This window comes from Puma concolor, chromosome A1 (genome assembly GCF_028749965.1).
Source record: "Puma concolor isolate L17-30 chromosome A1, mPumCon1.1.hap2, whole genome shotgun sequence".
Lineage (NCBI taxonomy): Eukaryota > Metazoa > Chordata > Mammalia > Carnivora > Felidae > Puma > Puma concolor.
In genome coordinates, this window is record NC_141667.1 from 103026709 (window position 1) to 103170887 (window position 144179).

Sequence of the window (144179 nt, forward strand, 5' to 3'; positions counted from 1 at the left end):
CTATAAAAATAAAAAATACTTCAATTTAAAAATGGTTGCCAAACAAGAGTGCACTATATGTAAGCTAAGAAAAAAACCTGAAACAAACAAAAATCTCCAAACAACAAAAAACAACACAACAAGACTGATCTGGACCCAAAATGGGGGGTAGGGAGGGAAAGAAAGCTCATTTCCTTTCATTAAAAATCAGAGTGAAACATCTATAGTTAAACAACTTTATTAACATAGTCAAGCAGTGATTAACATTCACATCTATTATGTCACATCATACAAATGTAAATACAAAATTACTACAGTACAATATATATTCTCTGCATGATCCAAAATATTTGGTGGCCCCAAAAAACTCTCTTTAAAATTCAGCAGCTTATCAAAAATTAAAACCATATTCTATTTAAAATGAAGATCTGTTAGCACAGAGTTAGACTTCAAGAAATATCAATTTAGTACAGTTTGAGAAGTTGCAGGAGGATCTATTTGAAGGACACATTCTAACATAGTGTGGCAGGTACAGGAAACATCAGATTTAAAGCTTTTAAGCATAACTCATACAACCTAAGTTGTCAGCAGAAAGATCCAGTTATTTATAACTAACGCTAAAACTACTAAATTATTGCACCCAATGTTAACATGAATATTAATTGTAAAACTGCTTTATAATATGAAGTCATTAACCACGTTTAAACATCTCTTCTCACAGATGATCATCTACTAAGTAAAATTAATTATACAGTATTGTCTAATTATTATCTCCATAGAAATCATCCAATCTTAATTTGGTTATATATCCACACAGGAAAACATCAGTAAGGTAATATGGGGAAAGTACAGCGAAACCCCTTTATGAGGCTGGTATTAGGAGGGGACAAACACTGCCTTACAGGCTAACCATGTTATAGTAGGCTTTGAGGAAGATAATTAGACTTGCAAAATAGCTAATTCTGCATAATACCAAGCCATAGTAAAAGAGGATTCTATGGTAGATGAACAAAAATTTCAACAAAAGGGAAAATACTATTTTCCTAATTAGTGATACAGTGCTTGGCAAAAAGATTTGGTTTGGTTTTAAAATGTACAAGAGGTGAGAAAAAAAAAAATCACCATTTTAACTTCCCTTAAAATCATGCATACAGTTTTTTTTAAAAACACAATACATTCTGGGATACAAATCACAATAAACAGTTGCTATTAATTTAAATGTATACCTTAAAATTAACATGTATAAGAATCAGGAATAAAGGTAAAGAATCCTCTACATATAAGTAATACCAATGGGGGAAAGGTCTAAATTAAGACTGAAAAAATTCGTCACAAGTCACCTGGAAAGTGTACAAGTGAATGAAAACTTTTATGCAAAATTTAATTTTAAGAGGCATTGGAAATATCTCCATATTTAATACAGTATGAAGTCTACTAAGTAAGTATACAATGCTCTTGCATGGTATTATTACTAGATGATATTGTTACACAGCTCTTTATCGATCTGATTTTTCACCTAGATTATCCCTTAATCTGAAGACCCTAGTTTTTAAGATTTCAATGCCTACACTTCAGTAACAGTACTAGTAGCAACAGTTAGTGTTTTCCCCCTTGTAATATTTGCAAAAATAACTCAATAAGCAAAGCTGTATTTTAAAGTACTACTAAAGAAGGATTTAAATTGCAGTTACGCATGGTACACTCTTCTCTTGGGAAGAATGTCTTTTGCACCGTTATCTGTTAATACATTCAATATGAATAATATAGATTAATTATATGAAGCAAAAAAACCACTTTTTTCTTTATGGCAAAGGATTTAAAGTTAAATTTAGACTAAAGAGCTTAAGATATAATTAGTTTAATTCTGGCATCTCAGCTATGCAGGGTAATTCAGTACAGGACAAGAAAAACCCCTTTTCCTATCTTGAGGGTTTGGAGAAAAGGAGGACCAAATTGAACTCACTTTCAAGGTAAACCTGCATGCAAAAGGCTTGCCAGGAGGGATCTATACCACCCTAGTCTGCTAGAGTAAGGATTGGAAAATCTGACTAAATGCGAAGATTCTTCATGAAATACACTAAAAAACAAACTAAGTACGATGAACCTTTATAGCATATGTCACCAAAGCAAAAAGGATACAAGAGTATTCACCTGAGATAAAACTTGTATCTGAATATTTCATAACTGAGTAGACAAAGCATTTCAAGAGAGGAAAAGTCAGTTCAAATTATTTTAAAATATACATCTGATCCTATTTTACAATATATGCAATTTAAGCAATTCAGATCAATGAAAAAGTCTTAACAAAAAAAATCACAGTGTTTATCAATATGTTAATTACAAAATGTATGCTACTTCTTTCGTTTTTAAGATGTAATGGCTTGGTTAAGTGTCTTAAAATCTATTCTTCTGAAACCTAACTTGCGTCACAAATCAAGTAGCAATAATGTAAAGCATCAGAACTGGCTCTAAAAGATTATTTACATGTTGATTATTTGGGAAATAACCAACTAAAAAATATAAAAAAGTGATTTTTTTTTACACGGTATGAAGTTATTAAAGAGATTAGACAATACAAAAAGCAAAATTCTTTCCTGAATAAATGAATTCTGTGGCACTAAGTTCACTTGCTAATGAACCGACTACAACACTGAACTGCCAAACATGCATGTAAGTTATATTAAATACACTTTCTGTTTCCAACTTAGGTTGATCAGCAGCTTTTGTTCTGTTAGAATCCTTCAAAGAGAGAAGCTCGAACAGGAAAAAGAAGGCATATATAAAACAGTAAACACTGACCTCCTGAGGTTCCTACAACATAAAAATATTCAAGTAGAAAATCTACATCACTTAGCAGCGGCTATTTCTGTAGTTGAGCACACTAACAGCACTTTAGTGTGGAAGGAGCAGATGAAGTAAGCCGTGCTTTAAGCATGCCAAGAGGCAGAAACACTGGAATGTAACAAAGACAAACACGATTTCATAGACATTCAGTCAACATTCAAAACTATTAAGACTACACCACAAGAATTAAGTTGCTTTATATATATCCCATGATGTATTAAGTTTTATCAGAATAATAAATGCTAAATCAGAGCTTACCTCAAAAGAGAACTTAAATGGCTTCTGCAAATTCCTAGGCTATACTACGTATCTGAAATATAAATTAGGGAGAAACAATAACCTCAAGGGCAGAAAAGCACAAAAAACCCAACCCAATCTCAGGTTGCCAATCATATTTCCTTAATTTGACTATTTTTAAATTAAATTTCCTTTAAATTTAAAACAGGTTAAGTGACTACAAAAATGGGCACACTCCATCTTACATATCTGCTTAATTAAAAACCAATTTTTAATCAAAGAGGTAACAAATCGCTTTTCAGTCAGTGTGGAATCGTCAATCACAGGTCCAGATAATTTTACTGAGGGTTGTTTCTATAGGTTTGTTTTAAAGTGTTTAGGGAAGAATTTTGCCATTTCTTTCAATCTATATTTTACTTCTTCCAGAATACTAAAATATCTCCAACACTAAATTCTAAGAAGTATTTGACAAACTAGACTGTCACTAGGATTTAAGGATAAAATGGCTATACTAATCAGGTTTTGAAGACTGAAGCAAAATTGGAGCTCCCAATGAAGCAAGGTACTAGAAAGCAAAATGCTACATACCCTTTGGATCCAACTTTATAATTAAAAAAACAACAAAAAAACAAACTGGACATTTGTAAAATAGGACTTAATTTTGGGCTCTACAGACTGAAATTTGCAAAGCCAAAGTAGAGGGAAAAAGGTGAAAGAACATGTTTAAAAAAATACACACATATACACACACACGCACGCACACACACACACGCACACACACACAGTAACAAAAACCTTTCTGCATGCTACCATGCATTTGAAGTTGTTTGAAACGGTATTTTTAAATTCACACGCATACAGCTCAAACTTCAGTGCAATGGCTGTATCATTCAACACCTTTAGAAGAACAGAACCATGCAAAGAGGAGCAACTGCTTATAAAAATGGTTATTCAGGATTTATTCTGCAATGCAAAGGTGACAAACTAAAATATAAAAAGGTTGTTATGGCTTAACATTTTTGTTGCAGATTAAATATGCAGCATTGAAAAATGGAAAGGTGTGGCTTCATCTCTGACCAGCAGAGTTAAAAAGAAAAATCTCTCCATTTTCCTTCATCATCATGGGATACACTGTTCAGGCAATCCAAATTAATAAAGACTTGCACTTTCATATGGACACAAGATCAAGTGTACCAGTTAGGTTTTCACATTCACAGTATATAAGAAAATACACATGGAAGGAAAAGTAAAGGGTTAACTTAACAAGGATTTATTCACAGGAATACATGTAAGTAGAGAAAAATAACAGAAAAGCTAAACAAATGAAATGAAGAGGATCCAAACCAACTTTCACTCTGTAGCTTTTTACTTGCACCCTGTGTGCATCTGTCTAGGGCACAGAGGGCCACCAACATGCGCCAATACAGTGTAGGAACCCTGCATTACATCCATTAACTTAAACATCTTTAAGATCATGCTTTGAACAAAAAAAGAAAGCTTAGAAGGCAATATGTTGAGTGGGAATAAACATTGAGATATAGCAATCATGTCTTCAACTTCTACAATTGTCTTTATGTGCCAACTAACATTTATGCAGCCTCTTACAGATCTTTTACCATGTATTTTATGTTTTAGAAGTTTTGATAAAATCACTAGTAGTATATAACCATGCAGAAAGCACATCACACTGACAGCACGGAGGCAAAGATTTTGCACAGGTATATCAGCTTTCCACATTGTGCAGGTTACACACAATACAATATCAATCTTACTCCTAACAAGATCCTAAAAAGATATTTCAAGGCCTAGCTGTAAACTACAGTACTTTATATCTATATTCTTAATAAAAATAAAAAATCCACAAATCTTAAAAAGGAATTTTAAATGCAGGGCTATATTGAATTGGTAAACTGCAACACACACTGGCGCACCAGAGGTAAATGAATACCAATCTCACTCTATGTGATGCAAGCATGCTACTTCCCCACTAATTTAAAGTACTTTCAATCACTATGAGCCAGAATGCATGCCTGAACCTTAAACTGCACTTTAAAAAGAACGTCTTGGCCTAGAAATTAAATCTAATGAAGTACAACCATCAAATTATATCCACTACATTAATGTTTTAATGCAAAATCAAGATGTCAATCTTTAGTTTGATATGCCCAACCCCATTTATTCCTCCCTCCCTGCCCATCCCACAAAGGTAAAAGGAGTGACTCATTTGGCATTTCACAGGGTGCTTCATTGTTTAAATTTGCTTGGTTTTATTTCCAACTTTTTTGGGGTACCTTAAATTGTAACTTCCAAGAACCTGCTTCTACTATGGGTAGGCAAGCTGATTTTAATTCTATTAGCTTCATTTGTGTAGTTCTTCATCAGCATGCAAAAACAAGGCCCCATCATGTGGGAAAATTTATAAAAATCTTTAAATTAAGAAAAAAAAAAAAAAAGCTTTACTGTTTGTAACCCCATTCTTAGGTTTCCTTTATTGTGCGCTATAGAATTTTTCCTCTTTCTTATCCCTATGCATCATTTATGTGGTTCTTGTTTTGGTACAATTCCCCATAATATTCCAGGATGTACTGTTTTGTGAGTAGACTGAATAGGTTTTGTTTTTTTTTTTTTTTGTTTTGTTTTGTTTTTTGTTTTTGCTTCTTCACATCCAGTGCGGAGTTGTAATTGGAGACAGATTTCCACCCACAAAGGCTCCAGATGTTAAAACGTTTCCCAACATCGACTTAATACAGTGACGGCAACACCTCCCTCCCGCCCCTCCCAGTAGGGTTGGGATTGTACTGTATTCCCTACTGGTTTACCCTTCCCCCCTGTAAAGGGTAACATTTTCCCTGGGTGCAGAGGCTCCCTCATAGTCTCCAAGACTGAAGGACCTATAAGAAAAGAAAACAATTTTATATTTTAACAACTGTTTCTTTTAAAGCCAGTGAAACACATAACTAATCAAGTGAGAGCGCTACTTCTAACTACAGAAAATGACAAACAGGATAAATTGTCTAAGATCATGCCAGTAGTCAATGATAACCCATGTCACTGCCTTCTCCTATGGCTTTCAACTGTCATCTGCATCAGGTATGAGAAGTGACACCAAGCTGAAGACATGCAGAGAGGTGTGGAACACCTCATATAGATGAAATTTAGATGGACATCTTGTAGGATGCTATCAATCTAATTCTTTAACCCCCTTTGCACAATGGGCCCCAATGGGAATCGGTTATTCCACATGTAACAAGTTGCCTTACCTTCTTCAAAGTCAAATAACACTTGCTTTAAAATAATTCTTTCCTCAGTGATAATGAATACATGATCTTTTTTTGGGGCCACTATGCCCAATATTATGCACATGAAAATCCAATCCATGAAAAAATAAAGAAGAATTACTTATTTTTGGTTGTCTGATGTCTTAGGAGGCCCTAATGGTGTTTGAACTGTACTAAGGTTACTACATTCAGCAAATACCAGAAAGTAAGTTTTAACACCTGCCTCCTTGATGTTCCTTATTAATAATTCTTCGGGCCCTATCTTGCTCAGTCATTTCCTATGTTCTCAGACCTCTTGATTTTCCTATTAAAGACACTAGCAGTTTTAACGATAAGCACACTGAGAAATAAAACAGATTCCTAGGAGATTGTAACCAGTGCCTGACAGTGGTCTTCACAACAAAAATCTACTAACCACTCGTACCAAACACTGGACATTTATTATGAAGACTGATGTAAATTCAGGGTGTGATTAGCCCATCTGTGGAGAAGTACATGCAACACCTTTTCTCTGCCTCTGAAAAAAGGGAACATTATAAAAAAGGCAGGAATAAAGATACTGATCCACTTTTATCTCTAATTAGATAACGAATACTTTCGTCATACATTGTCTTAGAGTAAATCAACTCAGTTAATTCCTAATTGGTGACAGGACAGAGATCACAGAAGATATTAAATCTGAAAAGTCTTTGCTAAAGATTCAGCTCACTGTTCTATTTTTCAACCCTTGATGTTAAGAATCATTCTCATCTAGGGGCGCCTGGGTGGCGCAGTCGGTTAAGCATCCGACTTCAACCAGGTCACGATCTCGCAGTCCGGGAGTTCGAGCCCCGTGTCAGGCTCTGGGCTGATGGCTCAGAGCCTGGAGCCTGTTTCTGATTCTGTGTCTCCCTCTCTCTCTCTGCCCCTCCCCCGTTCATGCTCTGTCTCTGTCCCAAAAATAAATAAACGTTGAAAAAAAAATTAAAAAAAAAAATAAAGTGTTAAAAGAATCATTCTCATCTATTACATTTTCACGATTTAACATAAAGTGAATTACGCACTTTTCCAAAATGCTAAAGCCACAAAATAGCCCCAAGGACTCAAAACTACAGGGGGATAAGATGCATACAGGGCTCTGAGATATTCCAGAGACTACAAGTCCATTTCTACTGCCCTGCAGCTTTGACAACTTGGAAGCTGAAATCTTTCCAGGTTTAAAATCTAGTTCAAAGTAAACAAGCAAGTCGACAAAAACTCCCAACAGAAAAGGTGACTGAAGTTGGTGGACATCTTCTGGACACCAGTGAGTATACTCCTTGGCCCTCCAGTCAAATATGTCTCAGTTCATGTTCAACACCTAAAGAAGGGTATTCTCGTTCCCTGTACTGATCCATATTCCTAACATTTAGTGAGCCAACTTAGTGTGTTAAGCAATATACACTAAGTTCTGGCATCACATACAGTTAACTACTTAATCTTCAAAATAACTCAATGATGGAACTGAAGCTAAGAGATCAGGATTAGTTCTACATAAGTAAAGAAAAACTCGAGGAACAAGAGTCCAAATGGACTTACCCCTCTACCACCCCAAAGCGAAATACACTCTTCCATTGTCCATTTTAAAACAGTGCTGGTCACATGGCAGGTGCTCCGTAAAATACAACCTTGAAAAATGAATATTAAATATTCCTATCTACTGAGCCCTACACTAGTTCCAATTCTAGTGGGCTTTTCCCTGAAGCTCACAACCACAGAAGTCCTTCATATATCACAGACGATAAATTCATTACTTCAAAATCATTTCTACCCTGTGCCAAAGTGAATGTGGGGAGAATTCTTACAGGGCAAAAAATTTAAGAAGGATTACTATGTCGAGTAGTCTAACTAGCATACCAACTTAGATTTCCTTCTACTCAGGACTGAAAGTAAAATCATGCATTTTGTTAACCCTTGCTGGTCAGTTAAAAAAAAAAATTCTCTAGCCTTAAGGATTTTAAATTTCAAGTCTAATATAGCTTAAGAATGTTTTACTCAACCTCTGTAGAAAAACATATAGCTTTAATTTCACTCAGTAGGTTTAGATTGCAGACCTAAGTTTCTTCACCCTGAAAAACTCAAAACTTCTTACAACTTACCCCTAATTATGGGACTGCAGCTTAAGTGTATGAGATTAAACACCATAAAAAGCTGCAAGACGCTCTTTTAAGGGAAGCGGAAACTGGTCAGAGAAACGCCTCCAATTTTCATCCCCAACTTGATTTTTAAATCCATGAAGGATCTGCAAAAAGTGAAAAAAAATCATTAATTTATCACTAACAAGAGAAAAACTCCAATCTTTTTAAAAAATTTTATCCATTTTAAAGCAGTGGTTCTCAAACTTTGTTGGTGTATCCTGTCTAAAAGCACCTCATAAAAGGGGCACCTGGGTGGCTCAGTTGGTTAAGCACCCGACTTCAGCTCAGGTCATGATCTCACAGTTTCTGAGTTTGAGCCCCGTGTTGGGCTCTGTGCTGACAGCTCACAGCCTGGAGCCTGCTTCAGATTGTCTCTCTCTCTCTCTCTCTCTCTCAATCTCTCTCTGCCCCTTCCCCATTCCCGCTGTCTCTGTCTCTCAAATAAACATTAAAAAAATAATAAAAAATAAAAGCACCACATAAATTTGGCTTTGGAAAGTTTAGATAGAATTCAGCAAGTGACCTAGTAAGAGATATATACTAAATAAACTCTGACCTAATACAAGAAAGTACAGAACTCAATCAAGGGATAAAATTCCTATGCACATTAAGTTTTTTCAAATTGAAAATATATAAATTTTTGGGTTCACATCTGCAACCACAGTTCACTAATTGCAGTAATAGGTGATTCAAATGTGTAACACTGTATTTCTTATTTTGTTAATGGTTGAGTACTGACTGGAGTTGATCCAGAGGGACACTACCAGAACAACTATATAGATTTAATCCCTGTGTAAAACACTTAAAATTTACATTTAATCCCTGTGTAAAACACTTAAAATTTACTTTGTTCAACAGTTTATACTTCAAATCTCAGTCAGTCATCTTTGAAAATATATGCTGTTTTGTACAGGTGGGATAGGGGGACCACATGAAATCAGTGGTAATGCTTCAGAAAATATTTTTGAAGTGCGTACTCTATTGAGTCACTGCTATACCTTAAGAAAAGATCAAGCCAACTTTTTTGCCAAGACCAAAGGTTATATGGTCTACCAATCAATACGGATTCAAAGAGTCCAAGTTTCATATGAAATATAAAAGTAATTTAAACTTTCCAACCAGGATTGTAACAGTCCCAAGGTATCTACCATAAAAACTTTTTAGTTACCTTACCTTACAGAACATGTCTCTCAGATCATCTTTTGGGTTAATCCACGATGCAACAGCATCACAAAAAAATATAAAATCCTGTAACAAGCAGGAAACACATCTTAGATTGTTATTTGTCAAACACACCTATCACGACCAAATCCTACCTCAAGTTTTTTTATGATAAGGAATTATAAAGGATTACTTAATGGGTATCCCTATTATTCCACCATCGAGGAACCTCTACTCATTCAGTTTATATTGGAATGTAATGCCCCTTTGTATTAGATTTCCTATTCCAAAACCCCAGTCTAATAAGCATCAACAATGGACTGAAAATATTAAATGAACACCATTTTAAAAACCTTCATTCAATGAATTAAATATATAAATTGGGGTGCCTGGATGGCTCAGTCAGTTAAGCATCCAACTCGATTTAGGCTCAGGTCATAACCTCATGGTTCATGTGATTGAGTCCTACACTAGGCTCTGCATGGACAGTGTGCAGCCTGCTTAGGATTCTCTCTCCCCCTCTCTCTCTCAAAATAAATAAATAAACTGGAGTAAAAAAAAAAAAGGGGAAATACATAAATTCAATAATCTTACAGTTCTGACTGGCCTAGAAATAATTTAAAGCTAGCTAAGTAGAAGCCAAATAAGCTTGGGAGTATAGGAATTAACAGATCTAAACTTCAGGTTGAAACTTAAAATGACCAAAAGTTAGAAGAAAAACTAATTATATATCAAGTTATAATACCCAATCCAACCTAACCCAACCCAAGCAAAAAAGAATATCCAATGCTCTATTATTTGAAAGATAATTGGGTTATTCTCACTATGAAAACAAGGTGACAAAAGGTATAGGCTTTAAATGTTTCATTTAAGTATTTTTCAATCTTGACTAGCATACTTCAACAGCAGTTCAATATATAGCATTTAAGATATTGCTTATGTTCTGATGTCAACTATTTAAAATTCTGCTATTAAATTCAGGGCACTTTCTTAAATTTCAAAATTTACCGACTGAAATATGTGCATAAAACACATATTTAAGCAAATAAAATTCCATGTGCCTGAGGATCTGTTTTATTAGAATTATGATTCCTTGTCTTCCAAATATCACTCTGTTGTTAAAAATTTAAACATAAAAAATAAACCTTAAGATATTTTCTTTTAACCACATATAAGTGAAGAATGTAAAAAGCAGAGATTTCTACCAGCTCTTAAACTGGCAGTGATTTCATGACCACATACATATGTGTTAGTTTTAAGGTCTTAAAATGTGAATTCAAAACCAAACAAAAACAACAAAATTCTGATGGGAAAATGTTTCTTTGTAATGTAGTATACATCATATAACTCTAAACACATTAAAGATGACATAAAGTTCTTTGGTATTGAGGGGAAAAACCCCAAAAAACAAAAAAATAACCAGAAACTTAATGCCAGGAGGTTATTTTGTAAGTAGGGACCATTTCCAAAAATAGTACAGGCTTATTTTAATACTAGGTTATTGTTTTATGAATGAGAAATTAGTCAAAAGATTTTTTTCCATTTCTAACTTTTCAATGCTGATCACCTATATCAATTTGAATCTTATAAACTTGTAATTCACATAATGTTTCTAAACTTGAACTAACAAACAACAGTCATTAACACAAGACAGGAAATATCAAAAAGTGTTAATTAAAAGATGTTCAAAGCATGTTATCTCTTGGAAATGAAAGGGTATTTTCTTGAAAACCCCTCCCATACTTTTCCTTACAATTCATCTGTTGAGGAACCTGGGATACTTAACCTAGAATTCTACAGCCTGCATTTTGTTAATTTCATACACGTGGTGTCAATCAACACATTCCTGTTTTGTGTCTTGCAAATTGACACTTGGGTCCCGAAGTTATCAGACTCATATCTTATACTTTTGCCAAATAATTTTTTTAAATGCTAAAAATATCTAGATATTATATAAAACTAAGATAAGAAACAAAATAATGAATAAATCATAAGCTCTCCAAGTTAAAGCAGTTTTAATGGCTAATTCACTATTCTCTTTTGTTCACTACTGAATTTCTAAGTTTAATTGTAAATAACAGAAAGAGTAACCTACTCTTAAGAAAGAGTAACCTAAACTATTTGGGTCACTGTTAAGGGTAGGTATCTGCAAACTCAACAAACTGATATTCAATGATAGGAGGCACGTACAAAGTGGACGTAGATGAAAGATGCTTTGGCTTAATTTGAGACAAGAATCTGACTTTATTACCTCAATCTATTTATTTCATAAAAAAAAGATTTAAGAAATCACAAACAAGCATTACCATTTCAAGATATTAAGAAATAACACATCTTTTTAAAAACATAATTTGTTTTCAGTACCTTTGAAAATATATGTAATATATGGTATGTTTTCATGATTTAAAGCTTTAAAACAGGTGACCCTTTAAAAAGTTTCATTACTCAGAATATTAAAAGTTAAAAAATCTTTATGAACATCTTACTTGGATTACTCCACTGGGATTCACACTGATCATGGTACAAATCCCACGAAATGCTGAATCCTTTTCCTCATTGTCCCTTATGTTTCTCAGAGAAGTGCACCTATTAAATTATAGAATTGAGTTTAGCATTTAAGTAAAAAGCAGGTTCAATCACAATACTAATGGACAGTATTTAATGGAATAAGCAGCACAGTATAATGTTTATATTCAAAGAATTTTCATAAAGTTTAAGTTTCTCATACTTCCTGCATGTTGGGCCCATCTAATCTCAGTATAGTGGAAACCTCGAAATTCACATTTTCTTATTAATAGATTGCATCTATAAAATGGACAGTTGGTTTTTAATCCCCCGTTTAACTATTAAGGAGGGTGAGCCAAGAGTAAATTATTAATTTTTAAAACTGTATTATGACTTGTATTCCATTAAACACTACTAAAAATGACTTGAATTGAAAGATTATCAATCGAAAGAAGCAGAACATAGGATATACTGCCACAATATAAACTATTATTATACAACTTATGGTGTAGATGTTTATCTTTAACATTAACAAGCAAATAAGGTTTTTATACATAACGTAATTTAAACATGTATTTCTTAATGCAATCCAAGTTTTCAAATTAATTCTAAAAAACAATGCAAAAACCTAAATTTATAGAATTTGCATGCATCTTTATTTTACTGGTGGATATTTAAATGCTTTTCATGTATAATCAAGCTTTTTAACACAGCAAGCATGTGACAATCTTATCCCATGCATCAATTAGTCGTTAGCCACAACATAAAAATAAATATACATGACGATGCTACTGAAAAACCTCACAAACCTGATAGGACAAGATTAGTCACATGGTTGGCAATGATTAAGGATTGTGATTTTTGTAACCAACTGAAAATATATCTAAAAGTGAGATAGAAAGAGAAAGAAAGAGTGAAGAAAAATGAATTAAAAAAAAAAGATTGAATAATACACACCAGGGTCTTATAAACTGCTGTAGCATGGGGGCCACCTCTTGAGGACAAACGTAACCAAGACGACCAATTGTTATTGCTAAGGTAACGCAATCACGGTTATACACCACCAAACGCCAACCAAGACATGAGCAAATGAGGGGGAAGGAGAAAAAATAAAGAAAAAACAACAAATAACTCAGAAACAGAAACCAACAGAATTTGTGTATGATAATAAACATAAGATTTCACCAGTGCTGTTTATTACCACCCCCTAAAGTAAGGGGCAGCAACATATATGGCATACTCTTGGAAAAAGGAAAACGAAAGGAATTAAAAAAAACTTTAAAGATTGAGAGAACACCAAAAACCAGGATGAATTGCTTTTCTCGCTCAATCAAGTGTGAAGACATTCTGTTAATAAAACGATGAGCGATTAAATAGATGGATTTAGAGATTCTCCATTCAAGGCCAGTTGAAATTTCAGAATTTAATAATGAAATCTATGTTTTTCCCCCAAGAAATATTAGTAAATGTGAAAGATTACATTTCTGAATTGTTCACTCAAACACAGTTCTCAGAAGTTAAAACAGTTAAAATTTCTTTACTTCTCTATGTCTTTTTAAATAAGTGATTTCCAATCTTTGAAAATCGAGGAACTTAATTCCAATTTAGGTAGATTTTTTTGTCTGTTAAGATTTCTAAAACCAGTGGACTGATAGCAAATTGCCATATTGCCTAATTTCAAATCAGTGGTCAAATTTTAGGTTTTGCAGTAATGCACTAAATGAAGGAACTGGAAAACTGCTGTGTTGTGTCAAATCCCATTCCAATAATCCTCTGATGGTGATAATGGTAACAACTCAGATAATAGCCCACTATTTTCAAACCGTATTTGACAGGAAGGAAATTGATAGTCCACTGTAATGAGGTGATATGTGGACAAAAGGAATAAACAAATAATCTGTCTTTGCTATAAAAGGCAATAGCACAAAATAGATAAGACATCATACTGATTACATGCTAATATTTTACTTAAAAAAAAAATTTCAAAGTGGGAATTACTCAAACATATTCACCATCAAAATTCAGGAAGTCCTTAAACTTACAAAGAGCTAAAAGAAGTGCAACTCAGAACTGCATTCTGCAATTCAAAGGTACATACATATAAATACATTTATACACAACGGGAAAAAAAATACAAACAGAAAACAAACCATAAGGTGCTTTAATGGTGTTCTCTCAAAAACTTACAGGTTAACCTTTCATAAAAAAAGGGTGGGGGGGGGTAAAGAAAAATGTTTAAGGATTACTTGAAGCAAACTACACAGATAATACTAAAATCCAGCAGATTCATAATGAAGCAAGAGAAAGAAAACCTATGTTCAAAAGACACAAACTATGCAACATTCTCATTAAACAGGCAAGTATGAACGATCCAATGAAACATGCGATAAAGCAGATGATGGTCCATTGAGAAAGTTCAGTGTAGGATATACTAATTGGAAAAAGAGCAAATAACGGCATACACTAAGGAATTGGCTTTATGAAATATTAAGAAAATGGTAATTAAATTGCTAAAATCTATTGACCTCAGTCATTGACAGTGGTTTTAATAATTAGCCCCTGCTCTTTGGATAAGGAATAATGGAAACATTTTCTGCAGCCATTTGTGATAAAATGAATCCACTGAATCTCTTATCAATTTAAGCTATCAACTTCATGAGCATAATCAACTACTTTTTGGTTTACTTAGAGTAGAATCATACTTAGAACATAAACTTATAATAAAGCCAATTTGTAAATGGAGCTGTAACAAATTCACAAGCTGATATCCCACAAGAAACTTTAATATACATTACATTCAACATTTATTTGCTGTTATGCATTCACATTTAAAAATAAATAGGAAGTTTCTTTAGGTTCAACAGTAATTTTATAATGGTAAGTGTTCCAAATCTGAATGTCATGTATAGGTACTGCATTCTAAAGATAAAAACCCGACAAGATTTCATAACCATCCTAATACATACATTTTTGTACTTTACAGCAAGAAAAATCTAATTCGCTTTATAAAATAAACAGTACCCATACAGCCAAACAGCTATATAACTGTTTCATAATTGAAAGATTTCCTTCCATACCAATAAACATATAAATTTTCATCACATTAAAATATAAGCTTTCTATAATTAAAACATATAAAGTTAAAATGCCTTTGAAAACAAATTTCCTTATTTAGAAAACCTTATTTTAATCTTTGTCCAGTATTTCGGTAAAACCCTCACTGGCTATATTTATTCAAATTATCTTAGGTATATAAAAGAAAAGGATGTGCCTGATTGAAAATAAAATTTACACCTTTTATCACTATTAGCAAAAATTAGGGAGGGTGGGAAAAAAAAATCACCCAGAAATGTGTTCTATAGTATGGAAGGTACTCTTTAGTATCAACATGCTCTCTATAAATGCAAAAGAGAAACAAGCCTCCTGAATAAAAATCCTACAAGGTACTGCCTAAGTTCTCAATTTGAAGGAAAATATACAATAAAATACAAAATACACATGCCATTGTTAACCAGTTAGCCACTACTACAGTGAAGGATATTTTTGGCCACATTTTTATAGATTAAAAAGAAAAATTACTTCCCAGCTGCCAGATACTCTCTGAATTAATGTAAAATTAAAATTCATACTGTTCAGTAGTTATTTTAGCTGGGGTCCATTTTAGGGAGTATTAAAACACACAGAATAGGAGAGAAGTGTTTTTCAAAGTCTCTGAAAACTGGTTATGGAATACAGTTAAAACAGTACGTATCATTACGGAGAATCTAAAATAGCTCTTACTAATAAGCTGGGTTTCTAAAGCTAGCTTTGCTTTGGTTTCTCTACGCATCTTAACCTTAAAGGCAAATAATTTTCTCTTCACCATAACAGTTCAGTCATATGGTACCTGTATTCTCTAACAACGTCTTTGGTGTGTTGGGTCTGTTAATGATTTCTACAAGCTGGTGCAACACCATAGGAATATAAGGCTGCATCTCTATACCTAAATCATCCCCAAAAGAGAAAACAAAAAAGAAAAATTTGAATGTTAAAATATCAATGGAAAATACTTTGCTCCCTCTATTCACTGTGACACAAGTTAATAATAAATATATGTATATAAAATTCATTTAAATTATAAAGAAAAAGCAATTCTAAATATACTAAGGCATCTAACAATTTATACAGTGCTTAAAGGGGAAAAAGATCTTACCCATTTGAATGGAGATTTCTCCAATTGCCCATGTGGCATTATTGCAGACTGAAATGAACTCTGGATTTAGGTTGGTTCCCAGTATAGGCATGAAATCAGCTAGAAAAAAAATTTTTTAACAACTATGTAGTAAACTTCTCAACAGTAGTGTACTGTGCTTTAAAGGCAATCTACTAGGTGGAAACTGAAATCTAGGCAAGAAATAATTTCTAAAAGGTATGGAGAGCATTTATTTTAAGAAAGTGAAAGGGGCATTGACCTTTCTATGAAGTAGAAGAGGAAACAGAAGTTTTGGTCTATTTGCGATATTATTAAAAAAAGAGTTGGTCAAGAAATCTCTCATCATGAGACAGAAAATTCAAATTAAAAATGAGGAAAACATGATACAGCTTTCTTCAAAGTTCATTTTTCACACACACAAATTTTTTTTTTTCTTTACATCAATGGTTTTGGCTTTTAAAGTAACTTTCACCTTAGTGCTCAGATTATAGTCTCTAAATATCATTTTCCACTGAAAGGAATAAAGGCTATCAGAGAAACATCTCATTGCAGGCTGAAGGCAGGAAATGTACAAAACAAGCCTGGACTATTTTGTCATACCAGGAAGGACTAAGGAGCCCATCTGATTAAGCTCCCACTGCCAGTGGTAGGACAATTTGAGCATCATGAATTCATACTGACACTCAAAAAAGAACCAAACACAAACAAAAACTAAACTCTGAAACACAATATAGATACCTGTGGAAGATGCTGGGAATCAATTCATTATTTTGAAAACTGGTAAACAAAGAGAAAGAATCAAGTAATTATCCTGCCTCCCCTATAAGGTTTGTATCTCTCGGTAATAAATATACTGGTATGAAAAAGGACTCTATGTCCGTATTCTCACTATTAAATGAAGAATTAGAGTATCATCCTTTTTTTAAACCCCCAATAAACTCATGGATTTGAGACAGTGTTTCTAAATCTCAGTAATACCAATCATTTGGTCCAGATCATTCTGCTGTGGGGCAAGGGGTGGGAGGGGTCGTGGCAGGGGTGAGGGGCTGGTGAGGGGCAGGGCACTGTTATCATGCATTGTATGATGTTTATCAACATCATTTGCCTCTACCTACTAGGTATCAGTAACACACCCCCAGTGGAAAACAAAATGTCTCCAGACACTACCAAATGTTTGGGAGGGTCGGGGGTGTCAAAATTGCCCCTGCTTGAGAAACCCTAACCTAGAAAACAATCATAGCCGATAACACAGAGAGAGAGAGGGAGAGAGAGAGAGAAAGATAACTAGACATGGTGTACCTCCCGAAGCAGATACACATCTATATACTCTTAAAAAAAAAAGAAATGAAACCCTTCATACAAGTTTAAATTCATAAAAACTAAATCAGGTGGTAAATATCTGTAGAACAAGCTTTCCATAAAACAAGAATTGATTACACTTTCATTTAGAGTAATTAGGCTTAAACTTGAGGGTTTAATACAGAATATTATTCAAAGTTCAGAAATATAGTTGTTATTCAAAAGCACAACTGGGAATTGGACGAAGCTGGTTAAAGGCTACAAACTTCCAATTGTAAGATAGCAGATCTTAAGAGTTCTCAGTAAGAAAAAAAAAATCTTTAACTATATTAAGGCGATGGATGTTAACTAAACTTACTGTGATTTTGCAAATATACATTTGAAATATACCTATTTCAAATCATTATGTCGTACACCTGAAAGTTATACAATGTTATATGTCAATTATATCTCAATAAAACTGGGGGGGGGGGGGAATGCCAAAAAAACCCCCAAAAAGTGTATCATAAATATTATTCAAAACATTGGGATACAGAAATGAAAGAAAACCCAAAACCCATTTAATCCATGATTTTGATAGTCAAGTCATAGTTGATGTTATTTAAGGAATCCTTTATTATCATCACAAAAGGTTAAGACAAATGCTATCCTACTAAAATAAAAACAAATCATTATTTACTTTTGACGTAAACCGTTTGAAAAGTTCCCTAGGATATCCGAGAAAGTACACTGTTTTATCATGAGAAAACCTGATTGTTATTATTTTTGATTACCTCTAATCCAAAAAGAGGCTATTCAAAAATTATCCATAAACTGGCATACAGTCCCAAGGCTTCACAGGTGGCATGTCCTTTATACTAAATATTTTTCCAGCTTTTCTCCAGTCACACAAGTGCCTAATGAGCTGCTGTAGTTGATGATGAATTCAAAGGAGCAAGGGGGTTCCCATCCCACCTGCTTCACTCAGAGCACCTTTTACCAGTAAAATGCATGTTTATGAATGTTGGGATTCCATGACATTTCAGTTTAATACAAAAACATAGCTTATGTAAAACTATTGTTAAAAATCACATCACAGCAGTAGAAAATATTCATACCTATACAAGGCTTAACATGCTGAAAGCAAGCTTTCGTCAGGTCACCTAAGAGGGCGAAGGAACTCTGTCGAACTTCTGGCATTTTATCCTACAAAGAATAAGAAGATATTAACCCCAATGTAACACAGAGAATCAGGTCTTAATTAATTTTAATTTAACGAGTCTCACCTGCATGCACTGATACATTAGTGTTAGAATGTTACTTCGGGCTACCAGCTGTTCAATGTTGCCTCCAAGTCCTTCAGCCAGGCCACTGAGTAAATCAAGAGCCACTATCATAAAATCTTTATCTGGAGCCTCATACTGATCTGGTTGAGCATTGTTCAGCTGAAATTAGACAAAGTTTTAAAAGACTTACTTAGAATCAATTACATGAAAAAAATGTGTATACATTATGCCTATCCATAGAAAAATGTTTATGATGCCCGGAGGGCAGATAGAAGTATTTTTTAAAAATACCATGGCTTGTGCAAGAGTCTTCTGTACGAGGTTCACACAACGCTGGTACACAGGTTCACAGTATGGAAGGAAACCAGACTGCAGGGCTGTGGCAACTGAAGATAGGCACTAGAAAGAATAAAGTACAGAAGTAAATTTCTGGGTACCATAAAATTATGATAAATGCTTTAGGAGTGTACTCGGTATAATTCTGGTCATTTATTAGCCTGCTCTACTATTCTATAATTAGCAGGTTATCTTTTCAAACCCCTCTTTTGGATGCCAGCCATGGCTTTAAGTTTGCTGCTGGTAAGGGGAAGCCCCCCTCCCCACCCATCAACCAATCAATCAATAAATATCAAACCTCAAGCCGGTCAGAAAGGGTATGAAGTAAAGTCCCTCCTATTAGCACCAAGTCCCAATGCTACTTCACCTAAGTCTGAGTATGTGTGTATATACATTACATTAACACATAAAATAATTTGAACTATATTATCATGGTATAGCTCTGTATCCATACAAAGAAATGTAGCTAAATTCACATGACATATATATATATATATATATGCTGATGTGGTAGGATCCATTACGCTTTTTCTATTTAACAGTATTTCTTAGTACGGTTGTAACATAATTAAAGTAAGAGCAGTTACATACTTATTCAGCATTTTAACAAATGGTTCAGAATGCAAACGTATTAACATTTTACTTATCACGTACACTCAACACTTCATATTTAGACATGTTGTTTTTGCTGAAACACTACTATTAGAGTAATGGTTGCCAGCTTAGCATACCTCTAGTAAAGGGAAGAGATCTTTATCTTCATCCTTTAACATGTTCCATTTCTGGATCAGTGGAGGCATTAGCATCTGAATATATTCCTATTTATAATGATGAAAAACACACAAAGCTCCACTATCATATGTAAATAAGTCCATTTTGGGTCTATGAAAATTAAAATCCACTTAGAGTAATTGTGTAAAATCATTACAGAATGCCTTGTAAGATTGAGTCTGTTCCTCTTAGCACCTTTAAAATTTTTACTTTCTGCCTTATCTTTTAATTTATATAATCTTACTCTATTCTTAAGTCATCTTCTATCCTTCTTGAAATAAAATACACCACTACAGAAAAATCCTTTGATCAAAATAAGGGATAATTCCTGTAAATTTTATTCTGAATTTTTTTAGTTCTGGAACTTGCAACATGTAATATGGCTCTTGCTGTACAGCATGTTATAAATGATACGTAAACTTAGAGGCATTTGTAGAAAAAGATCGACAGTCATTTACGTGTCTTTTTTAAACGTTAGAATCCATAAACAGCTAAATACTAAATAAACAATAGTGATCATGTAAACAAGAGGCACAGATTCTAAAGGCTCTAAGACATTCAGAGAAACACTCCCCACGCCCCAGCACACAAAGCAAAACCAACATCAAAGCAAACCCATGAACCAAGTGTCTTGCACCGTTTTAAGTATAACTTATAAACACAGACAATTTCTCAAGACTTCTTATATAGCAATCATAAAGATGTAATCTATTCTTCTGCTGGGAATTTTGAGCTATAATGAAATTCTATTATTTTAATCCTATTTAAACAAATCCAATTCCATCACCTTCTTCTTAACACTACTAGAAACAAGAGTTTGGATTCTTAGCCAAACATACCTCCTCTTCTATACTGCTATTTAGCATTTTTAACTTATCCAATTTCTCATTGTTTTATCTTAGTATATATTCCCCATACCTCTAAGTTCCAGCAAGAAAACCAGACATTTAGATATGGTATCTAAAGCTACAATATTTATGAAGTGGTGGATAGAAAAATACTTGGAATTAAAAGTTGAAATCCTTTATCCCTTTTCTATTTTATAAAAAAATTTTCATTTACTTAAATGAATAAAGTTTATTTATTTATTTTGAGAGACCGAGAAAGAGAGCAGGTGAAGGGCAGAGAGAGAATCCCAAGCAGGCTCTGCGTTGTCAGCACAGAGCCTGATGTAAGGCTTGCACTCATGACCTGTGAGATCAGGACTTGAGCCAGAGTCAGACGCTTAACCGACTGAGCCACCCAGGCATCCCATCCCTTTTGTAAAACGTGCTGGTGCATTCATGTGATATACTGATATAACTTCCATACCAAGAATATATTTATTAATACCATCTAAAAAGTAAAAATACTTGCTGCCTTTTAAAGATATACATTCTTAAAGTAACTAAGTGTTCACATCTCCCCAAACATTTTCATTTCCACATACATATTAACCTACTGATTTTAACTATGCTAGAATTTTTTTTCTTAACAGTTAAGAACAGATACTCACTGGTTTGTTTAAATGATGTCCTACTGAATCTGCTAAAGTTCCTATGGCATCATAAAGAATGAGCAAGTTCTTATGCTGGTATTTACTAAACGCGAAGACAAGGGTATCAAGTATATAAGCAAGGTAAGGAACAAGTTCCGTACAAGCCTCCTCTTCTAGGGTAGCAAAGGCACTACAGTTAAAAAAAGAGAGAGAGATTACTGCTGTTGTAGAAAAGGAATAGGTTATAATAGAGATAGGAACCTACCTCTATAGTTTATACAGTATCTATTTACACTTTAAATGCCTATCTCCTTATCTCACCAAAACAGAGGCTTATTTTTATTGTTTCTCCCCCATTTCTTATCATTTCCTTCAATGAGGCTGTCACCTATGTGCATCTGCTTCACTACAATGGTAAAATCTAAAACTATCGTTGGTTCTTATATTCAGACATTCAGCAAATTTATCTGGTATTTACTATTTAGTCACTTAGTGCTGGGAATGCAGCAATGAACAATGAAGAAAACAATGTCCCCATTTTCAGGTAGCTTAAATTCTAGTGACCGGTCCAGATGAATGAAATCAGAATTAAAAATGTTAAACTAACTTGCACCTTACCCTTCAGATTACATACCAAGAGTCACAAAATGACATTTTTAACAGTTAGTTTGAGATGTATCGGAACAGAGCATCATGACCTCTTAAATGTTTCTCTTAGCAGGAGAGGGGAAATGGGATGATGCAGCTGGTCAAAGAGCACAAATTTGCAATTACAAGAATAAATTCTGAGCACCTAATATATAGCATGGTGACTATAATTAATACTACAGTGTTGTATACTTGAAAGTTGCTGAGCATAGATCTTAACCCTTCTCACCGCACAGAAAAAGAAAAAGTCTTTGTCAACTACGTGAGGTGAGAGATGTGCTAATTATCTTGATCTTGGTTACTGTTCCATAATGTATATTTTTATCAAGTCATACCACTGTACATTTTAAATATGTGGGTTATTTTTGCCAACTTTTCCTCCACAATTCTTAAAAATGTTGGTCTAAGTTCTACATTATACATCAGAATGCATAGTGCGTTTATTACTACAAATTTACCTTATGTATGGCTTATCTATTAACACAAATGTACAAGAAAGGAAAAAACTCCAGAGTCGGAGTAGTTATCTCAATTTAGACCTAAATTTGTCTGGACTCTTAAAGTATACCTGGCTCTTCACTTCTAAAATTAAAGTTTGTATTAGCTTCTATTCTACCCACTCAGGGATTTTCTAAAATGACAGGCTTAAACCATTTGTTGGTGAAAGCCCCATCTTAAATTATAAACTGTTTATGTATTTCCTTTACAGCACTTGCCAGGAATTATAATTATATAGTTATTTAGTATTCTGTACTAGCCTCTAAGTTTAAAGATGGCAGGGAATGTAAACCCAGCATTTAATATATGCTTAACTAGTAGAAAGTTTAAAAAAAATACAGATTATGTTTGTAGGAAAGCAAATATAATTTGTATCCTCCCCTCACTTCAAAAAAAAGAAAAAGAAAAAGAGTGCTATTCATCACCCAACTCCCTTTGGTTCAACTTTCTTTCATCTTATTACGAATTAGAGGTATCTCCCAGGTATTTCTGCTTCACATCTGGTAAAGTCCAACTCTACTTAAATTTACACTTTTTCAACAACTGTTTCTTCTTATAAACAAAGTCAACAGTAAAGAAATTCTAATTAAAAAGTTAAGACCTATAAATATGTCAGGCCTTTTTAGAACACAAAGGTTTGTCCCAGAAAACTGGAATATTTATAGTAATGAAACTAACTGCTCATGTGATATAAAAACACAGCTCCAAACATGACCAACAGAGTAGCTACTGGGGTAGATTCACTAAGTGACAGATGATACGTGACTGCACTGTGGGACTTTCTATGGAGTTGTTGACCTTTAAACTAATGATGTGAATCTACCCAAACTTTTGTTATTCCTTCAAAAGCAAGACTCCCAACATCACCACTCCAGGTGTCTGTGAGAATCAGGGTAAAAGAGAATTCTACTGTTATCAAAGCCACTGAGAAAAAAAGAATGAGTTGAAGAACCAGCAAAGAATGAGGTCTAGTTGCTTTACATTTGAATTTGCAAAACCACCAGGTAAAACCTATAGATGACAAAAGCTCCACTAATGGTTTAATACTAACATTCCATCATGGAGTTGATAATTAATTTCTCACTGAAATACCCACTCGAATGCCCCACAATGAACACTGTTATGGATTTGTCCCACCTGCAGGCAGCTTCTTGTACTCTCTTGTTGCTGTCCAGGATTCGCTTTAGCAATTCTGTCATTAATGGCTTCAGGTACGTATCAGGGGGCTGGCTGACTACCCAATGTGCATAGCGGCTAAGAGTCCAGCACGTTATTGAACGCACAAGAGCCTTTTTATCAGAGAGGCACTGAATAAGGTGAGGAATGAGCTCAGGCAAGTATGGAATCATGCCTTGCATGCAACCTGGAATAAAAAGTAACAAATATTGCAGAAAGTGCTAACATTCAGTTACAATTATTTCAATTGAATACTAAAATCATACAAGCATCCATCAAAAACACTCAGATTATCTCCATTACAATAAATATACTATAATAATCTGTTCAAAATTAAGGAAAAAAAAAAAAAAGGAATGAGAGCTAACTGCTCCTAAGTATCTTCTAGTAGGGTTAGGAAAGTTCATTTTACTTCTGCTACACAAATTACAGCTTTCAGAAGTGCCTGTAAAATACTTCAATTTCTTGTATATACAGGCTTACAGCTAGGACATAATAACGCTTCGCAGAGAATGAGGAGACTCTCCTACCATGTTTCTTACACTTACCTACGGAGAACATGATTTTTCTAGCAATGGGGATGCTTCTGACATTAGTCCTCTCATTCTGTTCCCTTTACTGTAACAGAAGCATTTGTGAACTATCTGGGTGGGGTTAGAGATAAGCCGATGGCTGTTAAAGAATAGTTCACTGTTCAAGGTAAAACTTATCCTAAGATGGCTTCTGAATTCAAATATCTTTTTTAAGTTAATGTAGATCACAGTATTGTCTATTTCACATCAGCAACACAAGACAGTATGTGAATTCCAGACTGAAGAGTCTGCTTATAGGGTAACACTCTTTAAAGTGGGCCATCTGCATTAGTGCCTGCAAGGGTTAGACTTACCTTCAGCAATTGCTCCTAAAACCAAGATGCCAGATTCTTTAACAACCCATTCATGATGAAAAAGTAATTCTTTCAAAAGGGGCAAAATATGTGGCAAAAGCTCATCACGATACACATTTGCAAGAACATCTAGGGCAGCAGCAGAACATTTTCCTAAAGAAATATTTAATTCAAAAATTTTATATTAAACTCTATTATCATTAACTATTATCATGACTACTGGTTACATGCATGACACTTTATTCATACATTTACCGTTTCAAAGAATTTAATTAAATAGGACACAGTCTATCTCTATAAACAAGAAATACTTTTTTATGACCAAGAATGAGCAAACTAACCTGCAGCAAAATGTGTACATTTATTACTTCTACTTAACATTCTTAGGGCTAGATCATTCAGAATCAAATACATAATGACTTAGCGGGAGGTTAAGCAAATAAATCTGAACAAATCACCAGCGCACGAAGCATAAAATATGCTGGAAAGCACTCTCTCCAGACAAAGAACTATTAGCCAAGGAACTATGTATCAATTCAGATTTCATTTAATGCAATAATTAAGAAAACAAAATGGTAACAAAAATTAAGTATAAAATTTTTTTCCCAATGTGACTAGGCATACTAAATAGTTGATCACAAACTGTTAAACAATAGTAAAACCCTTTTTTAAAAAAGGCTGTTAAACTGGCTACAAGTAACACCTTACATAACAGTAAGAGTCTTAGTTATACTGTATGGCAGAACCATACCAATGAGTATTAAATTACCATGAAAGAGAATGAAATCTTTATATACTGATATAGAATGAGTTATACAATAAATGGAAAAGAACCAAGAGAGTACACAAAATCAATTTCATTTCACTGCTATAAAGTCAACCTCTTCTCCAGGGAAAGGTATACATGTTTTTTCCACAGGTACACAGAAAAACTTCTGGAAAGATATAAAAATGGGTGGGATGTGAAGGGGAAGTAGTTCCTTTCCCCTAACTCAATGAACATTATTACTTTTATAATGTTATCTACATTATAATCTGAATACATCCTGCTCCCAGCCTACAGGGATATATTGGGAGGAGGCAGAGTAGCACCTCACTGTGCAGTTTTTTGTACTTCATGATTTGTTACCCTTGGTTAAGTGCAGTCTAAAAGCAGATGATCCTCTTTTTAAAAAAAATTTTTAATGTTTATTTACTTTTGAGAGAGAGAGAGACAGACGCCAAGCAGGGGGTTGCAGAGAGACAGGGAGACACAGAATCTGAAGCAGGCTTCAGTCTCTAACCTGGTCAGCACAGAGCCCGACATGGGGCTCAAATTCACAAACCACAAGGTTTGAGCTGAGCTGAAGTCACAAGCTTCAACGACTGAGCCACCCAGGCACCCAATATAACTGTTCTATTTTACTATTATGATTGTTAATCTCTTATGATGCCTGATTTATACATTCAACTTTATCATAGGTATGTATGTATGTACATGCGCGCGCGCGCACACACACACACACACACACACACACACACACACACACACACTAGTACTTAGAGGGTCTGGTACTGTCTGTGAGTTTCAGGCACCCACTGGGGGTCTTGGCACATATCCCCTTGTGGATTACAGGGGGCTAATATTATTTGTGGCAGCAGTTCTCTTGTGGGAGATTTGGAGTCCAAGATTAAATATGCCATTAGTACTAGCTATGTTAACCAACTTTGGGCAAGTTTCTCTTTTTGCAGTTTCCTTACCAACCTAAGGCTGTTGTAAAGATTAAATGGGATACACATGCCAAGTCCTTGGCCTAGTGCTGGGCACATTGGGCACTCTAAGGAACAGAAAACTAAATGGGCAACAGAGGAATTAGCATTATTTAACCAAATGAATTACACAGTTCAGTCTGATAATTCATGGATTTAACTGTTTCATCAGTTATTAGAAATCCCAACACTGTGAATTATAGCCGTGGTTCTTAACTAGGCATAATTTTGCTTCCCAGGGGACAATGGGCAATGTCTGGAGACACTGGTGGTCAAGACAACTGTGTGTGTGGGGGGGTGGGTGCTGCTCCACGTTCTACAATGTACACAACAGCCACCACAACAAAGAACCATGTGGCAAAATGTCAACAATGTGGAGGTTGAGAAACCTTGAACTAGAGCATGAAACTTTAAGGACCAGCACAGAAACAAAAACAAAACACGTGTGTCTAGATTCCTCATTTCATTAGTGTGTGGGGCGGAATGCTGGCTCAATAGATGATTTCGATTTGCAATTAAGTTTGAAAATAAACAAGTTTTAAAAACTTCATTTGGAACTTTGAGAATGAGAAAACAATTTATATTATTTTAGTGTTATCCTTGATAATCAACAGGTAAATTATCATGAAAAATAAGTTTATATCAAGAAAACAGGAAAATCTTGCAGCCAATGTTCCTATTTTATAATGTCAAACAAAATGTACGGCTTTTTGAAAAATGGCAGTTTGAGGTAAGAAGTCTTTAAGAAGCATAATCACATCTACTAGAATGGCTATAAAATAAGTGACAACAAATGCTGGCAAGCATATGTAGAAACCACAACCGTAAGATAATGCAAGATAATGCTGGTAAGAAAGTAAATGATGGCGCCACTGTGGGAAACAGCCCGGTAGTTCCTCAAAAGCTTAAACACAAAGATATACCATATGACCCAGTAATCACACTTCTGTCTATATCCACAAGTGAAAACATATGTCCACACACAAACTTTACATTAACATTCTTAGCATCATTACTCACAATAGCCAAAAGGGAGAACAAAATGTCCATCAAGTGATGAATGGATAAAAACCATGTGGCATATCCACACAATGAATTATTTTTCCACATTAAAAAGAAATGAAGAGGGGCGCATGGGTGGCTCAGTCCGTTGAGCGTCAGACTTCGGCTTGGGTCATGATCTCACGGTTTGTGAGTTCAAGCCCCGTGTCAGGCTCTGTGCTGACAGCTCAGAGCCTGAAGTCTGCTTCAGATTCTGTGTCTCCATCTCTCTCGATGCCCCTCCCCCACTCATATTCTGTCTCTCCCTCTCTCAAAAATAAACATTAAAAAAAAAATTAAAAAGAAATGAAATACTGATACACACCATAACACGAACAAATACTGAAAACATCCTAAGTGAAAGAAGGCAGTCATGAAGGACCACATATTGTATGATTCCATTTATAGGAAATGTCCAAAATAGGCAATTCCAGAGAGACAGAATAGAGACTGGTAGTTGCTTTGGGCTGGGGGACTGGAAGAAATATGGGGAGCGACCTCTAATAAGAACGGGGTTATTTTTAGGGTGACGAAATCATTCCGAAACTTACTGGGGTGATGGTTCCATTAACTCTGAATATACAAAAACGACTGAATTGTACCCTTTAATGAGGGCACTGTACAATTATGTGTATGATTTCTCAATGAAGTTGCTATCAAAGCAGGCAACTGTATTCTTCCCTCTGACTTACTTAGATTCCAGTCAGAAATTGTATCGTCATCATCAATTTCATCGTCATCATCGTCTTCCTCTTCAATTCCATCTTCATCGTGCTGCTGAGCCACTGTCCTCGATCGATGAAAACGTGGCCTTATATCTTGTTCACTATCAGGAATTGTTTCATCTTCTTCAACATCACCCTGTTTTAAGAAAAATTTTGATAATACTGAAACATCATTATAAGCTAATAACATGTACATGCATAAAAGAATCAGAATAAGGAGAGATGGTGCCATGCACATGGTTTTGAAGTACACCTCCTTGTTAAGAACCACTCTCCCCTGTGCAGAAAACAGTTCTGTGTTAAGGGGAGAAGGAACTATGATGTAACACATGTCAGGTATCAGGCACTTTTAATCTCATTATAGTATTGCCTCCCATCAACTGGTATAATCTAGAGTACCTGAATAAGTCTGAGATCATATTCAATATAGCTTAAAATAAACTACAAATAATTTGAATCAAGAGGAAATTTCTCTACTAGTGTCACCATCTGGTTCCAATGAAGTTAGCCTATGTTATCACTCAAATTCATCGTTTGCTTCTCTGCACTTTGCAGCACATTATACTTAACAGGAAACAGATTTACACAGGGTCTATTTTAAATTAATGTTCTATTAGTCAACTTCAAAGATTCTCTAAGTCAAAAGAAAAAAGCTTCCCTATTTATCAGAAAAGTTTCCTTACCTTAAGAAGGATAATATCTATATCTGAGTACTTCATGCCATTCACTAACACAGGAATCAATCTATAAAGAGAGAAATTCATGAAACAAAGAACTAAAGATTTCCTAAGAATTTTTAAGCAACCTTAATGACCTTTTGTATACTAGTAATACCGAAGAGCCAACCATCCCTGCCAGTACTGTCTTAGGGCATATTCTGTGATGTCTGCCCTTTTCAAATGACAAGTATTCCTCATTTATATCCCAGGCCTTTTACATACTCATGCATGGGATCTGCTGGATGCAATCTTAGGATAAGGTAGCTTGTCAACAGTGGTTAGAAAAAGAACGAGACACCAAAATAAATTACAGTATAGTTAAAATGAAACAAAAACGTGTAAAAACACATACAGCATTTGAGTTTCCATTTAAGTTAAAAGTATTGAGATTAACTATGTAATTACTTGTATAAAGAGACTATCTAGGAAAGATATACAAGAAAATGGTATCTTTGGAGAAGAAGCTGAACAGACTAAAAAGGGATAAAATTAATCATTTATTTCTAAATAGTGTGACATTTTTACAATGAGCCTACATTATTTGTACTTCTTTTTTTTTTTTTTTTTAATTTTTTTTCAACGTTTATTTATTTTTTTGGGGACAGAGAGAGACAGAGCATGAACGGGGGAGGGGCAGAGAGAGAGGGAGCCACAGAATCGGAAACAGGCTCCAGGCTCCGAGCCATCAGCCCAGAGCCTGACGCGGGGCTCGAACTCACGGACCGCGAGATCGTGACCTGGCTGAAGTCAGACGCTTAACCGACTGCGCCACCCAGGCGCCCCTGTACTTCTTTTAATAAAAGAGAGGATAATGTTCAGAATGTTAAACATACTAAGTCTAAAGTAAGTTATCCAAAAGAAATAATGCAAAAAAAAGAAAAAAAGACATGAGGTAGGCTCAGAGCGATAAGTGTCTGACTGTTGGTTTCGGCTCAGGTTATGATCTCATGGTTCATGACTTGGAGCCCTGAATGGAGCTCTGCACTGACAGCACAGAGCCTGCTTGGCATTCTTCCCCCTCCCCTCCTTTCACCTCAGCCCTCCCCCATTTATGCACATATGGTCTCTCTCAAAGTAAAAAAAATTTAGGGGCACTTGTGTGGCTCAGCCGATTGTGTTCAACTTCGGCTCAGGTCATGATCTCATGGTTCATGAGTTCAAAAGCCCCGCGTTTGGGCTCTGTGCTGGCAGCTCAGATCCTGGAGCCTGCTTTGGATTCTGTGTCTCCCTCTCTCTCTGCCCCACCCCCTGCTCTCACTCTCTGTCTCTCTCAAAAGTAAACATTAAAAATAAATAAACTTAAAAAAAAAAAAAAAAGAGCTCTATCAAGATCATAGCCTTTGATAAAAAAGTTAGGAAATTTTAATTTAAGAAATTAACTCAAATTTCCAATAAGAAAATAGTTAAATCAGGATATCATATCCAATCTAAAGTATTAATGTACTTATTAAATCAGAACCAAGATGTTTGTAAATATGGAATCCCAGGTATGTAAGAATAGTTAAAAAATTATCAAAAAACATAATAAAAAGGTCAAAACACTACAGTTCCTTTGTAGCTATGAGAATTTTAAGCTTTGATAGGTTTCTTAAGCTTTGATGATTTCCTTTCTCAGTGGCCCATTACACACTTAAGAGTCTACTGAGGATAAAAGGTTATGAGAACACTTTGGAAACATTAAAAAAGTCCACAGTTCTCTGCTTCTGAATTCTACCTTTAATAGTTCTGGGTGGCTTGGGAAGTGTGAATAGCCAAAAGAAACTCATACTCATGACTACCAGCTGTGGGACTTATGAGTAAGCACTTTCCTTATAATCTAGTGAAAAAGATATTATGATCTCCTTTTTACAGATGAGTCAGCTAAGCCTCAGAGAGGTTACATTATTTCCACAAGGTCATTAATTTTAAGTAATGGGAGAGTCAAAATTCAAAACCAGTTTGGCGTGACTCCAAAAATAATTTTGTTTCCCTACAACAGATCTAAGAAATTCTCACTCTCTACAATAATGTCTTAGGCCTTTGTAGAGGCCTTACTTCAAAGAGTTACATCATCTGACACCAATTAAACAAACATGTGCACAACTAATTTTGGGTACAACTCTACCATCAATAATTCTGTAAGCCCTCATTAACTAAAGGAATAATAATAGGGAAAAGAAAGCAGTAAGATTCAAAATTTCCTAGACAGGTAGAAAAAATATGGGCCAGCCACACTTTCATGTTTAAATCCTTTCAAATTCTAAAATACAGATTAATATCAATTTAACATTACAGCTAATATAACACAGCTATATAAAATTTATAACAAATAAAACCCTATTTTATAAGCTACAGGCATTTTGCAGAGACAGATCCATTTGGATCACCAACAATTAAGTCATCTCTGTCAATAATTTGGGGGAAGTGGGGAGACAGATGGCAGACTGAAATAACATGAGGTGAGGTAAAGAAGTAAGGACAGTGAGCCTCATCTGTTCTTCTGAATCATTTTTAAGACGGAAAAAATTCAAGTTATGGAGAAAGAGAAAGAAAGTTCAAACAGAGAAAAGTATATATTCGATGGAACAAGGTATCTGAAGAAAAAATTATGCTGTCCAAGACCACTCACGTGAAAATATATCTTTAAGTTTTGGGGCAAGATGAAGGGTCACTTGTTTTTCCTATAAAGCAGAAGTGCTCAGAATGAATGAATAGAATTCAGAAGAGTGATAAAGGTTTGAATGGCTGCTCTACTCAATGGAAGATAAAAAGTGACCTGGAATAAGAAAAACTGGCAGTGTGAAGGGGCCACTTGACATCGAAAACCATGCATTTCTACAGCCATCAATCCTGGTGGTGTGACTTCCCAAAAGCATTTGACAGGAAGCAAAGACAGTTTATTAATCCAGAGCAGGGGAGATGCAGGGTAGCTAGACGTTTATGGTCAATATAGTTGATTTGTGAATTGTGATGTCTGTGCCAGAGAAAAACAGAATGAAAAGATATGCAGGCAATAAGGGACTGATAAAGCTGGGTAAGCAAATCAAATTGGAAAGTGAGATATGGACATTAACTGTGACCATGTAGCAATATGGCGTTTGTCTGAAGAATTCCCATCTTTCAAGGCAGACCACTATTTTTAGGTCTAATTATTAAGGAGCCTTCTCCTGAAGCCTCATGTAGCCCGAAAAAAGAGAATTTTTCTTTTTTAGAAAAAAAATTAAGCACTATGCCCAACATGGGGCTTGAACTCATGATCCTGAATCAAGAGTCCCATGTTCTACTGACTGAGACAGCCAGGCACCCCAGTAAAGAGAGAAATTTTTTCTTTTTAATGTTTTTATTTATTTTTGAGACAGAGAGCAGGGGAGGGGCAGGGAGAGAGGGAGACACAGAATCGGAAACAGGCTCCAGGCTCTGAGCCATCAGCCCAGAGCCCGACGTGGGGCTCGAACTCATGGACTGAGAGATCATGACCTGAGCTGAAGTTGGACGCTTAACCAACTGAGCCACCCAGGCGCCCCAAGAGACAATTTTTAATGCAATTTCACGGAAAGGCAACGACGTCAATACCAACAATGAATGTTTACTGAGTCCTTAAATACGTACTTAGCATTACTTGCTTTACATAGATTAATCCAAACAGTGCCAGGAGGTACTAATATTAATGTATAAGAATAAAGGTGGGGGAAAAGCCAAAATAACTGGGAATAAAAAATGAAATGAGGGGCACCTGGATGCCTCAGTCAGTTAAGCATTCCACTGGTGATTTCAGCTCAGGTCATGATCTCACAGTTTGAGTTCAAGCCCTGTGTTGGGCTCTGCACTGACAGTGTGGAGCCTGCTTGGGATTCTCTCTCCTTGTCTCTCTGTGCCCCCCCCCACCCCCGCTCACTCACACATGCACGCACTCACTCTCAAAATAAACATTAAAAAAAAATGAAGAATTGCTCTGCCAGATAAGAAAATATATCATCAAATATTCAGTAATCAAAAGAGAATAATATTGGTTAAAACAAAAGAAAAAAAAAAGGAACAGATTTTACAAAGCCCAGAAACACATAAAAGAATTTACTGTCATCCCTTGACACTCTGGTGCTTTCTATATGAGTTCATAACAACACAGTTCTCATTACATATACAATTTTTACTCCTAAGCAAACATTTTTTGCTCATAATAAACATGGGGCTGATGAACAGTGCTAGGAAAAACTAGTGCTTTTATTATGTTTCCTATTTCAGCATCAGATAAGTGTGGTTGTTCTCCAGTCCTCAAAATGCATTTTTATAATGAAAAAATAAAAGTAGCCTTGTTTTATATAAATATGGTTCCCAAACCAATGGTTCAGAAGATATATGTATCAAACCCAGTTATGGCTGCCTTAGGTTATTTAAGGTCTGCAACAATTAGCATAGAAAAAAAGATTAAGTTCTGCTCTTTTAGCCTGATACCAAGTTCTTCCTTGCTTTAAGGATGTTTAGGTTTTATTAGTGTAATAACCAAGTTGGAGCATGAAGTTATAATTGCTTATTAACAATACTTCCTAATGTTATAGCTTGGGTTTTCATGATAGAATTTCTTCAGTCTTTGTATGAATTAATGTCTGCTTATAAAACACTAAAAAAAAAAAAAAAAGTTTTATTTATTTTTGAGGGAGAGAGAGAGCTGGGGAGGGACAGAGAGAGAATTCCAAGCAGGCTCTGCACTGTCAGCAGGTAGCCTGATGTGGGGCTTCAACCCACCAACCGTGAGATGACCTGAGCTGAAATCAACAATCAGATGCTTAACTGACTGAGGCACCCGTTTATATGACTTTTTGAATTATATGGTCCTACAGTAAGAATTAAGCACATCATAAAAGTGGCAACACAAGTTAAGGAGAAAAAAAGTTAATTATCTGGATTTCCTAAAGGAAGAAAATCCATTTAGCACACCACCTTGCACTTTACTCCCTAATAAACTGCAGACTGACTAGAATAAAATATAGGTACAACTGCTGCTTTCTTGGTGGAAAAAGAAAAAGAATGCGACAGATATGAAAATGAGAACATCCAAGTAACATAAATATCTGGAAAAAAAAAAGTTAACCCACCGATACCATAACATACTAAAACAAGTGGTTTTGTTTTGCTCATCCAGATGACTAAGATTACAGAAATGGTAATGGCCAGCAGAAGGTTGACAGGATGGGATGCTGGTGGTGGCTTATAAATTGGTGTAACTTCACTACAGAACAATTTGTGGAGTATTTATGATCCTTTGACTTTGGTAAACATCACTTGTAAGAATTCTACCTGAAAGAGATAACCACTTATGGACAAAGAAAAGACGCTGACTCCAGGATTACTTATAATTTTTAAAAAAGGGCAGGGGTGCCTCGGTGGCTCAGTTGGTTAAGCATCTAACTCTTGATCTCCACTCGGGTCATGATCTCATGGTTCTGGAGTCTGAGCTGAAAGCATGAAGCCTGCAGGAGATGCTTTCTCTCTCTCCCTTTCTGCCCCTCCCTTGCTTGTACTCTCTCCCAAAACAAATAAATAAAACATTAAAAAAAAAGGCAAATGTAAATATTCAACAATAGAAGGGTCGAATATAAAACAGTATGCACAACATGATGGAATAGTATTCAAAGCTTAAAAAATGAGAAAGGCAAACTGCACAATATACAACTGAAAACAGCAAACCACAAAACAGTATAATCAAAATTTTAAGTACTGAAGAGAGCTAGATGCCATGTGAAGTGCTTTTACATACTATCAAATTTAACTCTCCCCAAACACTCTGAATAAATGTTATTTGGCATATGGCACTAACATACACAAAAAATTTTTCAAAAGAAAGTTAAACACTACTTTTATTTTTTTATTCAAAAAAAAAAAATTTTTTTTCCAATGTTTTTTAAACTTATTTTTGAAGAAAGACAGCATGAGTGGATAAGGGTCAGAAAGAGGGAGACACAGAATCTGAAGCAGGCTCCAGGCTCTGAGCTTTCAGCACAGAGCCTGACGTAGGACTCAAACCCACAGAGCCTGACACAGGACTCAAACCTCAAACCGTGAGATCATGACCTGAGCTGAAGTCAGACGCTCAACTGAGACTGAGCCACCCAGGCGCCCCAAGCATTACTTTTAAAAGTAATTAACTTTAACACATGTATCAAATCATTATGTAGCAAAATTAATACAATGTTTTAGGTCAATTATGTCTCAATAAAAGTGGAAAAAAGATTAAAAAAACAACCTGATAAAACAGCATTCAGAGTTAGAAATAGGCTTAATAATAGGCTAACCAAAAACCCGATAGCATCACAACTACCGAAAAATTACTTTTGGGGAGAAAACCCCACCCAAGTCCAGTCAAATTAACAGGATTAAAGGGGGAAAAAAAAAGAAAAAAAAGGAAAGACAGAAACGTGCCACAAATTATCCACAATTAAGATTATGATTTAGAATAAACCACTCACATGTAATTAAAACAAAAAAAACAACCCCAAAAACCGCTTCTTGAAAAATCTCTTTAGTTATAATCAACAGTTATACCAAGTAAAATTAAGTCTAACTCATTTAGAATTTCATTCCCTAACAGCAGAAGAATGCAATCTAAAAATGCAAAAACGAGGACTCACTGTTAAATATAAGAACAAGGTAGCATTCAACAGAACGAACACTTACTTAGGAAGATGCCTTACGAGTACATCTTTGCATATCGGTTGCTCAGCCAAAGTGAGCCAGAATTCACAGGCTTCCAAAGCCACATTTTCATCTTGATCTTGCGTCCTCTGGAGCATGTACTACAAACAAAGCATTAGTATTAATCAGTTTAAATCACACAATTAAAATAAACCTAACCTTTTTCCAGCAAGGTAATGGTCATCCTCTGCTGTGGCCTTGAACTTTATAGTGATTCTCAACCTAGGCTTTGGATTTTTAAAAGTTTCTGAGTCAATTCTAAAACGCAGCCAAACTGAAGAACCACTGGTATAGAACGTTGCTTAATGAAAAGTGTCCTAAGCATGTCTGGCCTATCTGCTTCTGTACAGGTGTATTTTAGTTTATGAAATGTATTAACAAACACTGTTTTCTTAGAAACATCAAAATAAGAAAGTCCATTATACCTTTCTTTAAAACGAAGAATCTTTTTATAATGTAACAACTCAAGCTGTCTTTTGTATTTTCACGAATATAAAGTGACATATACATATTATACAATTACAAAAGTTAATTTTTTTTTTAATTTGGAAAGAACTAGCGACATTTCTTAGTGCTACTATAATTTATAGTTTCTGAGAAAATAGGTTTATCATGTCCTTTTAACATGCCAAGCCAAATTCATTCTTAATTGTAGGAACACCTGATCATAAAATTTATCCAAATTTTGTGTCTACCCCTCTTTTAAAAAATCTTTTAAATCTTTTAATTTTTTTTTTTAACGTTTATTTATTTTTGAGACAAGAGAGAGACAGAGCATGAATGGGGGAGGGGCAGAGAGAGAGGGAGACACAGAATCGGAAGCAGGCTCCAGGCTCTGAGCCATCAGCTCAGAGCCCGATGTGGGGCTCGAACTCACGGACCGTGAGATGGTGACCTGAGCTGAAGTCAGACGCTTAACCGACTGAGCCACCCAGGCGCCCCAAAAATCTTTTAAATCTTTTAAAAAATCTTTTAAAATATGCAAAAACAAAATAAATATAATCAAAGGCACTCATAGCATTTCCCAATGTATATGGGCGTGGAAATGGCGTCAAATGATGGATGAAGCTTTTATACACACTCTCTCCCTGACTGCAACATCTCACAGGGCTAAACATGGCAACGCAAAAGATATGATAGGCCAACCCCTACTACATTCCATACCATGTCCTACTACCAAGCTCAGTATCGCTGAAGAATCGTAGAACTCTGCGGTTCTACGCTGGCTTCCCAGCTATGACATGGCCCTAGCAAATGATAAAATAAAGGTCTTTAACTTTCTGGTTAGCTCCAGCTTTCACTAAACTTTCAACTAACTCCACCTGATTCTTCTAAGCACTTCAGAGAGAATAAGTTCATCAGAGAAAATGTACCTTATTCCCATTTAGTACTGCTACATACCTTTATTTCTACAACGACCCTTCCATACGCTTCAGAAAAGGACTGGCTGTGCACTAGCAATGCTAGCCTTTTCCTAACAGGTCTTAGACCCCAACCTTTAAAAAAAAGATTTTCTCTCTAACATACAAAGGATCTAAATAACGTTCTCACACACTTGCCAAGCTATATACTACTCACACACAACTATATCCAATAATATGAAAACTAGGTGCTAGAGTTTGACACTAGCAGTACTGAGTACTGCCCAAACAAGTTATTTTGTTCTAATAATAATTTTACCTTGGTGCTATGTACTACTTCCTTTAAATATGGCTAATCTATGATTAACCTACTCAGAATTTCCTAGTAAAATTATTTTAATTGCATAGGGATTGAAAGAGTCTTAAAAAAAAAAAAACTATAGCGATTATGTCTTCTCAGAAATTTCACTGTTACCATAAATCACAAGTGGATCAGAATAATTTTACCAGTAATGGGTGGAAAACAAACACTGTAATTCCAAACTCCAATGACACAAGAATGTGCTACTTAATGTACCACAGTTTTAGTGATCACTTAGTCTAACCCATATCTGATAAACACAAATAATTTAAATATTTGCTAGTTATTCTGGTTAAAAGCCATCTATTCCTTTAAATAATTTTCCCTCTCTATACACATCTTAAATCTCATGAGAGAAAAGTCACCATAAAGATAACTTATAATTTTAAGGCCATAACTGTTTTCATTATTCATCCCCAACAAATGTGTTAAATAAATTTGATATTATGCATTTTTATCTCAAGGATTTTCTTGGGGGAAAAATGAAGCGAGTGTCTTTAAGTTGTTTGTATTACCTCAACTATATTATGCATGTGAGGAAGCAGGCGATCCATTCGAACTTCAAGCAACATCACAAGTGCCCGGCACACATTTTTCCGTACCTCTGGTTCTTCATCACCAGCCAATGCAAAGAGGTTCTATTGCATGAGAAATTTTTTCTCTTGTTAAGCATTTCAATGTATTAGAAAGGTTTATACATAATAACCAGTCATCTGTAAGTTGGTAACATTTAAAGAAACTCTAAGAAGGTACAAATAAAGATGGAATTAATTGGCCTGAAATATTAGGTTATAAGACAATTAATTAAATGTAGGATGATAATTGTCAAAACCCATGACTTTGGTAAACGACCTAAAGCCATTCTTTTGGAGACAGTATGATTGGTTGTGGGTTTTGTTTTTGTTTATCTTTGAGAGAGAGAGAGAGAGAGACACACACAGAGAGAGAGAGAGAGAGAGAATGAACATGAGCGGGGGGGGGGGCAGAGAGAGGGGGCGACAGAATTTGAAGCAGGTTCCTCACTGTCAGCGCTAAGCATGACACAGGCCCACACTCAAACCCATGAACCATGAGGTCATGACCTGAACCAAAGTTGGCCACTCAACTGACTGAGCCACCCAGGTACCACTGATTGGGTATGTTTTAAGGTAATTTTAGTTTGTGAGAATAAAACCATGTCATTAGGACATGGGGCATTCATCTCCCTCACCCAGAAGAAGATAATCTTCAAAATACAATTTAATTTTCCTTCAAAATTACGGTCTGTCGAGAGATTATTTCTACCAATCCCAATTCTTAGGGTAGTAATAGGTACAAATTCTCTAAAAGTATCAATAACTGGGAAATGTATGCTGAGTTTCCAACAACTTAACCCCAAACTACTTATTGTTCTCCAAGCCAACTACTGAAAAAATAGTAAAAGTAGCAATCAAGATTATGTTTTCCCAAACAGGTTTGTCACCAAAAAGCCTGAATAAACAACAGACTATTTCATTTAGTCTTCTCTAAGATGATGTTATACAATTTTACAGATAAAGAAGTTTAGAAGTTACATAACTTGCTACCCAGGGGGCATCTGAATTTGGTTTTCATGGAATTTTAGGTCCAGATTCATTTCCTTATACCAACAAGCTGTGTTATGTAGAGGTTGCAAAATGGAGATATAAGAAGTAGAAACAGTAACCCTCCCCCATCTCAATCCTGAATTTTATCTACACATACACATGAATTATAATAAAAAGATTATTTAAAAAAATGTAACGTGGGGGAGCCTGGATGGCTTAGTCGATTCAAGCATTCCACTCTTGATCTTGGCTCAAGCCATCATCTCATGGTTTTCTGAGTTTGAGCCCCACATCGGGCTCTGTGCTGGTGGTGTGGAACCTGTCTGGAATTCTCTCTCTCTGCCCCTCCTCCACTCATGCTGTGCCACCACCCCCCCACTCAAAATAAATAAACATTAAGAAAACTTTGATGTCCCACAATCTTTAAAAAACAAAAAGCCAAAAAACAAAAAAGAAACAAAACCAAAACCAAAACCCAGAGAAACATCTCCAAACAGATGAACTTGAAATCTTATTACAACGGATAAAACAATGGAGAAGTTCAAATATCAAATGTGACAGTATGTGAAGTACTGATGTAGAATTTTAAAAACTTCGATCTTCGATTTCCCCAAGTTCTGCCTCTGCATCGGATGCTTTGAAACCTCTATAGTTCCTCTTTTCATCAGATAGATATATATTTTACACAGAGAATACTCCGACAGCATTGCTTATAGATTCAATACACATTCTTCGTTAAATTTAATGTTGTCTTAAGTATGAGTATTTAGCTTTGCCAAGATAGGTCTTAGCCACATAATAGTAACCAATACACTTTTCAGTCAATATTGTCAGACTCAGCAGACGTAACACCTGCCCCTGATAAAAACAGTAATTCAAGAAATAAATGATCCATTTCTTCATTTAGCAAATGGTTATCGAGGGCCTACTATGTGTCAGGTGCTTCCTATGGATGTTGACTGCTCTGGTAGGATGGAGAACTAGTTGAATCTTGTAGGATTATCAAGTAGGAAAGAACTGTTAAAATGGTAATGGAACACTAATTGAAAAGACTTTACAATGTTGGGAGATGTTCTTGCTCCACTTGCTGAGTATGGTCCTGTGGAAATTTTGTTTTCTGAGGAAATTTAGTATCTTTTATTCTAAATTATATTTCTATATAAGATATTGGTGTATCTATTCCTGTTCCTGTTTTAAGCTATGAAATAGCTCTGGAATAGCAGGTTCTGTTCCAATTTAGTTACAGCAAGTATCTTTTTAACAATCCAACAAGATAAATTATTAGCCTCATTTTATAGAGAAGGTAATGGAAAACATGTTAAATAATGTGCCCAAAGTTAGCAGCTGTGGAGCTGAGATTTGAACCCAGGCAGGCTGACGCCAGACCTTGAGATAATCCACTATCTTCTACACCAAACCAGACTGAAAACACCTTGAGGCATAACATTTATTTATGTATCTATCCCTAGCACCAAGCACAATGCCTAATTCACAGGACTCGGCAATATCCACTGAAGACTCGTGTTTTAGTTTCAACTTTTAAATGGCTAGAGGATCCTTATGGCTACTACTCATAGTCTACTGGTAAGATATGTTCAGAAAAAAGCTTGTCAATTTAAGTGATGAGGGAAAAGATGACACCATTTTCCCCTCCTTTCTTATAATTTCCCAACAAAATTCTAGCAGGATGGCCTCTAAAATTTTTAATAGCTGGAAAGGAACGAACTATTAAACTCTGATTTAATGAAAATAGAAGTGAAATGCTTAAGGAACTTTAACAACTTGTTTACAACTGTGGTGATCAAGTGGTAGCAGTTCTGAAAAAATCCTGTTCCTTAGGGTTCATGGCCAGAAAATAATGCTGTTGTTGCCTTTCTGCTTTTATCGAAAAGGTAAAAGGGCCTTTAGAAACGCTTGACGAGATTTAAGAGTCAATTTTTTCCATGACACCTCTAATTTTACAATGGAAACCAATGGAAAATGAAGCACCGTCCTTTTAGTCTATGCCTTCAGATTCTTTATCAAGTTAAGATGATTCAAACTCACCAATGTTTCATGTTTCAAATACTGCAAAATAGCTGGGAGACTTAATTTACATTTGGAATTTGAATAGTATATTCAAACAAAAAATTTGATAAAATTTGACAAACAAAATACTCAAGATATTAAACACCCAAATTCCATAATCGATGTTTGTATCGTTAAAAAAAAAAAAATCAGTAATAGAGGAAAAGTGCTTTTATTTTTAGTTAACAAAAATCACAAAGTCTACACTGTATCCAATTTTAATACTATCAAATAATTTAACATTTTCTAACTTCCCCAAAAGCAAATGGGGGTGGGGGGAAGGGGAGAGAGACAATCTTACCTCGATAAAAGAATCAATGTGCAACATCAGAGCTTGAGTCCTACTGATGATAAACTGATTGACACATGCAACAGCGTGAGACCTAGAAACAAAATTTAACATTTAACACATGCTCACTGCAGCATTTTCTATTTACAGAAGATTGACAAGAACTTAAATACTCCTCCGTAAAAAAAATTATGGTGTATGTAGAGCCATAAATGTTATGTATTTATATATATATGGCACACACATATATGTATACACACCCTGAAAAGAACGAGTCAAACTCTCTGTGTAGCTCACACAGAGTATGAATCTTAAGTGAAAAATGCAGGGTGCAGAACATTAGTACTTCTCTGAAAGTGGAGAGACTCAAAAAGGACATGTGCATATTTTCAATAGTGGATACCTCTGAACAGTGGGATGGTGGGCAGAGGCATAATGGATATATATAATGGGTACACATTCCTTTAAAACTAAAGACATAGTCGGGGCGCCTGGGTGGCGCAGTCGGTTAAGCGTCCGACCTCAGCCAGGTCACGATCTCGCGCTCCGTGAGTTCGAGCCCCGCGTCGGGCTCTGGGCTGATGGCTCAGAGCCTGGAGCCTGTTTCCGATTCTGTGTCTCCCTCTCTCTCTGCCCCTCCCCCGTTCATGCTCTGTCTCTCTCTGTCCCAAAAATAAAATAAAAAACGTTGAAAAAAAAAAAATTAAAAAAAAAAAAAAAAAAAACTAAAGACATAGTCAAGTCAATGCCATAGCAACTCCTAATGGCACTACCTGTAAAAATATACCCATAATCCAATCACTTCTTAACCACCTTCACTTCTTCCCTAGTCCAAGCCATGATTTCCTATGAGGATTACTCCAATAAGATCACATTATACCCTTGTTCAGATTTCTCCAATAAAACACAATCTATATTTTCTACAAAAGATGAAATGGTAACATTTTAAGATTTGTGGGTCACATAAGACCTCTGTGGCACGTTCACCCCCACCCCCAAACATAAACTTTTTAAGTATAAAAGCATTCTTAATTCGTATGTTATGGGCTGAATTTGGCCCCATGGGTCACAGTTTGCTGACTATTGGCTTAGACATTCCACTACAGTGTGGTTACTCCCTACGTTTCCTAGTATGATGCAAAGTTTTCTTTTTTGGTCAGTGTAAAAGGCTTGTTCCTAACTCTAGGACCTTTATACTTGTTCCCGGTCTTTAATGTCTTTCCCCTTGACCTTTCAAAGATGTGTTACTTTACTTTGTTCAGAATCTCTACACAAATGTTACCTGTACAGTGAAACTTCTATGTAAAATACCTCTAAGCCCTTACTCTCATTTTTCCACAGTACTTATCATGAAACTATAGTTTTTTTCTGTCTGCCTCTTCTTCTGATAACCCAAGAGAAAAAGGCGACAGAAGAAGGTACCAGATACCCAATAAACCTATGACAAGATATTCAACATAACCAATGACACAGAAATAACCATCAAGCTCATAATGAAACACAATTTTCTATTTGGCAAAAATTAAAATACATGACAATACTAAATGCAGAATATATGCACCCAGAGAAACTTTTCCTTTGTTAATAGAAAGTATGAATTGATGCAAACGCCCTGGAAAACAGTTTGGGGTTCTTTCCTTGTTATGTGCCCAGTGTCTTAGAAATTCCTCCCCAAAGACTTTACATCTTCCTAGAAACTCTTGCAAATAGACAAAAGGAGACAAGCAAATGTTTTCAACAGCACTATCCACACTAGCAAGTACCTGGAAAGCCACCTAAAGGCTAAGGGTGGGGTTCAAGGGGAAGACCATGAATAAATTGTGTAAACCTCGTATGAGGTACTATACAGTTGTCAAAACAAATGAGCTATAATGACAAAATATGGACGAATCCTAGCAAAATATTAAATTTAAAAAGTCACCAAAGATTAAGTTCAGTAAAATGCTATTTATAAAGTTAAAAACACATACAGATATATATATATACATTTTTTTACATATCATATATATTTTCAATAATTGTTTTTTAACAATCCAAGGGAAGGGTCAAGTCAGGATTAGATGTAGGTTGCTGTTAAGACCTTAGCTTCCATTCTGGATGGTAGGTTGGAGTGCTTATTATTAAAAATAACTAATATGTAACTAAAGACTAAATGCAAGTGGGCCAAGATGAGAAGGTCATGAGCTAAGAATGATAACCCAACTTTGTTTATTTCTGGTAGGATTTATAAAAAATCAAGTGGCTCTGATTTTTCAATTGCTTAATCCTGTAATGGATAAAACTATAATCCTTTGCCTCATTCTACATTCTCAAAGTTCAGCAGTTATTTTGAGATGGAAAACCACTTTTAATAGTACATAAAAAATATCAGTTAAACTGTATAAATAAGGCGTTAAACAATAATATAGAATAAAATATAAAGATGAAGCTTAACGCATTGCTAAAATACATAGCAAATACATTTACCCAAATACATGTTAAAATGAAGAAAAAAATTTAATGGTATGTACAACAAAATCTCAAATGGGTAGTAATGAAGAGTCACTAAACAGAAACATTTCTATATTACTGAAGTCCACCTAGTCAAGTTTTAAACAAATGTCCACCCACAAAAATGTATTAAAATTACAAAACACTGTTATATCTAGTAATGGTATGCCAATTGCCAGGAATATGCTTTTTGGATTTTTCTGTTTTTCTTTCAATTGTTAAGAATTGGGTCACAAAAAAAGTGACTTTCTTAGGAGTAAAGAAAAATATGCAAATAACTATACCTTTTTTCATCACCTTAGTTGAAAGATTAAGAGGAGAAGACTTCCTAGGGAACATGAACTCTAGTTAACTATGTCAGGAAGAGTAAAATGTCATTATTTGTTTGCATGACACTACCATAAATTAAGCATCTATTAAGTTTCCACTGTGAGAACACTGTATTAAGTATGACTTACGATGAAAAGTAATTAAAATTAGATCGAGATAAAGGAAAAAGAAATAAAGAATTTAAGCAAGAAAAAGATTCCTGATTACCCTCTGGTCACATTGTTGAAACGAGAATCCTTCAGAATATAGCTTGGAATCTTGGAATAAACTCCAATGAACATCTAAACAGTTACAGCCTATGCATAAAGTTCATGCAGCTGGCTATCTCTGCCTCTGGGATCCTGCACAATTTCTACTTTAAATAGTAATATGGTGTTTGATCATTCTATCTAAAAGCATGAAGCACTGACAATGGGAAACAATAAAAATCAGAGCAACTGACAATCAGAAAAGCACTGACTTCTCCATACTAATGATAAGCAAAAGACAAAAGGAGTATTAATTGCAGAAAGCAAAAAGAAAAATACAAAAAACACAAAAAAACGAGTAGAGCAGCCTGGGGAACTTTTGGTGAAGTTACAGGAGTCTCACACACCTCAAAAGTGTGAAAGCATCATGATAATTATAGCTCAACAGGACAAGTGATGATAATCAAGTTACTCAAAGGCTAATATTCCAAAATATTTCAACAACTATATGCTAGGCACTGCTCAAGGAACTAGGGATATAACAGGAAAACAAAGCAGGCCAAGGTTAACTTGTGGCCAATTGGCCCTACTGATCTGAGGGTACTCAAAAATTCTTCTACCTTCACGCTCAAAGTGTTTTAAATTAGATGTAAAACGCTTAAACTGAAATTACTAAATAATTCAGATGTCGTATTGGAGCAATTTTTACCACAAAGCTGCAAATGAAGGTACCTGTACTTGGCAAGATTCATAAATTAAAACAAAAACAACATGACAACATCCCCAAAACACAATGACTTTCAGCCTTACACAAAGGATCTTTGAAGCATACCATCTAGAAGGTAGAGAACTATTGTACTGGATGAAAATTTCATCAGATAAAGTTCACATTTCATGTGTTTTGCTATGAAAGGAGTACATTTCAACTACTGAAATTCACCTTTGTGGAATATCAGCATCTTCTGCCAATCACAAAAATATTAGGTAATGGAAAATGAGAGTGGTCAGGCTTACAGTTTACAAATTAATTTGATACTGGCTACACAGATACCTTATTTTTGGACTACTGTGCTTGAAGAACTGTAAAAACTTGGGGATCATGATGTTGAGAGGACGATCTAAAACATCACTATCTAAAATCTCAGCAGAATCTTCACAGATCTTCTGAAGGGCGCCAAATGCTCCCTGTGAAAGATATTTAAATTATTACAATTAATTAAAAGTGATGCCATTTTATTTTTAATGTTTATTTTTTTATTTTTTTATTTTTTTAATTTTTTTTTTCAACGTTTATTTATTTTTGGGACAGAGAGAGACAGAGCATGAACGAGGGAGGGGCAGAGAGAGAGGGAGCCACAGAATCGGAAACAGGCTCCAGGCTCCGAGCCATCAGCCCAGAGCCCGACGCGGGGCTCGAACTCACGGAGCGCGAGATCGTGACCTGGCTGAAGTCGGACGCTTAACCGACTGCGCCACCCAGGCGCCCCTTTAATGTTTATTTTTGAGATAGAGACAGAGCACAAGTGGGGGGAGCGGGGCGGGGCAGAGAAAGAGGGAGACACAGAATTCGAAGCAGGCTCTAGGCTCTGAGCTATCAGCACAGAGCCTGACAGAGGGCTTGAACCCAAAGACCATAAGATGATGACCTAAGCCGAAGTCGAACGCTTAAACAACTGAGCCACCCAGGTGCCCCATAAATGAAGCCATTTTAAAAGCAAACTGAAGAATATTGACTAATTTGTATGAATGTTTTCAGCTCTCATAAAACCCATAAATTTAGTCATCAATTTTAATACAGAAATCATTTTACCATTGAAGTATCTAAAATCTTAGCTTAAACATAATAGTACATTTTTATCCTAGCATTTAATGACTTAAAATTACAGGATATTTTGGTTGGGAGGGACTATAATAAATATTATCTAACTGAAAAAGCTCACTTCTGAAATATTCTTTTCAATTTTAGGTCAAAAAGAAGTCTTAATATCTTTTAAAAATTACTTATATGTAAAACCATTCATTGGGTAATGGTGACAAAACATGGTAAACGGGCAAAAAATTCAAATTAGCAACTATTTCCCTACATCCATTTTACACCAAAGGGGTTAACCTAGAGCTCCTGCCAGTACACAACATGCAACCTACTAACCACCTTGAACATCTCATTTATTGCTTGTAATTCCATCAGGAGCAGAAACCTGGTACTTACTTTCCTCGTACAATTAATAGAAGAATACTTTCTCTTTAAAATGTGACTTATGGGAGTGCCTAGGTGGCTCAGTCGGTTAAGTGTCCAACTCTTGGTTTCTGCTCAGGTTGTGATCTCAAGTTTGTGGGTTCAAGCCCCGCACTATCAGCGCAGAGCCAGCTTGGGATCTCCTCTCTGCCCCTTCCCCCGCTCACATCCTCTCCCCCTCTCTCAAAATAAATATTTAAAATACGACTTGTATAGAAGCTCCATAATTTCATGATTACTGTAGTTTTAATTTTTTTATTCTTGGTAAGTGCTTTCTAAAATTTTGATCTCCTTTCGTGTTGTTACCACTATACCAAAGCATGATTTAAATTTTAATCAACTCTTACTTAAGGCCTGAATACAATTACTATTTCAGTTCTTCTGTAATCTTACCAGTGTATTTCCAAGGCATTACTGGAAAATGTACATATGGGAAAGTACGTCTTTTTTGTTTTTGTTTTTAGGGAGGGAAAAGTGTGACTTTAAAGACCCCTCTGCTTACTCCCTCTCTCTCCAGTCCCTCCTTTTCCTCTTTCAGATCAGGCGACAAACTGCCAAGTCAAAAGGCCACCTGATTTTGTTAGGTTATTTCAGTGCTTGTCCTGTCTACGAGCAAGGCTTGCTTTCTTGAGAGGGAGAGGAGTCCCTGCCTTTGAAGAAGCAAAAACACCTAAAATGGTTCCCATTCAAAACAGATTTCTACACAAATGTGAAGCCGGCTAATAAAAGAGATACATGAAATGAGGAATCCACACAGACTCCCTTTGCCATATGGAAAGGTTGTTGTTAATTTGATTAGTGAGTGGCAAACGAGATTATAATTACTACATGATAAAAACTAGATTACTTATACTGTGGACATGTCATAAGAGGCACAGAAACAATCTAGAGAAAGCAAAAAAGTAATCATGGTTGGTAAATTTGGTAAATTTAAATCTATCTTTGAAAACTACTACACAGATTAAACAATTGCACTTTCTTGTAGGAATTATAGTAAAGAAACTTTATAACTTAACAGTCGTTATAGAAAACAGTAAGATAAATGGTCACAAATGTAAAGCAAAAGGGTAACTTGAAACTTCTAAGTTTTGAAGTTCTGTGTTTCATAGAATTATTTTTCTCAAAGGTTACAAATACACAACTAGATGAGAAAAACAGAAAAGAGAAAGTATGTAAGAAGCAAATTTCTTTACCTCACAAGTGTTGTAATCTTCAGAATCCAACAGGCTACAGAGTTTTGGTAAGAGGTCAGGCCAATTCTGCAATTCTCCCTTGGAGGCTATGGTTGTAATCAAAATACCTTGAAAGAAAACATACACATTTAGGAAATCTGACTGCATTATGTCAGATACCGCCATGTGAATGCACACATGCACACACTTTCACTTAAACGCCTCAAATCAGCCCAGGACCTCCACACCATGTAAATAATAACGTTCACCCAGGACCCCCCTTTCCACAACAGCACACCTGTAGAAAAACCACAGCATAAATCAGATGTTTCTAATCTTATTTTCCAACACTTTGCCCTCTTTTGTATTTTAACAATTATCTGCACAAAAAGACTACTCTTTTTGTACTACAAAAAGGGCAACAACTACTGCTGCCCTTTTCTAACAATACCAGTAGTTCCCCTCATTAAAATTAAAGTTAACCCACAAAGATTGGTGAACTGGGCTACATTAAAATTAAGAATCTCTGCCCATCATATAATACCATTAAGAGATGAGAAAGCAAGGCTTGATTTTTTTTTTTTTTTTTGCTAGTACATATACAGAAATACAATTGATTATTGATTTTTGGAATCTGTAATCTAGTTAAATTCACATATTGGTTTTAGATTTTTTCCCTAGATTCCTTAGGACTTTCTATGTAGTTAATAGTATTTTTTGAATAAAAACAATTTTGCTTCTTCCTTTAAAAAAAAAAATTATAGTTAACCCTTGAACAATGCGGGGGGTTAGGGGCACTGGCTCCCCTCAGTCGAAAATTCACATATAACTGCTGACTCCCCAAAACTTAACTAATAGCCTACTGCTAACCAGAATCCTCAGTGATAACATAAACAGTTGACTAATATATACTTTGTGTATTACATGTACTGTACTGTTTTTACAAGTAACCTACAGAAAAAAAAAATGCTATGAAAATCATAATGAAAACACATTTAGAATACTCTATTGTATTTATTGAAAAAAGAAATTTAACCTAAAAGCAGACGCATGCAGTTCAAATCTGTGTTCTTCAAGGGTCAAAAGTGTTCCTCTTTTACAGAAGAGTAGAAAGAAATATACCAAAATGTGCTTAATCACTGGGTGATGAGTAGGGGTCTGTTAGTTTCAAACAAAAATACATTAAGAAAGTTGCAATCTGCTCTCTGACTTAAGCTAGGATCTCAGCCACAGACCATGGTAGGGAGAGTGAAAGCAGATGAGCCATCAAGTGAAAACAATCCTGTGCCCAATAATCCCTCTGGTGTGGAAGACCCACACACTTCTCCAACAGTTCCCACTTACGGAACTGAATCACTGTCAAAGTGATCTTGCATCTTGAAGGCTGAGGGGCACATGCTGACTGATCATGTCACCCTGACTAGACTGTTTCAACTGTGTTGTATAGATCAGTTGTGATAGTTAATGAACTTGCAAATATACAAATACATAACACAAAAGTTTTGTTATACACGGTAATAATGCAGTAAGTTTTGTGTTAGTGTTTTCCTCTGCCCTAGCAAATTTAACATAAGATAATACAGGATGTTTGATGATTTAGACCTTTTAGTACCATAAGATCTGTATAAACACTGACAGTAGGTGAATTACAAGTACTCCAAACTTCAAAGTACTAATTTGTAAAAGTGAAGAAAAAAAAAGTGTTCTCTTGTTACTTTGAGAAGTGAGATATGCAAACAAAATGCCTGGCACATAATACAGTAAGTACTCAATGATCATTACCGTAGTAAATTCTACAGTTTGGGCGTATAAACAGTTTTTCAATTTTCCACTGTTAGTTTTGAGAATGTTGCTCTCAATGGCAAAGAGCTAAAAAATGTAAAGTTGTTGGTCAATATGTACTCTGCACTAAAAAAATTCTAAATTATATGGTAAGGTCGTCAATGTATTGATAGCATTTTCAGACATAACCTTTAAAATATTCTAATAAAATCAAGAAGCAGCAAGGCCAATAGTAGAGCTGTTCCTTCTCGCCATTTATTCTTTCCTGAAGTTAAAATATGTAAGAAGTGAGGGAGAGAGAAAGCTCTGGATCTGCCTCAATAAAGCCAACCATGTCTTAAAACAAGCAGTAATAAAAATTAAATGCCAGCCTACAATTTGGCACTAACAGATTGCTGACATTCGTTACTTCTGCTAGAAAAGCATTAAATGGTCAAAGACCAACAAATTCAAATTTAACTGGCCCATATAATTTCAACCACTCCCAAAAAATCTTCTAATGCCTAGCATCCCAGTAAAAAGCGAAAAATTGTAATTCTCAGTGTATATAGCAAAGGTGGGAGTGAAAATTTGTATACTGAGCAATACCTATTAAAATTTTAAATGCTTAAACACCACACTTTGACCCAGTAATGCTACTTCTATGAATTCATTCTACAGAAACGTTCCCACATTGTTGAAACACAAATGACAGTCACTAAAATAATAAAATTATAAACCAACCATATGTTCTTAAACAAGAGAAATAATTTTATATTTGCTTAAAGAATTATCACAGTCAGTGCAATGTAGTCTTTTCAAATAAACTTCCTTGGCAAGATTCCTAATATGTACTGTGAAGATTTAAAAAATTTTTAAAGTCTGGCATACACTCACCATTCTTTTTACCAGTGTCAAGAGCTGGCAGAGCACTGGAAAGGCATAGGAGGGTCCATCAGAATAAACTAGGGATTCCCTTTTGTCAAAACAGAAATGACCTCTACCCATCCCATGTAAAATCAGTGTGCATAATGTGCATAATTAAGACGTTAATATTTTGAGAGAAGCCACAGAGCCTTTGGTTATTTTAAGTAAAAGATGAACCAGGCACTTTTCAAACCCATGAGACAAAAAATACAAAAGTAGAGAACTTTTAATGAAAATGACTGAATCATTATGGAAGTTCTCAGTAACCAATTTCCATTCAACCAACCTGCTAGATTAACAGAAGCTTTCTATTTCTCGGTCCTTGTAAAATTGAGCTGCTTAAGCCCCATAGCATACTGAACACTGCCCATTACTAGGCCCCTCTAGAGTCCACCTGCCTAGTTCTGCTTCCACGAACTGATGTTACCAATAGTCAGTTGTGTTCACTCCCAAACCTATTTACACCAGCTATAATTAAAAAATTAAACATCTTAATTCAATAAACGGATAGTCGTTCTTTCACTCAAGCTGAACACTCTGAAAAGACTAAAAAAACTGCTGTAATTAGACAAAGCAAATATTAAAAACAAGAGTAGAACATAATAAGATTTAAGGTCCCATTCTTACGTTGTTTTAATAAAATTTCCTTTCCGTGTAAAGAAAGCTTCCATGCATTACACAAGGAAGCCAGGTAACAAGGAACGCAAACAAAAGGCAGTGATCCTACATTTAACACCATTTGTTAATGCCCCATTTTAACCAACTTTGATTAAACCAACCACCAGTGAGTATGGTCTCACTAAATAAGGGATTTTACTGTAATAAATAATATTACTTGCAAAGCATTTAGAAGTGGCAATGAAAAATTCCCCCCCTCCCTCACAATTCAACATGAAATGGGTAACAAAAATTCCTACAGAAATAGTCTATCATCTCGGGGCACCCGGGTGGCTCAGTCAGTTGAGTGTCCGACTTCAGCTCAGGTCATGATCTCTCGGTTCGTGGGTTCGAGTTCCGTGTCAGGCTCTGTGCTGACAACTCAGAGCCTGGAGCCTGCTGCAGATTCAGTGTCTTCCTCTCTCCCTGCCCCTCCCCTGCTCACGAGCTCTCTCGCTCTCTCAAAAATAAACATTTAAAAAAATAAAAAATAAAGCTGAAAAAAAACAGCCTATCATCTCAAAAAACAACCCAGTTACAAAGAGAATAAGCAAAACTGTAACAGTATAACTTACCTACAGTGGCTCTAATCAGAGGAGAGGAGTCACCAATATTGTTTAAACATTCACTCTTAATAAAGTCTGTTACACCATTTGGAAAGTTCTGAAAATGTGCTTTCACGTTATTCTTCAAAATGAGACCACTCAATGATCTTGTGGGTTCGTCTGTAATAAAATATTATTGAGTTTCAAAGTAGTTTTCATTTCAAAATGTATCAAGGACGCTAACTTTTAAAATACTCCTACTCAAAAATTGATTGCAACGTTCCAATAATTTTGCTATATATAACCAGGAAAAAAGTATCATAAATAATTATCAAAAGACTAGCTCCCTGATTTGTAGTTCAGGTTTTCTCAACCTTGGCATGGACACTGTGGCTCAGATAATTCTTTATCGGGTGCTGTCCTGTGCATCCTATGACGTTGAGCAGCACCCCTGACCATAGATGCCAGTATTACCTTTCCAAGTTGCAACAAAAATGTTTCCAGATAATGTCTGGAATGTTGCAGGGGTGGGGTGGGTGGCAAGGGAGGACCAAATTGCACTTGGTTGAGAACCACTAACTTAAAAAGTTAATTTAGTTTACATAGGGCCACTGCACACAAGTTTTATTGGGACCTGATATAAACATCAAATTACAGATCTCAAAGTATTAGTGACTAAAAATATCTATTAAAAAAATTAAGTCTACAAAAAATACGGGATCACCTTCACATACAAATAAGTGACGTTCATTTATATCATGTTTTTCACTTGACTCTGAGCTAAAAAAAAAAAAAAAAAAGGGGGTAAAGCAATTTTAAAATTTCCAGAAGTTAAATACAATTTACATTAAAACGTTTAGTCCAAAGCTGGGTGTTAACAAATTTTTAAGAAGAAATTTAACACTAGTAGAATGTAATTGATGCTTTACCAACTGACATCACCACCAATATTAGCAATAGTTAGGATCTTCTGAATGCTTATTTGGTACTAAACACTGCTAAGTGCATTCCAAATAGTGTGCTTTTAATCCTCAGAACCCCATGAGACAGGAATTATTATCCCACTGCACAAATGAAGAAACTGAGGGCTCTGCCAAAGTCACACAAGGCTATCAAGTGAGGAAGTCAAAATATGAACCTCAGGAGTCTGGCTCAAGTCTACACTTGATGCATTCTACAGTATCACCCTCCTCAAAGGACTGGAAGACATGAAGTTGTGGTGAGCAGAATATGCTATTACAGCACTACTGTTTTATACACGTTATTTAAAAAAATAAAATAGCCGTGGGTCGCCTGGGTGGCTTAGGGTTAAGTGTTCGACTTTGATCTGGGCTCAAGTCATGATCTCAGGGTTCCTGAGTTCAAGCCCCATGTCAGGTCTGTGCTGGCAGCACGAAGCCTACTTGGGATTCCTTCTCTCTCAAGGTAAATAAACATTAAAAAAATAAATAAGTAAAATACAACGCGCTTGTTCTAGTTTGTAGCATGCTGCCATCATCTGATTGGCACTGAAATATTAAAGGGTGAAGCATATGGAGAGGCAAAAGGATAGCAAAATTTCTTTACTCATAAACCCCACTCAGGCCATCACAGTAATACAGGCTAAAAGCTTTTGTCACCATCTAGTAACTTATTTCTGGTTTCAATTACAACCCATTCCAATGAGTAAGTTAAAATGAAACAAAAACACTTCTAAATTCACTTGCAAGTTTAAAACTGCCATATAATAAATGAATAGCCAGATATTTAACTTCGACAAGCAATAATCCTTTTTGTCTTGTTAGCCCTTAATAATTCAGTCAGATAGTTTTAATTCAAATAACATATTTGTTTATAATACACACTATCATTCTTACAATAAATGATACAAGACGAGTTTTAATAGGCCACAACACAAGGTAGAAGTGATTTAAAATTAAAAATATAAAGCATTCTATATTAAAATATTTATCTTCATTAACATAAAAAATATCCTCTCTCCTAAATGCATTAAGAGCCACTGATCATCCATTTCTTTTTTTTTTTTTAAAGTTAAGGCTTTACTTTACTGGGCCTTAATTTGTTGATTTGTACAGCGAGGGAATTAGATGAGCTTATCTCTGAGGTCTCTTCCAGATCTAAAATTTTCCTCCATGATTCAGAGTAAACAAATTCACAAGACAAATGGTGAAAAGATTACTAAATAAGCATTTCCACTTCAAGATGTTATTTACGTTCCTTCACTAATAGGATGATCCCAATGCCAGGTTTTTCTTTAAATAGAAAATGGAATATAGCAAGCTCATGTCCCAAATAAATAAGGCACAAGAAATATTAACTGTTAAACAAATGTTAAGCTTCTATCGTGTCCTGTGAAAAATGGTGACTAATAAATTGGAGGCAGTTATATCCAACCGCTTGTGATTTGAATTGTTTGCTTTTAAAAATACTTATTTATTCTTAACATCTCAAAAAAGCTTTCAGAAAGAATATTTTAAACATCTTTAATATGTGGAACTTAGGATGTGCAGATGGACAGGACAGAGAATAGATGAACTGGTGAAAACAAATTTAAAATTTTCAAGTAAAACAATTAGTTTAGAAAAATTCATTTCCTAAATATAAAGTTCTTTAAAAAATGAGTAACACTGACTTGATTACAAATTAGTATGTGGGAAAAATAAATTTCTATATTAAGAAACAAAGCATCAAGTACATTTATCAAACTAGGAATATTAGTTGCTTAATTTCAAGATATGCTGAAGGAATTTTCAGTTTCTTAAAACCCAGGTTTAGAAAGTTTTAAAGTTGCCATTACATCCCTCAACCACAAATTAAAATCCCTAAAATTAACATTCAAAATTAATCTAAAAAAATTACTATACTGTATAAACATATTGAATCTGATAAAAGTATTAAAATCTGTAAGATTAGGAGATTTTACTACACATGAAGGCAATTAACCCCACTAGAGCCTTGGATGTCTAACCCTTACAGACAAGACGGTCTGGCAGTCTAACACAGGGTATTATATAGCTGGAAAAAGTAAGACAGGTAAAATCAGTGTCAGAATCAGTGTCAGAGTGTAAGACTTCCCAACTCCAAGTGCCCTGTTTTGTTTTGTTTTTTTTTCCGTTTGTTTGTTTTTTAAATAATTGCACTATGGCTTCTGAAACACTAATCACTGAACAGGGTATAGTGCTTTCAAGTAGAGGCCAATCAGTTGCTTAATAGTAAGTATTTTCACGCCTTTTGTGTGTCTGACAATGTTCCAGGAAGAGAATCTTCAATATTCAGGTAACTCGATAAAAAACAGCTCACTACAATGTAAGTTCCATGAGGGCAGAAATTCTTATTTTTTGTTCACTTTCATTGCCCCTGAGCCTGGAAATGAAATGGTGCTCAATAAATGTTTGAGAAATGAATGAATAAAGTCTAGTGGGAAACACTGACATATATACAATAAAATGACCATATCATTTAAAAATAAAACTAGTTTTCATGCTTTGAATTGCCACAAAAGTAATTTAAGTTTAAAATTATTGTAGACTGGGGGTGCCTGGGTGGCACAGTCAATTAAATGTCCAACTTCGGATTACGTCATGATCTTGTGGTGTGTTTGAAACCCGCATCAGGCTCTGTGCTGACAGCTCAGAGCCTGGAAACTACTTCAGATTCTGTGTCTCCCTCTCTACCACTCCCCAGCTCACACTCTCTCTCTCAAAAATTAACAAACATTAAAAATTTTTAAATAAAATCGTTGTAAAAGAATAGTTAATAAAGTTTCATTATACTGTTTAATATATACAGTTAGAAGTTTTAAAAAAGTCGCAAAAGTTTATAAAGAGAACGATCCCAATTTTAATTAAATTTTAAAATAGTAAACAGCCATAAAAGACTGTAGAATTAATTAATCAAGAATAATAATAAATTCTCTCTGGGTGACAAGACAAGTGATTTTTCATTTTGGTTATATGAACTTTGAATTGTTTTCTATGAATCCACATATATTCAGTTAATGAGTAAATCCTGCATTCAATCTGTTACGACATTCATGTGCAAGGATTCAAGCAAAATACCAAAGTAGACTCCGTAATACTCTTTTCATTCACAAAATATGAAGTTTATGATAAAAACACCCGATTAACAATCGAATGTTTATTAAGGATCTAAATTAAACTTTAGAGTGGACTCTTAAATCTCTCTGCCCATTCCACATCTGTAAACCAGTGGTTACTATAAAACGCAAACCTTTGAGGGGCGCCTGGGTGGCGCAGTCGGTTAAGCGTCTGACTTCAGCCAGGTCACGATCTCACTGTCCGTGAGTTCGAGCCCCGCGTCAGGCTCTGGGCTGATGGCTCAGAGCCTGGAGCCTGTTTCTGATTCTGTGTCTCCCTCTCTCTCTGCCCCTCCCCCCTTCATGCTCTGTCTCTCTCTGTCCCAAAAATAAATAAACGTTGAAAAAAAAATTAAAAAAAAAAAAAACGCAAACCTTTGAAATTAATAACTCTCAGTATATTTTCATATATCTTGAAGACATTTCCAAGTAGTTTTATCAATACAAACCTCACTTACCTTCAGATTTTAATTTTGTAAGAACAAAAATCAGGTAGTTGTTAAAATCTGGATATTGATTGAGTTGTTCCAGTTTCTAGAACAAACAGTAGTTAAGGAAACTTCTCAATAAACTAAGGAAGAAATTAAGCATTTTCAATCTAAAATCAGGAATCCCATTTGTGATATTTTAAAACTTGCATTTTCTTAGAAAGAATAAAATTTTCTTACTAAAACCATCAATACACTATTCCAAGAATGCACTAGTGGTTATGTTAAATCTCTTTGGTGCTTTATGGCTGAAACATTAAACTTAATACTTTATATCAATTATATTCAATACAACATAAGCCAAGTTCTGAACAGGGTATACGCTCAACGTAGCAAAAAAAAATTTCAAAAGAGAATGTTTTATTTGAACTTTAAAAACCTTAACCAGAAAGGTATTTACGTATAGAAATAATGACAAAAATGAAAAGCATCGCGAAGAAATGAAAACAGGTCTTTAAAGATCATTTACAGAACTTTATAAAATGGCTTTTCAACTTAGAAATCAAAAATGCTTTTACTAGACTCATTTACTAGACTCATTCTACTGAATATTAAATGCCACTTAAACACAAGTCTGTTATCAAATCTTATTATGTAAGGTCAGTATGAAATTACTGTAATGCAACAGTTCCACAATTGTGCCCCCTCCCCAAGATCTAACATTTCCAGTGACATAAATTTGCAGGTATTTCATTCTGTTGGCAGTCAACAGTGACATGATACTCTATTATATCTTTCTTCATGCTCTCTTAACCTCTAATTTTTAACACTAATTGTTTTCTTAGACAGTAATATTCAAATGTTCTTATTCAGCAGACCTAAATTTATTTTTAAATTAAATCCCTGATACAAACTCTAGGTACACTGTATTAGCTATTTATTACATACTACAATACCCTCAATAGGTAGTGGTCAGATTAACTAGCAAAAGCATTCTCTACAAAATTTCCAAAGTCTACTTTCTTAAACCAAGAAAAAAACCAATGGTTTTTCTCTAGTCAATGGCAAAGACTAGCATACTGATGTGGTAATTTTTCATAAATATTTCCTGCTAAAATTTACTTGAGCTATCTATCCAAATTTACTTGAGCTTTCTATCCAAATTTTATTAATGGTCTTGCAAGAGGTAATTAGGCCTATACAAAAACAACAATGAAATAAATGCTTTCCTAAGGTCACAAAGGAACAAGATCATCCATCATTAGGCACTTAGAAAATATAAAGCAATACATATTTTTATATACTATTCGCTTACTGAAATTTAACTTGTTTCTTTTGCAGAAGGCATACTATGCTCCAGGCACCCAGAATAAACTATAAATTTGATGGTTAGCCCAAGCACAGTTCCAGGCATATAAAAGGTATTTAATAAATAAGTACCAAAACAGGAATCTATAGTGCTACAGAAAAAATTACAAGGTGGTTATGGCCTTGGCTCCCTTAAGAAATAACTGTGTCATACAATATCCGTAATTAATTCAATAAATATCAACTTCTATCATTCCTACAGCTATAACAACACAAATTAAGACTGGGGCACCACAGGGTTTCAGATACAAGCACCCACACACCCCAAAACTCTACCCTTCCCTTGGTACTGGCATTATCCCCTTTGGTTTTAAATGAGCAGTATTATATTAACCAAGAAGCTACGTGCTTCCTCCTCTATTAAAGGTTTTAAGTTACAGCAATGCAGTACTTCGACACTTATTTAACAGAATTTCTCATGGAATTGTATATAATTTCATGTTTACAAGTGTTATTATGTTTAAGCCCTAAAGGGCTTACTTACCAAATTCTAGTTTTGCTGTTGACTAACAATAAAAATCAAGAGATTTTCTACAAAAAAGCAGACTTAAATTGTTTAAAGAATTCACTTCTTTGGTCTCAACATAACAGGGATAAGGTTATTTATGACTGGGTGAGTAAATCTGTCTCCTTTATCGGATCCAATGATCCGATATTTATTTGCCCACAGTTCAGGGCACCATAGAAAACACAACAGAGGTTTTGCTGCTGCTTTTAACCTTTTCGGTCTCTAAAATCACAGCAACATGACCGCTACCCCAGCAAACTCCTTAAACACTGGGTACCTCAGCAGTCAACCTTTTGAGCCACAGAGACTATTTCACTCGGGAGCCAGGAAGCCTGCAACAGGTGTGAGCACGAGCAGCCCTGGGGTGAGGCCTGGGACCCCCTACTTGTAGGTCTCCAGCACTTTTAGGGCAAGGGCCCTGAAGAAACCCCAGGCCCAAGGCGGCGGCAGTTTAAACCCCGCGCCAGCTCCACCCCATTTCTGGTCGGACGCTCGGCCGGCGAGTCCCGTCTGGCACGCAGAGTACTCCACCCGGACTCTCGCTCGACCCGCTGCCCCCTCGGCGCGGGGCGCATTGTGTGGAGCCGGGGGGCCGGGGTCCGCGCCGCACCCGGGCCTCGCCCGCCCGCGCCGCTCTCCGCCCCATGGGCAGGTCAGCGGTGGGCGGGCGGGGACGTGGCGGCCGGGCTGGCGCACATGTAGCGATCGCGGGCGGCGGCCGGGAGCCCCCGCCTCCCGCGGGCCGGAAGCCGGCGGCCGCGGCAACACCCCGGACCCGGGCTCGAGGGCCGCGTGCGCGAGGCGCCGGGCAAGAGCTGCGGCGGCGGACGGGCCTCTCCCCGCGGACGGGCAGGCGGACGGAGGGCGGAGGGATCCGGGGAGCGGGAGGAGGGGGAGGGGCGGCGGGAGCCACCCGGCCGCCGGGAGCGGGCCCCGCGCGGGGCGAGCTGCGCGGGCGTCGGCAAGGCCTCGGAAAGGATACTTGTTGCACGGTTCTCTGGATGGTGGTGTCTGGGGACTGGGACTCCTTCAGCAGCTGCAGGATTTGCTGAAGCCCTTGCTCGTCAGGTTTCCACTCATACTCCATCTTGGTTTGCTGCAAATAAAGCCAGACACAGGAAGAGACGGAGCAAATGTTACTCCCCGTGCACAGGCCCGAGGGCTTCCCGCGCCGAGCAACCCCCTTTTCCCCGCCAGAACGACCCCTCTGCTCCCCACACGCCTCGGACCTGCTTGGGGTGCCCCGAAAGAAGTCTCGGACGGCGAAACCCGGGGGAACTGATCCTAGCAGCTCGGCCGCCAACGTCTGCTGGTGCTGCTGCTGCTGCTGCCGCCGCGGCCGCCGAGCGCAAGGAGCCGACCAGACTGAGTCACCGCGAATTTGCAATCTGGCCCCTAGATCCGCTCACGGGAGCCCCCTGGGTCCTAGTGCCACGCATTTTTCTCCAACCCAACCTAACTAGAGTTCCGTACAGTTTATTACTGATTTAAGGACTAATCAGAAGTCGAGTCCTTATCAAAACCCCGGAGAAACACCTGAAGAGATCTGATATGGGGTATTAGTTATTTTAAGTTAACATGGTGAATAATGGAAAATGACTGAAATAGAGGGAAAAGCCTGGTAATTCCCCCGACAATTCAACAATACTTAGAAAAAATAAAAATGCTTACATTTCAACTCGATATAACTGGCACTAATAGTCTAAAACATTAAAAATACATTGCAATCACAACCCACATCTTGATAAACACCAAATACTGCATTTACATTTGCACGTGATTGAAAAAAACTGCATTCTTTTATAAACTTAAACTTTTGAACTCTTAACTGAAATAAATTACATCTCAAATAACCACATTTCACAACTAAGGGCTTTGGTTGGGATGAAGGAAAAACAAGACAAGTAACGTAATTTTATAAGTGGATGGTGTTTAATTCTATTAAAGCGTTCTCACATACATTTTCTCATTTGATTCTCTAGCCAACCTGGGGACGTATATTTGACCCCATGTGCCAATTAGGGATCAAAAAGGTCTGAGCAAAATTACCACAGTTAATTAGCAAAGACTGGGCAGAATATAGGTTTCTTAAGCTACTAAGAGTTGCATTTGCTACAATCAGTTGAAACTATTATATCAGTGACACAGTTTCATTAAAACTAAATGCTTAGACAAAAACAAAACTTAAGTATCAAGCATAAATTATTTGTAAAAATCAAACTGAGTATGCTGAGAGAATTTTTCATAAGGCTTTACTACTACATGATGGTTTGACAACTGAAATTAGTCCCTCCCTAGTAGGGGTTAAAATTACCTGACCTTACTGTAGGTCTCTAGTTAGCACTGTTTTTCTTTCCTTCTTCCTTTTTTTCCTTTCTTTTTAAAACTTTCCTCTCTCCTTCACCCTTATTTTCTGGTTAATATCCTGTAATGTGGCTTGCTCACCATCTCCTATGGACTTCCTAAATGACCCAATGCAAAAAACTGTTCTTACTTAAAACAAACCTTCCCCCCCGCCACAACAATCATCTAAACATATCTATTAATATTATAATGTTTTTATTCCAGTCTTTATTCTGTGTGCTTATATGTACTTTATATTTTATAATGGGATTGCTGTTTCTTGCCCAACTTCATATATTAGATATTTATTGAAAGTATTTTTTAAAAACATGATAGTACTCCCTTGTATTGCTGTGCCACAATTTTAATACACTTTCAAATACACATAACCTGTACAAATCATAGGCATACAACTAAATGGGAGTTTTACAAACTGAAGACGCCCGTGTAACCAATGCTCACATCAAAATATATTATGATCATTACCAGTACCAAGGTTTCCATTGTACCCATCCCAAGTCATCCAAAGTAATTCCTATTACAATTTCTATCATACAGATCTCTCCTTCCCTCTTCTTTTTACTTCAGAAACTTGTTAACAATTACAAAAATGACAAGAAATCAAACAATATGGTTGTACACATAAAGTTAGTTCAATCCTACCTCCAAGCTTATGTCCATGACAGAATCAGTATTAAGTATGATATTAATCCTGCTACACCTTTCTGTATTCTCAAACATGCATATAGTTCTGGTTTTGTTTTTTAATTTTTTTTTAACATTTATTTATTTTTGAGAGAGAAAGACAGAGTGAGAGCAGGGGAGGGGCAGAGACAGACGGGGACACAGAATCCGAAGTAGGCTCCAGGTTCCGAGCTGTCAGCACAGAGCTGGATGCAGGGCTCAAACTCACGGACTGGGAGATCATGACGTGAGCAGAAGTCGGAAGCTTAACCCACTGAGCCACCCAGGCGCTCCCATCATTCTGGTTTTGTTTTAAAAGCATACTACATACTACACTTTATTAATGCTACAACTTTTAAACACATAATATACCATCATTCCAGGCCTATATATATATATTTTAATAGATGCACATAGGTATTTAGAATGAATAGGTCATAATTTGTTCAACCCCTTCTTGATTGGCTTCCAGGATGCTGAAGCTTTTTTTTTTTTTTTTTGAACACACAAAAAAACATTCTTGTATTAATGTCTCTACACAGTGGTGGCACCCCAGTGGGATTATTAGGCCAAAAGTATGCGCATTTAAAAATTTCTAACAGTTATTACCACATTACTTTCTAAAAACAGTTATGCAATTCACACTCACAAAGAATACGAATGTTTCCCACATCTCCACCAGCACATTCTTTTCATTTTTGTGAATCTAATGGGTGAAAACTTAATTGCTACTAATATTAGGGTAGGGGGCAGGGGAAAGTTAAAGGGAAGGAACCTAAAAATTTGGACTTCAGTTATAAATGGGAGCTGTAACCACACACATCTCACCAGTGGAGGTGACATTTGGATAGCCTACTTAACTCCCTAGCTGCCCTTTTGAATAAAGTGAAGTCAGGGCCAATAGCAGCCAGGTTGGAAAGGCATCTTCATTACATCCATCCTGAGGATAAGAGCTCCCATAAGATCATTATCATGCTTCCATCTTTATTCCTGCACCCAAATAAGTAGAATTCTTTTTCTTCTCAGTTTAGTATTTAAAACATTTAATTTGATCCACCCATGAGGATGGGATAGGTATAATGAAGAGAAACTGTTCCCTCACAACTTACTCAAATTATTGGAAACAAGTATTTTGAACTTCTATACCACATTTTTGTTACTGTGGTAAAATAAACATGTAACATAAAATGTGGTGTTTTAACCATTTTAAGTATACAGTTTAATGGCGATAAGTACATTCTCATCGTTGTGCAACAATCACCACCTGTATCTGCAGAACTTACACATTTTAATAGCCATTAAAATTAGCAAGAGTCTGGGGCGCCTGGGTGGCTCAGTCGGTTGAGCGGCCGACTTCGGCTCAGATCATGATCTCACGGTCCATGAGACTTCGGCTCAGGTCATGATCTCACGGTCCATGAGTTCGAGCCCCGCGTCAGGCTCTGTGCTGACAGCTCAGAGCCTGGAGCCTGTTTCAGATTCTGTGTCTCCCTCTCTCTGACCCTCCCCTGTTCATGCTCTGTCTCTCTCTGTCTCAAAAATAAATAAACGTTAAAATTAGCAAGAGTCTTCTGTTAGGGTAGCCAGAGGGATCGCAGGGTTATTTAGGTAACATCTAAAGTACTTTAAGCTAACCAAGGACACCAGAATTCTGAGGCAGAAATCATTTATTTAAATAGTAAACTACATCTGTAATAAACAATATCAAGATGAACACTGGATTTTCCTGAAGTAATTACTGTTCTATTTGCATGTTGAAGACTGGGATACAACTGTTTCAAAAAAAGGGAAGTAATACTTCAAATGTTTCTCTTTTAGAGTATGCAAATCATGCTGATTAGTCCACAACATTCCATGGTGAAACCGCCCCCCCCCACCCCCAACCAAAGGCATTTCATTAGCCAAGACAGTTATCTGAACTAGCTAGACAGAAGATGGACCAGAATACAAAGTTACTAAGAATACTAAGTTACTGTAAGATACTATTTGGGGTCTTCAGAAAACCAAAGAGTCCCAAACTGTTAAGAACTTAAATGTACATAAAAATTTTGAATTTGCAGGGCGCCTGGGTGGCTCAGTCAGTTGAGCATCCGACATCGGCTCAGGTCATGATCTTCTGGTCTTTGAGTTCGAGCCCTGCGTCGGGCTCTGTGCTGACAGCTCAGAGCCTGGAGCCTGTTTCCGATTCTGTGTCTCCCCCTCTCTCTGCCCCTCCACCACTCGTGCTCTGTCTCTCTCAAAAACTAAATAAACATAAAAGAATTTGCTAGAGTTGAGAATCATGTGAGGTAGAGACTGGTTGAAAAAAGTAATAATAAATCTAGTTTCTTCTCTGCTGGAGGGGCTGTAAACTATAGTTTAAAAAGCAGATGGGAAGTCTGGACTCAACCAACCTAAGTTTAAATCCTAGTTCTTCCATTTAGTAGCTGTAAAAACCTGGACAAGTTAATTAATCTCTCTGAGCTTTAGTTTGTCAACTCTAAAATGAGAATATATCAACTCTGTGATAGGATTGTATGTACCTGCCTGGCATTTGGTATGATTTGAAATATAATAGTTTTAATTGTCACACAAAAGGTGTTCTGCCTGCAAGATAAAATCTAACTTCTTTTGAATGGATCTGGTTTCATGATCTGGTCCATCACCTCTACAGACAGCTTTATCTCTTATGACTTAACCTCAAACTTTACGCTCCACCAACACCAACTGAGCCTCTCATACCTCTGACTTTTGAATAGGGATTTCCTCACTGGAACGTCCTCTTTACATTTGGCCATTTGGCAAACTCCTCATTCTTCAGAGCTATGCTCATCTATTCAATTTCTAAATATCTACTGAGCGTCTTCCTTGGCACTATGCTTGATACTGGATACTATTTCTCTTCCATGATATTATTCTAGGACCTCCCCACAAGACTTAAGTGGTTTTTTTCATTAGAGATCCAAAGTTTATAGCTATTTCCATTTCAGAAACTATCATATTATAATTATTTCCAGGGCTGTCTTAGCAATAGATCATGTGTTCCTTGAGAAGAGGGACAGTGTGTTTTTGCCCTCTTTGCCCAGAAGAGTCTGAGTCAATAAATATTTGTTGAACAAATACTATTGCTGTTGCCATTAATTCAACTGAATATTAAGGTGAGTAACTACCATGTGCTCAATGAGCAATGAAGAAGATTCAAAAGTAAGTAAAATAGTGTTCTTGCCCCCCCACCCCACGCTCTCATTTAGTGAGAGAGACAGATGTGTGGTCTATGACTGAAGCATATGAATAAAGTACAGTAGGAAGAGAGAGGAACACAAATATATTCGGCCAGGAAAGAGAAAAGCACTTTAACCCCCTTTGGTTCAGAGCTTTTTTTCCTTCTAATTTCAATTACATTCAAAAAAATATTTACTGAGTAGCCAGATGTTTCCACTGACATGATGAATTACTATGAATGTGGTAAATGTTAACATTGACATGATTTCCCAAAATAGTGAGCAATTCCAAACAAAACAAGGTATACTCTTCCTTCAATAATACAAAAGTTTTATTCCCAGAAACCTCAATATTTAATTAAAATCCTGCAAAAAATTCCACGTGCATATGTAAAATTATATGAGGTTTTAGGCTGATTTTTTTTTCCCCTATGTGACTATGTAGTGGAGCATTCAAAAGTCGTTCAGGGTTTAAGACAATTCTTAATGATGAACATCTAAAATCTCTCTGACCTCCCAAATTCTAGGACCAAAAGCACCTCCCAAATTCTAGGACCCCTCCCCCTTGCCCCACCCGACAGCACTATGGTAGAGAAAGTACAGGGGCTGTGGGGACATTAAGCTGAACCTCCTTGAGGAAGTGACTTTTTACCTGAGAATCTAACAGGAATTACCAAAAAGTAAAAATGAGGAGGGCAGGAGCTAGGAGGACCTCACAGACCAAGGTAAGAGTTGGAATTCATCCTGAAGCTAATAGAGAGCTTGTGAGGGGGGTTATAAATTAATAGATGACAAAACCAAATAAAAATATGGAAAATAATTACTCTTCCTAGGAAGTAGAAATGAGGAAGGAGAGGTTAATCTTCTGCTGTTCAGGATTGTTTATTTTCACAGTAAGCATAATATTTTCAGAACAAAAATAACTTATGTATAAAACCCATCAGACTGCTATGTGGGAAATCCCTGGAAGGGGCAGGAGCCACAGAAGACCTAACTGTCCAATCTGCATTTAAAATGGAGTTCCAGTTTGTTAGGGGAAAGTCTGCCATATTTCACTACCAAAAATACTACTAAAAAATCTGACTAAATAGTAAAGGCATAAACACATCTATTATTTTGTCAATAATAGCAACAGCTAATGCTTTTGGGTACTAGGCAGTGTCCTAAGCACTTACATATGCCAACTAATTTATTCCTCAGAACTTTATCATGTATTAATATTACGTATATTTTGCAGATCAGTAAATTGAGGCACACAGAAGTTACTTGCCCAAGGTTACTCACATAATAAATGAATCCCTCATTCAAACCCAACTAATCTAGCTCTAGAGTCCAGTCTCTAAGCACCTGATATTACTGTCTTTCTAAAAAAACCCATCAATTTCTGTAAACTAGGAAACTAACCATAAATAGAACCATTTGTATTCTAAAAGAATGACAAGTATTTGATACCTTTGTAGTGAGGTAAAAGACAAAATTTTAAATCACATTTCACTGGGACGCCTGGGTTAATCAGTCTGTTAGGCATCTGACTCTTGGTTTTGGCTCAGGTCATGATCTCACAGCTCGTGGGATCAAACCCTATGATGAGCTCCACAATGACAGCATGTAAACTGCTTGGGATTCTTTCTCCCTCCCTCTCTCCCTCTCCCCCACACTCTCTCACTCAAAACAAATTTAAAAAATCCTATTTCACTATTGTAAAATAAATAAAACAGTAAATATAGCAGTATGTATATTATGAACATATAATAAAAATGAGATATTTTAATAGCACTGAGTACATGAGTTCAAAACATCCTAAATCTAATCTTTAGAACATCCCTTTACAGGAACTAGTTGGCAAGTATTATCTTCATTTGACCAACAAATAAAACAGAATACAGCTTAAGTTATTTGCTGAATGTGAATCAGATTTGTAGACTTCCAAAGAAAATGTCTCTTACACTGGCTTTTTACAAAAAGATGCTAGGATGAACAAGGAAGAAAAAAATCAGAGATAATCCAAAAGGCGAAAAAGATCCTCCTATTTCTTTTAAAGTTACTTAATAAAACTTTTATGAGAAATTGAATCAAAGCTCAGGTATGAAAGGAAAAAAGACAAAGTCTAAAGGCAGTCGATTAATAATAACTTAAAAAATGAAGCCATTTAATGTCAAAGAATCAAAATGTCAACAGGCTTGTTAAATTGTAGTTACCAGTGAAACTAGAAAGTCCTTTAAGAGATTTATAAAGTAATCAGAGATTAAGCCTCAAGAAAGAAAAGCGGAAAAAGCAAAACCCAACTGTTCAGCCCAAGCTCAGATGGAAGGGTAGGGACCACAGCTTATGGACCCTCTGCTGTTACAAGGTGGAAGGCATTGAGCTGTTTTAAATCATCCTTGATTGATTGATTACGGTGAATGATCTAGTTTACCACTCTGAAGAATTATGCTAAGAAGGGAAAATTATATCGGGGCACCTGGTGGCTCAGTCGATTAAGTGTCCAACTTCGGCTAAGGTCATAATCTCATGGTTAGTGAGTTTGAGCCCCATGTCAGGCTCTGTGCTGACAGCTCAGGGCCTGGAGCCTGCTTCAGATTCTGTCTCTCTCTCTCTCTCTCTGCCCCTCCCCCTGGTTGTGTTCTCTCTCTCTCTCTTAAAAATAAACCTGAAAAAAATCTTTAAAAAAAAACAAGTTAAAATTATAATCCTCAAGCACAAAGTATTGTCATCTAAAAACTGAAAAGATTAATAAGAAATAACAAAAGACAATGGAAAATGGGCGCTAAGGAAAACTTAAATATATTCTTAGAGTGCTCTTTCAAGACCTTTATTCATTTTTTTAAATGCTGATTTACATTTGAGAGAGAGAGAGAGAGAGCGCGCGCGCGCGCGCGCGCGCGCGCGCGCGCGCGCACATGCGCATGAGCAAGCGAGCACGCGCAAGCAGGGGAGGGGCAGAGAGAGAGAGAGGGAGGCACAGATTCTGAAGCAGGTTCCAGGCTCTGAGCTGTCAGCACAGAGCCCTACACGGGGCTCAAACCCATGAACCGTGAGATCATGACCTGAGCCAAAGTTGAATGCTCAACCAACTGAGCCACCCAGGCGCCCCTCAAGAAGACCTTTAAAGACTAGACATCTGACTCAAATGCTAAAGTTTACAAATATTAAAAAAAAAAAAAAAAAAAAGTCTAGTATCACAGTAAGCAGGTGGTAATAAGGAAAACTTGATCCCAAAATCCAATCCAATCTACAACTAGGTACTTCCTATATACTTCTGCTCATTTAATATGCACAGCAGCACTATGAGGTAGATACTAACTCCATTTTATATTAACTGAGGTTGGGAGAGGTTAAGTACTTGCCTGGCCAATATGTGGCAGATATAGGCACTCAAAACCAAATCTGTGTATTTTCAAAATCTGTACTGTGCCTAGCAATAACAGCAACCCTGTTATCATTTATGGAGCACTTCTATATGCCAGTTATTTACTAAGTGCCTTAAATGCATGATCTCATTTAATTTCATGAATAGGGACTATTATCATCTCCATTTTACAGAAGAAGAACAGGCTTAAATGAAGTGTTCGAGGTCACAGAGGTCACAATGAACAAAGGCAGGACCCAACCCCAGATGTACCTGACTCCAGAGCCTGTGCACTGAACCATGCTGTCTGTCATATTATTCTCATTCTGCTACTTTCATGAGTATGTGACTAACCATTAACACAATTCCTGGGTAGATTTCTCTTCTCTCTATTTTAAGCATCACCAAAATTCAACAACTCTCTTGATTAGTGTTTACTTTCTTCAGTGCAAGTGTGATAACTGCACCTTCCTTTTCAGGGTTTAAACTTTTCTTTCTTTCTTTCAAGTTTTATTTAATTAAGTAATCTCTACACCCAACATGGGGCTCGAGCTCATGATCCTGAGATCAAGAGTCGCATACTCTTCCAACTGAGCAAGCCAGGTGGCCCAGAGGGTTTAAACTTTTCATTTAAAAAAAAAAAAAAAGGTTTATTATTTTTGAGAGAGAGAGAGCGCACAAGCAGGGGAGGGGCAGAGAGAGAGAGAGGGAGACACAGAATCTGAAGCTGCCTCGAGGCTCTGAGCTGTCGGTGCAGAGCCCAACACGGGGCTTGAACTCAAAAACTGTCAGATCATGACCTGAGCCAAAGTTAGACATTTAACTGACTAAGCCACCCAGGTGCCCCTAAACTTTTTATTTTTAATCAAATAAAAGACTGATAGCAGTAATATTTCCCATATGCTTAACTTTTGGTCACATCATTTTCATCAGCTTAAAATAGGATGTTATAAATTTAAGATATTGTATGTAAGCCTCGTGGTCACCACAGAGGAAAAATCTGAGATTATGAAAAAGGAATTAAAGCATACTACTACAAAAAGTCATCAGCTCACATAAGAAGATAGGAAGAAACAAAGACTCTACAAACCAGTCAAAAAACAATTATCAAAATGACAGCAATATGTCCTTACCTATCAGTAATTACTTTAAATGGATTACATTCTCTAATCAAAAGACAAAAAAAAAATGGGAGAATGTATTAAAAAAACAAGATCCAACAGTATGCTGCATACAACAGATTTATTTTAGCTTTAAGAACACACACATACAGAGACTGAAGAGATAGAAAAAGGTGTTTCAAGCAAATGGTAACCAAAATAAAGCAGGGCAGCAGTACTTAGACACAATAGATTTTATTTCTTAATTTTTATTTTTTTAAGGTTTATTTCTTTATTTTGAGAGAGAGAGAAAAAGAGAGGGAGGGAGGCAGAGAATGAGAATCCCAAGCAGGCATCAGCAGAGCCCGATACAGGGCTCAAACTCCTAGAACCGTGGGATCATGACCTAAGCCGAAACCAAGAGTTGGATGCTTAACCAAATGAGCCACCTAGGCACCCCAACACAACAGATTTTTAACTAAAAATGCTCTAAACAAATAACTTCATTATGGTAATATAAAAAAGTCAATCAAAAGTTTATACATTAATTGTAAATATTTATGCATCCACTATCAAAGCACCTATATAATGTAAATATTAACAGAACTAGAAGGAGAAGTAAACAGCAATACAATAATAGTTGGGGATTGTAATATCCCACTCTCAACAATGGATAGATCATCCAGACAGAAAATCAATAAGGAAGCAGTGGACTTGAACAACACTATAAAGCAAATGGACCTAACAAACATTCCATCCAACAGAGGCAGAATACATATTCTTCTCAAGAGTACATATAACACTTTCTACAGTAGATCATATGTTAGACATTGAAACAGTTTCAATAAATTTGAAATAGAAATTATATCAAGTATCTTTTCTGATCACAATGGTGAAATTAGAAATCAGTAACAGGAAGAAAGATGGAAAATTCACAAGTACATGGAAATTAAACAACACACTTCTGAACAACCAATGGATCAAATAAGCAAAAGAGAAATAAAAAATATCTTAAGACAAATGAAAAGGGAAATCCAACATACCAAACATTAGAAAATGCAACAAAAGCAGTTCTAAAAGGAAAGTTTAGACATAGGCACATATATATATCAAGAAAAGAAATATACCAAACAACGTAACTTTACACTTGAAGGAACTACAAAGAGAAGAACAAAGTAGGACCAAAGTTAGAAAAAGGAAGGAAAGAATAATAAAGATTAGCGTAGAAATAAATGGAATACAGATGAAGAAAACAATAGAAAAGATCAATAGATCTTTTGATCAATAGATCAACAATAGAAAAGAGTTGATTCTATGGAAAGATAAAATTGACAAACCCTTAACTAGACCAAGAAAAAAAAGACAGGAGCCAAATAAAATTATAAATCAAAGAGGAGCTATTACAACTGATACTACAGAAATACAACCGATCATAAAAGACTACTATGAACAATTATACGCCAACAAATTGGACAACCTAGAAGAAATGGATAAATTCCTAGAAACATATAACCTACCAAAATTGAATCATGAAGAAAGAAAATCTGAAGAGACCAATAATAATAAGGAGCCTAAATCAAGTTAAATCCCAATAAAGAAAAGCATAGGACCAGATGGTTTCACTAGTGAATTCTACCAAACATTTAAAGAAAAATTAACATCAATTCTTCTCAAACTCTTACAAAAAACTGAAGAGAGGGGAACACGTCCAAACTCATTTAATAAGGCATTTCTCTGATAGTGAAGTCACATAAGGACATTAGAAGAAAACTACAGGCCATTAATATAAATGCAAACATTCTCAATAAATCACTGGCACAATGAATTCAACAGCATATTAAAAAAATCATACACCTTGATCAAGTGGGTTTAGTCTCTGGGATGCAAGAACAATTCAACATACACAAATCAATCAATGTGATATATCATATTAATAGAATGGAAAGATACAAATCATATGATTTCAAGAGATGTGGAGAAAACATTTAACAACATTCTATTTCCATTCATGATAATTCTCAACATATTTAGTATATAAGGAACATACCCCAACATACTAAAGACCATGTATGACAAACCCATAGGTAATATCACACTCAGTGGTGAAAGGCTGAAAACCTTCCCTCTAAAATGGGAACAAAATAATGGTGCCCATTCTCACCATTCCTATTCAATGAAGTACTGGAAGTCCTAGCCAAAGCAATCAGGCAACAAAAAAGAAAAGGCATCCAAATCAGAGTGGAAGAAGTAAAACAGACATGTCTCTATTCACAGATGACATGACCTTATACAAAGAAAATCCTACAGACTCTATAAAAAAACTAATTTAGTAAAGTTGCAGGGTACAAAATGAACATACAAAAACCAGTTGCATTTCTATACAGTAACACTAAATTATGTGAAAGAAGAAATAATCCCATATAAAACATCAAAAAGAATAAAATAATTGGAAATAAATTCAAACAAGGAGGTGAAAGATCTGTACACCAGAAAACTGTAAGACACTGATGAAAGAAATTAAAGAAGGTACAAACAAATGGAAAGATATCCTATGTTCATGGGTAGGAAGGATTAATATTATTTAAATGTTATACTACCCAAAGTTATCCAGAGATAATGTAATCCCTATCAAGATTCTAATGGCATTTTTTTTTACAGAAAAAGAAAAATGAATCCTAAAATTTATATGGAATCACGGAAGACTTTGAATAGCCAAAGCAATCCTAAGGAAGAACAAAGCTAAAATTACCATATTTCCTGATTTCGAAGTATACTAAAAAGCTACAGCAATCAAAACAGTATGGAACTGGCATAAAAATGGACACACAGACTTATGGAACAGAATTGAGAGCCCAGAAACAAACTCACGCATGTACAGTCAACTAATATTTGACAAGGTGGTCAAGAATACTCAATGGGGCAAAGACAGTCTCTTCTCTTGTGTTGGGAAAACTGGATATTTACATGCAAAAGAATGAAAGTGGACCCCTACCTTACACCACTCAAAAATTAACTCGAAAAGGATTAAACATAGACTTGAACATTAAGACCTGAAACAAAAAAAACTCCTAAAAAAAAACAAAAAAACAGGGAAAAATCCCCTTGGCATTAGTCTTGGCAATGATTTCATGGGTATGACACCAAAAGCTCAAGCACCAAAAGCAAAAATAAACAGTGGGATTACATCAAACTGAACAGCTTCTGCACAGCAAAGGAGACCATCATCAAAATGAAAAGGCAACCTACAGAATGGGAGAAAGTTTTGCAAAACATGTATCTGATAAGGAGCTAATATCCAAAATATATAAGAAATTCCTACATCTCAATAGCAAAAAGCCCAAATAATTTGAAAAAAAAAAGGGGGCAAAGAACCTGAATAAACAGTTTTCCAAAGAAGATATTCAGATGGCCAAGAGGTACTTGAAAAGATGCCCAACATCACTAATCATCAGACAAATGCAAACCAAAACCACAATAACATTAACACCTCAAACCTGTTAGGATACCAATTATCAAAAAGAATAGAGATAACAAGAGCTGGCACGGATGTGGAGAAAAGGGAACTCATATTGATGGGAATGGAAAAACAGGATGGAGCCTCCTCAAAAACTTAAAAATAGAACTATCATATAATCTAGCAATTCCACTTCTGGGTATTTATCAGAAAGAAATAAAATCACTATGTCGAAGAGTTATCTGTGCCTTCATATTCACTGCAGCATTATTTACAATAGTCAAGACATGGAAATAAATTTGTGTCCATCAACAGATAAATGGATAAAGGAAATGTGATATATACTGGACCCTTGAACAACATGTTGGGTTTGAACTGTATGGGTCCACTTAGATGCAAAAATTTGTTTGATACAAGTACTGTGTAAGTGTATTTTCTTAATAACATTTTCTTTTCTCTAGCTTACTTTATTGTAAGAATAAAGTATATAACACATGTAACATAAAATCTATGTGAATCAACTTTTTATGTTATCTGTAAGGCTTCTGGTCAACAGTAGGCAATTGATAACTAAGTTTTGAGGGAGTCAAAAATTATACGTGGATTTGCAAGTGCACAGTGGTCAGCACCACTAACCTCCATGCTACTCAAAAGTTAACTGTATATACACATTATGTGTGTGTGTGTGTGTGTGTGTGTGTGTATATAAATATATACACACATAAAATGTGTGTACATAAAATGTGTGTGTGTATATATATCTCTATATATAGATATATATATAAAAATAGTATCACATATTTGAGAAATAAAAAAATCCACCAAACTGACAGAAACAGAGAGCAAACTGGTGGTTGCCAGAAGTAAAAGGGGGGAGGGGAAATGAGTGAAGATAGTCAAAGGATACAAACTTCCACTTCTAAGCTGATCAAGTTCCGGGATGTAATGTATACCATAATGATTACAGTTAACGATACTGTATTATTATATTTGAAAGTTATTGAGAGTAAATCTTAAAAGCTCTCACCAAAATAATATTAATAATAACAAAAATAAATTGTAACCATATGAGATAATGGATATGTTAACTAACCTTACTGTGGTAATCATTTCATCTTACATACATAAATCATTACGTGTACATCTTAAATTTCTGCAATGTCATATGGCAATTTTATCTCAATAAAGCTAAAAAAATGTTTTGTAAGTTTATTTATTTTGAGAGAGAGAGAGTGAGTGAGTGTGTGAAAAGGGGAGAGACAGAGAGGGAGAGAAAATTCCAAGCAGGATCTGTGCTAACAACGCAGAGCAGAACCTGATGTGGGGCTCAATCTCACAACTGTGAGATTATGACCTGAGCCAAAACCAAGAGTCAGACACATAAATGACTAAGATACCCAGATGCCCCTAAAAAAAAATGTTTTTAAATAAATAAGTCAATAAGAAATAAGAGTAAGAAACAAGTTTTACCACTGTTCCCCCACCCCCAAAAACAACTTTGGTTTGGAACGTAGGCCTTCCTATTCTTATTTCAATGTTTCTTCCACTCTAAACTGTTTCTTTAATTCATGGTTCACAAATATGTAAGTATAATTAAAAGAGTAGCTTGTTTTAAAATAACATTGCTTGGTTAAGAGACTCTTAAATATGAAGAACAGAGGGTTACTGAAGGGGTTTTGGGACGAGGGATGGGCTAAATGGGTAAGGGGCATTAAAGAATCTACTCCTGAAATCACTGTTGCACCATATGCTAACTTAGATGTAAATTAAAAAATAAATAAGTAAATAAAAATAGTAACATTGCTCGGGGTGCCTGGGTGGCTTAGTCAGTTGACCGTCTTACTCTTGATTTTGGCTCGAGTCATGATTCCAGGGTCGTGGGAATGAGCCCTGGGTTAGGCTCCAAGCAGAGTGGGAGCCTGCTTAAGATTCTCTTTCTCCCTTCACCCCCTCCCCTACTCAAAGTCAAAGAGTCAGATGCTCAAATGACTGAGCCACCCAAGTGCCCCTACTTTATGTGTTCATAAAGTGAGACACTGACTGTACAGTTGATAGAAATCTAAGCTGATAAATTTTAGAAAAATGAGAGCGAGCACATTAGGACAACCATTACAGATCATTATGGTAACTACAAGTATATTGTTTCATTGTGGTTAGATTGCTCCTAAAGTTCTCAAGTGACAGGGCCCTAGGAATTTCTCAGTCATGTCTAGAACTATCCCTGATTGTTATGGGGCAATGAGTGGATTGAATATTTCACATTTTCTAGTGTAAACAGAAAAAGGAACATAGCAGTATGCTCACTGGCAAGGGTTGAAGTGGAAAAGGGTCAGAGTCCTTTAGCCAATAAAATAGAAAAGTGGTTGGTAGGCTGATTATTATTAGCCTGAAAGATTGAAATCTTTCTCACATATAACAGGGGCACATATCATTCAGATTTCAAGTGTGAGAAGTCAGAGACAGGAGAAACAATTTATGAGAGGAGATCAATTTTTACAATTTTTGTTCCTATGCTGAATATTGTTCTACACTATTTATTGTTGGTAAGCAGGAAGATAGAGTTCAGGAAGCATGGGTTCCAGAGTCATACACACAGGGGTTGAAATCCCAATCCTCCTCATTGTCTTTTTTAGGAAAGTAGCTTAACTTTCTTAGCCACAGTTGAGTTTTCTGTGAAATGGGCTGAAGAGAAGATTAAATGAGAATGGAAACTGCTGCAATAGTAGGTAATGTTCATTCCCTTCTCACTTCACCTCCCACTAAAATTATCAGTAAAACAGATTTACTGACAGCAGTTTGTACCACCAGATACCCATTAAAGATGAAGATGACATTTTTTTAAGATTTTATTTTTAAGTAATCTCTACACCCAACGTGGGGCTTGAACTTATGACCCTGACGTCAAGAGTTGCATCCTTCACCAACTGAGGCAGCCAGGCACGCCAAAGATGAAATTATTTTTGTATTATCAAAGAATATGCAACAAAATGGGCTGCTTGAATCACTTAAATGAAATGAGAGTCTAAAGAAGTAAAGATCAAAATAGAAATATTGAAGGAGAAATAAAAGTATCAGAAATCAAGTGCTAAATATATATTTTTCTAGTTTATTTACTTATTTATTTTGAGAGACAGAGAGAGTGCAAGCAGGGGAGGGGGAGAGAGGGAAGAAGAATCCCAAGCAGGATCTGCATTGTGAGTGCAGAGCCCGATGCAGGTCTCGAACTCACGAACTGTGAGATCATGACCTAAGCTGGTATCAAGAGCCGGTCGCTTAACTGACTAAGCCACCCCAGCGCCCCTCAAATGTTGAATATTAAATCAGACATGAATGTAATCAATCTGCAAAAATTTTATAAGGGCAAAAATTAAGTAGTTGACTGAGGGTAGTCTTCGCAGTATGAAAAGAGAGAGGAAAAGAATATCACAAAACAAATTCTATAGAGATAGTTCACAAACGGAAAAAAATAGCAAGAAATAATGTTGTATGACAAATAGTACTATATGACTTAACAATTTAGCACAAAAAACAGTAGCACATATTCTGTGTGTTCAAGTCTGTTTTTCTCTTACTGTGACAGTGAAGACTCAACCAAGATTGAGACATAAACAAACTAATGAATATAGAAATCTAGAATGAAATGTGCGAAGCTAAGGGAATCTGAGATCATACTGGACACACAAAGAATAATGCTAATCTACTATACATACTAAGAAAGTGTTTGGTTTATAAGAATATACCCTTAAAAGTGAATCTTGTATTAAAAAGCTTATTGTCCTCTTGCAAACAGAGATACTGAGTTATTGGCCAACTGAATATCATGTCCTAATCACCATCCATCCCCCTCATCCCATGAAATTGGAATTCATCAACTTTAACTGTCCTTAGGGAATAGCAATCATAACATCTTCAGAATGCAAACATTATATCCAATCCTTTTATGTACAAAAATGGGGAAATCAAGACCTAGAAACATTACAATTCAATTAAGGGAAAAAATTTAACTTCAACAAAAATTTTTTTTTAACGTTTATTTATTTTTGAGAAGAGAGAGACAGAGCATGAGTGGGGGAGGAGAGATAAAGAGGGAGACACAGAATCTGAAACAGGCTCCAGGCTCTGAGCTGTCAGCACAGAGCCTGACACGGGGCTCGAACTCACGGACCACGAGATCATGACCTGAGATGAATTCAGATGCTTAACCGACTGAGCCACCCAGGCGCCCCTAACTTCAACTTTTAAAAACATAGTTACAGGGGCACCTGGGTGGCTCAGTCATTAAGCATCTGACTTTGGCGTGAGTCAGGATCTCAGAGATCGTGAGTCTGAGTCCCACATAGGGTGAGCTTGAGACCCACTTTGGGTGAGCCCTGCTTCTCTCCCGCTATCTCTCTCACATAAGATTCTCTCTCTGCCCCTCATTCACTTGCTCCCTCTTTCTCAAAAAAAAAAAAAAAGTATAAAATAAATAAAAATATAGAACATTCAGTTCTATATTATGAAGTTCTTTTCCTCCTTCATTTTTGCATACTACACCGATTTTCTGATAGGTATCTACCAGTAAACTCAAACCCTTTCTCTAAAGGGAACTGGATAGTCCATGGCCAAGCCTAAGTGTTGGGTCTAAAGGCAAGGTTGACACTTTGCATTTCCTAAATGCAACTGATTAAACCAAGATCGGGTACGTGACCTTCCTTATGATGAATCCTTGGCATAAAAAGGTGAGCTCAATCAAGTGGATTTCCTTTCTCAGAAATATGAACATTTACCAGTACTCAAAGAAGCTAAAATGTCAGTGATGTGGCCATCATTAGATTCCATATGCCAAGACAAAATTATAAAGGGGCAGAAATTCTAAGTGAGCAGAAAGGAGAACGGACAGCACACAGAGGAGGAGGGACGCACTGAGCAAGATTACATGGTCCACCAGAGTGAGAAGTAACTGCTCCTGGGAGCTGTCGCGTTTTCTGATGGTTTTCGACTTCCACAAATGACTTAAAATAAACCTTTCCCTTTCTCTTAAGACAATCCGAATGAGTTTCTCTTCCTTGGAACCAAAAGAGCTTAATTATAATAGAAATATTAAATATTATAGATATAATCACATGATTATATATTAAATGTTATATTATAACAAGCTATTCCCAAAATGTATTTAAGTGGAAGGAACTAAACTTTTTAAAGAGTTCTTTAGGAACTGTAGGGTTGGTATAGTGAAGCTGATGACTATCGTGGAAATCAATTTCCTTAGACTGAACAACGAGAGTAAATTTGAGAGCTGACATGAAGTCTCTGGGGGATACTGAGTATAATGAATATATCAAAATGGGTGGAGAATAAACTGAGTAGGAAAACAGAGAAAACCAATAAAGCCAGCTGCCAGTTCAGGTGTACATCCTCTTTCCAGACACAGAATTCCTTATTCATCTACTTCTACCCTTCCCTTGCCTATAATTTGCCTATTCCAAATTATACTATTTTGGTTCTGAACAATAGCAATCACTGCTTCTGCTGTCATCAAGGGAAAAAATGCTTCATATTTGTTTCATTCATATTTATACCTGTGAGAGATGTAGGAATAGTGGCAATTTACCCTCACTATGATGTTAGTTTTCAAGTAATACTGGCTTCCCAAGACTAAGACAGTCCACATGTCAAAGAACTTACAATATCTCTTAAACATTTCCAGAGGCACCACTATTTACAAGTATGGAAGATAAACACATGTCTTATATGAGCAAATACAAAGGGAGCTCCTCCCATGTTAGAGAAATACAAAGTGAGATGATGCAACAAGACAGTAATATATTAATTATTTATCTGGAAAACTGTTTTAGAAGAAACAGATAATACATGAAAGAAAATTCACAGAATATAATAGTAAACAAACCCTGGAAAATACTGAATCTTATTAATAATCAATAAAAGTAATGAAGTAAAAATTTTAGACTAATTAACAAAGATAATTTTATAACACCCTATGGTGCTGAAGATATGAATCACCTCCAACAGATTATTGAAGGTAAACTAATATAACCTATTGGAAATCAACTCAGCAACCTGTATCAAGAGCCATGTGCATTTTAATAACCTTTGACCTCATGATTATACTTCTTAGACTATATCCTAAGAATCTTAAATAAAGGAAAAAAAGTTTTTCCCAAAGATTTAATCCTGGGATTCTTTTATTTTTTAATGTTTATTTATGTTTGAGAAAGAGAGCATGTGTGAGCAAGGGAGGGGCAGAGAAAGAGGGGGACAGAGGATCCAAAGCGGTGCTGACAGCAGTGACCCTGATATGTGGCTCGAACTCCCTAACAGCAAGATGATGACCTGAGCTGAAGTTGGACGCTCAACTGACTGAGTCACCCAGGTGCCCCAGTCATCTTTTTAATAACTGCATAATAACCGAACAGTTGAATGTTTACCCATATATTTATTGTTGAATTAGAAGTAATCCCAGGGGGTACCTGGGTGGCTCAAGTCAGTTGAGCATCCAACTATACAGCTCAGGTCATGATCTCGTGATTAGTGAATTTGAGCATCACGTCAGGCTCACTGCTGTCAGCACAGAGCACTGCTTCGGAACCTCTGTCCCTCTCTCTCTCAGCCCCTCCCCTGCTCACACTCTCCCTTTCAAAAATAATAAACATTAAAAAAAAAAAGTTAATTTCTGTAATGACATGGAAAATGTTTATGGTTAGGAAGTAAAGAAACTAATCAAAAGTTGTATGTAGAGAACAATAACAAATAAGTAAAACATATGTATAAGATAAAGTCAGAATTGTTAAATGAAAAAGACCAGAAGGAAACAATGAAAAGCTAGCAGCAGATTAGAGGGTTAAGATTATAAGCCTTTTTTCCTTTCTATTCAAAAAAAATTCACTACTGTGGTTAAATTACCTTTAAAATGAAAATAAATAATAATGATCTCCAAAAGTGTAAGTGTTGGAAGTCATAAATAAGACAGGGCAAAAGATCCCAGGGAATGTTACCATATTATGATACAGTGCTTGCTATTCATAATAAAAAAAGAATCATCAAAGAGCTTAAATTACACCTTTTTTACTTGTTAAAAAGGCAAAAACGTGTGAAATATAATTTAGAAAGTTTTATATGAAAATGCTTAAAGGTTGTGGCACTTAAAGGGTTAAATCTTAGTTACAGAAAATTGATGTACTCGCAGAACTTTCCCCCAGATTATGCCTTTAAAATGAGTAGACACAATGATATAAAGAGGATACTGGAAATTAAGAAAAAAATCTTTATTACCAATGGAAAAAAACTCAATTTCTGCAAAGCAAAAGAATTATACCAACAAAGATGTTTTATAACCCCAGACACCTAGTTTCAGAGAAAAAACGGAAATTTTACTTTTACCTAGATAATGGAAATTATTATGATTTCTACATTTGTAATTAATTTGATTACAGTTTAAATATCTTATATGTATGGAAAATTTTTTGTTATGATAAATTAATATTAGAACTTTTTTAACTGTTTAAATACTAAGAAAAGATATACAGAAAAGACTACTACAAAATTTAAAACAAGAATACCAAAATTTTGCTTAATATAAAAAAAGTTTCAGGGTGCCTGGCTGGCTTACTCTGTAGACAACGCAACACATGATCTCAGGGTTGTGAGTTCAAGCCCCACATTGGACCTAGAAACTCCTTAAAAAAAATTCCAATCACCTCTCATCAACTTCATAATTTTTCAAAACACTGGCACATAATTCCAGAAATACCACTTAAGAAAAAAATCAATGAATAGCTTGATTAAACCTTATACTGAACTAGAAGGAAAAAAATCTCATGAAAATGTAAAAGCCAAAAGCAAATTAAAATATAGCTCAGAAAAGAGGGTCTATAATTCTTCTACAATGATTCTTAAAAATTCTGTGGCAGTAAGTTCTATAGATTCCCTCACTAATCATAACTACAAATATTACAAGCAAAATTTACTAATGTATGATAAAAAAATTCTAATTGCAGGGGCTCCCGGGTGACTGATTCAGTTGGTTGAGCATCGGACTTCGGCTCAGGTCATGATCTCACAGCTCGTGAGTTTGAGCCTGGCGTCAGGCTCTGTGCTGACAGCTCAGTATCTGGAGCCTGCTGTGGATTCTGAGTCTCCCTCTCTCTCTGCCCCTAACCCACTCACATTCTGTCTCAGTCTCTCTCAAAAATAAATAAACGGTAAAAAAAAATTTTTTTAATTAAAAAAAAAGAAAATTCTAACTGCAGAAATAAGTACATTCCACAAATAAATTTGTCACTGAGCATATACTAAACTGATAAAGGTTAGAGTTCTAGTACTTTTTACTTTGCTATTCAATCATTTGTGTCATATACTATTTTACTCTTTAAGAAAATAATTCACGGGATGCCTGGGTGGCTCAGTCAGTTAAACATGACTCTTGATTTTGGCTCAGGTCATTACCTCAGTTTGTGAGAATGAGCTGAGTGTCTGGTTCTGGGCTGACAGCGTGGAGCCTTCTTAGGATTCTCTTTCTCTCCCCCTTTCCTATGTGCATAGTCTCTCTCAAAATAAATAAATAAACATTAAAATTAATTCATAAATCAAGAGTCAGACTAAGCACTTAACTGACTGAGCCACCCAGGCACCCCTACACCAAAGTGATTCTTAAAAAAAAATTATTTATTTATTATAAAAAAACCTTTTCCTACATAATTTCCTTGGAGTAGGGTTAGGTACACAGAAACCAAATCTTTAAGTCACATGAAATGATATTACAATTAAAAAAATTTCATACAGCAAATAATCCATATTATTATTTACAGTTAATAAAATACACAATCTCCAGTCAACTCTTCATTATGTATTCTTACAGGAGTAGTATGCATATTCTAGAAGAAAGGAACTCCAGAAATGAAATCAATAAGCCAACATTTACTAACCACTGATATATGCAGGGTTTTATAGCTGGAAACTACAAAAACAAAATTCCTAAGGTTTCTTTATGTTATTAAGTTCAATAATTCAATGTGTGGTGGGGCATTTGAGGAACATGACCCAAAACATTTGAGATGGCCAGGAGTTTGTATTTCTACAATTCAGAAAATGACACTTTTACCTGAGATCACAATTTTGTCCTGCCTGCTGAGCAAATGAAACTCTACTAGAATCTCATGGGAGTATGACTGTACCAAATCTGTTTTATAAATAAAAATTGCCTGCTGTGTCCCTGATCAGCAAATACTGACACCAACACAAAAGACTCTAGCCCACTAGGATGTAAGGGGCAAGTAAAGCTAGGATTTTTATTACAGTCTTTTCCTTTTTATGCTTCAGCATTTTATTTCTCTACTGGCTTTTAAGCTTCCCCATCAAATTCCTACCTCAGACCTTAAACTACTATACCACACTCTTGAATCTGAGCTTACTATTTACGCTGAAGTAAGAGTCCAGAGAAACCTCCTAACCTTTACAGTTTCTCCACTATTTCATCCTTGACCTATGGAAGGATAAAGTGTCAGGAGAAGGATGGGCGATAGACACTTGAATCACAGCCAAAGGCCTTCTGGAGCTAACAAAAAACCACTGTTAACTCCATGGGGTTTGGGGACAAACTGTTTCTGACCATGGTTTTTGTTTGTTTGTTTAACATTTTTAAAATTTATTTTTGAGAGAGACAGAACATGAACAGGAAAGGGGTAGAGAGAGAGGGAGACACAGAATCCAAAGCAGGCTCCAGGCTTTAAGCTGTCAGCACAGAGCCCGATGCAGGGCTTGAACCCACAAACTGTGAGATCATGACCTCAGCTGAAGTCAGACGCTTAACTGACTGAGCCACCTAGGTGCCCCTGACCATGGGTCCTTTGACTCTTCTGCACCATGAAGAGCCAAAATAATATCAGGAAAAAAAAGGAGTGGTAGAGATCTGACATGTTTGTCTCAGTTCTCCTCTGCAGAAAGAAGAGCTGGCTGGACCACCCTGTACAAATCACTTCTACTCATTTCGTTCATTTCCTCACATATAAAGCAACTAAAGACTGTGGTCCTTTCAGCTTCTAGAAATGAAACATTTAGTTGATTATAAACAATCAGTCTGGTCATATTCCACATACAAAAGCCAGACTTTCTTCTTTCCTTTATACTTGCTACTGAAATTCTCCAAGCCTTCAGGGAAACTTGTATTGAACTCAACTGTTCAAATGTAGTTGCGGGATTACTAAGTTACATGTCATTTGATTCTTTCAGCAAATACTTGGGTTCCCATGTCAGGCTTAGGTCACTTCTTACAGAAATCACATTCAATAGTAAGAACAATCTTTAATTGAAAATGCCAAAGAAAAATTTTCACCATAACTTGGGTTTCTATGCCACACAAGTTTTTACCCATTATCTCCTTAAAACTGTAACAGAAACTATGTAAAAGCATTATTCATCTAAAAAGCCAATGGAGCATTCTAGTTCCTGTTCCGGAGCACCTGTGGTTTCAATGATTCACTGTTTAATGCTCTTTCCCTAAATTACGTCTCATAATATTTTCTAATAAAGGTTGACAGGTAGCATTTTATGAGCTTAGACAAACTCTTTCTGAAACACAGATCAGAACTCTTTATAACCAGACAGTGCCAACTGAATTCTATCACAAAATAATTAATCCAAGCATTTTACTTTACCTTTCTAAACATTAGCACCAAGAACTCTGAAAACATGTAATTTATACCGAAGTCTGATAACTTTCACATACAAAGTTTAAATATCTTCACTTTTATTGCTTTTCTCTCTGTCCTAATGCTCATCGGGGTGATATATTAAACTTTGATCCACCATTAAAACAGTATAATCCAGATCTAGAAAGTTACAATCACTCTTTCAATATAAGGATCATTGCCTCTGATCTGTATCTTTGACTTATTTGTCCACTTCAAACAGGGAATTTCACATTTTTCTGTGCATCACTTGAGAGGCATTTTAAGACAGAGCTTAAGAGTGCAAACCCTGGAGTTCCTCTACTTGACTTTGAGCTCCTGTCTTGCCACTTATTAGTCATAGAAAGAATAATTAACCAAGGGGTAGTTAAGAGGATAAAACGGTCAAGTTCCATTAAAAAAAAAAAAACAAACCAAAACTCTCTCTGTTTACAAAAGACAATTATATGTAACATAAAACCACGGGCTGGATCCTGTACTGGAGGAAAAAATGTTATAAAGAATGTTATAGGGACAAGCAACAAAACTGTAATATAGACTGTAAAAACCCTAAATTTCCAGAATTTGACAACTATTATGTGGTTTTAGAAGAGAATATCCCAGCTCTTAAGACCCACAAATCAAAGTACTTAAGGGGTAAAAGTGCAAGATGTATAAAGCCTACTCTGAAATGATCAAAAAAATAATTGTGTGTGTGTGTGTGTGTGTGTGTGTGTGTGTGTAGGAGTGGGAGGAAAGCATGTGGCAAAATGTAAACAACCGGTCAATCCAGGTAAGCTGTATGTACATGGGAACTGTCTAAATTATTCTCACAACTTTCCTCTAAGTTTAAAATTATTTTAAAATAAGGTCTTAAACAGCTTTGACTCCATTCATCCTCCACTACTACTCCATTGATCCACTTCCTTCCATTCACAGAAACATCTTGAAAGTTGTGTACAGTCACCATCTCCCCATCTTCACTCCAATGAGACGGAGATTTCCTTTTTGCCAAACCCAACAATTTCTTGGCCTTATCACAATCCCTCCACAGTGCTGAACACAGGCAACCACTCTTTCCCTTCCCAGCCTCACATCTCCCAGGTTTTCTTCTTGTATCACTGGCTACTCTTTGTCAGTCTCCTTTGCTGGCTCTCCTACCCCTAAATATCCCTTTCTTTTCTTTACCTATACATAACCTCATCCAGTCTGTGCCATTAAATAGCACTCTGAACTCCAGACTCAAACATCCAATATTTTATAAGACATACTCATTTGTTTGTGAAATGGGCATCTTAAACTTCACTGGCTAAAACACAACTCTTGATTCTTTTCCTCATCCTGCTCAAACCTAGTTCTCCTCCACTTGCCTATAGTAAGTGTTCATCCAGTTGTTTAGGCCAAAATACTAAGAGACCATCCTTGATTTCCTTTATATCCCACATCCAAATCATCAGCCAGGGGTATCAGAATATATTCTAAAATACACTCTGAGTCTGGCCACTTCTCATGTCCCTAGTCTGGGAACCACCATGTTCTACAAGAGAATGGTCTACTACAATAGGTTTCCCTACGTTTCTGTTTTGTTCCCTTACTGCCCATTCTCTGAGACAAAGCAGCAAAAATGACCATGTTAAAGCTGCAATTAAATCACATCTTCTGACCATCAAAACTTTCCAGTGGTTTCTCATCACACTTAAAATAAAACCTCATATCCTTACCACAGCTACATAGTTGTAACTAATCTGATCTCCTGCCTCTCTCTGAACTAATCTCCCAGTAGTCTCTGATCCTTTTTCACTATGTTCCATGTTGATTTTCTGGCAGTTCCCTGATGTTATGCTTATCCCTACCCAAGAGTCTTTACTTTTGCAGGTTTTCCTCAGTATTCAGAATGCTCATTCCTTCTAATTCAGATTGTTGGCAAAATACAGTATTTAAGAAAGGCAACATTTTCTTCCCTTTCCACTGCATTACTATTTCCTCTTACTGGTTTAGTTAGTACCTATTTCTTTCTTTTTCCCTTTCTCTTCAAAAAAAAAAAAAAATCTTTAAATGAAAAATAGACATGTGACTGCTTCACACTGTATACAAAAAAAGGAAACAATATGAATGAAATTCTAGCTCCCTTCAAGTATCTCTCCTAACCTTGATCTCCTCCCCAGAGGTATTCTAATATTCACCTGATGCATAAGCTTATAGAGCGGTTATTTTGTGCATCTAAATACGTATGTTTCTATAGAAGTAATGTTTTCTGTTTTATAAAACTCAGGGGTGCCTGGTTGGCTGTTGGTAGAGCATATGATCCCTGCTTTGGGTGCAGAGATTACTTAAATAAATAATTTAAAAAATTCTTTTAAAATATGCCTTTGCTTTCCTACTCATTATATATAACTACTTCATTACTAATTGCAGTATGAGTTCTTGAATACTTAACCTATTTATAATTTTGTACCACTACAAGCAATTCATTCATTTAACTGATATTTACTGAATGCCTACTGTATTCTAGGCACTGTTCTAGCTGCTGTAAATACAGCAATAAACAAAACAAAGACCTTTGCCCTCTTGGAGCTTACAATTGCGTGGGAAGAGAAAGAAAATAAACAGAATATACCATTAAACTTTGCCTGCAAAGGGCCTGATAGTAAATATTCTAGGTTTTGCAGAGCACATGTCTGTTGTAGATTCTTTATTTTTGTTTTACAACACTTCAAAATGTAAAAACTGCTCTTAGCTCACAGGCTGTACAAAAACAAGCCAGAGGGTAGTGGGGCTCTAACTTGCTGACTCCTGATATAGCAGTGTAAAAGGTAGTATGAGCTATGCAAAAAATAAAAGAATCCAGGATAAGGGGCGGGGGTGGGAGAAGGTAGAATACCATATTAAAAACGGTGTCTGGGGGATTCTGTCGGTTAAGTGTCTGACTCTTGGTTTCAACTCAGGTCATAATCTCACCGTTCCTGAGTTCGAACCCCACATCTGGCTCCATGCTAACAGCACAGAGCCTGCTCGGTGTTCTCTCACTATCCCTCTCTCTCTCTGCCCCTCCCCTGCTCATGTTTGTTCTCTCTCTCTCAAAAATTAAAAAAAAAAAAAAAGAAGAAGAAGAAGAAAAAAAAAAAAAAGAAGGTGTTCAAAGGAGGTAACATCTGAGCAAAGACCAGACAGTAAAGCAAGTGAGCCAAGTAGATATTTGGGAAAAGCAGATTCCAGATAGCTGAACCAGTAGCTAAAGCAAAAGTCCCAAAGTAGGAATATGACTGATATGTTTTTGATAGAGCAAGGAGACCAGTGTGCAAAGAGGGAAACTGGTAATAGGAAATAAGGTCAAGAAGGTAAGGGACAAAGGGGAGTGGTTTGGGCAGATTATAAAAAGTTTTGTCGGCTACTGTAAAGACTAGATTTTCTCTGAATCAAAAGAAGAGCCACTGCAGTGCTCTGAATAAGGAAGTGACTGGGACTGTCAATTTGCAAAAGACTAGCTCTCGCTACTGTATTAAGAAAAGACTATTGGGAAGGACTAAGGTAGAATGGGGACACCTGAGTAACCTATTTAAACGGTATTTATGACAGTAGTAGCTTGCATCAAGGTGATAGTAGTGGAGAGGACGAGGCACTGTAAAATTCTGGATATATTTTGATGATATAGAAAAAACAGGTTGTCCTGAAACTATGGATGTGAAGAGTCACAGAAAAAGCAAAGTCCAGGATAACTCGAAGATTTCAGCCTGAGCTACTGGGAGGAGGAGTGGCTACTGACAGATACAAATGGGGCAAGTCTATGTGTAGAGTAGGTACTGGGGAGATGTTTAGGAGTTTAGTTTGGAAATGCTGAGTTTGATGTGTATCATTAGACATTTAGGTAGAGATGTTGAAGAGGCAGCTGTACATAGGAGACTAGAATTAGTTTGGTTGTTGCTGGCATTTACATGGTATTTAAAGCCATGAGACTGAGTAAAATTATGAATGAAGTGATAGGAAAAACAAGACAACAAAAAGCAAGGACTGAGCCCTGGGTTCTTCAATAAACGAGGTCTGAAAGGAGAATTACAAGGGGCCAGGAAGGAGGTAGAAGATAAGCAGGGGGTGTGTGGTATACTGGAAAGCAAAGAAGAAAGTGTTTCAAGGATAAGGGAACAAACAGCCCTGTCAAATGCTGCTGATAGACCAAGTAAGATGAACAGAATCGATGGCATATGGCATTTGATAACATGGAAATTACTGGAGAACATGAGCCGTTCAGCAGGAATGGGGCAGGCAAAAGCCTGATCGGAGTGGGTTTGGTGTAGTATACGAAAGGGAAGAATTTGGCATTACCAAGTACGGACAACTCTTTCAAGGAATAATGCTGCAAAGGAAACCCCCAAAATGGGGAAACAGGTGGTGAGGAGTGGATCAAGATTTTTGTTTTTAAATACTGGGAGAAATAATAGCATGTCTGTTTGCTGATAGACATAATTCAATAAAGGAAAAACATGATGTGGAAGGAGAGAAGCTGAATTAATGTCCTTGAGCACATGGGCAAGGATGGGATCTAGTACAAAAGCAGACACAAGAACATGAACAGTTAACCTAAGTAACAAGCAGGAAGACAGCAAGTACTGACACAGATGTTGGTAGGTACACAGGGTGCTGGCAGTCTGTGTAAGTCTTCTGATTGCTTCTATTTTGTTAGCAAAGCAGGAAGCAAGGTCACGTATGAGCTAAAAGTGACGATGGTAAAAGAGATTCGAAGGTTTGAAAAAGAGAAGATATGAAATAGTCATACGGGAATAGGAGAGTGAACAGACTAAGAAAACACAGTGCAACCAAAAGGCAGCATCAAGGGTCCCCTTGAGTAAAGTGGTCAGGTATGGTTGTGTGTTTTCTTCCAGCTATACTAAGTTGCATAATGGCAGGTACAAAGCAGAGAATTGGTTTTACGTAGGCCTGTGTTTCTACCAAACAAGCAAAGAGCAAGGAAGTGGATCCAAAGGAGTGATTAAAATGATAAACTGTGGGTGCCTGGGTGCCTCAGTTGGTTGAACGTCTGACTTCGGCTCAGGTCATGATCTTACAGTTCTCTGACTTTGAGTCCTGCATCAGGCTCTCTCTTCTGTCTTCCTCTCTCTCTGCCCCTCCCCTGCTCACGTGCATGCGCTCACTCTCTCAAAACTAAATTAAAAAAAAAAAATTAAAAAAGATTAACCATGAAATTTCAGCCGGGTTATGAAGGGGAGTGAAAATATCAAGAGCACGAGTGGCAGGGAAACAATAACAGGATCGATACAATGGAGATTACGCTGGGGTCAAAAGATGGTTGGGGCTGAGATATTAACCAGAAGGAGTGAACTACAAAAACAGAAAGTGGGGTCACAAAATAGAACACATAAAATTGTAACTATGTAAGGACTGTAGTTACTGACAAGGCAGAAGGGTGTCACTATGGGAGTGAGTGACTGAGATAGGATAGACGAGCACTGGAGGAAAGGTCTAGGAATGAGAGGCCAGGATATTAGAAAGATCAGTTATGTACATTTTTTTCAATTTCAATATAAAGACTGAGGCAGTACTGAAGAGAGGGGCAATGAACCTGGAGCTAAAATAATTGAAAAATGAAGAGGAATGATCTGGAGGTCACGGATAGCAATTATACTATCAACAGTTAATAACCACATGAGGGGTAATGGATTATATAATCTGAGGATTTTTAGGGAGGATGAAGGGAGAAGAGTCTGAAAGCAGCAAGGAGTTGCACGGCAGACACCTTTCCCACCTCTAGAAACACTGATTAGAAGGGCTATAGAAAACAACACCCACAACTGCACAGCGCAAAAAGTCAGCTTTCCAGAAGAGCAAGGAAGTGAAGGAAATGTTTAAGAACAGGTTGAGACCGGACTCTGCAGATGAAGGACTGTAAATTCCAGTGGGCACAGTAGAAGGGTATAAAGAATTAGGAGGGATTTTTAGTGTTTTGTTTTGTTTTTTAAAAAGACATATATAGACCCTTTTATGAACTGGAGTGCAGGCAATTAAAGGTGGGCTGGAAGTCTGGAGGTTCTGTGGCTACTGACATTCTCGAACACACAGGACCCCTGATACACTCATTCCCATGCTTCTCTAAGAAATGGAAATTGCTGTGTCAAAATGTTTTTGCTTTAAAATTAAAATGGCTCTACTGACTTACCCAACGTAGGAGTTTCCACTACAACCTTGTCAATACACACTAGCAAAATTTTTTCACTTTTGCCAGTATGACGGCAAACAAAATATCGCCGTTTTACTTTGCACTTCTCTACTGGTGGGGCAGAGCATTAGCTGTATTGAGATTCTCTTTTGTGAAAATAAAAAAAAAAATCTTTTTAATGTGTATTCATTTTTTTTTTAATTTTTTTTGACGTTTATTTATTTTTGAGACAGAGAGAGCATGAACGAGGGAGGGTCAGAGAGAGAGAGGGAGACACAGAATCCGAAACAGGCTCTAGGCTCCGAGCTGCCAGCACAGAGCCTGACGCGGGGCTTGAACTCACGAACCGCGAGATCATGACCTGAGCCGAAGTCGGATGCTCAACCGACTGAGCCACCCAGGCGCCCCTAATGTGTATTCATTTTTGAGAGAGAGAGAGATCATGGGTGAGGGAGGAGAGACAGAGGGAGACACAGAATCCGAAGCAGGCTCCAGGCTCTGAGCTGTCAGAACAGAGCCTGACGCGGGGCTCGAACTCACAAACCGCGAGATCATGCCCTGAGCTGAAGTCGGACGCTTAACCAAGACTGAGCCACCCAGGCGCCCCTCTTTTGTGAATTTGGCTGTTAAGAAACGGAGTTGTCTTCTCTTCTCTCTCTTTTTTTTTATGTTTGTTTATTTTTGAGAGGGACAGAGAGACAGAGTGACTGGGGGAGGGGCAGAGAGAGAGGGAGACACAGAATCCAAAGCAGGTTCCGTGCTGTCAGCACAGAACCCAACACGGGGTTCGAATTCACAAATCAGGAGATCATGACCTGAGCCAAAGTCGGAAGCTCAACCAACTGAGCCCCCCAGGTGCCCCTTCTTCTATTTTCTTAATGGTTTATAGTGCTTAGAAAGAAACTTCTTGTAATTCATTCTGCTCTTAATGATTCACACAAATGTTACAAATTCCTTGTTTCAAATCTTCCTATGGCTCATGCTAGGCCCAGTAGGTTATCTCTTCCTCAAATCCCTCTACTATCTACTAGAGACATTTAAGGCCCACCAGTCTTACTGGTCAAACCCATTAGTTTCCATACTATGACTGTTTTTGCACTACGTTTGAGGTGGTTTGGCCCACAGAGCAGAAAATATTTACTGTCTAGTCCTTTACAGAAAAAGTTCATGGGCTCCTGCTCTGTATCTTTTAGGGCCCCTGAATTGCTTGCAGTTTCAAGAACACAGCAGGTCCTTATCGTTGCTGACAGTGTCTGAAGCGCTGCTCCTATTCCCTGCATGAACTCTATTACTTGCCCTGCTAGATACGGCCACAGATTTATACTGTAAAGCTGTAACTACACTTTGTTACACTTTTTTCTTCACATCTCTCTCTCCAGTAGTATGTAAATCCCTAAACGACAAGGGACAATCCCAGCACTAAAAAAAGTTTAGTAAATGAATAAATGGCACACAAAATCAATCCTTCATAATTTGCCATCTTTCTCATCATTTTCCTGTTTTCCTATGCTCCAGCTAAAAGTAACTATTTTTACTTTTATGTCATTATTTTTCAAAAATACTATTTTTTTAAAAATTTTTTAACGTTTATTTATTTTTGAGACAGAGAGAGACACAGCATGAGCAGGGGAGGGGCAGAGAGAGAGGGAGACACAGAATCTGAAACAGGCTCCAGGCTCTGAGCCGTCAGCACAGAGCCCGACGCGGGGCTCGAACTCACGAACCGTGAGATGATGACCTGAGCCGAAGTCGGACGCTTAACCGACCAAGCCACCCAGGCGCCCCCAAAAATACTATTTTTAATGACAGCACAGTGATCAATTTTCTAAGTGTTTCTTTATAGTTTTAGTGGATACCACCTATTCCTAATCGTTTATTTATTGAGTACGGTCACGATTTGGTGAAGTATTTCTCTACTCTAATCCCTTCCTTAGTAAAGACAAAAGCAATGGAAACTTGGCCTTTCTGGGATGGACCATTTTATCTATGACAGCCACTTCCATACCTGAGGATTAAGAGGCTCTGCTGAATATTATTTTATTAAAGGCTTCAGAGTCCTTCACGGTCAACTATAAAATGCAGTTAACTTTTTCCCTTCACTTTTCAGCATATAATTAATTCCCTACAGCTTGTAGTCTTATTCTCCTTAACTGGAGTATCTTTTATTATTACTATTTTTTTTGTTATTTCTCTACTAAGACTTTAGTTTGGCAGGGGTTTTACTAAGTTTATTTTTCAATTTGGTTTCTTAATAGGCCATTGTCACTTTTTTTTTTCATTTTATTTATTTTGAGAGAGAAAGTGTGTGTGAGCAGGGCAGAGACAGAGAGAGAGAGAGAGGGAGACACAGAATGTGAAGCAGGCTCCAGGCTCTGAGCTGTCAGCCCAGAGCCCAACATGAGGCTCAAACTCAGGAGCCGTGAGATTATGACCTGAGCCAAAGTCAGACGCTCAACCGACTGAGTCACCCAGGCCATTGTCACTTTTTATACAGATCTCCCAAATTTGATGGATTTGTTTTTTCTTCCCCTATCTGTGTTGAGGTCATTTTACAAAGAGTGTTTCACCACAAATACTTTTTGCATTCATTTTAGAAACCATTCAGGTACACCTCATTACATTTCTTTCAGGTAAGGATATTTTTTCCTTTTGTAAAATATATGCAGATAGTTAAGGCCTCTCTGGTTTAACTTTGTAATTTACCCATTCATTACCTCCAGCTCAAGTTTACTATCTTCATAACGTGTAGATCCACTAAGTTATAGTGAATTGTAAGATTCATCACAAGGTTCTGTATTTATTCAATGTGTACATATTCATAAGATTCTGAATATGTATATTACATGAAATTTTACAATTAAAGGATATGAGCTTTGCAATCAGGTAGATCTAGATTCAGATTCAGCCTTGAACATTCTGAGTCCATGGGCAAAGTACTTGCTTATCTACAGGTAACTCCCAAGTGTAACAAAGAACTATGATACCGAGCAGCATGTATATAAAAGTAAAAAAGTATGATAAATACCTACAAATAATGCCTGGTATAGTATATGGAAAAAATGTTATTTCACTCCCTCTTCCTTCCCATCTCAAGCAATAAGGGCAATAAATGCTGTTCTCTTCAGTTTTAAGTCCATTATTAAATTTTCTTAAGTAAAAACAATATGGGAGCTTTGGATATTCATATACTCCAACCCAGTATTTTCCCTTTGGAGAATCTATCTTAATGAAATAAGCTAAAACACAGAAGCTGTTTGATGTACAAGGATGTTCATTGTAACATTTCTTAGACTGCCAAAAAAAAAAAAAAAATTAGAAACTTGCTAACTGTCCACTAGGACATTGTTTAATTATGAGAAAATCACATTATGAGGTCATTTTTAAAAAATGCTCACAGGGGCACCTAGGTGGCTCAATTGGCTGAGTGTGTTCAGCTCTTGATTTTGGCTCAGGTCATGATCTCATGGTCATGAGTTTGAGCCCCGTGTCGGACTCTGTACTGACAGTGAGGAGCCAGCTTGGGATTCTCTCTCTCCTCCTCTCTGTCCCTCCAACGTTCATGTGCACTCTTATCTCAAAATAAATAAATAAACTTATAAAAAAGAAAATTTAAAATAAAAAAAATATTTTAAGTGCTAACAAATTAACAGGAGAAAATGCTAATGTTGCTAAGTGAAAAAGCAGAATGAAAAGCTATTCATGGGCGCCTGGGTGGCTCAGTCGGTTAAGTGTCCGACTTCAGCTCAGGTCACGATCTCACACTCCGTGAGTTCGAGCCCCGCGTCGGGCTCTGGGCTGATGACTCAGAGCCTGGAGCCTGCTTCCGATTCTGTGTCTCCCTCTCTCTCTGTCCCTCCCCCGTTCATGCTCTGTCTCAAAAATAAATAAACATTAAAAAAAAAGCTATTCATATAGTAAAGTCTCAACTATGTAAAAATCAAATAAACTGAGAAAAAATATTGAAAGGAAATATATCAATGGGTTTACAGCAATTATCTCAAAGTCTAGATATTAGTGATTATAATTTGATGGGTTATTTTCTAAAATATCAATGATCATGATGATAATAGCACTTATTATTTATGGAGTGTTTACCACATCAGGCCCCGTTCTAAGAGTTTACCAAATTAATTCAGTTAATCCTCACAGCATTATGAGATGAAAAAACTGAGGCACAGTGAAATGAAGTAACTTGCCCAAGTCCACACATGATTTCAGAAGGTGCCAACATTTGAATCCAAGGAGTCTGGCTCTAGAGCTCCTGTTCCTAACCGCTACATTTGAAGATTTGCTTTGCTTTTAAATTTTAACTATTAAAAAGGCAAATGTCAACTCCAATCTTGTGGTCATTCAGTTAACAGCTTTCTTTTAGCTCTAGGCATTCTTTTAGTTCTGAGTTCAACTATTTGCTCTGCCATCAGGTGCCATTTTGGAACAAGATGTAGCCACCATTCCTGTATGGGTTCTATCCACTCCAGAAAATTCCAAGACAAATCTGCATCCCTATTCCCTGTTCCAATATCTCATTTAATCACTGAGACTCATTTAACCATTCTTAGTTATTACACCCACTTTCACTACTTCAAAGAATTCTAGTAAGGAGGTCCCGAGGCAACCAAATGAACGGAGGCTTCTAGAAACTCTCGTACACCAACACCCAACCACAGAACTACAAATCTATACAGTTACCACTATACCTGTCCTCCATCATAAAGTTCACCCTGCAACCCAGGAGACTCCTTTCACCTGCCAACACTCACTGGATATCTGCCGCGACACTGGCTGAACGGGACCAATTAAGAAAGACTCCCAACATTTGGGGAATTTTTTGTCTCTGATCCCGATTTTTGAAGATGGCATTATTCTCCACTGTTTTTGAAAACAATCATCAGTTTATCAATCACTTTCATTCTTTCAGCTTTCTCACCCGTTTGCTGGTAGACCAAATTGTTTTTCTGGGAGAAAGACCTTTTTGGCACCAGTATAAATTCAAGTATCAACTCCAGGAAAAAAGAGTCACAATTTATACTCCAGGCAATAAATGTAACTCCCACTTACTGCTGTGTTCCTCTCTGCGGTTTACATTTGATAAATTTATTTCATGACTTGTTACTTGTTTTGCCTTCCTTTATTAATCAAATTTCTTTTAAAAACAGTATTTGCAGATTCCAACATGGATAAAAGCAAGCAATTCTTCTAAATATAGTACATTTACATTTCAGTGAAGTTCATTTACAATATTTAGAAAACTTGAGCTCATGTGATGGATTTAACGTTATATAAAAAAGAAAAACTAGTCATAAAAACAATGAATACAGTATCAAGTGTTGATAATGGAAATATTTACAACCAGAATCATGTGTATTTTTTTCCAAAATCTTATCCTGCTCATAACATATTTTGGTAATAAGCTTGATTACTTTAAAACATTTTTATAGGTGTTTCTGTGGGAGGAATTTCGTAATTCCCTGAATGCCTGGGACAAAAATGTAACCTCAAGGGTGACCCAGGTGGGGCCCTTTTAGGAAAAACAAAATGGAGCACTAGTAGTTCATTAGGCTAACATTAACTCAGGTGACGTAAAAACTGGACTGGTAAACTGTTAGGCATTTATGAATGCATATGCTGGGGAGTAAAAGAGAAATCTGCACCTTCAAACTAACATTCCCCTTTTGCGGCTGCAAGTTTTCAACTTGGTGGAGTCATTGTTCAAGAAGAAAGGTGTGCAGGGCAGGGTTCAAGTGGAAAACAAAATCGTTTCTCCCCCAAGACTGAATACTTCCCTGCTTCAGTAAGTGGAACTTACTTGCCATTCTAGTATGAAAGCTTTGATACAAAAGGGAAAGTTAAAATCTAAAAGGAACTTTTGTTACCCTAAATGAAAATAAGCCTTTCAAGGATAGCCATTTTACAACCTTATATTTCCAAATACCGATTAGACAATACAACTTGTTTTTTTATAGACATCTTTTCTTTAGGCTAAAAAAAATTACCATTTATAAACTCATCAATGAAGTCATCACTGTTTCAAGGTGGGATTGTTATGAAGCTTCTTAAAACAACTGTCAAAACCAATTTGTGAATCCCGCCAAGTTTACATTTCTAACATCCAAATCTGTTGGACCAAACTAATTAGTGATTAAGAAAACGGACTTCGATTTAGGTAGCAAGCAGTGCTTGCCACATCCAGCTGGTTTTTACATCAGTAGACAAATAGGCGATCGTTTTTAAAGGAAGAAAGCCTTTGCTTAATTGCGGTAGCTGGTCTGCTCCTCGGCAGCTGTTCCCTGTCGCGTGTTCGCGTGGGAGAAGTACAAAAGGGTGGAAGTGAAAAAAACACAAGCCCACGCAAAGCCCGTGCAGTTACTAACATTAAAGTTATGTAAATATGTCGTGAGGCCAAGAGGCCACAAGGGGCAAGAACCGCCCAGAGAAAGCGATCCGCCCGAGCGGAGTGTGGAGAGGAAGGCGTGTGCGGGCCTGGGACACCCGGGCAAAGGGGAACGGGCGGGGGACAAAGACGGGCCATCCGCGGCAGAGGCAGGCAGTGCCCCAAAGCGCCGAGAACCGGCAGAAGCAGCCGTCCTGGCGCAGCGACTGCGGCACCAAGGCCCCCAAACGCCGCGGCGTAACAGCTCCCCGGCGAGAAGACGCTCCCCTCCTCGCCGCTCTTACTGGCCCCCAGGCCGACCTCGGACACCTGAGGAGGCGCTGCCCGACCGCCGCCGGCGTCCCGCCGCACAGCTGTTGGCCTTAGAACCGCGCCGCCGCCGCCGCCGGGCTCCAAACGGCCGGGAGGGCGGCGGGTCGGGCGCCTCTTCCCGCGGCCCCTCAGGCAGCTTCGGAACAGCCTGCCTCCGCTCCCGCCCTCCAGTCAGGGGCCGCGCACCCTCACGCCACCTACCCGGTCCCACACCATCCCAGAGGCCTCCGGCGCTCGGGCCCTCTGCCGAAGCGGCGCTGCCTCCCGTCCGGGGCCTGAAATGGCTGCGGAACAAAGAGAATCTGGGCTCGGACGAGCGCTGGTCCGATTGGCCGGGGGGCGGGGCCCGCCGCGGGAACGTTCGGCGGCGGTCGCCTAGGCAACGGCGGCGCGGCGGGGAAAACCGCGGCCTGGGCCTGCTAGGTCCGCTGACCTGCGGTCGGCGGCGCGCGCCAGCGGTGGCTCAAGCCGCGCTGCAGCCGGCGGCTCTGCGCCGTGAGGCCTCGACCAAAAATGGCCCTGCAAGTGTGGACGCTTAGGAGCTGTCCAGGGCCTCCTAAGCGTGACGACCCTACCCTAGACGAACTTCCATACTTCCGGATAATCTCCGAAGTGACAGCCCTGCCCCGGGAGCCTATTTAACACGGAACATGCTGCATATGCCCCAATAATACAGTTCCAACGTTGCTGGTAAAAAACAGGAACGACTTCAGTAGATGGAAATGGGCAGAGGGCTGCCTGCGAATGTTGCATGATTGACTTTTGAGGTATGCTGTATCTAGCATGTCAACTGCTTTCTATGCAAAATTAAAGGATTTATAAAATTAAGTTTTACATGTCCAGGTGTATGTTAAAACCAGTGTCTTCCTTTTAGAAATAAGAAGCCCTCCTCTTTGTAAGCAGCCATCATGAGAAATTAAAATGCCTTCTGTTTTCTAAACAGAGCATAATCCAAAATGGGAGACATAGATGCTTTTATACTCAATTATAATAATGGTAACGAACTGATAAATAACAGTTCCCTTCCCCACATTATTCTTATATATAAATTTCCTATGTATTATTATTTTAAATTTGCATAGCTAGATGATCATTATAACCCATGGTGATGATGCTGCTGATAATATCCTTCCTCATAAGATCAACGTGTGTAAAATGCCGGCAGTTTTTACTGTCCTATTTGTAAGTGCTGTATATATTATGTTTTGAAAATGTGTAGCAGTTGTTGCCTTCCAGGCTTATTGGAGGTAAAATTATAGTACCAATACTAGAAAGTTTTTTTTTTATTTACATTGATAAAGCTTATTTGGTAACAAACTTGCTAATAGTTTTCATTTGCAACAAGTCATTTTACAAAACAATTTATTTCACTTAAATTTTGAATCTAGAAGGACTATTTTTTATCATTAGGAAATGGAACATACGAAGAAAAAATATTTTACATAACTAAGACACTCATAATTAGGATTCCAACATTTTCTAATGTTAATTTGATAGCAGTTAGATACAGGAGCACGCACCAAAAGAGGTCTCCAGATAGGAGTATATTACTAAGAAAACAACTTAATGTAAACCTTCCGAAATGTAGTTTAGTGTATCTGCAGGAAAATTTACCCAGAATACATATATTTATCCAAATAACAAAAAGAGCTTATTTCTGCATTTGAAAAGTCCCATCATGGGACTTTTTTGGGACATCAAGGGAGCCTTGATCCTTGCAAATCAGGGGATGTGTGGTTTCTGCAATTTACTTTGCTAAGGAAAAACAACAGGAATACTTTTTAAATGTAAAGGTTTAGCAAATAATGACAAATGTAAAGAACTACTGACAAAGCAATTAGTCAGGAATTCACCTGAATAATACCTTGGAAGTAAATGAAATAAATTTTAAAAGGTGAAGTATTATTTAGTGTATGTAAGAGGATTTATTGACCAAAATCTTTTGAAATAAAAAAATACTGATCATCAAATGTTGTGAAATTGAGACTAAGAAAATTAAATATCCACACTTTTATGAAACTTAAATGAAAGTGCATTAAAATTTAGTATGAATTGCTCTGTATTGAATGAAGAGCTGCTTGTACGTATAGCCTTTTTGTCTCTACGTTCTAGGTTAGATTAAAAATACATGTTTTAAACAGTAAATCTTCTTACCATTAAGAAGGGCTTATTAACATGGCTTATTTTATTTTACTTTTCCTGTTACCTGTTAATCCTTTGCACAGTGTGCACATGAAATAGCAGCTACCCAGCAGTGTTTTCTCTTTAGACCCGAATACAAAGCAGCAAAGCTCATGTAGTAAAACTTTGTCTGTATTTTTTAAGGACGTACACTTAAATTAAAAACAGTAAATGCCTTAGATTTTAACCCCCAACCCTACTACAGATACCTTATATTTAAATTTCCTGTATTAATTCTTTTTTTAGGTGAACAAATTGGTGAGGATAAAAATCAAAGAAGGGTAGAAATTACAAAATACATTGAGAAACCTACCTATAAGCTTTCCCCTTGGAAGGAAAAGATGCTTACTCTGTCAGGCGTAGCATTGTCAAACAAGCATGAAACTGGGAGGCACAGGGCTTGTATGCCGATACTGGCTTCACCACTTCTGAATGCTTCCAATTCAGTCTTTCTGAGCTTCACTTCCTAGTCTTAAACAGGATTAAATAAGATAAAGTATATTAAGAGCTCATTAGCAGAGTGCCTGGCAGATAGTTAGAAGGCAATAAAAGATACTATTACTAGATGTTAATACATATGAAAGAACAGATGTTTGAGAAGGAGGAACGGTGATTGAATAAAAATTACAAGTTTGAAAGTCCAAAAATTGTTAAATATCTTTAATAGGCAATTGTTGGTGAGCGTATAGAAACACAGTAAAAGAAGTAAAATAATCTTTTAGATACAGGTGATCTTAAAAAACAGAATGCTTCTGAGTAATGTTCCCACCTTACACTTCTGAAAGATGTGGGAATTCTCATTATATTCTTTAATAGTAGACAGTTTAAGGAATTGCCTTCCATTGAAACATCTTCAGACTGACACCAAGGGGAAAAAAATTTTTTTAAGTGATATTTAGAAGAATGTAATTCAAATTTCAAAAGAGGACAGTGATAGTCAATAGTTAGAAATGTGTAAATAATCTATAGGCATTTTCCTTTGAAGCAAACCCCCTATATAGTTTGAACGTACAAAAAAGATAAATTAGAGAGTTATTAGGGAGTTAAAAGGATTAACTTCAGAGTTCCTTTAACTATTAATATCCCCTAGTGATTAAAATATGATTCTATTTATGAAAAGGTCTACTTAGACTTCTACTTCTGGGAAGGTGGAGTAGACCTACTTTCACCCTATTCCTCCCTGTAGGTACAACTAAAAACTCTAAACATTACATATAAAACAAACATAAGGAGACTCTGAAAGATGGAGAGAAGGCAGGCCAGCCGGTGCCCTCAGGACTCAAGGAACAACACGCTAGTTAGTTCCCCAGGGTTTTGTTTTTGCCTCATATATCCCAGACTCGAAACTGAAGGAGCTGGTAACCTGGAAATGCCAATGGTTCAGACACACCAAAAAAAATCCCCCACAAAATACTGCTCTCTTTAGCTGAAGAACCAGGAAAGAGGCAGTATGAGAGATAAAACAAAAACAAAAACATTTAGACAGTAACTGCTAAAACTAAGGAAAAGTGGAAACTACAGAAAAAAATCATGGATCCCCCTTCCCCTCGTTCCCCAACTCAAGTCAGCAAAGACCTAGTGGAAAGCCCAGACTCCCACCCTCACCAGACTATATAACAAGGTGCCCCAACCCTACCTCCCATCCTCTGCTGTCAGAGAAGCTAAGTAGGCAGCCCAGACTTCCATCCCTGCTGGCCAGTAATGTGAGACAGAGACAGAGACTTTCTTCTTGGGTGTCAGTGGAGGCCAATGGAGGAACTTAGACTACTCTCCAATCTGGCAGTAATGAGGTGGAGCCTGCTGCCCACCCCTACTTCCTTTTCCAGTGCTTTGTCAGAAAAAGCCAGCTAAAACAGAATATTTAAATAAGATCCAAAGTCTTACAACATGATACCCCAAATGTTTAGGTCTCAGTTGAAAATTGCTCATCATATCAAGAACTAGAAAGATCTCAAACTGTATTAAAAAAGACAACTAATTGGGGTGCCTGGGTGGCTCAGTCGGTTAGGTATCTGACTCTCGATTTTGGCTCAGATCATGATCTCATGGTTCATGAGATCAAGCCCAGGATCTGGCTCCACGCTGACAGCACAGAGCCTGTTTGGTATCCTCGCTCTCCATTTCTCTCTGCCTCTCTCTCTCAATAAATAAACTTAAAAAAACAAAAGACAACTAATAGATTTCAAAACCAAGATGACAGAGATGTTAGAATTGTCTGACGAAGATTTTAAAGCAGACATAAAACACGTTTGAGCAACTACAAAAACACTTGAAACACAGGGAAAAAATAGAAAGTCTCAGCAAAGAAATAGAAGACATAAAGAAGGACCAAATGAAATTTCGGAACTAAAACATACAATAATCAAAATAAAAAACTAAGTGGATGAGTTCAACAACTCTCTCAGTAGAGGAGACAGAGGAAAGAAGCAGTGAAATTGTAGACAGAGCAATAGAAATTGCCCATTTTAACAACAGAGAGAAAGTAAATTGAAAAAATGAATGGATGGAGTCTCATGGAATTAACAAATGGTTTAAAATTCATGTCCTCAGAGTCCTGGAAGGAGAAAAGAAAGAGAGTGACATTAAAAAATACTCAAAGAAATAATAGCTGAAAACTTCGGAAATTTGACAAAAGGCATAAACCCACAGACTTAAGAAGTTGAGCAAAGCTTCAACAAAGGTGCCAAAACAATTAAATTGGGAAAGACGGTTTTCAACAATTAGAGCTGGGACAACTGAGTATCCAAATGCAGAAGAATAAATCTGGACCTCTACCTCATATCATATACAAAAATTATCTCAAAATATAAGTGCTAAAATTAGAAAATTCTTAAAAGGAAACATGGAAATAAATCTTTATGACCTTCAGTAGGAAAGGACTTGTTAGATATGACACCAAAAGCTCACACAACAAAAGAAAAAAGTAGATAAGTTGGACTTCATCAAAATTTAAAATGTTTGTGCTTCAAAGGATACTGTCAAGGAAGAAAGTAAAAAGACTATCCATGGACTAAGAAAAAATATTTGCAAAGAACTTAATCAGAGAAGAGACCTGTGTCTGGAATAAAGAATTCTTACATCTCAATGATAAAAAAGATGAATAACCAAATTAAAAAATGGGCAAGGGATCTGTATTTCTCTAAAGAAGATGTACAAATGGCTGATAAGCATAAGAAAAGATGTTCAACATAATTAGCCTTTAGGGAAATGCACATCAAAACAACGAGATACCACTTTATACCCACTAAGATAGCTATAGTAAGAAGGACAGATAATAACAAGTATTGACAAAAATGGGGAGAAATTGGAACTCTCATGCTGCAGCTGCTTTGGAAAAGAGTTTGGCAATTCTTCAAACGGTTAAACATAGTGTTACCATATGACCCAGCAATTCCACTCCTAATGGAAATGAAAGCATGTGTCCACACAAAACTTGTGCACAAATGTTCACAGCAGCATTATTTGTGGGAGCCAAAAAGTGGAAATAACTCAAATGTCCATTAACTGATGGATGAATAAACAAAATATAGTATATCCATATAACAGAATATTAATTGATATTAAAAAGGAATAAAGTGCTAATACATGCTACCTCAAAAACATCATTCCAAGTGAAAAGATCCAGTTGAAAAAGACTACATACTGTAGGACTATATTTATGTGACACTACTATATATCTCTCTATATTTCTATAGAGATATATATATATAAAATATATAGAGAGAGATATACAAAAATATATGGGTATATAATTTTCATATGTAAAATATATATCTCCATAGATATATCTATACAGATGTACATAAATCTCCATCTATCTGCAGAATAGGCAAAGACAGAGACAAAAAGTAGATTCGTGGTTTCCAAGGATTATAGGAGAGAAAATAGAGAGTGACTACCAGTAGATACAGGGTTTCTCTTGGGGGTGACAAAAGCGGTTTAAAATTAGATAGTAGAGGGGCGCCTGGGTGGCGCAGTCGGTTAAGGGTCCGACTTCAGCCAGGTCACGATCTCGCGGTCCGGGAGTTCGAGCCCCGCGTCGGGCTCTGGGCTGATGGCTCAGAGCCTGGAGCCTGTTTCTGATTCTGTGTCTCCCTCTCTCTCTGCCCCTCCCCCGTTCATGCTCTGTCTCTCTCTGTCCCAAAAATAAATAAACGTTGAAAAAAAAAATTAAAATTAGATAGTAGAGATTGTACAATCCTGTGAATATACTAAAAACTACTTTATGATACATTTTAAAAGGGCAAATTGCATAGTACATGAATTACGTATCAATATAACTGTTATTTTAAAAGATAAACAGGGGCGCCTGGGTGGCTCAGTTGGTTGAGCGTCTGACTTCGGCTCAGGTCATGATCTCACAGTCTGTGAGTTCGAGCCCCGCGTCGGGCTCTGTGCTGATAGCTCAGAGCCTGGAGCCTGCTTTGGATTCTGTGTCCCCCTTTCTCTCTCTGCCCCTCCCCCGCTCATGCTCTGTCTCTGTCTCAGAAATAAATAAACATTAAAAAAAAATTAAAAAAAATAAATGAAACTGAAAAAAAGATTAACCCAAAGTAATCCATGCCAAGACACACTGTTTAATTCCTGAAAACTAAACACAAAGGAAATAAACCTTGAAAACAGGGAGCAAAAAATGACATTTTACCTATAAGGGAAAAGCAATTTGAATGACAATGATTTCACATAAGAAATCACGGAGTCCAAAGGGAAATAACACTATGTTTTACAAGTATTGAAAGGAAGGAACTATCAACCCAGAATCCTGTACCTGGAAAAAATATCCTTAGGAATGGAAGGGAAATCATAACATTTTCAGATGAAGGAAAACTAAAAGATTTTTGTCACTAGCAGACTTTTCCTAAAAGGATGGCTAAACATAAAGAAAATTATAAAAGAAAGTGTATAGGAACATTGGGAAGTTAGGAAGAATAGGCTAAGCAAAAATATGGGTAAATATAATAGGCTTCTCTTCTCCTCTTGAGTTTTCTAAATTATGTTTGATGGTGGAAACAAAAATTATAACATTGTCCAATGTGATTCTAAATGTATGAAGAAAAAATATTTAAGACAATTATAGTATTTAAATGGAGAAGGTAAAGAGACATAAAGGGGGCTACAATTCACTTGAACTGGTAAAATGACACTACCAGTATGCTGGGATAAGTTATACATTCATAAAGTATATTATATATACAACATGTATATTACATTTATATAACTAACTATAACAACTATAACTATAACTAAAGACCTAGAGCAACAAGTCAAAAAGTTATGTAGAGATACACTCAAAAACATTATATAGATAAATCAATATGGAATTCAAAACAATATACAAGTAACCCATAGAAAGTCAGGAAAAAAATAAAAAACACAACAAAAAATAAAAGGTACAGTGACAGACTTAAAGCCTTTACATATCAATAATTACATTAAATATAAATGGTCTAAAACATTGTATTTTGACTGGTAAAGTGGATCTAAAGACATGACTCAAGTGTATGTTGTCTATGAGAAACTCACTTCAAATATAATGATAAAAGCAAGTTAAAAGTAAATGGATATAACAAAAATAAGAGCAGAAATCACTGAAATTGAAAACAGAAAAACATTAGAGAAAAATCAATGAAACAAAAAGCTTCTTGGGGGAAAAAAATCAATAAAATTGATAAACCTCTAGCAAGATTGAAAAAGAAAAAAGACACAAATTATCAAACTCAGGAATGAAACAGAGGATATCATTACAGACCCTGCAGATATCAAAAGAATGACAAGGGGATGTTATGAACAGCTTTGCACACATAAATGTGAGAACTTATATGAAATACACAAATTCCTTAAAAAGTACAAATTACCATAACTCACCCAACATGAAATAGATCATTTGAGTAGCCCTATAACTATTAAGGACATTGAATTTATAATTTAAAAAGTCTGCAAAAAGAAATCTCCAGGCCCAGTGGTTTCACTGGAGAATTTTACCAACCATTTAAAGAATTAATACAAATTATACACAACCTCTTCAAGAAAAACAAAAGACATGGGAACACATGCCAATTCATTTTATGTAGCAACTGTTACCCTGATACCAAAACTAGACGGACAGCATAAGAAAGAAAACTATAAACTGGTATCTCTTACAGATGCAAACATAGGCTCAACATAGACTCAAAATTTCTTAGCAAAGTATTGGCAAATAAAATTAAGCAACATATGAAAAGAATAGTATACCATGACCAGGTGTGGTTTATTTCAGCGATGCAAGGCTGATTCAGTATTCAAAAAGTAGTCAATATCATTAACCATCAGACAAATGCAAATTAAGCCACAAGAGATGAGATACCACTATCTACCTATCTGAATGGCTGGTGAAAAAAGAAAAAAAAAGCAACAACGCTAAAATCTGGTGAGGGTTCAAAGAAACTGAAACACTCACACATTGCCTTTGGGAATATAAAACACTACAGCCACCCTGGAAAACAGTATGGCACTTTCTTAAAAAACTAAACATGCATACTGGCACAAGAACAGACACTCAGATCAATGGCACAGAATACAGAACCCAGAAATGGACCCACAAGCGTATGGCCAACTAATCTTTGACAAAGCAGGAAAGAATATCCAATGGAATAAAGACAGTCTCTTCAGAAAGTAGTGCTGGGAAAACTGGACAGCGACATACAGAAGAATTTACCTGGACCACTTTCTTACACCACACACAAAAATAAACTCAAAATGGATGAAAGACCTAAATGTAAGACAGGAAGCCATCAAAAGCCTGGAGGAGAAAGCAGACAAAAACCCCTTTGATCTTGGCCGCAGCAACTTCTTACTCAACACGTCTCTGGAGGCAAGGGAAACAAAAGCAAAATTGAACGATTGGGACCTCATCAAAATAAAAAGCTTCTGCACAGCAAAGGAAACAATCAGCAAAATTAAAAGGCAACTGACAGAATAGGAGAAGATATTTGCAAATGACATATCAGATAAAGGCTTAGTATCCAAAATCTATAAAGAACATATCAAACTCAACACCCAAAAAACAAACAATCCAGTGAAGAAATGGGCAAAAGACATGAATAGATGTTTCTCCAAAGAACACATCCAGATGGCCAACCGACACATGAAAAAATGCTCAACATCACTCATCATCAGGGAAATACAAATCAAAGCCACAATGAGATACCACCTCACACCTGTCAGGATGGCTAACATGAACAACTCAGGCAACAACAGATGTTGGCAAGGCTGCAGAGAAAGAGGATCTCTTTTGCATTCCTGGTGGGAATGCAAGCTGGTGCAGCCACTCTGGAAAACAGTATGGAGGTTCCTCAAAAAACTAAAAATAGAACTACCCTACGACCCAGCAATTGCACTACTAGGCATTTATCCAAGGGATACAGGTATGCTGTTTCGAAGGGGTATATGCACCCAATGTAAGGAAAGAGCCCAAATGTCCACCGATGGATGAATGGATAAAGAAGAGGTGGTATATATATACAGTGAAGTATTACTTGGCAATTAGAAAGAATGAAATCTTGCCATTTGCAACTACGTGGATGGAACTGAAGGGTATTATGCTAAGTGAAATTAGTCAGAGAAAGACAAATATATGACTTCACTCATATGAGGACTTTAAAATACAGAACATATTAACATAAGGGAAGAGAAGCAAAAATAATATAAAACAGGGAGGGGGACAAAATAGAAGAGATTCATAAATATGGAGAACAAACTGAGAGTTGCTGGAGAGGTTGTGGGAGGGGGGATGGGCTAAATGGGTAAGGGGCACTAAGGAATCTACTCCTGAAATCATTGTTGCACTATATGTTAACTAATTTGGATGTAAATTTTAAAAAATAAAAAATAAAATAAAAATAAAATAAAATAAACAAAAAAACTAAACATGCAATTACCATATAATCCAGCAATTGCACTCTTGAGCATTTATCCCAGAGAAATGAAAACTTATTTTCACACAAAACCTGTATGTTGATAGCAGCTTTATTTGTAACAGCCCCAAATTAGAAACAACCCATACGTTCTTTAGTGAATGAATGGTTACCATAGAATACTACTCAGCAATAAAAAGAAACAAACTACTGATACGCACAACAACGTGGAAGAATTTCCACAGAACTGTGAGTGAGAAAAGACAACCTGATGTTTCTTCTAGCAAAGACCACTCCCCTCTGCTTGATCTCCTTCCAGGCTTCTCTCTCCTTTATCTTCAACCTATCTTTCTTCATTGGATCCAAAATGTTTCCAAATTAAAAAAAAAGTTTTTTAATGTTTATTTATTTTTGAGACAGACAGAGACAGAATGCGAGTGGGTTAGGGCAGAGAGAGAGAGAAAGGCACAGAATCTGAAGCAGGCTCCAGGCTCCAAGCTGTCAGCACAGAGCCTGACGTGGGGCTTGAACTAACAAGCTGTGAGATCATGACCAGACGCTCAACCGACTGAGCCACCCAGGCGCCCCTAAAATGTTTTCAAATTTAAACTGGATATATTTTAATATTTCAAGAGTTGTGGAGTCCTACATTAAGAAAGAGAAGGAGATTCTATCAAATTCAAAAGTCTTTCTAGGGTTGGAGAGAGATTGTATTTGCAAATCTTATGTCAAACAGACACAACAGTCTTTCAAGTGGTTCACCAGAATAGAATAGATCAGGGCCGCTTACTAAGTGGAGTTTGGGTGTCCCAGTGAGCACTCTGCCAAGTTATGGCCTCTTTATTATAAACTAGAAATAGGGCTCAGTATGTTCCATCAGCGTTGCTGGGAAGATTCCAGTAAGTGTCTTGGCCCTAAGTTTCTAGTCATTATGCACTCTCAAGCAAGCTAAGAACAAAGCATGTTAGGATTAGATTCTGCTGCAAGTGACAGAAAACTAGTAACAAGATAGTAATTTATCTCTCTTGTAAATATAGGCAGTTCACAGCTGGTCTAGAAGGTTCAAAATAATCTGATGAGGGGTGTAGGCTCTTCCATCTTGCTGCTTTTCCATCCTTAATAATAAGCTCCCTCCTCATGGTTCAGTGTGAATTCCTAGGTTTCAGCTTAGCGATTTACAACCACATCCCAGCCACTGGGAAGGAGAAAAAATAAGGAGAGGTGCATGACCCACCCTTTAAAAAATTGCACATACCACTTCACTTTCCTTTGTTATCAGCTAAAACTTTGTCACTTGTCATATGTCACATACCTAGCTTGGCATCTAGGCCTAACTCCACTGCCAAAGGAAAGTACAAGTTTATCTCTTACTCCAGTCCAAGGCTTATCTCTCAGAAATTGCATTCTGTCATTTTTCTGAAAACCTCCCCAATGGCCTCCAATAACTCCCAGAATAAAATTCTTATGATAATCATGAAACCCTACATGAGCTAGCCTTTGCCTACTTTCTGACCTCAGCTCCCACCTGTCCATTACTTGCTCACCTGCCTGCAGTTACACTGTCCCTTAAACATACTGAGCTTACCTCTACCTTCGACTCTCTACACTTGAAGATTTCTCTGCTGGATTGCTGTCCCCCAGGACTTAAGACAATTAATCTCTTACTTCTTCAGATGCCAAATATCCCGTTAGATATTTCTTGACCAACCTATTAAACCTCTATCTTCTTACCATGAAATTCTAGGCATTGCACTTATCAGTATCTAAAATTGCATTCTCTACTTGTTTGAGACTGTCCCTCTCTTTCACTCAATTGTGGACTTCATTAGAATGGGAACTTCTGTCTCTCTTATCAACCATCACATCCTCAGCATTAAGAACAATCATGTCCTCACATAAAGTAAGTACTCAGTAAATCGTAATTGAGTGGACTAATGGATGAGTGGATGACTAGGTTGGTGTAGGAGTGCTGACAATGCTGTCTCCAACTTCGGCCCTCCATCTTGTTCATGTGCTTTCAATGACCTCCCTCTGGGCTATAATGTTCCAAGCTCCTTGGAGGTTAATGTATGCCTTGACCAGAATACAGGAAGGCTTGTTCTGATCTTGTGTAAAGTTTAGATGGCTCATAGAGGTAGCTTCCCCTCCTTCTCCTCTGGCACGTGGATGATGCCATCTTAGATAACTACATCCCTTTGCTCTATAAATATGTGGATTAAGGTCCAAATTTTCCAGAGAATAGCTGTGTAGCTGCTAGATTGTTGTCCACACAATCCCCTCCCCTACTTCATCAGTAAGTTACCTTGAGTAAAACTCCTTGTAAATGGTATGGAATGGCTTGCTTCATTTCTTGGGCTCAAAGTGCCTTCTCAGTCTGGAGGATACTTTTCTGTCCCCGTCTCCACCTTCTAACACTTGGTGAAACTAGGTATTAAGAGAATCTAACTCTTTGGCTTTTTTTTTCCATGCTCACTAAGCAACTTTCTGATTATAACCTAGCTTTCCACACAAATTTGGTTAATGAAGAAAGAAACATTCTAGGCAGGTTTGGACATTGATTGACATTCTGGTTCATAATGCATAGGTTTCCCTGCATTCGGTTAATGGGAGTTTGCTCCCGAGAGGCAGATCTCTCTTTGGGTTTGCAGTCTTGCCAGGTGACCCCTGATTTTGCTGGACACCTTTTCTTAGAACAGCAGTCAGGACCGCCAACATTGGACCTATCAACACCATATCAAGGAAGAGGCCCGTGTGAGGCCTTGCCTAGGAGAACAGCTCTGCTTCCTCTGTAACATTTCTAGGTTTACATTTATCTTCAACTTGTAAAAATTTTGAGGAATACATGACATATATCACCAGTTTACCATTTAACCCCCCCCCCCATTTTGTTCCCTCACGATATAACTTTGATTTTCTTTTTCTTCTTTAAAAAGTAGTGCACATAGAGGTTAAAGGCAAAGCCTTAATGCCCGGAATAGGTGGTTTCAAATCCTTTGTCATCTTGAAGATGTCGAGTGACCTTTGGAAACCTTGGTTTCTGTATCTGTATGATGAGAATAATAGTAGGTACCCACCTGCTAGGGCTGTGGAGAAGATGAAAAGAGACTGTCCTTGTACACAGTCTGTCACAGTGCCTGGCACAAGTAAGCACTCGCTACATGCCAGCTATCACCATCATCACCATCATCATCATTATTACTGCTTGGAATGGGTAATGATCTTTGCCGAGTGAACTGAAAATAATGCTAATTCTACCTATATTATTAACCATATAATAGAGGGATGCAAACTTTTTTTTAAAATGTCTCTGTTTTGATAAATGTTTTGAGTAATTGTGTTCTACTCTAGTAAAGATAAAGATGAGTTGGGCAGATCGTCGAGTCCCAACGAGGCAGAAATAGTGGCAAAGAGTGGCAGAATTAGTGACAGTGGTACCTAAAGGGATCTCAAACCCAGCTCTTTTATGGAGGGCATGGTAGGAAAAATTCTGGGTTAGTCTTCTCTTATCTCTTGAGGGATATTAATCAAAATTTAAAAATGAAATCATCTTCTACTGCCTGCATTCCCCCCCCCCCACCCGCCCTGATTCCTTTTGTTTATTTTTCTCTCTGCCTTTCAGCTTTTCACTTCAGAGCTTTCCTCAAATGTCTGGTGAGACTTTGCTCACCATTCAGGCATGTTTAAGACTAAGACACTGAAAAGCAAATTGGAAGCTCGTTGTGCTGGAGACATTGTGGACAAGTGGGCATCTTCACCGTGTGGTGGGGCTCTGAGACAACTTGTACGTTGACAACTTTTTTGATGTCTTGACTGGGAGGAATAAGCGTGGTTTCTGGTGTTCCAGGCCCTGGGAAGGATTGCAGGGATGGACGTGGGAGCTTGCATTGTTCATTAAGCCTAACTCTGATTTATTTTCATTTTGGTGCCTCATCCCTGCCCTCTACTGTGTCTAGAATCCTCGGGGCGCCTGGGTGGCGCAGTCGGTTAAGCGTCCGACTTCAGCCAGGTCATGATCTCTTGGTCCCTGAGTTCGAGTCCCGTGTCAGGCTCTGGGCTGACGGCTCGGAGCCTGGAGCCTGTTTCCGATTCTGTGTCTCCCTCTCTCTCTGCCCGTCCCCCGTTCATGCTCTGTCTCTCTCTGTCCCCAAAAAAAAAAAAAAAAAAGTTGAAAAAAAAATTAAAAAAAAGAATCCTCAAGTCTACCGGTGCCTGGGTGGCTCAGTCGGTTAAGATTCCAACTTTGGCTCAGATCATGATCTTGCGGTTTGTGGGTTTAGAGCCCCGTGCTGGGCTCTGTGCTGACAACTCAGAGCCTGGAGCCTGCTTCGGATTCTGTGTCCTCTGCTCCTCCCCCACTCGTGCTCGCTGTTTCTCAAAAATAAACAGTTAAATAAATAAACAAACAAACAAATAAATAAAAAGAATCCCCCAATCTAGGACCTCTCTAGTTCAATTACTAGAGAGAATAAACCTCCCCCTTTTTCTAAGGTAAGACAGGAGTTGTCATCTGGCTTCCCAGGAGAGGATTCCAGAGTTCTTTTCAATGGGCTTTCCTGTTGTCATTCAGACTCTGCATCTCTGCCTGTTTCACTACCTCCAATTCTTGAGCTCTTCCTTGGCTCTATGGAGAGTCAGCATGCTTCAGTTTGGTATTTCAGCACTTAGATTTGAGGTTTCTCCGTTCTTCTAAGCCGGTTTCCACTTCTTCATCTGCTTTCCATCTTCACGCATTTGTTAACGTTCCTTGCCTGCGGTAGTGGCTTTCCAGCTCTCTTTGTGCCAGTGGATTTAATAGACCTTTTAGAAAGTTTCCCTTGCTGCCATTTTTAGGGGATTTCCTAAGAGGGAGAAAAATATGTCTAACAGGTTAATTCAGAATGTTTGATCCTACTTTTAAAAAGTAAATGTTAAATGAGATACTGGACATGGTTTCATTTTAAATTTTGAGTAAGGTTGGGGCGCCTAGGTGGCTCAGTTAGTTGAGCGCCCGACTTCGGCTCAGGTCATGATCTCGCACTCCGGGAGTTTGAGCCCCGCGTCCGGCTCTGTGCAGACAGCTCAGAGCCTGCAGCCTGTTTCCAGTTCTGTGTCTCCCTCTCTGTCTGCCCCTCCCTTGCTCATGCTCTGTCTCTTTCACTCTCAAAAATGAGTAAATGTTAAAAAAAATTTTTTTTTAAATATTTTGAGTAAGGAAGTATTTCAGTGTATATAATTTGAGTCAGGTTAGGTTAGCAACTGAGAATTAAATATTAAGAAAATAAAATTTAGGCTTAATTCCACTGATATCTTAGGAGTCAGTGTTATGATTGTATTATAGCCCATCGGGGATTACATTAAATCAATCCCAATGAATTTTTCATATTTTGTATGTCATGAAAATTCTTCTCAAAATTAATTTACAAGTGAATCCTCACCTTTCATACAAGGAAGACATTGTATCCAGACAAATTTATGTTTTTTAAAAAATGTTTATTTGTTTATTTTGAGAGAGTGAGCAAGCCGTGGAGGGTCAGAGAGAGGGAGCGAATCCCAAACAGGCTCTGTGCCGTCAGCACAGAGCCCGACCTGGGAGACCGTCCCATGAACCATGAGATCATGACCTGAACTCAAATCGTCGGGTGCTTAACTGACTGAGCCACCGGGGGGCCACAGACAGATTTATGTTTTTAAACATAGACGGTCATAGCAAAACTTACAAATTAAATACATATGCACATCTTTTCGAATAAATCATTTCCGTGGAGACAGAAAATAGGAAAATCTTTTTCTAACTTTTAATTTCTGCACCAGCAATTCAGGGGTTATAATATCTAAGCATTCCACCAAACCACAGAGACTTTCTGCTCTTTTTATTCATAAATTTTAAAGCAATATAAGATTTCCTTATGAAATTTTCCCTTGGTGCTCTAAACTTACATCTATGCTGGACTGGCTTCTTCCCACCTCGACCTTTCTCTGGCTGTTTAGTTCAATTTTCAACTGCATATTTCAGCTGTTACTTTTGTCTCGTCCTTGGTGTTCACTGTTGTTCTTCCTATAAGAGTCACTAGATTGGCAGCTTGTCAGAAGACCCATTTGTGATTCCGTATGTTATGCTTCCTAGTGCCCCTGATGGGGAACATTTAGAGAATTCTAAAATGAGGGCTATCTCTTGTTTTGTTGGCTTAAAGTGGAAATGGTAATTTGGATTTGCTTTGCCTACGCTGGTCATGATTGTACATTCAGATAAATGAATTTTAAGGCATAAAAGCTCTGCTTCCATTTCACAGGACGTGTGTTGCCTATGGGGGAAAACATATCTCATGGTCTCTAAGGACTAAACAGAAGGAAAGCTTTCTAATCTTGGAATCGGATTTTTCTGAGGGGATGCATATTCACATCAATTAGAAAGAAAACCATTAGGGAATTATTATGAAGACCATGTAAGCTGATAATACGTCTAAAAAATCAAAACAAAGGAAAATTTCAATAATAGTTGTGGATAAGCCCTTAATTTATATCCCTTAACACTTTTCCCATTTCCTCATTAACCTTTTTTCTCTGCCTGTTAGTAATATTTCTGCTCAAATAATTTGTGTTCCCTCCTCAGAAGAATGTTCCAATAGATGGAGTGCATAATTACACTGTTAAAAATGGATGTATTACTGGAATTTGGATTGCTGAGGAGGCAGGATGCCACCACAGTGCTATTTTGATGATATACCATGATTCTAGTATATCTTGAATTGTTTTGCTTCAAATAATTATTAATTTTTTAATGTTTATTTATTTTTGAGAGAGCGTGCGTAAGCATGGGTGGGGGAGGGGCAGAGAAAGAGAGGGAGACACAGAATCTGAAGCAGGCTCCAGGCTCTAAGCTGTCAGCACAGAACCCGACACTGGGCTTGAACCCATGAGTGGTGAGATCATGACCTGAGCTGAAGTCAGACACTTAACTGACTGAGCCTCCAGGCATCCCTCAATAATGATTTCTTACACATCTTTTATTTTTTTCTTTCACCTCAAGATCTAAGTAAATGAAGTTAAGGCCCTTCTTACAAGTGCAACAGAAATATATAGATAGCAGATATAAATACCATCTACTGATCTGCTCTATAGAATTTTCTTTTAAGGAAACTATAGTGCTCTATTCAACATAATCTGAAGGAGAAGGACTCAGTAGTGAAAGAAACAAGGTGAAGATATCTCGAAATCATACAGGTCAATTTTAGTTGTACTTCAGAAAGTACATCTTTTGCTAGTTAAGCTAATGGGAATCCTTCAATTTAAAAGAAGTGGCACGAACAGATAACTCAAGGCAGTATTAGAGAAGTCACAGAGATGAACAAGGCTATGAGAGAAGTAGTCATCGCTGGCAGCGAGATTATCTGAAGACAAGAGATTCTGATCTATTTGGATAGAAGTTGTATTACTTTAGATTTTTGGTGAGGGTAGGGGGCAACAAAGCAGATTCTCACCAGCTAAGGCAAAAATAACTTACTGAAAGTACACTGGGGTATTTCTCAAAAAAGAGTTAAACAGTCTACTCTAGGGATAGTAATACAGTTTGTCTATGGACCAGAAATATTAGATCCTCTGCTTGCCTCCTGTTTCTGTAAACCATCTTTCCCATGGAGAACATGCCTGCCTGGCATCCCCAGGGTGTACATTTCTGGTTTCAAGCATTAGGGACCAAGTCTCCATTTTCTTTCCTCCCTAAGACCCAAATTCCTGCGAATGGGACTTCCTGGCCTTTAGGAATGAGGTGTCCAACTTGGACCACAGGTGATTAACTGTGGCCAGAAGAAGAGTCATGTTGCAATAGGACTGCCCTGCTGTGACTGCACTGCGGTTCGAGGGGGGACAAAAGAGGGAGGAGCAGTTTCTAGAATAAGCATTAGGGCCCAGGCGATGACCAGAGTTTTCCACTGCAGAAATATATCTCTAAATCGTTTGATTCATGTGATTTAATTTGAAGAGATGATTTGATGGTTTTGGGCATAAAAATCCCACAAAGCTACCATCATATTCTGGTAAGATGGCAGTACCTGAAGGTTTACCAAGGTTTATTTTAACTTCTTTGATTTAAAAAGAGTAGTTTATTAATATTAATTTTATAAATTTTCTCTAATGAATTATTCATTTCGAATTGCAGCTGGAAGGCATTGATAAATCTAATGCAGTTCCCTCATTCTACAGAGGAGAAATCTAAGAGGATAAATAACTTGACCAAGGTCACATGGTAAATAAATGAAAATATCTGGGCTGGAATCCAAGTGTTACTTCTTATCCAGTGCGGATATCTTGATCTTATTATTGGCTTAGAAATGGTTTCTATTTTGCTAAAAATATTTAAGGATGATGTCTTCTTATTTGTACAATCTCTGAATAAAAGTGTATATATAAATTCTGGATCTTTCTGTGTCCAGTGGCAGCAAGACTTAACAGCAGCTTAGAACTTTAGCTCAGAAATTGAAAACTGTCAGTTCTACATAGTGCTGTCTCCTGAGTCAAAGGCCACTTCTGCACAGAGATGCCTTGCAAATAGGTCTTCAGGAAAGCCAGGATTTAGGAAGCAGTTTTGGATTTCATTAGCTCCAAGATGGCACTGTAATGCTAGATCATGGTATGTGACAATGTAATGTGGCCACGATGGTCTGACCAGTCAGGATTTCAAAGCAGCAGTGCCAATTAGGGCTCTACGTGTAGGGGATAGACAATAAATGCATAAACATATAAACAAGATAATTCCAGATAGCAGTAACTGCCATGAAGAGAATGCAGTGAGAAATGTGACAGAGAGGTGGGAGGCTACTGAAGACTGGGGAATCAAAGACATTCTCTCTGAATTAATGAATGATTCAATCAAAGGGAAATTATCAAAGTAAAAGCCACATATCGATAATTTCAGTAATAAAACCATACAGTCACAGCAATAAAAGCCCCAAATGATATTTGATAAAATTCAATATTCAGACTTAAACACCTTAAAAGTGAGATGTAGGCTTGCTCTTTCTTGACATAAAAAAGGAAAAATTAAGAATTTTATATTGGGGCCCTTGGGTGGCTCAGTCGGTTAAGCAGCTGACTCTTGATTTTGGCTCAGGTCATGATCTCATGGTTTGTGAGACTGAGTACCACATCCGGTTTTCACTGACAGCATGGAGCCTGATTGGGATTCTCTCTCTCCCTCTCTCTCTGTCCCTCTCCTGCTCATGCTCTCTCTCTCTCACTCAAAATAAATAAACATTAAAAAAAGAATTTAATATTGAGTCAATTTTATAATGTAGAGCAAATCTAGCAGTATTTTCCTTTAAGAAATTGTCTTCAGTATTTGCCAATATAATGTTAAAAAATTTATTTTATCATATATATATATTATATATATAATATGTATATAATATATCATATAATATATATAACATATATAATATATATAATATATATATTATATATATAATATATATAATATATATATATTATATATATTATATATATAATAATGTCTGTGCCAAATGTGGGACTCAAACTCATGACCCAAAGATCAAGAGTCATCTGCTCTCCCAACTGAGCCAGCCAGGAGCCCCTCAAAGTTATTTTTTTTTTAAGTTTATTTATTTGTTTTGAGAGAGAGACAGAGACAGAGAGAGGGTGAGTGGGGGAGTGGCAGAGAGAGAGGGAGAGAGAGAGAAAATCCCAGGCAGGCACCGCACTGTCAGTGCAGAGCCTGATGTGGGGCTTGAACTCACGAACCATGAGATCATGACCTGAGTCAAAGTCAGATGCTTAACCAACTGAACTACCCTGGTACCCCAAAATTATTTTTATTATGGAAGGATCTCCAAAAGAAATGAAAACTAAATATAGGTGGGGTGGGGGAGGAGAAATAGACAGAAATGTTATTTGAAGAAATAAAAGACCCAAATTAAGCCATTCTCACCCTCCTCAGAACTATTTGAAATATCTAACGCATTTAATGAGATGGGAAAACACAAGATAAATCTATAAACACACATATCTTTCCTAAAAATCAGTAAAAACCAACTAGAAAAGATAACTAAAAAGATCTTATTGACAATGGCAGTAAGTTATAAAATATATGGATATTAATGTGGAAAATGTAAGACACATAAATTATAAAAAAAACTTTAATAAAAGAATTCAAAAAACCAAATGAATACAGAGACATACCGTGACTGTGGATAGTAGAGATGGCACTTCCCAAATAAATATATAAATTTAACATATTCCCATTAAAAACTAAAGAATAGGGGCGCCTGGGTGGCTTGGTCGGTTAAGCGTCCGACTTCGGGACTTCGGCTCAGGTCATGATCTCACGGCCCGTGAGTTCGAGCCCCACGTCGGGCTCTGTGCTGACCGCTCAGAGCCTGCAGCCTGTTTCAGATTCTGTGTCTCCCTCTGTCTCTGCCCCTCCCCTGTTCATGCTCTGTCTCTCTCTGTCTCAAAAATAAATAAACGTTGACAAAAAATTTTTTTTAAAAACTAAAGAATATTTTAGAGAGTTCAATAAAATGACTCCAGAACTGTTTTGGCAAAACAAATGAACAGAATTATCAAATATAGTTGACCCTTGAACACACAGGTTTGAACTGGGTGGGTCCACTTACACATGGAGTTTTAAAAATAAATACAGTACATAGATTGTACCCCTAAAACTAATATTACACTGTATGTTAACTAAATGGAATTTAAGTAAAAACTTAAAAAAATTAAATGCAGTACAGTGCTATAACTGTATTTTCTCTTCCTTATGATTTTCTTAACATTTTCCTTTCTCTAGCTTACTTTATTGTGAGAATACAGTATATAATACATACAACATACAAAATACATGTTAATTGAGTGTTTATGTTATGGGTAAGGCTTCCAGTCAACAGTAGACTACTAGTAGTTAAGTTTCTGGGAAGCCAAAGTTACATGTGGATTTTCAACTGTGCAGGGGTTCAGTGCCCCTAATCCCTACATTGGTCAAAGGTCAACTATATTACCTTCTCTCTCTATAAAAAAAAGAACAATGAGGAGGAACAATATTTGGTAGATACTAGAATTTTAAAGGAAATGAATGGAAATGATATGATATGAGTTCATAAATGAAATTAAGAGTAACCAAAAGGAATAGAAAACCTAGCTTATACATATGCTTAATACATAAACCCAGTCTTCTCAAATGGTGGAGAAAGGAGATGATTTAAGAACTCACAAGAATAATAGATATTAATATGAATAAAAATCAACTTAAGCCTTCACCTCAAACTGCATTTTTATCCCTTCCTCAAGAGGCTGCCTATCAGGATTTTACCATTTTTGAAAGCTGGCATTATTGAAAAGTTTCCAGTTTTTTTCTTGTAGAAATGGAGTCATCTATTCATTTTTGGGGAAGACTTTCTTAGTTTTGAGAAAAGCATCAGAATAAACCCTTTTAATTACATAAATGTAGAACAAGGACATGATTGTTGCTTTTGGAGGAGACGGAAGTCTCCAGTAAGCTGAAAAGTTTAATTTTGAAGCATAAATTGTTTGTATTGACTGGTGTATGTCCTTTTGAAACCAAGGGGGAAAAATATGTCCCTGTGTCTTAGGCTGTTCACGTTGCTATAATCAAACACCAGACCAGGTAGCTATAAACAAGACAAATTTATTTCTTACAGTTTTGGAGGTTGGAAGTCCAAGATCAGGGTGTCAGCCTGTCTAATGAGGGCCCTCTTCCTGGTGGCAGACTTCCCATTGTATATTCACATGGTGGAAAGGCCCAGGAGTATCTCTGGAGCCTCTTTTATAAGGTACTAATCCCATTCATGAGGGCTCCACCTTTTTTTTTTTTTTTTAATTTTTATCTAATGTTTTTTTTAATTCACTTCTGAGAGACAGAGACAGAGCATGGGCGTGGTGGGGGGGGGGGGTGGTGGCAGGGAAGGAGAGAGAGAGGGAGACACAGAATCTGAAACAGGCTCCAGGCTCTGAGTTGTCAGCACAGAGCCCGATGTGGGGCTTGAACCCACGGACTGTGAAATCATGACCTGAGCTGAAGTCAGACTCTTACCTGACTAAGCCACCCAGGCACCTCAATGAGGGCTCCACCTTTTAATTTATGTACTTTCCCAAAGGTCCCACCTGCTCCATACCATCACATTGGGTGTTAGGACTTCAACATATGAATTTTGGTGGGGAGGAATGCAAATATTCAAACAATAGCACCTTAGAATGTGGATTTAGGCTGACCTGTCCTTGCAAGTACTTTTTTTTTTGGATAGCTAGATAGCTAGATAGTTTGCATGCGCGCGCGCGTGTGTGTGTGTGTGTGTGTGCGCGCGCGCACGCGTGTGTGTGTGTGTGTGTGTGTGTGTGTGTGTGTGTGTTTTGGCTAACTGATTGCTTATAGAAGACTGTGATACTGGACCTTTGGGTAGGCCTGATCTTTTTATACTAGAGATAAAAAGTGTGAAAGGGAATCAGCAAGATTGAACTTGGTACAGTAACACTTGGGTTGGACCATTGGTGCCTTTCACATAGTGTTATTTAAGATGGAAAAACTCTGATCTGGGAAACACACTGCTGACCTTTATCACTGCCTTGTGTGAGCCATGGGAACCAGATTACACTCTGAATGAATGGGTGTTTCCACTGTCAATTGTATAATTTATTTTACTCACTGAATCTTCACAAGCATCATATGAAGCAGGGCATGGATTTTGAGAGGAGACATCTCTCTGTGAATATCTCTGGCTCTGTCTCTCTTTTTCCTGCATATGCAAGTACACACCCACCCACATGCATACAACGACGAACACGTACTCAGTCACACTCCCATTGCCGCTATATGGGTTGTTAGGGCCAGTATTCCAGTGCTTGGAGATGCCTGGAGATTTTCTGTTGTGGGTGGAGGTAAGCTGGCCACTGCCGTACTGGGTGTTCTGAAAGTAATACATCCTAGAAGTGGTTGTAACCTATACCGTATTGTGCTGCTACTCCGTCCCTGAATCTACAGTACATTTTTCCTAACTGTTTTACTCTTGTCTTAACTGTGCCTTGGTGAATTGAGGGAGAAATCAGTGCCGGTCCTGGGAGAGACACTGGGTGGGGACAATGGCATTCTGGAGAACCTGGTCATCAGATGGTTGGACCCTCTGGACTCCAAGAGGAAGGAAACGTGATCTTATTAAGCAATCGTAGTTTCGTGTAGTCTGTGAACTTGCCCCTTCACTTATTCATACATTCCACAAGTATTTTTCAGTTGTTCACCCTGTGCTGGGACTGGGCTAGGCATATAGATACAATGATGACTAAGTGAGTCTCTACCTTTTAGGAGAAAACTCCAGGAAGTTAAATACTAACAAGTCAAAGTGTAAGAAAATAAGAAAAATAGGAGAGGAAACAGAAATGAAAAAAATAGAAGATAGATCTATATGACTATAGAAACATTTCAAATCTCTATAAGATGAAAATTAATAAAGGAAGCTAAAGAGGAAAACAAACTAAGAGAGTTGTGCTAAATATGACAGGTAAGCTAATAACATTTTAAATATGTCAGTCTTTAGTCAAAGCTAAAGTATAACACCAAATCCCTAAGAGCAAAAAGGACACTAGGAGCATTCAAACAAGGGAAAACTTAAAAAATACCTTCAGTAATGGGGCGCCTGGGTGGCTCAGTCGGTTAAGCACCAACTTCGGCTCAGGTCATGATCTCGTGGTTCGTGAGTTCGAGCCCTGCATCAGGCTCTGTGCTGACAGCTCAGAGCCCGGAGCCTGCTTCGAATTCTGTCTCCCTCTCTCTCTGCTCCTTTCCTACTTGTGCTCTGTCTCTCTCCGTCTCTCAAAACTAAACACCAAGAAATTTTTTTTTAATTAAAAAACAACAACAATAAGGTACTATCTCACATTTAATGAACTTAAAAGTATAAGGAAAATCATAAAACTATAAAAAGGCTGTAGAAAAATAAAAAGAAATTATGTCGGCCTAAATCGATGGAATAACAGGAATTCTTAAAAAGTGACTTAGCATGAGATATTAAGAGCATAAAAATATAAATGCCTTTGCAACTTCAGATTCATCCCAAGACAAAATATCACCATTGGTAGTTACTACTACCTAGAATGTTATTTTGTGCCAGGGACGTTTCTAAGTGTTTCATATATATTAACTCATTTAGTCTTCACAGTAGCCATATAAAGTACATATTTTGATTATTCGTCATGTTAGAGATGAGGAAACTGAAGGATGCCCCAGGTTAAAAAAAATTTGCTTAGGATCACATGGCTGGCTAATGGCAGAGTTGAGATTTGAAGCTCCAGGGTTTGGACTCATCATCAGGGCAACATGATGCTTCAATGGAAGAAAAAAGTTCTATACACAAAGATGCTTGCAGCATTATCATGTATAATATAAATAAGTTGGGGGAAAATTACCTATTCCACAAGGGAAATTATTAAACACATTATAGTATATTCATTCAATCGATAATTATTCAACCAGAGCTGTGCAGAAGTTTTGTTCTCCCAGGGGGCAATGGAACGAGCCACCAACTTCACAAAAGTATTACTTGTCCTTTTGCAAACCTTCTCACTGTCCCTATATCTTAGAGCCATTCGTAAGGATCAGGAGGCCAAGTCCTAATTGGCCACTCTGTTATTTTCTGCTGCAGAAGCCCATGCCTCCACATATTATGTCATTAGAGGGACTAAGTGTGGCTGGAGTGAAGGTCCTTTAGGAGTATAAATTACCATCTGCCCTGGATACTTAAGCTACATTTAATGAATTCATACATTTCTTTGACCTCCTATTCGCACCCTTGTTACCTTACCCAAGTAAAGCACTTTCTTACTATTAATATATTAACATAGTTATCAACATATTTCTTACCTTAAAGGGCTATGAAGATCTAAGTAGTGTTTTGTGTTATAAATGTTAGGAAAAAAATTTCAAAGTAGTAAAAGTAATTTTTATTTACACAGTAACAAAATTGAAACAAGAGAAGAAAAACACATAAATTATTTTAGTGTGGTTCTTCATATTTTTTCCTATTAATTACAAAAATAATAGATCCCATTTGTTAGATGTCTACTCTGTGCCAGGAACTATGCGAAGCTCTCTACAAAATTTACTGCTTTTAATCCCTTCAATAGCCACGCAAAGTCGGTGTTATTTATTATCTCCATTTTACAGATGAGAACACAGAAGCTTGCGGAAGTTGAGTAACTTGCCCCAGGTTACCCAATTCATAAATGGAAGAGCCAGGACTTAAACCCAGATCTGTCTGAAACCAAAGATCAAGATGTTAATTATAATGATGCTGTCTTTTCTTCCTCTTTTCTAAAAATTTATGTATTTTTTTTACAAATATATTTCACAAAAAGGAATATTATGTACAATAAGCATTGATGACAGTAGGGAATGGAATTTTGAAATTATGTAAATATGTACCAATTTAAATCGTAACTCTTTTTCCAGAAGCACCCCCTTTTTTTCCTTCTACTAGCTCAACCACATAAAGTACCCAAACACAGCAGTATTGCTCATACCAAAGACTTCGCTGTCTAACTCCAAGTCTGGCACCTGTTCAACAGTGGTAAGCTGGACCATTTTTGATATCATGAGTAGATTCCAGTATTTCTCTTACTTTCTCTTCCTTCTTTTATCTCGTTTTTTAACTTGAGACTAAGAAAGTTCTTACAAATGTAGGAAAGGCTGATGATCCTGAAGTCATGTAACAAGTCCCCATCACACTGCTTTTAAACCTGTTCCATCAAACAAGTCACTTTGGTAAACACACTTTCATAAGCCAGCCACTCTGTCAGTCTCTCACTCCTGAAACTCAGCCAGTCAAGGACAGACTCACTCCAACAGCACACCTCTGAGGGGTACCCAACCAACAAAAGCCTCCCCGGAATAGGCATGTTTCTACAGATGATGGCAACTCACTTACGCCTCTGAGAGTCTACCCATTCCTGACCCTCTTACCTAAGACCGGCAATTTGTTCCGCTTGAATAGACTAACTGGCATCTCTTACCATAAGAAGCAAATAGTTTAGCCTTTTCATTTCATGTGTTGAATGATGGTCTCATTGGACATTTTTGGAGGTTTCACCAAGATTGTTTTAAAGACTCTCATTTGGTGGCATTCTGGGGAAGCCTGGATTCCAGCATTCCAGGTGCACTCACTGGCATCTTGTGCCAAAATTCTCCTTACTCTTCAGATGTGTTTTCAAGTGAGTCAGTCTCAATAACAATATGATCTCTGGCTAGTTTTATTGACTTCATATTCCTAAATGTTTTTTGTTAGTCTAGGATTTGTAACCAAATAGCTCTTTGTGTTGGCCTAGATCTTTGTGCTGAGCAATCACACCATTTGGTTCATAGGTAAACTATTTGGTGACTGATTAGACCTACCTCTTCATACAAGATCCTCAGGCCTTTGTTTTGGAGGTATGCCATTTGAGGAATGTTTTTGCCATTAACCTGTGTATTCCGCTGCTTACCTTGTTTTTGCTGCTGCTCGTCTATATGTACAGATTATTCTTTCATGTGTTTTTGTTTTGTCCTGGCTTGGTTTCTTTCTTTTGAATGTGTAAGGCAACAGATTGAAACATAAGCCTGGAAAGTTTCTGGCTCAAGGCAGGCCAGTGTTGAAGGCTGATGACTGGAGGTCTGATAGATCAGAAATCCATTTGCGCAAAAAGGTTTGTCAACCATTGTGTAGGGTCCTCCACCAAACCTTCATGAGGGTGCCCGCTTTCTCATTAATTTGTGAAAGAAACTCACTTTGTTTTGTCCATACTCAAGCCTCAGGGATTGTCAGGTTATTGAGCGGATAGTTCCTTTCTAGTTTCTGCCTGCTTGGGGAACCCAGAGCCCTTCAAAAGCCCCAAAGCGCTAACGCATTCTATCCCCTTTAAGAAGTGCTACAACTCTGGGGCACCTGGGTGGCTCCATCTGTTAAGGGGCCAACTTCAGCTCAGGTCATGATCTCACAGGTCGTGAGTTTGAGGCTCACGTCGGGCTCTGTGTTGACAGTTCAGAGCCTGGAGCCTGCTTCGGATTCTGCGTCTCCCTCTCTCTCTCTTCCACCCCTGCTTGCACTCTGTCTCTCTCAAAAATAAAGAAAGATTAAAAAAATTTTTTTTAATTAAAAAAAAAAAAGAAGTGCTGCAATTTTAACGTTTGTACTTTTCTGAGGAAGTGTCCAAATCTCTACATTACTATCTTTAAGAGAAACACTAAAAATAATAGGAGACAAAATACCAAATAATCAGTAGTCAGTTTCTTTAACTGATATGCAAGGGCCCTCCAAAAATTCTAACTCAAGACAGTTTCTCTCGAAGACTTTTTTAATCTTTTGAAAACCGTTCACTTTGCATTTTGTTTTTTACTCAGCTTTACTAGACCTTCTAAATGAACGATTCTTTTTTCAGGGTTTTATTTGGGGAACAATGATATTGTAAAATTTCTAGACCAGAAGGTTGAATTTGAATTCTTGTCTAAAGCCAACTTAGGGGACATACTTAAGGATTTTCCTAAACCTTCACAATACATGCATAATTTTGTTACAGATTTTAATATTTTGTTGTATTCTTAATTTCCTGTACTGCAGATCTGTTCAGCTAACACTTAGCTTCTCAGATAGGAAAAATCCTTAAGGGGATTTAAATTTAAGGATTTAAATTTAAGGATTTAAGCAGTAAGATAGGAAAGAAAAGATTTAAAGCACTCAGTTACGTAACGTCTTAAAAACTTGACTTAAGGCAAGATAAGACAACTTCAGAGACAATTATTTTAAGAGAAAGATTGTGAAAACGTTCAAATTGTAAATAAAACCAGGATGAAAAATAGACTTTAGTAAATATTCTAGAAGCTGGAGGAAAACCACAGCTAAAGTGGAGATGTGTCTTCTCTTGTAAATGGGATCAAATCTGAAAAAGAAAATTTGATGATAAAAAAGAAATTGAAATGTAATTAGAAAATATTCAGTGTGTGGCTGGATATTTCCAGAGCCTTTGGAGGTACAGAAGCTGAAACTCAAAAGACTGTTTGTCTCTCTAGTTAAAAAAAATAACTAAAAAATTCTGTCCTCTAAAAATTGGGAGCCTATGGATAAGGATACCTGTGGATATTTAAATAGAATGGTAATTGAAAGAACTGATGTTCCATGCTGGCTAAGAAACAGGAGGGTGTCCCGCGCGTGTCCCTTGATGCTGCTATGAGTGTGACATTAAGCCCCGACACCCCCCTTTTCTCCTTCTCAACTTTCGGGGGAGCAAATGTGGCTTCCTTGTTGCTATGGGAGTCACTAACTCTACTATTAATCTCTTTACTATAGAACATCAGATCCCTCAGAGCAAAATTTTAAAGGTGTTTAAAAACTGAGAAAGACTTCCAGTAAGAACAAAGAGCGAAATTTCATCTTACGGTAAAAATGACCCGTCGTGCCAGATGGTAGAAGAAGATAATAAAAGACACATTTGAAGGTATATGGTACATCGAGGAAGGTGTCAGGAAAAACAAGACCTTTTTTGCCTCGGTTTCATGGAAGCACTAAAATAATGAAAATTTCTAAAAATCCGAAGTCATTTCCCAGGTCCCGACGTGTAGCGGACACTTTGAAATCATTATCGGGACATTCCTTTCCTCCCTGTGAAACCATTCCTGCAAATTTCATGGCTAGGGATTCACTTTGCAAGTGGAACTGCCTATGTAAAATGTACTGCGAAAAGATAACGTTTTTCAAATCTCGGAAATTTTCTCATATCCAATAAAATTATAGCTTACGTGGCTAATAATATATCTATATTATGTATGATTCAAGAAATCACTGAAGAAATAACTATGGTCCAGAATGCCAATGGGCAAAAGATTCCATGAACACAGGCAGAGTAATTAGAACAGAGTCCTTAAAAGTCTTCTCGGATTATATAAACTCTTCATTTTTTTGTACAAACATGAGAAAGGTAGGCCATGATCTAAAGGTCTTAACTCACCCACATGGCACATGGTGAAGACCTATTGCCTATGAAAGCTGATCCCTTAATTCAGTAGCCAAAGCTTAGCTCAGTTGCCTCAGAACAATTATGGGCCTTAACTAAATACGTTAAAACATCTTCAGATCTTGTACCGTGATAACCTGGATATCTCATACTATATATAGTAAGTCCTTATCGCTAATGAAAAACACTCAGCATTTTTATGCTAGTCAATTCACTAGTTATAAGATGTGAATGCTTTTTCTCCTATTATCAGCCACCAGTGGAATACTCTTATTTCAGCACCTCTATTACCTTTATCCAATAGAGGATAATTAATTTCATGCTTAGAATAGAATATTTGAACCCTCCACTACTAACTGCTGACTTAGTATTCTTCGTTGCTCTAATAGTAAATGCTGACACTATTGTTTGTTGATGGGTCTAAAAAAGAAAGCCAGCAAACAGACCAATGGACTAGAACGGACACCTCAGAAACAAACTTTCAGGTATATGGTCAAACGATACTCAACTACGTTGCTAACACTACTTAATAGGGGAAGTACAGCCTCTTCAGCAAATGGTGTTGGGAAAACTGACTATCCATATTGCAAAAGAATGAAGCCTAATACCACATACAGAAATTAACACAAAATGAGTTGATGATTTTACTGTAAGAGCTAAAACCATAAAACTCTTAGAAGAAAACACAGGGAAGAAACCTTATGACATTGGATTTGGCAATAGTTTCTCAGATATGATGCAAAAAAAAAAAAAAAGCACAGGCAACGAAAGAAAAAATAGACAAATGAGTAACAAAAAACCTAAAAACTTCTATGAATCAAAGAGCACAGAGTAAAAAGGTAGAAAAGTTTTGCAACTTTTAAGGAGTTAATATCCAGAATATGTAAAGAACTCCAATTCAACAACAAAAAATCAAATAACCTCGTGAAAAGACGGGCAGTTGGTTAAGTGTTTGACTCTTAATTTCAGCGCAGGTCATGATCTCACAGTTGTGGGAATGATCCCTGGGTCGGGCTCCGCACTGAGTGTGGGGTCTGCTTGGGACTCTCTCTCTCCCTCTCCCTCTGCCCCTCCCCCCTTCTCTCAAAATACATTAATAAACTTAAAAGAATTGCAAAGGACTCAGACATTTCTCCAAAGATGATACACAAATGGCCAACAAGCACATGAAATAATTTTACAATCAGCACAGAGAAATGCAAATCAAAACCACAACATGATATTACCTTACATCCATTATGATAATATATATGATACTAAATATATATAATTTATATAAATATGTAATGACAAGTGTTGGTGAGAAGGTGGAGAAATTGAAACTTGCGTATTGTTGGTGGACTGTAAAATGGTACAAGTGCTAAGGAAAATAATATAAAGATTTCCCAAAAAATTAAAAATAGAATTACCATATGATCCCGTAGTTTCACTCCTGGGTATATATCTAAAAGAATTGCAGGCGGGATCTCACAGAGATAGTTGTATCTTCATTTCCATAGCAGCAGTATTCACAATAGCCAAAATGTAGAAGCAACCCAGGGGTCCGCTGAGGGATGAACGAATAAACAAAATGCAGTGTGTACATACAATGGAATATTATTCAGCCTTAAAAAAGAAGTACATACAATGGAATATTATTCAGCATGCTACCACACGCTACGACATGGATGAGCTTTGCGGATCTACACTAAATGACATAGGCCAGTCACAAAAAGACAAATACTGTATGATTTCACGTATGATTCAAATTTACACAGAAAGTAGCATGGTGTTTACTAGAGGCTGTGGGGAGAGGGGTGTGGGGAATTGTTCAATGGGACAGAGTTTCAGATTTGCACCACGAGAAAGTTCTAAAGATCTGTTTCACAACAATGTGGATGTACTTAACACCACTGAACTATATATTTAAAAATGGTTAAGATGATAAAGTATAGGCTATACATTTGTTACCACAAAGAATAAGTAGATCATGCTGTCTTATAAAATCCCATTCCTTACCAATTGTTCAAATTGTGCAAATGACTAAACTGTGGTCTTTTCTAAGGCATTTCAAACGACTAAAATAAAGTAATATATAACTTAATAGCTGGTATTCTTTTTGGTGCGACTGGGTGGCTCATTCGGTTGAGCGTCCGACTTTGGCTCAGGTCATGATCTTGCTGTCCATGAGTTAGAGCCCCATGTCAGGCTCTGTGCCGACAGATCAGAGCCTGGAGCCTGCTTCGGATTCTGTGTCTCCCTCTCTCTGCCCCTCCCCTGCTCATGCTCTGTCTCTCTCTTCCTCTCAGAAATAAAATAAAACATTTAAGAATAAAATAAAATAAATTTTAAAAAATGAAAAAAATTGCTATAAACAAGAGATTTTAAGATCTTAGGTACTTTTTTTAAAAAAGCAAATAATAAATACATTAATTACGAGATGGCTTCTTGATATCTGAAATAACTGTTGTGATAAAAGTCGAGACTCACAGTAAAAGAAGTACTCTAGAAGCTAGTACAGCATGCCATAGATCTTTAAAAATACTACTGAAATATTTTAGCAAAATAGCACACTATTGTGCTTTGGGAAAGTTCAAGAATTCCATGATGGATACACAAAACCTGGATCCTGAAATTCTTTTAACATTTATTTTTGAGAGAGCAAGACAGAGCATGAATGGGGAAGGGGCAGAGACAGGCAGGGACACAGAATCCAAAGCAGGCTCCAGGCTCTGAGCTGTCAGCACAGAGCCTGATGCAGAGCTTGAACTCAGGGTCTGGGAGATCATGACCTGAGCTGAAGTCCAATGCTTAATTGACTGAGCCAGCCAGGTGCCCCTGGATCCTGAAATTCTTAAAAGGAACATTAGGAATGATCGGTTATGGGATCCATGAAAATAAGACCTGGCAAAAACTTGACCAGTAATGATACTCTTTGCATATAATACATAACTGAAAGAAAATGTCCTTGCACCCGGGAAATTACAAAATGCAAATAATAATGGTTTATCACACAATAGTTAGAGACCATATATTTGCAGCTCCATCAAAACTGAAGTGTCTCATATACAGCTTTTTGCTCTTTTCCTGTAAAGGAATCAGGCATTTCAATGCCGATCTGGGACCAAGGTGAATTATTCTGTTGAATTATGAGTAGTCTCCAAGATAGATTCTAATGATTCTTGCCTTTTGGTATTCATGCCGTTTTACACAGCACCTCTCCACATTTTATCAGGATAGATCTGTGTGGCCAATAGAATGTAGTAATAGGGTATGTCACTTCCAAGTTTAGGTTAAAAAAGACACTGTGATTTCTGCCTTACCCTCATATCATTCACTCTAGGGGAAGTTAGCTGCCATGTTGTGTGCAACCCTATGGAGAGGTCCACGTGGCAAGGAACTCAGACATCCAATAGCCAGTGAGAGACTGAAGCGTCCAGTCAACAACTGTGTGAATGAGCCCTCTGGGGAGCAGATGCTACCCCCCTATTCAAGACTTTAGAGACCTGCAGACTTGGCTGACATCATGACTGCAACCTCAAGAGAAATACTGAACCAGAGCCATCTGGCTAAGCTGCTCCCAGATTCTTGTCCCTCAGAACCCATGTGAGATACTCAGTATTCTTGTTTTCAACCTACCCGGGTTTGAGATAATTTTTTACGGACAATAGATAATAAAATTCCCTAACATCCTAAATGGACTGGATCTCCTTTCAGCGAGCACAAAATTATAAACCTTTTATGGGAAAGAGAACCCTTCTGGATAACGATCCTACCCATAGTAGTTAAACTAGGAGAGGCATTCATCAAAAATCTGTACCATTGTTTTGGCTGACACTGTAAACAATGCAGCTTAAACTCTGGTGTACAACAGATCAGTTATAATTCCTTAAACCAAGTAGTTATAGATAAAATGGCCTTGGATTTATTTATTTATTTATTTATTTATTTATTTATTTATTTATTTATATTTTTGCCAATCAGAGGATTCTGAACCATTGCTAACACTATGTATTATACCTACACATTACAAGTGAATTGGGATAATCTATATCTAAGCTAAAAGAAAAGGCGACTTAGCTATAAAAAGAGACTCACAGAACCTTTGAGACTTATTTCATTACCAGGTCTGGGAGGTTTGGGATCAGGGTTCTAAAATATCTTCTACTTCCTTGCATTCTACTTACTTATCTTACTGTTGTTCAATGCGTGTTTCCCAGTCTTAAGTGCTTTTGTGCAGCCACTGTCCTGATGGATGAGTCAACAATGATTTAAAGATAGAAACAAAACAAAACAAAACAGACAGAAGCAAACAAAAAACAAGCCCAGAAAGAATCAGGCCAATAGACTTGTAAACTCGATGAAACCTCCCTTCAAGGAAAATCAACAGTGGTAAAGATCTGCACAACTCTTGAAGGTCTCTCCTGCAGCTTTAAAAAAAAAAGATTTTTTTTTTTTTTAAACTCTTACTCATTTTTGAGAGACAGAGCATGAGCAGCGGAGGGGCAGAAAGCGAGGGAGACACGGAATCCGAGGCAGGCTCCAGGCTCTGAGCTGTCAGCACCAGACCCCGGTGCGCGGCTCAAACCCACAAACCATGATATCATCACCTGAGCTGAAGTCTGACACTTAACTCACTGAGCCACCCGGGTGCCCCCCTTCCTGCAGCTTTGATTGGATAAGGACCAAAAGAAAAAAATGGAAATAAAGAAGTTCCCATGGACTTAGAAAAAGCCTGATTTTTGCTGTAGCATAGGCAACAAATAGCCATGAGAACCAATTTTAAACCCTTTCAGTTGATCAAGATTGCTGCCTCAGTAAGCCCCTCGTGTAAGTTAGCCAATCAGGGGCAGATTCGCTCCAATAAACGCCTCTCTGAGGGCCGACTAATCAACCACAGTCTCACCTGAGTAACCATGGGCTACAGATGATGTCAATCCACTTACACCTCTGAAAGTCTGTCAATTCCTGGCACTCCATGCTTTCCCCACACAAAGACCTTTTATAAGGTCAGCAGTTTGCTCTGCTTGGAAAGACTGTGCCTGACTAGCACAGCTCCCCTTGCTGTAGTAATCAATAAATCAAGCTTTGCAACTTTTTAGTTCAGACATTGAATGGTGGTCTCATCACTGTTTGACAAACTTTCCTGGTTCTTTTTATCATTTTTTAAGCTTCTTCCCATTTAATAGTCCTAATAGTGACAGCAATGAAGATGATGACAACAACAATGACAAGTTTAACCCCCACTCACCATGTACCATGCACTGTGCTAAGGGCTTTATGTACATTATCGTCAGCGTTGAGACCTGCCAGGGACATTTGGCTGCCAACACTTTTCAGATTTTCAGGTGGCATTCAGACCTGAAGAAGTTACTCTCCCTGGCTTATTCAGAGTGTCAGTCATTTGCTTGTTGGCTTTCAAATCCACTTCTCACCCTTGCCCTTCACTGCTCAATCACGGGAGGCTGACTCCTACAGACTGAGTTTTCCAGGCTCTTCTGTCTGCGGGTTTCCAGTTCAGTTCCGCTAATGGGAATGTGTAGGGAAAGATGAATGGCAGGGAGACAGGAAGGGAGAAGGCAGAGTGCCTCTCTCCTTTCTGCTGGTGGTGGCTCTGGAAATAACTGTATTTCCTTTTGTTGTTCTGGCCCCTTTGAACACGCCATACTTCTTGGTGGTCACCACTCATATTATTCTATTTGAAATAACCTAGAGTGCTTTCTGATTTCCTGAACCCTTAATGATATAATCAGAAAGAACTGTTGGTACAAACTGTACCATGTAGACTTGAGAGATTTGAGATTTAGTTCCAAGTCTGCTTTTTTAAGTTTATTTATTTTGAGAGAGAGAGAGAGAGAGAGAGAGAGAGAGAGAGCGCGTACACAAGCAGGGCAGGGGAAGGGCTGAGAGAGAGGGAGAAAGAGAATCCCAAGCAGGCCCCGTGCTGAGAGTGAGGCTCAAACCCACCAACCGTGAGATCAGGACCTGAGCTGAAACCAAGAATCAGACACTCAACCGACTGAGCCACCGAGGGCCCCCTCCAACTCTGCTTCTAAATCACTTGTGACTTCAAAACAATCACAGTTTGGTGCCTCAGTTTTGCTAGATATGATGGAATTGTTGATATTTAAGGTCTCCCCACCCTGCCCACCTTCTGTAATACTGGGCTCGGCAAGAATTGGTTGAACGTTTGTAACAGTTATAACCTTTCCCTTCTCCCACGTAATAGTGCTTAGAAACTGCCTTAAAGGCCATGTTTACATTTATAAATATAGCTGCCCCCCACCAACCAAATGAAACATATAAAATCACCATTTTTTATGAACAGGGCAAGCTACATAACTTGAGCAGCCCAGTCAAAATGAAAATGCAGGGTCCTTGCTGAAAAAGCAGGAAAACAGTGCCATTAAGAGTATTAGAAATAAAGCTTTTCCTTTTAAACTATTTTACTTATAAAATACAACAGAGGTAATAGTGATTTATGAGTAACAATACAACTTACAAAGTGTGAAAAATATTTTTGGTGTCATAATTCTGTATAATATAGTAAGTAAATAAGACTATTAATGTGATATCTTGATTAATCACTATTCTGTGGCTTGCTTTTCTTCAAATTTATGTACTAGATCATTAAAATATATACTTTTAGCAATTTAATTTTAGTTGATGCAATTGAAAAAGACATTAGTTGCTCTTGAAAGATTGCAAATAATTTTTGATAATTTAAAATTTTGACAAGGATCTTTCTGCTGATGCAATTGTTATCAAAGCTGTTAAGAGTATTTCATAGGCTGTGACAACATTCGGGATACATGTCTGATAAATTATTTTGAAATAAAAATTTTAGTACATGTAGAGCTGATAATTCTCACGGAACAACTTTTCTAAAAATATTTCATTCTTCATACAAATCAGTTTTGTGTAAGTTAAATTTTAATTTTAAATGTAAATTTATGCAATGGTATTTTAATGTTTCCTCCGACATTTCCTGTAACTTGTGGAGGTTATACAAGAAATCAAATGTGCCTTCATGATTTGTATAGAATTCAAAACCCTGGTTTATGCATTCTATCAATGAATTTTCAGCTACAAGGAAAAAATAATGTAAAATTATTATTCCACATTAGTAATTGGTAAGATGAATGTAGCACGGTTTGCTGGCAAATGTCTTTAAATTTATTTTCTCTTTCTTTAAATTTCTGTCTTTAAATTTATTTTCTGTTTCTAAGTCTGTGGATATGTGCTTTGCAACGTTGAAGCAGTTTTAAAAACTGAGATCCTAAAGTCTTCAAAGGATTACGAACGCGTGACATGTTTTCTTGCAGTGTCGATGTGGAAACTTTTATTTTGTAGTAATTTACTGACCAAGTTTACTGCCCGCATTCCAGCAGTTCCTGTCCGGTCGGTTGTCGTCTGGCCAGAGTTAATATTTGTGCAGACGCCACAGCCAGGCTCCCGGGACTGATGGGCAAGCCAGCCTCCCACCCTGGGTCCCCGCGGTGCCGGCCTCGAGAGCCCCTCCTGCCTCCGGCGGCTGCAGCCGTTGCTGCTGTCGCCAACGCTTCTGTGCAGCGACCATCACTGCTGCCAGTTCGGTACCGTGTGCCGGCCAAGCCGACTCGGTCGGGTGAAGAAAATAATTTTGTGTGCCTAAGGCCTTGAAAAGATGAGCAAAATACTAGAGAAGAGGGTCCAGGGATATTTATCTTCTTTATGAGATTACCTAAGAAATGTTTGCAGCCTCACATTTGAGGCTACGGATGCTGGTGAAAAACCTTAGTAGTGCCAGGAGACCCGTGATTGTTTCCAAGATGTTGCAATGACATAATTGGTGTTCGAGATGACCGATAATCTTCTGGAAGTGATCATGCACGAGAACTGGTGTGTTTGGAGCCACATGTATCCAAAGGTGCATTTTTGGATAAAAAGTCGAGCTGAATGAGTTTATGTTGACCTAAATGTGTACTTCCTTCAGGCTGTGGTGTCCTTTATCTAGAAATATCTGACCTCCTTGAAGAAACAGGCGTTTACTGATAGGCAGGCATGCCATCTCGAATACTTCTTGAAGCCTCTACACGATTCATTCACCTTAGGTGTGAAATAAGTTGTAGCACTTTTTCCAGGGGTAGGTTAGAAGCATGCTTTCTTACGGAAAATTTCGAATCTATACAAAAGTGGAGAGAATAGTATAATGAACCTCTCCTTATGTAACTATTACTCAGCTTCAATAATTTCACTTTATCTGTACCTCCACCCACGTTCCTCAGTCCTAGATTCTTTCGAAACAAATCCCAGACATTATATCATTTTATCTGCAAATATTTCAATACGTATGGTTAAAAGTTTGGGTACCCTTCTTTCACCTAAAAATCTAGCCACAATTCTTAACATTATGGAATAGTTATCTCAATTTCCCTATCTCAAATTTTTTTCAGAATTTGTTCGAATCTCTCTCCAAACAAAGTCCATGTACTACTCCCTGGCTCGTATGCCTCGCAAGCCTCTTAATATAGAATCGCCCCACTTCCCCTTTTGTCCTTTGCAACTGATTTATTGAAGAAGTTGGGTCTTTTTGTCTTGTAGAATTATCTGTGGTCTGGATTTTGGTAGTTGCTTCCTTAGGTGTTGTTTCACATGTTCTGCTGTTCCTTGTATTCTTGTAACCTGGTATTTGAGTATAGAGGTTTGAGAGATTTCGGTTTGATTATTTGGTATGTGGCTGCTTCATAAGTGGTCTTGGGTACTTCCAAATCGGCACAGTAACGTCTCTTTTTTGCATGATGTTAACAGTCATTAATAACATTTTTTTCAGGCCCATTATTTCATGAGGGGTTATAAATGGTTATATTTACATTATATCATTCTTTACTTATTTCTCTATATAAAAGATGATTCTTGTAGTCTGAGATACGATATGTGTAAAATAGAAAATTTGTGCTTGATTCTTTCCCTGCATTTTGCAGTTTTCAAAATAATGAATTGTTTAGCCAGCATCCTTCCAAAGTGACCAGTGAGTAAAGCATCATTTTGAATTTCTGGATTCAAACTTATTTGGTGTGTTTCCATCCTTGCCGATGATGCTGAAATGTCCCATCTTTGGCCAGTGGGAGCATCTTCGGGTTGGCTCTGAGTCCTTTTGACAGGACCCTATTACTCTCTTATGACTTCCTTGCTTGTGGTACGATGTGATAGTCCAGCTTCATTTGGCACATTTTCTGCCCTACACCAGGAATCAGCCATTTCTACAAGAAGCTCTGTGCTTTTAAGTGAAAATGGTATTCCTGAACTACAATCAGGTTTCTAGTCTTTTTCAGTGGACAGAACTAGGAAAAAACTTTTTGTAAGATAACATACATGGTGACTTCATGCTGATGCTTACAATTCAAACTCAGGATTACAGAGTTTTTATTTAACACTGTCAGTCTCACATCACCTCTATCTCCTTTCTCCCATGCCACAATTGATTGGTTCCCAGTGATACCAACATCATTACCCATCCGTTCTGTCCCACAAAACATACTTAATACAATAATGGTATCACCACTATACCAAAAATATGTTTACTGAAAACAATTTTACAATTGTTTGTATAGGTCTTTTTCATCTCTAGGCTTTATCCTACTAGGGTTGCACAATCAAATTATTTGTTGTAAAGTCACTTGAAATAATTAAAAAAAAATTTTTTTAAAGTTGATTCATTTTTTAAGAGAGATAGTGTGAGCGGGGGAGGGGTAGAGACCAAGGAGACACAGAATCTGAAGCAGGCCCCAGGCTCTGAGCTGTCAGCACAGAGCCCCATGTGGGACTCGAACCCACAAACCATGAGATCATGACCTGAGCCGAACTTGGATGTTTAACCCACTGAGCCACCCAGGTGCCCCTCACTTGAAATAATTTTTGATTAAGTTTTAACTTTTGTCTTTGTTTTTAGGAGTTTTTAAATTTAATACTGTTTTATAATTACAGAAAATACAGGGCCTCAAATTCTAATATACAAAATAAAATATATTTGGATTAGTGTAACTTTTGCTTCTGTCTCTGTTTTCTCCCTCTCCCATAGATAATTTTTTTAAAAAATGTTTATTTATTTATTTTGAGAGAGAGGCAGAGGGAGAGTGCATGCGAGTGTGAGTGGGAGAAGGGCAGAGAGAGGGAGAGAGAAAATCCCAAGCAGGCTCAGCACGGTCAGTGAAGAGCCAGACATGGGGCTTGATCTCATGAACCTGTGAGATCATGACCTGAGCCGAAATCCAGAGTTGGATGTTTAAATGACTGAGCCACCCTGGTGCCCCTCCCATAGATCATTTTTTAAAAATGTTAGTTTGGGGTTTATTATTCCAGTTTTTCCTAGTTATAGTGTTTTAAAAGATATGTATCTTATCTATCTATCTATCTATCTATCTATCTATCTATCTATCTATTTATCTATCTACCTATCATTTATCTATCATCTATCATCATCTGTCATCTACCTGTGTATAGCTTGGTCAAGGTCATTAGGAAAATTTTTAAGTAGCTGTGACAACCTGAAGCTGTAGAACCTGGGGGTGAGAAGGAAAAAGGAGGACTGCAGACAGGTGTCGGGCTCAGACAGTCATAGCAACAGTGGTTATGATGTGGAGATTAAAGAAAGTCTGCTCTTGCTTGAGTAGACAAAGGAAAATGCTATAACTACCTGGAAGAATATTTGGAAAAATAGGATGACAGTGAGAAGCAAGGCAGAGTAGATGTTCCTTCATTCAATATTTACGGAGGGTCTCAGGTTTTCTGGGAATAGTCTTGCAGGTAAGACCAACCAAGTTTCAAGGAAGGTCCAGTTCCTTAATCAGGATACACAGTTGTTTGTGATCATGTGGGCTCCCTGATATTATTCATATTATAAGGATACTGACAAAAGTCCATTGTATTTGGTGAAAAGCACTTGTACATAGTCCACTTCAATTCAATACATTTCAGCCAAAATAGATCAACTAATATATTTAAGATACTTTATAAGTTACTGTGGGGATACAGACATGCAATCGATATGCCCTGCCCTTCAAGACTTTCTTTTTTTTTAACTTAAAAATTTTTTTTAAGAGTATGCCAAAATTTTTAATTTTTAAAATTTTTAAAAAATATAATTTATTGTCTAATTGGTTTCCATACAACACCCAGTGCTCATCCCAACAAGTGCCCTCCTCCATGCCCATCACCCACTTTCCCCTCTCCCCTGACCCCCATCAACCCTCAGTTTGTTCTCAGTCCTTAAGAGTCTCTTATGGTTTGCCTCCCTCCCTCTCTGTAATGTTTTCTTCCCTCTTACCCCCCCCCCCATGGTCTTCTGTTAAGTTTCTCAAGATCCACATATGGGTGAAAACATATGGTATCTTTCTCTGCCTGACTTATTTCACTTAGCATAATACTCTCCAGTTCCATCCACATTGCTGCAAATGGCCAGATTTCATTCTTCCTCATTGCCAAGTAGTATTTCATTGTATATATAAACCACATCTTCTTTATCCACTTGTCAGTTGATGGACCTTTAGGCTCTTTCCATAATTTGGCTATTGTTGAAAGTGCTGCTGTAAACATTGGGGTACATGTGTCCCTATGCATCAGCACTCCTGTATCCCTTGGGTAAATTCCTAGCAGTGCTATTGCTGGGTCATAGGGTAGGTCTATTTTTAATTTTCTGAGGAACCTCCACACTGCTTTCCAGAGCAGCTGCACCAGTTTGCATTCCCACCAGCAGTACAAGAGGGGTTTCGCAGATGACATGGTACTCTACATGGAAAACCCGACAGACTCCACCAAAAGTCTGCTAGAACTGATACAAGAATTCAGCAAAGTCGCAGGGTACAAAATTAATGTCCAGAAATAGGTTTCATTTTTATACACCAATAATGAAACAACAGAAAGAGAAATAAAGAAATTGATCCCACTTACAATTGCACCAACAACCATAAAATACCTAGGAATAAATCTAACCAAAGATGTAAAAGATCTGTATGCTGAAAACTATAGAAAGCTTATGAAGGAAATTGAAGACGATACAAAGAAATGGAAAAACATTCCATGCTTATGGATTGGAAGAATATTGTTAAAATGTTAATACTACCCAAAGCAATCTACACATTCAATGCAATCCCAATCAAAATTGCACCAGCATTGTTCTCGAAGCTAGAACAAGCAATCCTAAAATTTGTATGGAACCAAACAAGACCCCGAATAGCCAAAGTAATATTGAAGAAGAAAACCAAAGTGGGAGGCATCACAATCCAGACGTTAGCCTCTAGTACAAGGCTGTAATCATCAAGACAGTATGGTATTGGCATAAAAACAGACACATAGACCAATAGAATAGAATAGAGACCCCAGAATTGGGCCCACAAATGTATGGCCAACTAATCTTTGACAAGGCAGGAAAGAGTATCCAATGGAAAAAAGACAGTCTCTTTAACAAATGGTGCTGGAAGAACTGGACAGCAACATGTAGAAGAATGAAACTAGACCATTTTCTTACACCATTCACAAAAATAAACTCAAAATGGATAAAGAACCTGAATGTGAGACAGGAAACCATCAAAACCCTAGAGGAGAAAGCAGGAAAAAACCTCTTTGACCTCAGCTGCAGCAATTTCTTACTCGACACATCCCCAAAGGCAAGAAAATTAAAAGCAAAAATGAACCATTGGGACCTCATGAAGATAAAAAGCTTCTGCACTGCAAAGGAAACAATCAACAAAACTAAAAGGCAACTGATGGAATGGGAAAAGATGTTTGCAAATGACATATCAGATAAAGGGCTAGTATCTAAAATCTATAAAGAACTCACCAAACTCCACACCCGAAAAACAAATAATCCAGCAAAGAAGTGGGCAGAAGACATGAATCGACACTTTTCTAAAGAAGACATCCAGATGGCCAACAGACACATGAAAAGATGCTCAACATCACTCTTCATCGGGGAAATACAAATCAAAACCACACTGAGATACCATCTCACGCCAGTCAGAGTGGCTAAAATGAACAAATCAGGAGACTACAGATGCTGGTGAGGATGTGGAGAAAAAAAATTTTTTAATGTTTATTTTTGAGAGAGAAAGAGAGACAGAGTGTAAGTGGGGGAGGGGAAGAGAAAGAGGGAAGCACAGAACTCAAAACAGGCTCTGCTTCTGGGGCTTGAACCCACAAACTGTGAGATAATGACCTGAGCCAAAGTCGGATGCTTAGCCAACTAAGCCACCCAGGCGCCCCTGCCCTTGAAGACTTTCAAAGCCAATGAGGAGAAACGAAAAGAGACACAGACTTCCTAAAAATATAATTGTGGCAGGTAAGTAGTGGTGTGGAAATAAGGCTGAAGTGTTTAGGAAACCCAGTAGAAGAACGGTTGGCTTTGAGTTGGGGATAGCTGCGAATGCTTCAGTTCAACTCTAAAGTTCTGTGGTTTCTTATTTCATTAGTTGGCTCTGAGTATGAATTCAGCAGAAGGGGAGGCAAGGAGAAAGGGCTTCCCAAGAAGAAAGGGACCGGTGACCAGTGAGAGAGTGGGTGCATTTGCGGGGCTCATTTGCTCATGGCTGAATCAGTTTTAAAACCAGAACTTGGACAAAAACAATTCGATCTGTTTAGAAATGTTTGATGATTTGACAGAACCCACCAGGACAGTCTAAGTGCGACATTTTTAAACAAGGAGAGTGTATTTCGTCTCATAGAGTTACATTATCCAGAGGTAGCAATTAAAACTTTTGGAAAACCAAAGCCTGTCTGTGAAAAATGCAAAAATGAAGAGCCCTCTTTAAAGATCCTGTTATTTCACAAAAATTTCAGTTGCTCTTTTCACAGTGGAATTGTCAGGCGAAATGGGGAAAAAATTGTTCTCAATGGTTATAAGGCACCATCCATTATAGCACTGCTTTTATTTTTGCTACGTGACTTGTCAGGTCTGGGAAGGAGTAAAATGTGGTTGTGGATACTGTAGTACGAGAGAGGTATTGCAGATCTTCCTTAGCTTGTGATGGGGTTCCATCCTGATAAACCCAAGGTAAGTTGAAAATGCACTTACTACATCTAACTAACGGAACATTATAGCTTAGCTTGGCCTGCCTTACTAACAGGCAGAGCAGTTACGTTAGCCTACAGTTAGGCAAATCATCTAACACAAGGCCTATTTTATAATCAAGTATTGAGTACCTCATGTAATTCACTGAATACTGCACCGAAAGTGAGAAACGGAGTGGCTGTCACTGTGCTCTCGGGCTGACAGAGCTGCGGCCACCTAGCATCACGGGAGAGTTTCCCTGCCTGTTGCCAGCCAGGGGAAAGATCAAAACTCAGAATTCAAAGTACAGTTTCTACTGAATGCGTATTGCTTTCACACCATTATGAAGTCAAAAAATTGTAAGCTGAACCATTGTAAGTTGGGAACCATCTGTACTGCATTTCATAGAACTTAAGATGTCATTGACTGTAAGACGTACTGTTATTTTATGTACCATTAAAAAAGAAGACAAAGGCCCCTGTTGATTAAACTGTGACACAATATAAGGTTCATTCCAGTTTCAGACTGTTAAAATGTGAAAATGAATGTGCATTTTACAGTCGATTGCATATGGCCTTTATTGAGTGTCTACTGTATACCAGGTTCTATTCCCGCCTTGACAAACATTTTCTCAATTAATTCTTTTTTTAAAGTTTATTTATTTATTAAGAGAGAGAGAGAGTGCACACACACACACAAGTGGGGGAGGGGGAGAGAGAGAGAGAGAGAGAGAGACAGAGAGAGAGAGAGACAGAGACAGAGACAGAGAATCGCAAGGAGACTCAACACCATCAGTGCAGAGCCCGATGTGGGGCTCAAACCCACAGACTGCAAGATCATGACCTGAGCCGAAGTCAGACACTTAACTGACAGAGCCATTCAGGGACCCTTCTCAATTAATCCTTATAAAAACCTACTGACTCAGGTATCCTTGCCCTTATGTTATAAAGAAAACAAGGCACAGTGACACTAATGACACGGGTAAAGGTCACAGAGCTTGTAAGTGGAACAAACTCCTCATTCCTACTTGTTTTCAGATGTCTGTTCTTAATCTGTGACTCTCCAGTCAAGTTATGTCTGGACAAATTGTGACACTCCTGGGTGTTTTCAGCAGGTCACCTGTTTTCAGCTTGGGCACTTTTCATTTATGGCAAAGCCTTATAGGGACTTCATGGTGAGGCAATGCCTCATCCTTCCCTAACTCAGAAGGCTTAGCCATGAGGCACATTGAGTCTTCTTGAGCCGGGGGAGAGAGTAAAGGAAGGGCAGGGTTGGCCTGGACCCCAAGGAGTTAGCTGTTGGCCAACATGCAACATCGAAAAAGCCAAAGCAAACAATTCAGAACTGATATAACCAGGAATCCTTGCCCAGTGAGATGCTGTAATTGGTAAGGCAGCAAGCATAACAGGAGTTTCTGGTTGGTGGCAGTATTAAAAATCTGGTAAGGGGCCATGCATGGGTTCAAGATGGCCCATCTACTTGCCTTGGAATCCAAAGGAAAAGTTCTCAACCTGTGAGAAGTTAGGGTACTGAAACTCAGGACGAGATTCTAACCTCAGCAGGGAAATGGGGAGGTAGGAAAGTCTGGAAGAACCTCAGTTCTACAACCTGGACAATATGGTGGGAGGAGGAGACAACTATAGCAATATAGGGTTTGTGGATGCTCGGGGTTTGAGAACAAGCCCACCAATTCCACACACCAATTCCATGTACTGGTCCTCCTCTCACTGTTGACTGGCCAGGGTCTGGCCTGGTTGGGTGATCTTAGGGGCTGAGGCTAAGCAGGAAAGGCTGGAGAAGGAAGGCCATCACATTTCTCACTTACGAGGGAAATCAGGTGAGGTTGGACCAGGCAACAGTGAGACTCAGGTTGGACAATTCCATTCTTGCTCCTTTTCTGTTAACACTTTGTGAGCCTTCCCTTTTGAGTTTAAGTCCCACTCAGGCTTTTACTAGTTGTGTGGCAAATCACTTAACCCCTCGTATTCTCAGTTTCCTTTATAGTAAAATAGAAATATTTAATTCAGAGATTGGTTGTGAGGATTAAGAAAGACTAAGTGATTACAAAGTTGATCTAGGTATGAGTTAGCTCCTCTTCCTTTCAGCTCTCTAGGCCATGTATTAAATGCCGTCTGTACAATTAAGACTTATCTACCCTCCTCCTACCTTAACACAGCAATAATGATAATCATTTATACATGGTTTACAGTTTCCGAAAAATTGTTCTATGCATTACCCTATTCCTTTAGCTGATTCTTCCAACAATCCATTGAAATACCTGGCAAAACACTCTTTTTAAAATTTCTGTTAAATAGTAACACTTAATAGTAACAAAAATATTTTTTAAATTCCCTTCTGCAGAAAGGAAAGACAGAAACTGGACATATTGGTGGGAAAGGCTAAGCTTGTCTAAACTCGCCTGTGTAAAGCAGAGGGGAGATGTCAGGGAACAGACGATGGAAGACAGTTTGAATTGTGCCCTGGGTGCTATGATTCTAGGAATGTAAGAGTCACTAACTTTTATTATTATTTTTTAAGTTATGTTTTAATATTTATTTATTTTTGAGAGAGAGAGAGAGAGAGACAGAGTACAAGTCGGAGAGGGGCAGAGAGAGAGAGGGAGACACAGAATCTGAAGCAGGCTCCAGGCTCTGAACCATCAGTGCAGAGCCTGATGCAGGGCTCGAACCCACGAACCACAAGATCAGGACCTGAGCTGAAGTCAGACACTTAACCAACTGAGCCACCCAGGTGCCCTTAGGGTCACTAACTTTTAAATGATTGCTTGAGTAATATTAATAAAAATCTTTTTGTGTACATGTTCAAATGCCAAAGGATTCTTGACTATTTAAAAAGTCGTTCTCCTTGGTTTCTAGATAGGGACTTTACCTTATAGGTCTAATATCCCTAAAAGAGTGTCTGGCCAAGAGGTATTATTACGTTCAATAAAGTGCCTTTTAATCAGACATTTCTTTATTGCTTGTAAAGTGCTCTGGGCTATTCCCATTCTAAACGATGAAATACACTTATATAAAGCAAAGTATACCTAACAGATAATCGGGTTGAGAGCAGAACTGTGAGGAAATGAGACATCTGACAGGTAAACATTTGTCTTTGGGGTGAGACTTCCCTTTGTTTGAGAATGGACCAGTTGAATGAATCCTTTTAGTAATGTATTTGTAAGGCAAATACCTATCCATTTTTTCTTAGGGAAGCCCAGAAAGTAGTGTAATAACCCCAAATGCAAAACCTTCAGGGTAACTTACTAAATGTTCTGTTTAATAATGTAAATGTAGTATATTTGCAAGATAAAAAATTCCTAAATCACGGGGCTCCTGGGTGGCGCAGTGGGTTAAGCGTCCGACTTCAGCCAGGTCACGATCTCGCGGTCCGTGAGTTCGAGCCCCGCGTCGGGCTCTGGGCTGATGGCTCAGAGCCTGGAGCCTGTTTCTGATTCTGTGTCTCCCTCTCTCTCTGCCCCTCCCCCGTTCACGCTCTGCCTCTCTCTGTCCCAAAAATAAATAAACGTTGAAAAAAAAAATTCCTAAATCTGAAGTTGTACTGTCCTTTGCCTAGAAATGATGCCTTGGTGAAGTTATGTGTATTTTTATCCAAGCAGTGCCCATTCAAGACTGGGAACCACCAGGAAGGTCATGCAGGCCTGGACCTTCTTTCACCTGAAGGCCAAGAGAAGTCTATGATGTGGGTGTAGATCAGCAAGAAGCAGCACTAGATGGACTGGACCACTGGTGTCGTACCCAAGAGTTAAGATGGATAACCTTGATTTGGGGCAACGTTTGAGGATTCACATGATTGTCCCAGAGATGAGGGCCTCAGCACCCTGAGTGTGCACCTGCCATCTTGAGGTGGGAAAGAGAAGGAGCTTAGCCTGGGAAGAGAGGCTTTGCATCTTCCCTGGGGGCAAAAAGGGGATTGAGCTTGGATGCTGGAATATAGAGGTACCTGAAAATTCCTGTGGAAAGGGTGCAGCTGGCTCCTCCCCACATCGGGAAAAGACCTGTGGGGGCTAGCAAGGCAGGGATAGTCAACTTAGGTTTGGGCTGTGACTTTCAGGGCAACCATCTGTAGCCCTAGTTGTGGGCTGTCTTTTGGGGTAAGTAAGACCTTGGTTTGTGAGTCTAATTCATTCTGGAAACATGCTTGTAATCCAAAGGACTTGTATATCAAAGTGAATTTCAATAACCAGTGTCTCACTTGTGATCATGTGACCTACAGTGTCAGGTACTACTCTTATTTCAAGACATTGCTCATTTATCAAATTAAAAGTTATTAGAAGGTTTGCTCATCTTGTGCAACACTTCTAAAACAAGTTGCTCGTAACCCAAGGTTTTACTGTATTTCTGTTCTCCCTCATCTTTCAGCGAAGCCTTATTTAAAGGGACAGCTTCTTTGAGATGTGCTTTGAAACACTGATGGAGGCAGCTCTGTCCACACTTAGGGAGGAAGTAAAACCTGAAAGCAGAAACTGCCCGCGGTGGGGGGTGGGGGGGTGGGGGGGTGGGGGTGGGGGTGGGAGGATGGTTAGGTGTGAGCAGATAACCTGTACACAAAGTAGAGCAATAGTCTAGAGAGAGTGTTTGGCTGGGGGAGCCTGAGGATTTGTGGAATATGTCTTTATTCCTCAAGTTTTCACTGCTACCCCTGAGGGGTAGCCCAGTGAAAGATGAGACTTTCTGCTTTTATAGGCATGTGTGTCAGAGTTATTTGGGCATAAGAGAAGTTTGACCCCAAAGAGCTGAGAATTTAGGAGAGTGTCTGAGTTGTACAGTCTTTTTTTATTTTTTATTTTTAAGTAGGCTCCACACCAGCATGGAACTCAGTGCAGGGCTTGAACTCATGACTCTGAGATCAAGACCTGAGCTGAGATCAAGAGTCAGACCTTAACTGACAGAGCCACCCAGGTACCCCTGAGTTGCATAGTCTTAAACACTCAACTCAGGTATCTTCATAAGGCTTGCTCAGCCTGGTGTCTGAGTTCAGCATCTTTCTTACTGTTCCTTCAACACCCTGGGTGCTATTACACAAATACTAATAACATTTATTGACTGCTTACAGTGTGGCGAACAGTGACTTAAGTACTTAAATGGTTTATCTCGTCCAGTACTTTGGTATTCCCATTTTTCAGGTGAGGAAACTCAAACTTGGAGAAGTTATATGATTTGCTTGAAGTCCCACAGCTAGGCGTTCAGAGTCAGGATGTGAATCCCAAAGGCCTGTTCCAGAATCCGTGCACGTAGGAATTAAAATGTACTCATTTTACTTCTCCCTTTGTTCACTTTTTAAAAATGTGAATTTCCCTAGGATAGTATCTATATTTTTTAAATCTCGGTCTCCCTATCTTTTAGCATAGTGCTAGATACATAACAAATGTTTGGCAAATGTTAATGGAAGGATGAATGAATGATAGTGCCTAAGGAGCCCAAGTTTAAGAAAATACCCTGACGCTTTTCTTACAGTGTATGAATGAATAAAATAATGTACT

General features: G+C 37.4%; 1 protein-coding gene across 3 annotated transcripts; it reads right to left on the reverse strand.

The window, feature by feature from the left end:
* Positions 1 to 201: 201 nt before the first annotated feature.
* Positions 202 to 98245, reverse strand: TNPO1 (transportin 1). Of its 3 annotated transcripts, none has more exons than XM_086699131.1 (25): positions 98121 to 98245; positions 58943 to 59056; positions 56115 to 56190; positions 51591 to 51740; positions 47692 to 47798; positions 45314 to 45447; positions 41267 to 41348; positions 37849 to 37971; positions 35594 to 35712; positions 28907 to 28967; positions 28191 to 28359; positions 24709 to 24861; positions 23784 to 24009; positions 21519 to 21690; positions 19984 to 20070; positions 19208 to 19315; positions 18917 to 19075; positions 18749 to 18836; positions 16353 to 16451; positions 16047 to 16142; positions 13118 to 13193; positions 12142 to 12241; positions 9668 to 9742; positions 8456 to 8598; positions 202 to 5951 (listed from the first exon to the last, which is right to left on the reverse strand). In XM_086699131.1, exons 2-24 carry the CDS (start codon positions 59045 to 59047, stop codon positions 8491 to 8493), a joined length of 2673 nt encoding a protein of 890 aa, XP_086555257.1. In that variant the 5' UTR covers positions 59048 to 59056; positions 98121 to 98245; the 3' UTR covers positions 202 to 5951; positions 8456 to 8490. The 3 variants fall into 3 exon arrangements, with proteins under 3 accessions (XP_086555257.1, XP_086555240.1, XP_025780702.1); XM_086699114.1 differs by lacking the exon at positions 98121 to 98245 and adding an exon at positions 95828 to 95982; XM_025924917.2 differs by lacking the exon at positions 98121 to 98245 and adding an exon at positions 59190 to 59347.
* Positions 98246 to 144179: the final 45934 nt, after the last annotated feature.

What these genes read in the sequence shown, in the direction of transcription:
- TNPO1 (XM_086699114.1), bottom strand. An exon ending in TCTGATTAGAGCCACTGTAG is followed by an intron (nt 47,799 to 51,590) that starts GTAAGTTATACT and finishes TTTTCTTTCAAG; the next exon opens with GTATTTTGATTACAACCATA. An exon ending in TTTAGGAGCAATTGCTGAAG is followed by an intron (nt 24,010 to 24,708) that starts GTAAGTCTAACC and finishes TTTTTATTCCAG; the next exon opens with GTTGCATGCAAGGCATGATT.